Here is a 144,179-nt window from a genome sequence, read left to right as displayed (position 1 = left end):
ACTTGAGGCAGTAAATTGTTCCTGAGCTTGATTAACTCCGTAAAAGATTATTCCTGGTCAACAGCTGACCTGATTCAATGTTTAAATAACTTAAACTCACATTCCATGGTCCTGACTAAGGATAGTGAGGCTGCAGAATAAGGTGCTGACGAAATTAGCATCCATGAAGTTAACAGACAATTATAAGCATCCCTGGAGACAGCAAGATTTGGAGATATTGCTGTATGAACAGAATAACATTGGCATTATGACAAATGGTGTAATTCCACAAACCGTTTTTTATTTAGATGAGCAAGTGATCTAAACATCTTAATGAGCTGTGTAATTTAAAGCCTATGATACTATAGCATCACTAAGTCGGAAATTATCAATGCAAATACACACAAAAAATTGGTGGAGTAGCAGAAAGCATAAGGGACTGTCAGAGTATATAGGAGGAAAGAGATAGACTGGAGAGTTGGGCGGACAAGTGGCAGATGGTTTTCAATCCAGAAAAGTGTGAGGTGATGCATTTAGGCAAGACTAATTCTACAGCGAATTATACAATGAACTGAAGAGCCTTGGCAGAGCGATCTGGGAGTGCAGGTTCATTGTACCCTGAAGGTTGCTGCACACATGGATAGAGTGGTCAAGAAGGCATATAGTATGTTTGCCTTCATCGGACGGGGTACTGAGTATAAGAGCTGGCAAGTTATGTTAAAATTGTACAAGACATTGGTTTGGCCACATTTAGAATACAGAGTACAGTTCTGGTTGCCACATTACCAAAAGGATGTGGACGCTTTGGAGAGGGTGCAGAGAAGGTTTACGATGATGTTGCCTCGGAAGGTGCTAGCTATGAAGAAAGGTTGAGTAGATTAGGTTTATTTTCATTAGAAAAAAGGAGATTGAGGGGGGACCTGATTGAGGTTTACAAAATCATGAAGGGTATAGACAGGGTAGATAGAGACAAGCTTTTTCCCCCAGGGTGAAGGATTCAATAACGAGAGGTCACGCTTTCAAGGTGAGAGGTGGAAAGTTTAAGGGGGATACATGCGGTAAGTACTTCACACAGAGGGTGGTGCGCGTTTGGAACGTGTTGCCAGCAGAGGTGTTAGAGGCAGGCACTGTAGATTCATTTAAGATGTGTCTGGACAAAAGCATGAGTAGGTGGGGAGCAAAGGGATACAGATGCTTAGGAATTGGCCAACAGGTTTAGACAGTATATTTGGATCGGCTCAAGCTTGGAGGGCCGAAGGACCTGTTCCTGGGCTGTAAATTTTCTTTGTTTCTTTCTTTCTTTCTTTCTTTGTTTAAGGCCAAACAATAGCTTGTTTGACAATACTGTCCCTTTTGAAATGCTTGCATTCCAGTAGGAACACATTTAGTGTGGACAACTGTGTTTCCTTCAGCTACCAGGAGTCCTGCAGCATGAATAACATTGCACTGCGTTGAGACTTGGGCCCAGAATTTTGTATGGGTTTGGGAAAACCCAACCTACTCAACATTGCTCATCTGAAATACATTTCAACAGGTCTGTAAATTAGCAAAGGACTTTTATCTTTTCACACAGGGGTCAGGTTTACAGTGCATTTTGTGAATCAGTTAGAAGGACCTCCTTTGTTCTCCATGGGTTAATGATCCTTTAATCTCACACCCACCCACCTCCATGCTGCCCCATTCCCTTTCAGATTCCCCCCTTGTCACCTGTCCTTCCTCTGTAGTCATTCACCTTGCACTACATACAGGCATGCACATAGCATAAGGAGTTATTTCAAAATAACTGGAAAAAATAATCACTAGCAATTGATCAAAACTCTGAATTCAACCACACCAAAATTTAAACCTGAATAGAGAAAACTGTGCACAGATTCACAGGTTGAACCACATCATCAAGTTTGCTGATGATACGATTGTAGTGGGTCTCATCAGCACTAACAATGGGTCAACGGACTGGTGCAGAGCCAACAACCCGTCTTTGAATGTGGACAAAAGAGATGGTTGTTGACTTCAGGAGTGCACAGAGCGATCACTCTCTGCTGGACGTTGATGACTCCCCCGTGGAGATCGTGAAGAGCACCAAATGTCTTGGCATATACCTGGTGACAGGTCTGGACCCTCAATACCAGCTCCATAGCCAAGAAAGCCCAGCAGCATCTCTACTTTCTGCGCAAGCTGAGGAAAGCTCACCTCCCAACACCCCATCCTCACCACATTCTACAGAGGGTTTATTGAAAATACCCTGAGCTGCTGCATCACTGACTCATTCGGGACTTGCACCGACTTGGATCATAAGACCCTACAACGGATAGTGAGGACAGCTGAGAGGATCATCGGGGTCTCTCTTCCTCCATTACAGACATTTACTCCACACGCTGCATCTGAAAGGCTAAGAACATTATGGAAGACCCCACACACCCCTCACTCAAACTCTTCTCCCTCCTGCCACCTAGCAGAAGATACCAGAGCTTTTGGTCTCTCACGATCAGACTGTGTAATAGTTTCTTCCCCAAAGCCATCATGCTCCTTAACACAGTATGAATGATCGGACTCTTTCCCATCTGGAGTTCTGTGCACTACTTTGAAATGCTGCTAGAAAAATGTCTATTATTTATTATTCTTCTATTACACTGTAACTTGCATGTTTTGCAATTCTTATGCACTTTATGCTGTGTACGATTGTGTAGTTTGTGCTGTCCACGTGGCACCCTTAGTCCTGGAGGAATGCTGTCTCATTTTTACTGGATCAGGTATATATGGTAGAAATGACAAATAAAAAGCTACTCTCTCTAGTTTGTACAATAATGTAATCCACATCTTCAAGCTTTCTTGAATCAATGGACAACGAACTGAGCTGAAGCCATGACAGTCATTCCTCTTTATCCATGCCGGTTCCGTTCCCGAGAATCTCTGTGAGAAGCTCATTTAAAAATATAGTTTTAAAATTGCACGTATACAATTTTTGCCTGATGTTGATTTTTGATATTACTTATTTTTTGACGCAGATAGACAAATTTGTGATTCATGCATTTGCATTTAGAGAATTTACGGTAGATCATTTAAAATCCAGCAAAGCATTCATAATGGCTACAGCTGTCATCACAAATACTTACAACTACATTGTCTGAAACTGACAAAACTGATAGCCATTTCATTTCCAAAGCAAAGTATCTATTAATCAATGGAAACCAGCAGGTGGAGTGATTTATCTCGGATATTTCAAAAGCAGACTCTATAATAAAGAAATTCTTTTAAGAGATGAATGCAGAGGGAGAAGTCAAGTGACTTGCTGGTCCAATCGAGAACAGTTGAGATTGTGCACAGGCATGTGGGGACTTGCCCAGCAGTTGAATGGGGAGCATGGCATACATAGACTGCAATGTACTTGGTAAATTAGATTTATAGCTGTATTAAATCATATTTTGCAAGATAACTAGCAAAGCTAAGCTTCTGAGTGATTACATTGACAAGGAGATAAAGGCCAGCAACTCAGACTGCAAGAAAAAGCTACAGAAGTTGCAGAATAAGTCCAGAAAAGTCCATTCTGCAAAGAAGAGAATCATCAAATGCCTCTCTTCAGAAAATTAGAGCTGTTCCTGTTCAACCTGGCTACAGAAAAGTGGGTACAATATAGACAGACCCTGGGTTGCAAATGGATTCTATTCTTGAGTCTGTTCACAAGCCAACTTGTAGACAAGTTAGAACACAATGCAGGACAATATAAAATAGCCATTCACAAGTACAGCAAAACATTCACATGTCAGATCTTTAATATTAACATAACCCTGTATGGTATTACATTTCTAAGTTGGGCCCTGGTAAATCGGTGACACTGTGTATGTAGAATGCTTAAAACCTTTTCTGTGAGAATGAAATTGAGGGGGAGGAGAAACACAGTGATTTTTTAAATTGCATTTGGGAAACAGACAGTCTGATTTGAAACTTAACTTGCCTGAATTCCCTTGATACAAAAACATTTGTAGAGATCGTATAGTTACTCAAACGGAACTGCCACCCCAAGCTCCCAGTAATTTTATCGTATTACAAGTTTAATTTGACGAACAGACCCCTAGGAGAGAACACTGCAGGCTCAAAGTGTTGGTGAGGCTCAAAGATTCCAGAGCATTGTGACTTTGGGTCTATGTTAAATGGGATGTTAAGAAATTTATATAGTATGCTGCACTAATGATGAAGCCATAAAGAAAGAAGCTTTCATCAAAATTAAAAGTTAATTTTTTTTTCAAAATCGCTGGAGATTGCTTTAGTCACTGAAGGGACGATAGACCATGGAAGGGGAGCTATGGAGTTGCAAAATGCTTTGAACAGCACAATCCACCATTAGGATGGGAAATCACAAACAGCAATTGTACTCAGAGTGAAGGCACTGGTAAAAGCAAGGAAATGAATATGGGAACTGGAAGAGCGAGAACAAGGGCGGCACGGTGGCACAGTGGTTAGCACTGCTGCCTCACAGCGCCTGAGACCCGGGTTCAATTCCCGCCTCAGGTGACTGACTGTGTGGAGTTTGCACGTTCTCCCCGTGTCTGCGTGGGTTTCCTCCGGGTGCTCCGGTTTCCTCCCACAGTCCAAAGATGTGCAGGTCAGGTGAATTGGCCATGCTAAATTGCCCGTAGTGTTAGGTAAGGGGTAAATGTAGGGGCATGGGTGGGTTGCGCTTCGGCGGGTCGGTGTGGACTTGTTGGGCCGAAGGGCCTGTTTCCACGCTGTAATGTAATCTAATCTAATAGTTAACTCAACAGCCTCGGATAGACCCCGATTAAGCAGACTGTTTCAGATGTCAGTGAAGCCACCCCACAGACCTGTGTAGATTTAGGGAAGTTAAATGCTTTAGGTACCAAACAAAAAGGTTTGGTCAATCATAAATGCAAGTCTCCTTATTGGAGGAAAATACAGAATATAAACTGTACAACAAAAAGTAAACAAAGCCTGCACAATAAATCAAATAGTACAGTGTCAATGTACAGTTCGGAGATGGTCCCGAGGTGAGGTGGCCAGTTATGTCTGACAAGTGTAAAAGCGAGAAAGGTGGACTTGATCACAATGGAGTTATTGATAAACAGAAAAGCATTACAGATGGAAGTGGACATTGGGGCCTCTGCCACCATTATGAGACAGCAAATCTTCAGGAAGGGGTCCACCCGTAAACTTGGAAGAGCGATCAGGTTGATTACATACAAGTCTTCCAGGGTCAAGAAAGCAAGCACTAATATATTTTTTAAAATTCAACATCCCTCTACATAACTTGCACTTACAATGGTGGATGAAAATCCAGCCCGTGTTACCATGTCAGTTAGTTCATAGGTTTTAGCAAAACTATTGTCTTTTGCAAACTATACTGTAAACAGAAAAGCCTTGGGAAAAGTTGATGAGCAGAGAGATTTAGGAGTTCAGGTCCACTGTACCCTGAAGGTAGCTGCACAGATGGACAGAGTAGTCAAGAAGGCATATGGTATGCTTGCCTTCATCGGACGGGGTATTGAGTATAAGATCTGGTAGGTCATGTTAAAATTGTACAAGACTTTGGTTCGGGCGCATTTAGAATACTGTGTACAGTTCTAGTCGCCACATTACCAAAAGGAAATGGACACTTTGGAGAGGGTGCAGAGAAGGTTTACGAGGATGTTGCCTGGTGTGGAAGGTGCTAGCTGTGAAGAGAGGTTGATTAGGTTAGGATTGTTTTCATTAGAAAAAAGGAGATTGAGGGGGGACCTGATTAAGGTCTAAAAAATCATGAAGGGTATAGACAGGGTAGGTAGAGATAAGCTTTTTCCCAGGGTGAGGGATTCAGTTATGAGAACTCACGTGTTCAAGGTGGGAGGTGAAAAGTTTAAGGGGGATTTACACAGAGGGTGGTAGTTACCTGGAATGCATTGGCAGCAGAGGTAGGATGGTGGACTCATTTAGTGTGTGTCTGGACAGATGCATGAGTAGGTGGGGAGCAAAGGGATACAGATGCTTAGAAGTTGAGCGATAGGTTTAGACAGTGGATTTGGATCGGCTCAGGCTTGGAGGGCCGAAGAGCCTGTTCCTGGGCTGTAAATTTTCTTCGTTCTTTATTCTAGTTAGCAGCTGCTGTCGGCTCAGTCAACTCCAAATGTTGGGAGCTTTGTCCCATTAGCATGTGCTTCAGCTCCATTTTGAAGTAAATAAGTAGCAGAGAAATATTTTTTTTTAGATTACATTACAGTGTGGAAACAGGCCCTTCGGCCCAACAAGTCCACACCGACCCGCCGAAGCGAACCCACCCATACCCCTACATTTACCCCTTACCTAACACTACGGACAATTTAGCATGGCCAATTCACCTGACCCTGCACATCTTTTGGACTGTGGGAGGAAACCGGAGCACCCGGAGGAAACCCACGCAGACACGGGGAGAACGTGCAAACTCCACACAGTCAGTCACCTGAGGCGGGAATTGAACCCGGGTCTCTGGCGCTGCGAGGCAACAGTGCTAACCACTGTGCCACCGTGCCGCCCCAATTTTAATGGGAGTCGGACAACTGGATTAAGTAGAAAAGATAATGTCAAAAGGGTGAGATAAGCAAGTAGTGGAAGGAGGGTCCTGTCAAGCATAACTACCAAAATTAGACCAGTTGATTAATACCCTTTGCCTCACTGCAATTTCTATGTAATTTGCTGAAGTCAGCCAATTAGCGCTAACCTTAAATATTAACTTCTCTCTCCAGAGATACTGCATAGCCTGCTGTGGGTTCCAATTTTTCCTGTTTTGTTTTGGATTTTCAGAATCCACAGCATTTTGCTGAATTGCCAATTCACCAGTGATTTAGAACATAGAACATTACAATGCAGTACAGGCCTTTCAGCCATCGATGTTGCACCAACCTGTGAAAGCAATCTGAAGCCCATCTAAACTGCACTATTCCATTCTCGTCCATATGCCTATCTAATGACCATTTAAATGTCCTTGACGTTGGTGGGTCTACAACTGTCGCAGGCAGTGTGTTCCACATCCCTACTACTGAGTAAAGAAACTACCTCTGATCTGTTCTATATCTATCACCCCTCAATTTAAAGCTATGTCTCCTTATGCAAACCATCACCATCTGAGGAAAAAGGATCTCACTGCCCAACCTATCTAACCCTCTGATTATCTTATGTGTCTCAGTTAAGACACCTCTCAACCTTCATATCTCTAACAAAAACAGCCCCAAGTCCCTCAGCCTTTCCTTGTAAGACCTTCCTTCCATACCAGGCAACATCCTAGTAAATCTCCTCTGAACCCTTTCCAAAGCTTCCACATCCTTCCTATAATGCGGTGACTAGAACTGTACGCAATACTCCAAGTGCAGCCGGAGAGTTTTGTACAGCTGCAGCATGACTTCATGGTTCCAAAACTCAGTCCCTCTACCAGTAAAAGCTAACACACCGCATGCCTTCTTAACAACCTATCAACCTGACTGGCAACTTTCAAGGATCTATGTACCTGAACACCAGGATCCCTCTGCTCACCTACACTACCAAGAATCTTAACCATTAGTGTAGACTCTGCCTTCTGCCAGCCAATCCTCTATCCGTGCCAGTATCTTGTCTCCAACACCCATGGCTTTTACCTTATTTAGCATCCAACTGTGCGGCACTTTGTCAAAGATATCTCGAAATCCAAATAGATCACATCCACTGGCTCTCCTTTGTCAGACATGCTCATTACCTCCTGTTACAATTCTACTTGGAGCGCAGGTTCACAGTTCCTTGAAAGGGGAATTGCAGGTATGCTTGCTTTATTGGTCAATGTTTTGAGTAGTGGAGATATTCAAAAGTTCAGAAGCAAGTCCTCCTTACTACAGTCACACAAACTGCAGCAAGTTTTTTGACAATGTCAAACTAGTGTTGCAAGTTTATATTGAACGCAGTAAAATAATTTATCTTTTATTCTGGGATATTGTTACCTTCTGGTTGTCAGTTACTGGTTGATCAGAAATCTGCTGACTCACCCTCAGATCTACTTCTTTTCCTAATAAATCAAACACTGTTGCTCCTTTGGAGGTAATCTCAGAGGCTAGTTGTCTGGCAGTTTTCAAATCTGATACCTGGAATAGATGAAAAGATGCAAAATACTAAAACTACAATACAGCATTCTTCAAATATTATTATGGGGAGTTTACAACATGAAGACATAGACTCTATGTTAGCACCGAAATTCCTCAACTATGCGCTGTTAGAGTTTATTTAGATATTTTATAGTGTCCAGGAGCAAATCACTGGGTTTGTATCAGGTGTACATTTACCATGGGGACATGATTAAAACATCCCACTACTGTAGGCCAAAATGAAAATTTCACTGAAGTTCCCAGTATGGTTGGGTGCTGAATTGCTAATTTGACCTTGTGGCAACAATTCAAAGTAACAGCAAAGCTGAAGCATTAAACATACTTGCAGTCAAAATATGGTGCAAATTCAAAAAGGCAATGCTCTTGGAGAGCAGAATTTCATTAGAAAGGGTAATGAGTCAGAAATGGAGCTAGAAAACAATAGGAGAAAGTGAGAACTGTAGATGCTGGAGATCAGAGTCGAAGAGTGAGATACTGGAAAAGCACAGCCAGTCAGGCAGCATCCAAGGAGCAGGAGAGTCAATGTTTCGGGCATGAGCCATTTATCAGCGCTAGAAAACAATAGTGCTGGTCATGAGGGATGGTCTAGTGAAAATCTGTTTCAGTAACTGAGGGGCATTGCTGAATTTGCACTGAAGTTCTCTTGTATGGTACTGCTCAAACATCTGTGTTAACCATGTTCTGAATGAGAAATTCATTTGCATTACTTACCTTTGACCCCAAGTCAAATTTGAATTTTGAACTGTCTTCTTCAGCATCCTCACTTCTGTCCATTCGCTTTGTTTTCATGGCATTATAGAGAACGGTAGTAATCTTCAGCAACTCTTTCACCGCATATCCATCAGCCTGGTACAGCTTCTTAGTATTGAGCTTAATGTGAGCTTTAGTAGCCTGCAATACAACAAATAAATATATTCACAAAACCTACTGCAGGTTTCTGGCGATTATCCCAGATTCAAGCTGTACTACAGTTTTCACACATTAGGCTGAGGAAGACCTATTTGCCACTTACCATGAATTGTGCTACAGCTTTGATGAAGAAAACTCTGTCCTGTTCTGTATCTACATCTGTTGGGATATCTGTCTGGGGCTCGTATCTGATAAAACAAAATCCAAGAAAGATTATTTTCCAATGTACCTATTTTCCCAATAAAAACCGAAAGAACGGCGGATCTGTATCAAAAACAAAATCAGACATTGCTGGAAAAGCAGAACCTATGAAAGAAATCAGAGTTAATGTTTGGGTCTGGTGACTCTTCGTACATGAAACGTTAATTCTGATTTCTCTTCACAGATGCTGCCAGACCTGCTGAGCTTTTCCAGTCATTTCTGTTTTTGTATCTATTTTTCCAACCTCTCCCCCTTTTAAATGAACTTAGAACTTTTAAGAATAGTCCCAAAACACAGCTAAAACACAGTTGAAAGGGAAGGTCATGGTAAATTATGTCAACTACAACAAATGTAGTGCAGGAGAATCAAAACGTCATGCTTTCCAGCAAGAACAAACTGCTTATCTCAAGTCTCAGCAGACCAATGATCTGAATTATCTGAACTTCCTTTTTAAAGCTAACAACATAATACATACTTGCTTTAAAGCTGTTAACCATTGTCTGGGGTTTGTTTCCATAATGCACCCTTTAGTTGTAATTAATTAAATGCCTAATGCATTTAGATAACAGTAAGAAAGATCACTGAACTATCAGGTGTTGCCTCTGCAAGCTGCCATTCAAGATGGTGGCCTATAGCCATTTGCACATCATGCAGATACACACATGCCTTTCCTGAAAATTTAACAGATTGAATCCTGAAACAAAGACTGTCATGTAATAGGAGAAAGTGAGGACTGCAGATGCTGTAGATCAGAGTCGAAGAGTGCGGTGCTGGAAAAGCAGAGCCCGTCAGGCAGCATCCGAGAAGCAGAGGAATCAACATTTGGGCATAAGCCCTTCATCAGGAATCCAGACGAAGGGCTTACACCCGAACGTCAATTCTTCTGCTCCTTGGACATTGCCTGACCTGCTGTGCTTTTCCAGCCACACAGTCACATAATATACAAATCCAAATGATGCCTTTTTCCCTGTATTGTAGGAATTAGTTAGGATTTCAGGATTAGTTAGAATTGTAATGAACAGACTGTAATAAACAATTGCATGTCAGCAGAAGGATGAGAGTGTTACAGTAACATACTGGTGCCATAAGATTTGGTAAGATTTCTCATTTATTATGTCTTAAACAGTCTTATATTAAACCAAAGTTTTAGTGCCAAATTTTCAATCTGGAGTCCAGTAATGCAAGCAAATATCACTGGGAATATTCTAGATGAGTCTCTCTCTCTCTCTACAATAACCTAATATACCAAACACAGAAATACAGTCATGCACTGATGATGTGATTTTGCAGCTGCACATGGTTCTTCCACTAGCAAATGCAATCATTTTAATATGTATTCATATCCCTATATAGACAAATGCTGTAAGCAATTTGCACATAGCAAAATCCTAATATGATCAAACAAGATGAATATTCAGATATTTCAGATGATGTTGGTGCTGTCTGAGAGAAAAATGATGAATCTTCCAAATAGAGTGCACTGCTGCTGTGCTGGATAGTCGGCCTTGATTATGGGTGCAGATACCAAAGTGGATTTGATACCAAAACCTTCACAATTCATTCCACTTACAGTGAATAACTAAGGTTTCTTGTTCAGTGCATTTTCTAAAAGAAAGCTTAACTGTCATTTACCTTGATATGATGTATTTTAGATACATGTAAGATCACAAACCTTTTAACAAGCCAAATAAGAATCTCTGCTACTAAAGGAAAGTTTGGAATCCGAAAGTTTTCCATCGAGATCAGACGAGGATAGCCCAGAGCCCTCATCATCTCAGTGAAGTCTGAAATACAATACGTTACACAAAAATGAATCAATTAGCAGCTTGGGGGTGCTAATTTCTGGAACTTCCTCATAATTGTACTTCTCATTAGGATACTCTATTGTTGCGGTATCAAACAATAGTTTTGAACTGATGGGCTTCCACAGTTGTACACTGATCCTTGAAGTTTTCATCTTAAATATGTTTTGAGGAATAATATTGACAAGTCTAAGAAACCATTAACACCCAACGCCTGGAGGAAGAATCCCTCATCTTTCACCTCAGGACCCTGCAAACACACGGGATAAATGTGGATTTCAACAGCTTCCTCATTTGAAATTAATTAAATTTCCCACCCACCGAGGACCCCTTCTCCCACCTCCAACACACCCCATCCACCTGGACACCCCGTGCTGGCCTGCTACCTGCCCTTGACCTCTTCATTTCGTACTGCCGCAGTGACATTGACCACCTCAACCTGTCCAACTGCCTCACCCACTCCAACCTCTCGCCCTCACAACGTGCAGCCCTCCACTTCAACCCAAAACTCGCCATCAAACCAGCGGACAAAGGGGGTGCACTGGTAGTTTAGCGCACTGACCTCTACACCGCTGAAGCCAGGCGCCAACTCGAAGACACCTCCTCTTACCGCCCCCATGAACATGACCTCACCACACCCCATCACCAAACCATCATCAGCCAGACCATACACAACCTCATCATCTCAAGGGATGTCCCACCCACATGTTTCCAACCTCATTGTTCGGGAACGCCCAATTCTATCTCTTACCCAAGATCGACAAGCCTGACTAGCCTGGCCAACCTATCGTCTCAGCCTACTCCTGCCCCACCGAACTCATTTCCACCTACTTCGATACTGTCCTATCCCCACCACTTCAGGAACTCCCCACTTACGATCGGGACACCATCCACGCTCTCCACCTCCTCCTAGATTTCTGTTTCCTTGGCCCCCAATGCTTCATCTTCACTATGGACATCCAGTTCCTCTACACCTCCATCCGCCATTACCAGGGCCTCCAAGTCCTCCATTTCTTCCTCTCCCGATGTCCCCACCAGTACACTTCCACTGACACTCTTATCCGTTTGGCTGAACTGGTCGTCACCCTCAACAATTTCTCCTTCCAATCCTCCCAGTTCCTCCAAACAAAAGGGGTAGCCATGGACACCCACTTGGGCCCCAGCCTTTCTCTTTGTCGGTTACATAGAACAGTTCATCTTCCAGAGTTACACCGGCACCACTCTCCACCTCTTCCTCCGCTGCACTAATGACTGCATTGGCGCCACCTCGTACTCCCACGAGGAGATCAAACAGTTCATCAATTTCACAAACACATGCCACCCCGACCTCAAATTCACCTGGACTATCTCTGACATCTCCCTCCCTTTCCTAGACCTCTCCATCTCTATCCACGAGGACCAACTCAACACTGACATTTTTTACAAATCCATCAACTCCCACAGCTACCTGGATTACACCTCCTCCCACCCTACCTCCTGCAAAAATGCTATCCCATATTCCCAATTCCTCCGCCGTATCTGCTCTCAGGAGGACCATTTCCACCACAGATCACACTAGATGGCCTTCTTCTTTAAAGACCAAAATTTCCCCTCCCATGTGGTTGAAGATGTCATCCAATGCATCTCATCTATGTCCCACATATATGCCCTCAAACCCCACCCCTCCAACCGCAACAAAGATAGAACCCTACCTGGTCCTCGCCTTCTACCCACCAACCTCAGCATAAATCACATCAGCCACCGACATTTCCGCCACCTTCAAACGTTCCCCACCACCAGGGGTATATTTCCCTCCCCATCCCTATCCGCTTTCTGCAAAGACCATTCAGTCCGCGACTACTTGGTCAGGTCCACAGCCCCTAACAATTCACCCTCTCTTCTTGGCACCTTCCCCTGCCACCACAGGAATCGCAAAACCTGCAACTACACCTTCCCCCCCTCACCTCCATCCAAGGCCCCAAAGGAGCCTTCCACATCCATCAACGTTTCACCTGCACTTCCACAAATGTCATTTATTGTATCCGTTGCTTCCGATGCAATCTCCTCTACATTGCAGAGACTGGACGCCTTCTCGCAGAGCACTTTAGAGAACATCTCTGGGGCACCCGCACCAATCAAGCCCAATGCCTCATGGCCAAACATTTCAACTCCCCTGCCCACTCTGCCGAGGACATGCAGGTCCTGGGCCTCCTCCATCGCCACTCCCTCACCATCCGACACCTGGAGGAAGAACACCTCATCTTTCGCCTCGGGACCCTCCAACCCCATTGCATCAATGTGGACTTCACCAGTTTCCTCATTTTCCCTCCCCCCCCACCTTACCCCAGTTTCTAATTTCCAGCTCAGCACCATCCTCATGACCTATCCCATCTGTAAATCTTCCTTCCCATCTATCCACTCCACCCTCCTCTCTGACCTACACCTGTACCCCTTCCTCCATCCACCTATTGCACTCCCAACTACCTCCTCCCCAGTCCCATCCCCCTCCCATTTGTCTCTCCACCCTAAGGCTCCCAACCTCATTCCTGATGAAGGGCCCTGGCTGAAATGTCGATTCTTCTGCTCCTCAGATGCTGCTTGACCTGCTGTGCTTTTCCAGCTAAACACTCTCAACTCACTTTCCCCAAGTCTAACAAAGTACTAATAATTGATGCATCTGCATAGTGTGGACCTAATGGCAAATTATTGCATTCCTCAGCCAGCGTTTATAAAACAAAGGATGGTGTAAGGAATAACCTTGGAGATAATGCAAAGTAAATCTTATTCTCGTTACTAACTACAAAATTCAGCCCTGGACAAATAGTGGAGGAGGAACTATGCAATCAAAGATAATTCATCTCTCCGTAGCTCTACCCTAGAGTTTAAAATGTCTAAACATAAATAACGTATGATAATGATGATCCACCAGGGTTAAACAGCAGACCTACTGAACCCGAATCTCTGTAAATCCAACGCTACATCTACCCAGAGCCCAAACTCACAGACGTGAAAATTATCCTTACTCCTCAGGTCTCTGAATGACATGATGCTGATGGAATCTGGTGTCCAGATGGGCTCGTTCTTCCTTGTTCATGAAACACAACAAATACTATACACCCACTATATCCAGTACAGCACAGCTTTGGTCCAATCCCTGGGCCGTCCCTGATTCCCAAACCGTGACTGCTACCCCGTAGTTGTATCAATCCCCACCAGACGCTGTACCCGTCTTGCCCGCTCGACCTTTCCTAAATCCTCTCCTGAGCACTGAAAATGGGGAGTTCCATATCTCTCTCTTTGTCGTTAGGCCTCGTTTCCATGGAGATCCCAGAACCTGCCCTGCGCGAAAGGCATTCTGGGAGTCACAGCACTGTGCGTGGTGACGTCATCTGACGCAGGCTATCGATGTTAGTCGAAATTAAACATGATTATGTCGCAGATCTTCAGAAACAGTGGGCTCTTAAAACCTGAACTGCCTTCAAATAAGATCACTGCTTATCTGCCTTCACATTCACAATCACTATCACTCTGTTTCATGTGGTGTACATATTGTCTGAAAAATATATATATATATATATGTACATCGTGTGGGCGGCACGGTGGCAGAGCTCCTGAGACCTGGGTTCAATTCCCGCCTCAGGCGACTGACTGTGTGGAGTTTGCACATTCTCCCCGTGTCTGTGTGGGTTTCCTCCCACAGTCCAAAAATGTGCAGGTCAGGTGAATTGGCCATGCTAAATTGCCCGTAGTGTTAGGTAAGGGGTAAATGTAGGGGTATGGGTGGGTTATGCTTCGGCGGGTCAGTGTGGACTTGTTGGGCCGAAGGGCCTGTTTCCACACTGTAATGTAATCTAATCTAATATATAGATATCATAGGTCATATGAGTGTGATGCATCACAAGCTACCAAAGATATTCATCTAAACCAATCTTTCATTAATAAAATGCATGCACAGTAAGAACATAAGAGGAGCATGAGTAGATCTGTTGTAAGTTATGAACATAATCCATAAAGAAAATTGTCATGCAGGGGAAAAAACTTTGTTCTTTCTAGTCAACCTCAATTTTGCCTGTGCCAGTACCTGCATTAGACGCAAATCATGCATTTTAACAGTATGCATTCAAACTATTTTGGCTGTTTTTGTGGTGTCAACTGTTATTAGGGTGCCATTACTTCTCTTGGAGCATTGCTACCATGGCAACTGTGATAATTGGTGCTGTAAATCCATTGTATTTTTGGGAATTGAGGGTCTTATGGCACAATAGTAGTATACTGTATACCTCAGAGCCCTCTACAGACCGGTTAAGGTCCTACCTGACATGGAGGAATGATGTGTCTGAACAGATTGATTATGTTTTGTTTTGGAGAAGTGTTGACCCCAGAACTGCTGGTGATTCAGTTCCTTGTTCAATTCACAAATCAAATCTCCTTCATCAGTTGTTTGATATGAAGAAGTAGGTTTTCTGGTTGTACATTTCCATATATGGTTGCAATGATAGATCTGGTCATTTGCTTTCATAATGTAAAGTTAAGTTGATGACTTCTGTCTCGAGTCTCAAATTGCCAAATGGACTGACTTGTGTTGAATGTTTGTACTTTGATGACTTTCTAACCCTGGCACTGATTCAGCATTTTTATCAAACTGGAATTTAACTTCCTGGACTTTGTCAAACACTGTTACTGCGATTGGCTTCAGCCATGCTGTGGAATGTGGCATTACATTAGTTGCTGATCTAGACTACTTTCCATGCTTCCGTAGGTTTATTCCTGCATTCTAAGAATAACCTTTGTACACATTTATGCTGAATCCAATATATTTTTTGATGATCCTTTGACAATTTTAACTTCCACTTGATTGGGTATAGTGTGGTGAGGATGTGTAGTGCTGAATTTTCCAAGTATTCATTAAGAGTTTAATTCATGGATTGAGGCCTGTTATCGCTCATCATATTAGGAATGTTCTTTCAGCTGGCCTAACTCTCAGCAGTCTGAACTTCCAGAACCAGGGATCACAGTCGAAGGATACAGGGTAGGCCATTTAGGACTGAGATGAGGAAAATTTCTTAACTTAGAAAATGGTGAGACTGTGGAATTCTCTGCCCCAGAGTGCAGTTCAGGCCAAAACATTGAATGTTTTCAAAAAAATTAGATATAAGACTATTATTGCTTAAGACTAAAGGGATCAAAGGGTATGGGGAGAAGGCAGGAACACAATACTGAGTTGTATGCACAGCCATGATCATATTGAATTGTGAAGAAGGCTCAAAGGGCTAAATGGTGTATTACTGCTCCTAGTTTCTGTTTCTATGTAATAGTAATTGATTTTAACAAGATAATCCATTCCAGTGAGATTGAAGTGATCTGTTCAATGCTTCATCCATAGCGCTTCATCCATAGTCAGTTTTTTTTCTCGCATGATACTTGCAGTATCATGTAAGCTGGAAAGCCTCTTCCAGCTAGAGCACTGCTTTCCCTGTGCTAAACATACTTTGTTTTCGTTCTGGTGTTATCTTCCTTATACTTAAATCCAGTACTGGATTTTTATGTTGTCCTTTCCTCAAATCATCCTTCCTTTCAATTGCCTTGTGTTTGAAAGACTGGTTTGTCTCTCAGCATAATACGTAATTCCATCAGTTCTTCCATCAATACACTTCAGTTGATGGGTAAACACTTCAGAGATTCTACACTTGAACAGTTTTCTTGACAATAGGTTTCGCTCCTCTCAATAGACATACTCTTAAAGCAGAATCACTTCTTTCTGAGAAAATCTCGTCTCTGATGTAATCATCCTTCAGTAACTCATAACATTTAACTAGACATCTCATTGCAGTCACATATTGTCAGTATTCTCCTTCTCTTCCTGAGCTCTAGTCTTAAACACGTAACATTCATAAATAACAAAAGCAGAGTGTTTAAAATTGGTCTTCAAGAGCTCAAAAACTGGTTTGGTTCTTTGTTGCAGCTTGCAACACTCTTTAGTACTGATAACAGAGTTGCTACTATTATATGTTTTCAGGTTTCTGTTCAACTTTGTGCCAATTGCATAATTCTGCCACTAAGACTGGAAGAATTTGCAACTCAATCTCAAATATAATTTTACTTCTTCAGGAGTACATGCTGGAATATTCAAAGCCATAATGACTTACACAGCCAATTTCCACTATAAGTTTTCAGAATTAAGTCACAGCTGTTTTTCTTAACTAATGGCCCTCTACACTTCTGATGTTATGTTCCACATGGAGTATAAATTAGCTACTGCCCTAAATCTTTATTTACATCTGTGACATTTTATGATGTTAGAGATCATATGTGTATGATAAGCCATCGTGTACAAAGGTCTTTATTCAAACATACTCCTCATATCCTTTAGTACTCAACAATCTGTCAACGTTTTTGATAATATATTCAACAACTGAGAAGCCCCAACTCCCTACTGTAGAGAATTCCAAAGATTCACAGTCACTCAGTCCTAAATGGATGATCTCTTATTCTGTGACTGAGAGATCTAAATTTGGAACCCAGAGGAAACATCAGCATTTACACTGTCAAGCCCCTTAAAGCTTTTACACCTTTCAATTATACCACGTCTTTCTTCAAAATTCCATGAAAGGTAGGTCTAGTTTATTCAATTTCTCAATACAAAATCCCCTCACATCAGGAACTAGTCTCACAATATTCATCAAAGATAAGTACATTCAGTGTGCGATTGCCGTGATCATAGCAAACAAAATGCTCTTTTGTGATGTCATATCCTCCCTCCCCACCAACCAAGCAATGGTGGCCAAATGCTTTTTAGCTAACTTCACTCCTTCTCCTGAACATGTCTCAGTTCCTCCATCATACATGTGTCATCTGTTTAATTTATTGTCTCCAGTTGGTATCCATTTGCATTCATAAAGATTTATGATGGATTTTTTTCTAAAAGATATATTGGGCATTCGTTGGGAACCTAACTCTCAGTACTGCCTGCTCTACCCTTTGAACAAAGTTTGTGTTGAAAGTGAGACTGAAGCCCAGGAATGGTTGTACTTCATTGGATTTCTTGGAATTGTACCTTTGGCCTTGTGTCTACATTTCCTGATGAGAAGACTGAAAACAGTGGAGGTATGGTGCATTTTCCAATTCTCTCCAACCCCCAAAAGATTCTGGTGTGTTTAATCCAAGGCCCATTTTTTCATAGGCCCCCATTAATGCATCAATGTTTGTTTAGAGGTTGAACACTGAGTGTACACACATACAACCACCAATTACATACTACAATTAAATGCCCTGTTATAGAAAGGATATTATTAAGCTGGAGAGGGTTCAGAAGAGATTTACTAGGATGTTTCCAGAAATGGAGGATTTGAGTTATAAGGAGACGCTGGTTAGGCAGGGATTCTGTTTCATTGGAACATAAGAGGTTGAGGGGTGACCTTATAGAGGATTGTAAAATCATGAAGAGTATAGACAAGGTGAATGGCAGGTGTCTTTTCCATAGGATAGCATATTTCAAGACCAGGGGACATAATTTAAGGTGACAGGAGAAAATTTGAAAAAGACTTATCTGGCAATTTTCTTTTAACACAGTGGTTCATGTGAGGAATGAACTCCCAGGGGAAGTTGTGGGCGCAGGTGCACTTTAAAAGGCATTTAGATAAGTACATGAATAAAAAATGTTTGGAAGGATATGTGCCAAGCGCTGGCAGATGGGACTAGTTTAGATAGGGATTTGGTAGGCATGGACTGGTGTGTCAGAAAGGTCTGTTTCTGTGCTGTTGACTGTATGACAGAGGTTAAGATGGTCTTGTTTCTGGACTGGAGGTGAGGACTAGTGGGGTTCTGTCCTGGTGGCGATTAGATGGCCTCCTTCTTCAAAACCGCAATTTCCCCTCAGATGTGGTTGACGATGCTCTCCACCGCATCTCCTCCACTTCCCACTCCTCCGCCCTTGAACCCACCCCTCCAATCGCCACCAGGACAGAACCCCACTAGTCCTCACCTACCACCCCACCAACCTCCAGATACATCGGATCATCCTTCGTCATTTCCGCCACCTCCAAACGGACCCCACCACCAAGGATATATTTCCCTCCCCACCCCTATCAGCATTCCAGAAAGACCATTCCCTCTGCGACATCCTTGTCAGATCCACACCCCCTACCAACTCAACCTCCACTCTCGGCACCTTCCCCTGCAACCGCAAAAAATGCAAAACTTGCGCCCACACCTCCCCCCTCACTTCCCTCCAAGGCCCCAAGGGATCCTTCAATATCCATCAGAGGTTCACCTGCACCTCCACACACATCATTTACTGCATCCACTGCACCCAATGTGGCCTCCTATACATTGGGGAGACAGGCCGCCTACTTGCGGAACATTTCAGAGAACACCTCTGGTACACCCGCACCCACCAACCCAACCGACCTGTGGCGGAACACTTTAACTCCCCCTCCCACTCCGCCAAGGATATGCAGGTCCTTGGCCTCCTCCATCGCCAGACCATGGCAACACGACGCCTGGAGGAAGAGCACCTCATCTTCCGCCTAGGAACCCTCCAGCCACAGGGGATGAATGCGGATTTCTCCAGCTTCCTCATTTCCCCTCCCCCCACTTTTTCTCAGTCCCAGCCCTCAGACTCAGCACCGCCTTCTTGACCTGCAATCTTCTTCCCGACCTCTCTGCCCCCACCCCCTCACCGGCCTATCACCCTCATCTTAACCTCCTTCTACCTATCGCATTCCCAACGCCCCTCCCCCAAGTCCCTCCTCCCTACCTTTTATCCTAGCCTGCTTGGCACCCCCTCCTCATTCCTGAAGAAGGGCTTATGCCCGAAACGTCGATTCTCCTTCTCCTTTGATGCTGCCTGACCTGTTGCGCTTTTCCAGCAACACATTTTTAAGCTCTGAACTCCAGCATCTGCAGTCCTCACTTTCTCCTACTTCTTGTTAACACATGGAATGAATCAAATTAGTTGAAGTCTGGCATCCATGGTGCTCAATCTCAGCAGAATGCCGAAAAGCATCATCCACTCAACACTTTATGCTGAAGTGATTATAAAGGCCTTGTCCTTTGTACTGACAGGCTAAGCTTCCACATCTTTAAGAATGATGACTTTTGTTGAGCCTCCTTCCATTACATGATTTTTGTTTTGATCTCCAACTATTCATGATTGGGAATGACAAGTCCACAGACTTTTGATCTGATCTGTTGGAGTACTTAGCTCTGCTTATAACTTGTTACTCCTACATGAATACAACTTTGAGTTGTAGCTTCGCCAGATTGTCATCTCATTTTGGAGTATGTATGGAGTTTCCCTGGCATGTTCTACACTCATTGAACTAGGCTTGGTAATGGAATAGTAAGGAATATTTAGGGCTATGAGATTGCAGATTGTGGCTGAATATATTTCTGCTGCAGCTATTGACATGAAGCACCTCAGTAATGCCCAATTTAAAGCTATCTAATCTGACCTGAATCTATCCCATTTAGCAGAATGGCAGTACCACATTACATGATGATTGAAATCCTCATTAGTAAGACTTTAGTCCAGATTTCAATTTAAATTGTCCACGTGTCATGGTGGAATTTAACATAGCTCCAGATTATTAGTTCATAACGATTAGGTCATGAACATATTACTACTGTTTCCCAACAGTTGTTACAAACCCCAAATAGATTGAGATGAAGCTCAAAGTAAGTGTCTCCTTGGACAACAAAAGGGCATTTTAGTAGGCACTTGTGAAACAGTCACTTCCAGACCTCTCATGGATGGATGCACATGTAAGATCAAAATGAAGTATTTTTATGGTCATTAAGAAGAAAAGAATCTGTCACTGACTCCTTTGATTATTTATCAATAACTCTGCTAAAATTTGCTGAATGCAACTGAGTTGCTGAGTAACAAGAGTAAAAATAATCAATTGTCTGTGAACATCCTGTGGGTATAAGTGCAAACTTTTCTTAAAAGTATTCCTTTCTTTTTTCAGATGAAAGCACAAACTGCAAACATGTCTGAATATCTGACAGAAACCTGCACCGCTCCAGATGATTCACTTGAGGACCCATGTGTTTTACAGACTCTGCATATACTTGGAGGGATTCTGGCAAAGAGCAGGGACTTGGAGAAAAAGCTCAAAACTTTTCAGAATTCAAAAGACTCCAAATGAAAAAGACTGAGGCACAGGGTAGAGCAATAGGGATTATCATTCATGTAGCAGTGAATGGGAATGTGTAGATTTAATAATTAAGTGAAGCCTATACTTTGTCCCAAAAGTGAGTAAATTAATACCATGCAGATTTTTTTTTTGACTGATGTGCATGTTCACCACAGTCGCATTATAAATATACACAAATAACAGTCCAAGATAACCTACGCATGGATATCAATCAGACTAGTAACCATTCAATTGTGCATGGGATTTCATCATTTGTATCATCACCATTTCACCTATAGGCTCTAGGTATTTATATTTTTCTTTTCCTTCCCAAAGCCAGTTTTCATTTCTTGCCCCCCTTCTCTCCCTCTCTCAAGATGATGGCTGTCAATAATAGTTCAATGGAAATTATTTCCAAAGCTGGGCAACAGTTGCTTTGAACTTAGTTGTACAACTTGCGACTACCTTGTCACAAGTGAGAGAATGTCCTGTGCATTACAATAAATATACTTAGCTCAACTTCTGAATTGATGATGTGTGGAGGCAGATTTAAAGAGTTGATAAACAGCTTAATCCTTTCTACCTAAACTCACGCTTTGCTTCCTTGTCAGTGCTTCTCAAAGAAAATCACCAGGAGTGGAACAGAATGAACAGACAGAAAAGAGACTCAGCGCACTATTGGATTTGAGGGCAGGACATAATTTCCTGTCCCGTTCCCCTGTTCTTTTAGAATTTGGCAAAACATATTGAGAAATCCTATGAAAAGCTGCAGATGAAGGCTGATTTTATTTAAAAAATAAACACTTTGAAACCAACACACAGTACATGGCTTTTTCTTTCAGAAAGTGAAGGATATTGTCCCTTTAGTACAAATCAGGTGCTACTTCATACTGAGAAGAACTTTATAGCTGTACAGGAGGTGCTGAGATAATGACCAACATAACAGAGACTCTGGAATATCCTATATTCAATTAATATCCTCTGAAACTGTTAACTATTTGGAAGATACAAGGAAATCCTCTGGGATTTATTTCAAGTCCTCCTGATGCAAATACAACACAATCAATGAGCTGCATGGTCAGCTTACTGATGGGTGATGAAGAGATCAGATTACAACGGTTTGCTCATTGGTCTGAAGAAAGGCTTGTTCAACCTGATGTTATCTATTGTTGCAGATGAGACTCATTGTTACGACAGGATAGAGTTAGGTTGGTGATAGAGGGAGTTCTGATATGGGAAGAAATGGAGAGGAACAAAGGAGAAGTGGATGAATCAGCAATCTAGAGACTGAACACACCGGGAGAAGAAACATAAGTATATACTGCTGTGGAAGGGTGTATAAAGGCGAGCTCATGCTTGGTTGGGCATACATTGCAATATTAGTTTATTGTCAAGAGTGTGGTGCTGGAAAAGCACAGCAAGTCAGGCAGCATTCAAGGAGCAGAAGGATTGATGTTTCAGGCATAAGCCCTTCATCAGGAGTATTGTTTTATTGTTAAACCAATTGTGATGATCAAGAATCCCTGTGAAGAGTTCAGCAGCCAGAGTTAGACTTTTGAGATCTCTGTCCTTGTTACAATGACTTCAAACAGCATCTTATTGGGTGGGATTTTCCACTCCCTTGAGCTGTGTGGACAGTGGTGGAAAAATTAGGAAAATGCAGCAAAAATGAAAAAATCGGATTCTCAGCATCGAGAAAAAGAATTCAGATATTTCCCCTTTTGGTTTAACAAATGAGTTCAGAATCTCTCACTGAGCAGTGACTACATTATTTTCTTGCATTTTGCAACTCATTATTAGCCAACTCGACTCATAATGTTATTTATGTTCCCACATAATAAATTAACTAGCTTACCAATAGGCATTACACCTACTGAAATGTAATGCACTGGTAAGTACAGAGACACATTATAAATTCAAAGTACTGTTTGATGAATAGCTCCCACTTCTACTCTCCTTCCCAAGGATCTAGGCAGTGCCAATTCCCAACATGAAAGTCAAAGTGGTAACCTGGTGGCAGCACTTTGCTACTTACTTCTTGAGGTCATCACTTAACTCTGACTTCACCTTAAAGTCCCTATATGCTTCATGGACACTGGTGTCTTTTACCCTTCATCCAAACCACCAGTCTCAACACATCACTATGGCTACTTTCAGAACAATTCATACGTCATTTCAGCCCTTCAGAACTTCACACTGGGGTAGGCATACATATGGCTTATGTTTTGTCAGGTCACTTTCACACAGGCGTACAGGTCTACTGGTTCTAAGTTTGCTTTTTTAGCACTTACTCACTTTGTGGCTTTCATTGCAGTCATTGGGGACACAGGGATAGCAATACAAAAGGAACATGAAGTATGGATGGTGGAATCATGCTGTGTACCATGTGGAGCCAACTAATAACTCACAAGGACACAAAGCTGAAATATTGCTATGTTTGAACAAAAGTCAACTGCACGATAATGAGACAAAGGCTGCCACTTCTTACAGAGAGGTTACAGTTTTTCTCTTCAGGGCAGAGTAAATACTTTGAGGTCCTGATAGGGGTATTTGCATTAATAATGCATCCACTGATTCAATAATGCCACTTATCTGGCATCAAATTGCAATTAATTGGCAGGTCATTCTTCTTGTAAGAATTAACATGAAAAATTATAACCTGGAATCATCATTACCATTATGTTGTTTGCTATAAATTGCCTCCTTGTCAAGACAGATAAGCAAATCTAAATCTCACTGGGTTTACCATCGCTGCATCATACTTCATACCTAATACAGGAAGATAATCCTTCAGAATTGCCTCATTTGCATATTGAATTGTAAGTATGCAAGGAAATGCTCTGTAGTGTTCAAGGATGGCTTTTTTGGGAGGGGCGAGCTATCACTGGATTAATACCAGAACTGTGCTATCCCTCTGTAGTATTAACATTTTGGTTCTGTCACATGCATCTGGATAAGGTTATATGTCTCAGAATCTATGACTGAGGCTTGACATTCAGTTCCTTGTGAAACCTCCATACTACACTGTGTCAGGGCATAAGTCATTACAATTGACTTGAGGGCAGGGGAGTAGTATTACTCATATACTGTTCTATTTCTGACATTCCCTAAGAAAATTGGCTCATGCATCCATGGCTGATTGTTTGTGGCCTTACTGCACAGGTGAAGACAGCTTTGAAGGAGAGAGAGCAATTACAATGTTGCTAGTAAGACCAAAAAGAACAGCAACCTCCAATGGCTGCCACACAGCATCCAGACAGAGGGGCAGCAGATGAAGAGACCCCAAGGAGGCAAAACAGAATGACTAGACCCAGCATTTACTGATCTTGCAGTCTTTTTCTACCACTCTCAGAAACAAATGCAAATACAGATTAAGGTTGACCCAAGCAATCAACAAACTAGGTCATTTGTTGAAGCAAAACTTGCCCTCTGAAAGGTCAGGTGGCAATCCCATCCCAAATTTCACAGCCACCCTGAATTTTTATGTCAGTGGCTCATTTCAAAGAGCCACTGGGAACCAGATCAAGCACAATCCAAAATAAGTGATCAATGGTGATCATGAGGAGGTTATCAATGGTTGTAGTGGTGCAGCACCAAGGAGATTCAAAGGTTTCCTTGCCACTGGAACTGCCTTCTGTCAAGGACCTGCCTGCTGATGCGCAACAGGATTCCCATGTTAAAAGATGTTCTGCACAAGGCATCTACCTAGAGGAATTCAATCCTAACACCCATCCACACACAAACAGTCACAGTCACACATAAGTCCCATGGAGATCACAAGAGGTGATGGGGGAGGACTCTGAGACTTGGAAACCCCCAGTTCAAGTATGTCCTGTACATAAAACACACAACAAATCCAACCCGGGGCTAGTTACTGATCCATCAGTCTACTCTCGATCATCAGTAAAGTGATGGAATATGTCATCAACAGTGCTACCAAGCAGCACCTGCTCAGAAATAACCTGCTCACTGATGCCCAGTTTGAGTTCCGCCAGGGCCACTCAGCTCCTGACCTCATTACAGCCTTGGTTCAAACTTGGACAAAAGAGCTGCATTGCAAAGGGTGAGGTGAGAGTGACAGCCCTTGAGGTCAAGGCTGCATTCGACCGAGTGTGGCATCAAGGAGCCCTCGCAAGACTGAAATTAATTCTCGGGGCCAAACTCTCCAGTGGTTAGAGTCATACCTGACACATAGAAGATTGTCGTGGTTGTTGGAGATCAGTTATCTCAGCTCCAGCACATCTTTGCAGGAGTTCCTCAGGGTAGTGTCCTCGGCCCAACCATCTTCAGCTGCTTCTTCAATAATCTTCCCTCCATCATAAGGTCAGAAGTGGGGATGTTCGCCGATGATTGCATGATGTTCAGCACCACTTGCAACTCCTCAGACACTGAAGCAGTCCATGTTCAAATGCAACAAGATCTGGACAATATCCAGCTTCAGCTAACAAGTGCCAAATAACATACATGCGACACAGATGCCAAGTTATGACCATCACCAGCAAGAGACAGTCTAACCAATGTCCCTTGACATTCAGTGGTGTTACCATCATTGAATCTCACACTATCAATATCTTGGGAGTTACCGTTGCTCAGAAATTTAAATGAACTCACCCACATGAATGCAGTGGCTACAAGAGCAGTTCAGAGGCTAGGAATACTGCGGCAAGTAACTCACCTCCTGACTCCCGAAATCCAATCCACCATCTACAAGGCATAAATCAGGAGTGCGATGGAATATTCCCCACTTACCTGGATGAGTGCAGCCCCAACAATACTTCAGAACCTTGACACCATCCAGGATGAAGCAGCCCACTTGATTGGCACTACATTCACAAGCATCCATTCCCTCCACCACTGACACTCAGTAGCAGTGTGTACAATCTACAAGATGCACTACTGAAATTCACCAAAGATCCTCAGATAACACCTTCCAAACCCACAACCACTTCCACCTCGAATGACAAAGGTAACAGATACATGGGAACACCAGCATTTTCAACTTCCCCTTCAAGCCACTCAGCATCCTGACTTGGAAATATATTACTGTTCCTTGACTGTCAGTGGGTAAAAATCCTGGTATTCCCTCCCCAATAGCATTGTGGATTAACCCACAGCAGGTGGACTGCAGCAGTTTAAGGAGGCAACTCACCACCACCTCCTTGAAGGCAACTAGGACGGGCAATAAATACTGGCCAGCCAGAGATGCCCATGTCCCACTAAAAATTGAATAAGTAAAAGCTTTGGACCACCACGTAGGTATTAGAGTTTAACTCAATCATTCCATTCTTAGAATAGGAACGAGAGAGCATTTCAGCAGCTTTCTTCACAACTGAGCACCCTGTTCAGGATCGACTCTGTTCTACCTGGATTGGGAAGCGGCTGGAAAAGGTGCCCAAAAATTAGGCTGTTCCATCGCCACCCTTGCTGGAAACCTGTATCCAGTGGACTCATCTACCCCTGGTTTGTAAACCAAAGTCAAGTTCAATATTGGAACTTTGAATATGCAAAGTCTCATAGAGAATGAGCAAACTAATAGAGAAAAGCCCTTGTTGTTCACAAACTCAAACACTTCAACACTGATATTGCTACCCTGTAGGAGACTCAAAAAGCAGGTGTAGGGAAGTTGAGGGAAGAAGTTGGTGATTACACTTTCCTCTGGAGAGGAAAACAAGGATTAACCAAGGATGCTTGGAATTACATTCGCTATCACGAACAAGCTCATCAACTGACTCTCAGAGCTCCTGGTTCGCATCAATGATTGCCTCATGACTCTTTATCTATAACTTATTAAGAACAACATATTCCTATTTTCCAACCCTTGATGCCATAGATGAGTTCAAGGAAGGTATCTACTCCACCATGGACACCAAACTTACCAAAATAAAATTATCATTCTTGGGGACTTCAACACCAGGATTGGAAACAACGCCCAACTTTGGAAAAGAACCTTTGGAAAAGAAGGAATTGGGAATTGCAACACCAACAGGATTCTCCTGCTTATTAAATGTGTGAAACTCCAGCTGGTCATCACCAACACACATTGTTCTGGCAAAAAGCCAGGTTCAAGACTTCTTGGAGGCATTCACGATCAGAACACTGGCACATGATCAACCACGTCGTCATTTAATCTTGAGACCAAAAAGATGTCTCATTACCAAAGCAATGACCAGTGCAGACAACTATTGCTCAGATCATTGACTTATCCACTCTCAATGTTCATCAAATGCCACCAGAAGCAACTGAAGATGAAAAAACAATACAGAGGAAAGCTCAACATTGAGCAGCTTCAAGAGTCAAGCAGATTTGCAAACCTTCAACAATGTCTTCACTAAAATCTCCAAAGAGTTCATTTTCATGCAATGGAGGAAATCTGGAAAGAGTTGCAGACAGCCATCATCTCATGATGTGAAGAGACAATCAACTACGAGACCAGGAAACACCAAGACTGGTTCTGTGACAATGTTAAAAATCACACAACACCAGCTTAAAATCCAACAGGCTTGTTTGGAAGTACTAGTTTTCAGAGCGCTGCTCCTTCATCAGGTAGCTGTGGAGCAGGATCATAAGACACAGATTTTTTGGCAAAAGAATGACCACATCAATAAGACCTCATCAGAAGAAGAAAGTTCTGTATGCCTGGCAAAACAACATCACCAGCGAGGCAGAAAAGCTGACAAACACGACATTCAGGTTTCTTCAGTGCCACCAAGGAAATACATGGACCCCAGCATCCTTGACCTCAAATTGTGCAGAGTAAAAATGGAACCATTTTGGGAGACAGAGTAAATATCAGTCTCCGATGGTCAGAACACGGCTAAGAATTCCTAAACCAAGATACAGTCATTAATGAGGGCATGTTTGAGAAAATCCTCAACTCCCCATCAAAGATAAACTTGGACTCCCTTTCCTTGTGGCAGACGTTAAAGCCATCATTTGATATATTAAGAATGGAAAAACTATCGGAATAGATAGGATTCCAGCAGAAGGTTTTCAAACTTGGAGGAGCAGAGCTTTCCCATCATCTCTGTCTACTTTTTCTGAAAATCTGGGACAAAGAAGAAATCAGGGGTGCTACCATCACCAACATCTTCAAGAAAGGAGACAAAGTGGATTATGGGAACTATCAAAAAATTTTCCTACCCTTCTGGAAAGATCATCACCCAAAGCCTCTCTAGACTGCAGTCTCTGAGCAAATCCGACCAAATTGTGGAACTACAGGCATGATCTTCAAACCCTGAAAAATCCAAAGAAATTCATTAACATCCACCATCTCTTCCATGACAAGGTGAAGGTAACATGACAGAATTCTTTTGAGGTCAAAACAGGGGTGAAGCAGAGATGTGTCCTTGCTTTCCCCCATTTTTCTCCATCTTCATTGCCACCATTCTTCTTTGGTAAAAGACAAGCTTCCCAGTGGTGTGGATGTTGTCTACAGGATGGATGGTAAACCTTTCAAGTTCAACAGTTTAAAATCCAAGAAAAAAATGACGCTGAACTTGCATGTGGAAGCTGCCTCTCATCTAAGGCTGACATCAATGCAATGATTCAACATTGTATCCAAAGTGCAAGCACTGTCTTTGGATGCCTAAGAACGAGAATCTTCAATGACCATGATATCCATGCTGATACCAAGATCCTTGTGTATAATGCAGTCACCATTCCATATGGCTCCGAAATGTGGACTATGTATAAACACAACCTCAAGACCTTTGAGAAGACCCTTTGGAGCAGTACGGTGGCTCAGTGGTTAGTACTGCTGCCTCACAGTGCCAGGGACCCAGGTATGATTCCAGCCTTGGGCGTCTGTCTGTGTGGAGTTTACACATTCTCCCCGTGTCTGCGTGGGTTTCCTCTGGATGCTCCGATTTCCTCCCACAGTCCAAAGATGTGCAGGTCAGGTGAATTGGCCATTCTAAATTGCCCATAATGTTAGGTGCATTAGTCAGAGGGAAATGAGTCTTGTTGGGTTACTCTTCAGAGGGTCAGTGTGGACTTCTTGGGCCAAAGGGCCTGTTTCCACACTGTAGGGAATCTAAAAAAAGTATCATCAACATTATTTGAGATGGATTCTCTGCATCAGCCAGGAGAACAATCATACTAATACCAGCATCTTTGAAGCAGTGAATAGTGCCAGCTTCTAGGCCACAATAATCTGAAACCAACTTTGCTTGGCCAGCCACTTGTTTACAATGCCTGAGTTCCAACTGTCAAAGCAAATCTTCATCCAGCTCAAGGAAGTCTCTTAAAGGAGAGGAGGACAAAGAAAATGTTTCAAAGACTCCCTGAAATGTAGATGTCAAGGCATTAGAGACCCTGTTCAGAAGACACTGATTTGGAGGAAATGCCTGTATGAAGGGATACAATTCTTCAAAGACACCCTTTGGCAAAAGGAAGTATGGAAAAGGAACCGGAGAAAGCAATGTCAGTAATCTCAACGCCAAGGACCAATTCCGCCTCCTGAAAACCCCTGCTAAATGTGTGTTCGGAGACAGGGATCAAAGATCTGGCTCACCTGATAAGCAAGGACCCACAGAAGTCCATGACAAGTGACACAGAATATCCCAGGCAGACAATCATACTCATTAATGAGTGATTGACAACAATGACAAAAGGTGTCTCCTCCTGTCCGTGCACTGTCCAGACAATAGCTGACTAAAGGACACCTATGTGCGTTCTTGGTAGGAGGTTTACTTTTTTTTTGCTGAAATTGACAATATGCATTGATACTCTATCTTCTTCTCCCACATTGATGAGGGTGGCTCTCAGAGTTCAGGACGCTCAGTCCTCAATCATCGAGATTACCCTGACACAGGGAGTGCAGGTCAATCAATCCCCAATCACCAACATGACCCTGTCACAGGGAGTGCATGATATTCACATGAGCAGTCGCGCTCTTTTCCAGATAAATTTATGGTGCGAGGAGTCTTATGTGGTCCACCATCCCATCAGTCTCTCAAGTTTCTGAGACAATTTTCCTGCAGAGAGACAAAATAAGAGGGTTGAGTATGATGAAATCAAATGGGAGAGCTGGCAGTGGTGGTACATGATCAGAAGAGGTGATGAAATATCCCCAATGAGTGAGTAGGAAACACAGAACAGGAAAACCCAGTAATTTGGGAGGATGATGGGTGTAATCTGTTGATGATTTGGAGATGCCGGTGTTGGACTGGGGTGAATAAAGTTAAAAATCACACAACACCAGGTCATTGTGAGAGGATGCATGTGTGAGTGTGGGAGTGTGTGTATCTGTAGGAGTGTGTGTGAGAGTCTGTGTATACGTGTGTCTGTGTGTATATGTGTATATAGGAGTGCATGTGTGTGTGTGTAGGAGTGTCTGTGTGTGTGTATAGTTCAATGGTGGTCACCTGTAGTGTGATATGAACCCAAGGTCCTGGTTGAGGCCCTCCCTATGGGTACAGAATGTAGTGATCAGCCTCTGCTTGGCCACTTTTCGCTGCTGCCTGTCCCAAAGTCTGCCTTGGAGGATGGTCACCCGAAGGTCTGTGGTTGAGTGTCCTGGACTGTTGAAGTGTTCCCCAACTGGGAGGGAACACTCCTGTCTGTTGATTGTTGTGCAGTGCCCATTCATTTGTTGCCATAGCCTTTGCTCGGTTTCGCCAATGTACCATGCCTCAGGGCACCCTTGCCTGCAAAGTATAAGATAGACAACGTTGGCTGTGTCACATGAGTCCCTGCCACATACATGGTGGGAGGTGCCCACACGTGTAATGGTAGTGTCCATGTCCACACTCTGATACATCTTCCAGCGCCTACTGTGACAGGGTTGTGTGGAATTGTCCTGAAAGCTGGGCAGCTTGCTACAAACAATGATCTGTTTGAGTTTTGGCTGTTGTTTAAAAGTGAACAGTGGAGGTGTGGGGAAGGTCTTGGCGAGGTGCTCATCCTCATTGGTAATGTGTTGCAGGTCACGAAGAACATGGCGTAGTTTTTCAGTTCCTGGGAAGTACTGGACAACGAAGGACACCCTGTCGGTTGCAGCACGTGTCTGTCTCCTGAGGAGGTCATTACGGTTCCTTCCAGCATGGTACATTGGGGAAACTGATCAAAGACTACAGCAATGGGTGAATGGGCACTGCACAACAATTGACAAACAGGAGTGTTCCCTCCCAGTTGGGGAACAATTCAGCGGTCCAGGACATTCGACCTCGGACCTTCAGGAGACCATCCTCCAAGGCGGACTTTGGAACAGGCAGCAGCGAAAAGTGGCCGAGCGGAGGCTGACAACTAAGTTCCGTACCCATAGGGAGGGTCTCAACCGGGACCTTGGGTTCATGTCACACTACAGGTGACCACCATTGCACTATACACACACACAGACACTCCCACATACACACCTATACCCACACACATACACACATACACACAGACACACGTATACACAGACACACACACAAACACTCACACATACTCCTACAGACACACACACCCCATGCATTCTCTCACAGACTTAGACCACTTTACACTCACACATACATATATTCAGTCTCTCTCTCAGACACACACACACAAACCCACATGCACACATATACAAATACGTTCGTGGGGTGAATTTGTCTTGAAGAGTTACATTGTACTTTGCTCAAAAACTGCATGAATCCATGTAAGACTCTGTTAACTCACTTTTCAGTTTAGAATCAGTCTAAACATTATGGCACAGACAGGGCACACAGGGGGCTAACACCTTCAACATATTATCTGGCTGACACCAATTGTTACAGTTAACCTGAGAATGTAACTTTTTAAAAAAAGTTTTGTGATTTACATATGAAAGAAGTGAAACTATGATGGCTATTCTAACAGATGAAAGACTCAACAAACAATCAAGGTATTTTTCAATGTATAATTTCAGTGACATCACACTGTAAACTTTTGCTATAAATTCTGTGTCTTACAATTGTGTCCTCCACAACCACCTGATGAAGGAGCGGCGCTCCGAAAGCTAGTGCTTCCAATTAAACCTGTTGGACTATAACCTGGTGTTGTGTGATTTTTAATCTGTGGGTGAATGTGATGCAGCCATAGTGAGGGTTGTAGATTATGAACCTTGGTGAGAGGCAAGTGCAGTGACAGAATTATGGTGAGTGGTGACCCTGTGAGTAGGAGAGAGGAGATAATGGCACTTAGGCTTATGGAATGCAGAAGATTATTAATCTTCTTCCTGCACTGCTAAGCATTTCTTTCGACCTGGAATGCTACAGTGACCCAGGCCACTGTTGTGGTCAAAACTGGGTAAAAACAAGGACTGCAGATGCTGGAAACCAGAGTCCAGATTAGAGTGGTGCTGGAAAAGCACAGCAGGTCAGGCAGCATCTGAGGAGCAGGAAAATCGACGGTTCGGGCAAAAGCCCTTCATCAAGACTGACTGAGTTTGGTGGTGTGGCCTCCTTTGCTGGTCAGCAGGAAAAAGCATTGTTCTCCCCTCCTTAACCCAGTCCACCAAGCACTTCCATGTCCCTGTCAGCAAAGTAGGGTGAAAACTTCCCCGTCTGGACATCTTAGCGATGACAATCAAACAGCACAGTGTGACGGACACTTCCTGCCTTGCAGAATTTGAAGTGGTGCACATCTGGAGTTTAAATATGGCACATCAGCATGAACATTGCAAAGTTCCAGAAACGGTGAGCATTTCCGCCTCTCCTGTCCACTAAACTTTGAGATGGCTGCCAGAGGCATGTGCACAATTAATTCGATGAAGTGAGAAAGATCGATTGAGAAAAGTCAGCATGGATCAGGGCCAACCAGATATCATGAATCTCACCTGAAAAAAAACTCTACCAAAAAGCTTGGAAATTCAGCCCACTATGTAATTTATTATATGACTGGCATTTTTTTATTTCAAAAATATACTTTATTCATAAAATTATTTGGATCTCTATACAATTGGTCATGCCATTCTTATGCACACATTACATTTCTTTACATACAGACATCGAAATTTATTTTTCATATATACAAGTCTGTACATTTACTATCCAGCTCTTCTGCTGAGGCGTCAGTGGACCCCAAATGACTGGGTGGGCCCCCGTGTTCTCCTTAGGCACGCAGATGTTATGCGGTGGTCTTTCCCCACCGCGCCTTGGCGGCAGCTGCCCCAAGCTTCAGTGCATCCCACGTAGTCCTGGACCTTGGAATGTGCCAAACTGCAACACTCAGTCAGGGTCAACTCCTTCAGCTGGAAGATCAACAGGTTTCGGACCGCCCAGAGAGCGTCCTTCACCGAGTTGTTGATCCTCCAGGCACAGTTGATGTTCGTCTCGGTGTGCATCCCAGAGAACAGACCATAGAGCACGGAGTCCCACGTCACGGCGCTGCTCGGGATGAACCTCGACAAACACCACTGCATTCCTCTCCAGACTTCCTCTGCATAGGCACATTCCAGAAGGAGGTGTGTGACAGTCTCATCCACACCCGCAGCCACTTTGAGGGCAGCTTGCGGTGCGGCTGAGAGTCCGGGCGTTCATAAAGGATCTCACAGGCAGAGCCCTTCTCACCACCAGCCAAGCCATGTCTTGGTGCTTGTTGGAAAGTTCTGGCGATGAGGCATTCTGCCAAATGACTTTGTCAGTCTGCTCAGGGAACCACTCAATAAGATCCGCCCTCTCCTTTTTCTGAAGGGTCTCAAGGACACTACGTACTGACCACTTCCTGATTGACTTGTGGTCAAAGGTGTTTTTCTTCATATGCCTCCCCACGAAGGACAGGTGATACGGAACAGTCCAACTACTCGGAGCGTTCCGCGGCAGCGAGGCCAGGTCCATCCTTCGCAACATCGGGGACAGGTAGAACCTCAGTACGTAGTGACACTTGGTGTTTGCGTACCAGGGATCCACACACAGCTTGATGCAGCCACACACAAAGGTGGCCATCAGGGTGAGGGTGGCATTGGGTGTATTTTTTCCCCCGTTGCCCAGATCTTTGTACAGCGAGTCCCTTCGGACCCGGTCCATCTTTGACCTCCATATAAACTGGAAGATGGCCCGGGTGACTGCAGCGGCACAGGTTCTGGGAATAGGCCAGACCTGTGCCACGTATAATAGCAATGACAGTGCCTCACACATGATGACCAGGTTTTTTCCCGTAATGGAGAGCGACCATAGCTTTCATCTGCCCAGTTTCTGGGTCACTTTGCTGATACGCTCCTCCCAAGACTTGGCGCACGCCCCAGCTCCCCCGAACCAAATAACCAGCACCTTCAGGTGGTCGGTCCTGACGGTGAAGGGGATTGAGGATTGGTCGGCCCAGTTCCCGAAGAGCATGGTCTCGCTCTTGCCTTGGTTTACCTTGGCCCCCGAGGCCCGTTCGAACTGGTCACATATGCACATGGGTCTGCGCACGGACAGCGGATCCAAGCAGAAAACGGCGACGTCATCCATGTACAGGGAGGTCTTAACCTGCAGGCCCCCGCTGCCAGGAATAGTCACCCCTCTCAGGCTCGCATCCTTCCTGATGGACTCGGCAAATGGCTCTATGCAGCACACAAACAAGGCAGGAGGGAGAGGGCAGCCCTGCCTGACTCCAGATCTGACTGGGAAGCTATCTGATTCCCACCCATTGATTGAGACTGCACTGACAATGTTGGTGTAGAGCAGTCTTATCCAATTGCAGATTCCCTCCCCAAAGCCCATTTTGGAGAGAACATCTCTCATATACCTGTGTGATATCCTGTCAAAGGCTTTCACCTGGTCCAGGCTGATCAGGCAGGTGACCAACTCTCTGTCCTGCACGTAGGCGATCGTATCCCTGAGGAGTGCGAGACTCTCAGCGATCTTCCTGCCCGGCACAGCACAGGTTTGGTCAAGGTGAATCACCGACCCCAGAGCAGACCTGACCCGGTTGGCGATTATCTTTGACAGAATTTTGTAATCCGCATTCAACAGTGAGATTGGTCTCCAATTTTTGAGTTCCTCCCTCTCCCCCTTGTAGATGAGGGCGATGATGCCTTTCCTCATGGATTCGCTCATGGTCCCTGCCCGAAGCATACTGACATACACCTCCAGCAGGTCCTGGCCAATCAAGTCCCACAGAGCGGAATAGAGCTCGACCGGTAAGCCGTCGCTTCTGGGAGTTTTATTCTTTTCGAAGGACTCGAGGGCCTTGGTCAGCTCGTCCAGAGATAGCGACTGGTCCAGCCTCTCTCGTGTTCTGTCGTCTAAGACCTCCGTGATAGAGGACAGGAACGACTGGAAGGCCGCGCTGTCAGTCGGCTTCGCGTCATACAGACTGGCATAGAAGGATTTACTGATCCTCATGACTTCAGCCTAGATGGCATTATGGAGCCATCTTCTTCCTTCAGGCTGCTGAGCACGGAGCTCTCTTTGTGCACCTTCTGGAAGAAGAAACGTGAACACGTCTCATCCTGCTCCACCGAGCGGACCCTGGACTGGAAGATTACCTTGGAGGCCTCCGAAGCAAAGAGCGAGGCTTGCTGGCCCTTCACCTCCTTGAGGTCCTCCGTGATATCCACCCCCATCGTCTGCAGCAGGAGCAGGTTCTGCATACTTTCCTGGAGCTGGGACAGTTTTCCCCACCTCTCTCTTGCCTCCTGAACACCTTTGAGGATGAAGAACCTCTTGATGTTCCCTTTTACTGTTTCCCACCAGTCCGCTGGGAACTCAAAGAGGGGCTACACAGTTCTCCAACCTGTGTAGTCCCTCTTGAGCTCCTCAATGTTTCCCGGGGTCAACAGCTTTGCGTTCAGCTTCCACGTTCCCTTACCAGCCCGGTGCTCGTCCTGTAGGTGACAGTCGGCCAGCAGGAGGCAGTGGTCAGAGAAGAACACCGGCTTGACGTCGGTGGATCGGACCGAGAGCGTTCGGGACACAAACAGGTAATCTATCCTTGAGCGGATAGACCCGTCTGCCCATGACCAGGTGTATCTACGCTGCGCTCCGTCTGCAGGGGTGCTGAAGACATTGTGCAGCTTGGCATCTTTTACCGTGTCCATCAGGGTTCTGGACATGGCATCCACTTTACTGTCCCCCCCCCCCCCGGATCGTCCATCTGCATCAATGATACAGTTGAAGTCTCCGGCCAGAATGACCAGCCTGGACGTAGCCAGCAACAGTGGAAGCTGCTGCAGGACGACCAACCGTTCGCTCTTACCCACTGGGGCGTACACATTAATCAGTCTCAGGGGAGCATTCCTGTACATGATGTCGGCGACGAGGAGGCACCCGCCCAGCACCTCCTTAACCTCAGAGATGGTGAAGTTGCCTCCCCGCAACAGGATACCCAGGCCGGAGGCGCGGCTAGCGTTGCCCCCTGGCCTAACTGACGGCCCATGGGCCCACAAGTTCGACCATCTCCTGTAGCTGCTGAGGTGCGGTATCCCACACTCCTGCAGAAACAGGACATGGGCTTTAGCGTTGGCCAGGAAGGCCATCGTAGAAACACATCGCGCAGCAGATTTGATGCTACACACATTGATGCTGGCAATTTTGAATCCCATTTTAACAGTTTACAAGGTTGACACTGTCCATTTGCTGCTCGTCTTGCCCCTCTGGGGTAGCTGTGTGCATCCCCGTGGTGACGGCAAACTGCTGGACCCTCCCAGGGCTGAGGTAGCTGTCTGGCTCCACGCTGGAGCCATTTCCCCGCTCTGGGGTCTTCGGGTCGGGCTCAGAGTCCGCATAGTCCAGTTCTCCATCTGACAGCAGGGCTGTCACAGGACCACTGCTCCCAGTTACCTGGAGCTGTGGGCCGGTGGCTACCTCTTGGTTCTCACCAGGTCGGGGGAGGCCTTTACCCATCCCCTCAGAGGGATCGTCTTTTCCTGCTTGGGCGGTGCTGCCCTCCATTTTCCCCGCGGTGCTCTGTCTCTTCCTCTGGTGACAACCCTCCTTGCGCCCGTCCTCACCGTCGGAAGAGCTGCCTGTATCCTCGTTGTGTATGTGTCGCTTCCCCCTTCGCTGGGTGGCTTTGGGAGGTTTCCTCTTCCTGCTTGTGACAGCAATCCAATCCTCTGCCTCCTTTGATCCCTCCTCTTCCATTTCCTCTGTCTGTCCTGAAGGAGCTTGGATCGGCTGCTGCACCTCCCCACTGTCTGCAGTCACATCCGCTACAGCCTGCCCTTCCTTCTGGGTGCCTCCAGACACCGTTCCCGTGCTGTTTTGTGGTACCTTGCTGGTCTTAGGCGGTCCACGGCTCGTGTTGCCACCTCCGGCCATCTGTGCATAGGTGGCGGCCCCTCGTCTTGGACAGGCCTTGTACATGTGGCCCGCCTCTCCGCACAGATTACAGTTCTTGGCCTCCTTACATTCCTTGGTCGGGTGGCCCTCCTGCTTGCAGTTTCAGCAGACGGTCACCTTACAATCCGCCACCATGTGGCCTGACCTCCCGCAGGTTCGGCACGCTTTCGGCTGCCCTGCATATGTCAGGTAATCTCTGCTTCCTCTGATGGCAAAGCTGGAGGGTGGGTGGAGGGTTACCCTGACCTGTTGTTTGCTGGTCCAGATCCCGAAAGGATCGACCACGTCGGTACTCTCTCCCTCGACCTGGACGTATCTTCTCAGGAAGGTCAGGACATCTGCTGCTGGGACGTGAGGGTTGTACATCTGGATTGTTACATCCGGACTCCTTTGCCCAGGAAGCACACACACGGGACCGCCGACAAGATGGAGAACAGAGGTTCCCCTTCCTTCTCCTTGAAGACCTTCAGGAGCTGCTCGCAATTCTTCACGCTCCTGAAGGTCACGTCGAAATAGCCTGCCACAGGGAAATCCTGCAGGCAGTACACGTCCTTTTTTTGTCAAAAATATACTTTATTTATAAAATACTTTGAAGATCTGTACAACTGGACATGCCATACATATGTAAATATTCCATTTGTTTGCATACCGAAAACAAAGTAATCATTCCTATTTACAGGTCTGTACGATTACATTTTTAGCTGTGCCGTCAGCAGAGCCCAAATGACTGCGTGGGCCCCCTGTTCTTCATTAGGTAGGCAGATGTTACACAGTGGTCTTTCCCCACCGTGCCTTGGCGGCAGCTGCCCCAAGCTTCAGCGCATCCCTCAACACGTAGTCCTGGACCTTGGAATGTGCCAGTCTGCAACACTCAGTCGAGGTCAACTCCTTCAGCTGGAAGATTTTTTTTAATTTCAAAATATACTTTATTCATAGAAATAAATGTTTGGTACTTGTACAATTTGTCATGTCGTTCATAGATATATACATTGCATGTCCTAACATTACAAAGAACAGATTGAATTACTCGAATTTACAGTTATCCTATTTACAGTTCCCTTTATTAACCATCCAGTCTCTTATTATTTAGCTGTGGCTTCAGCAGAACCCACCTACTGAGTGGGTGCCCTGTTATACTATAGCAAATGAACCTTTTTTATTCCCAGTTTATGGGGTTACCATTGTCCATTTGACTGTCCTGTCTCTGGGGAAGCTGTCTGCATCCCCATGGTGAGCACGAACTGCTGGACCCTCGCTGGGCTGAGGTAGCTATCCAGGCTCTCACTGTGGTTACTTACCTGCTCTGGAGTCATTGAGCCAAGGCAAGGGTCCGCACCGTCCAGTTCTGTGTCTGACAATGGGACTGTCAGAGGATCGCAGCTTTCAGTTGTCTGTAGTTGTGGGGCAGTGGGTACCCCCTGGTTCTCACTGGGTGGAAGGTGGACTTATGGGGGTCTCTTCTTCTGGTGGTGATGACATTCTGTGCGCCCGTCTTCCCCATCCGAAGAGCTGGCCATCCCTCCCTCGTGCAGCTGTCTTTTCCCCCTTTGCTGGGAGGCTTTGGGGGCCTGGCCGAATTTAATCTTCCTGTTTTTAACAGATTTCCAACTCCTCTGTCTGCTCGATTACCTCCTCCTCCATTGCTTCCATCTGCCCAGCTAGAGCTAGGATCAGCTGCTGTGTCTCTCAGCTAGTTGCCACCTCCTCCTTCTTCTTTCTGGGTGCCACCAGACTCTGTTTTCCTGCTGTCTGGGTGCACATTACTGGTCTTTGGGGGTCCACGGCTCACATTGCCACCTCCAGCCATTTGTGCATAAGTGGGCCCCCCCGTCTTGGGCAGGTCTTGTACATGTGGCCCGCCTCTCCGCACAGGTTGCAGCTCTTTGCTTCCTGACAGTCCTTAGTCAGGTGACCCTCCTGTTTGCAGATCCTCCAGTTTGTGATGTAGTGACACCTACAGAGTGAGTTCAAGTCCTGCATTGGCTGGGGTTACTGGGAAGGATTCTCATTCTCAACCTCATCTGAGACATGGTGACAACCAGGTTAAAGTACCACCAATCACTTCCCTCTTTCCTGCATGAGAAAGCAGCCCTATGGTCCAGTAAAACTATGATAACTTGACTTTTGCCTTCATGTGGAGGTTACAGTCAACTGCTGTGCTATCATCTTCCAGCTCGTGGTGCTATTTCATTCTGCTGTACGTTATCTCTTTTTATTAAACTGTTGTACATTTTGAATAGGTGAAATTAGAGATCAGTGTTTATCGAATTACCCAACACATTATGTACAACTTCAGCAAAATAGTTGGATATAGGCGAAATTCACCTCCAAAGTATAAAACAAGTAGAGGTCTGAGATAGCCAGTAATATCTCAAACAGTCCCTTTATCTCAAACAGACATTCATAGTCTTAAGATATTTGCAATTACCACTGCATCATCCTCCTGGCCTTGTAAAATGAGATTGTTGGTTTAATTTACCCAGTAGCATTAGATCATGACTTTGCAAGCCAAGTTCAGACTGACTCAGCACAAGTAAAAAGGTTTCCTTTATACTCCGAGAGTTGGATATGATGATAAGCTGATAAGTCAAAAAGTCAGTGAGCGAATCGACTGTAACAGTTAACACCTGTCAGAGATATCGTGGTCTTCTTTCTGTGAAATGGCATTTCAGTGAATTGGAACAGTTTTAGCAGTCATCATAACATCAAATGGGAGAAAGACTCAAAAGCTTCAAAACATCGTACTTTAATCCATCCACAATTGGAAACTATAGCTCAACTAATTCAATTTTGTATCCGATATGAAGAGCTTGTAATATTTCTAGAATGTGGCATTGACAGATTGACAACTAACTTGAGATATCTGAAATGTGATAAACAAACCACTGATTTTTAAATTTTTTATACCATAATCAATAAGTAGATAAGATGCTTCATATACAACTAGAAACATATATAGAGATATATGTTTGATAAGATAACAGAAAAGTAGGTTAGATAGAAAAGATAGAAATGTATATTGGGTAATATTACTGGCAATGTAGTTGTACCATGGATAATCTTGTTAATGGCAAGCAGGCTAAGATAAAAGGTAGGGAGGAGGGACTTGGGGGAGGGGCATTGGAAATGCGGTAGGTGGAAGGAGGTTAAAGTGAGGGTGATAGGCCGGAGCGGGGGTGGGGGCGGAGAGGTCAGGAAGAAGATTGCAGGTTAGGAAGGTGGTGCTGAGTTCAGGGGTTGGGACTGAGACAAGGTGGGGGGAGTGGAAATGAGGAAACTGGAGAAATCTGAGTTCATCCCTTGTGGTTGGAGGGTTCCTAGGCGGAAGACGAGGCACTCTTCCACCAGCCATCGTGTTGCTATGATCTGGCAATGGAGGAGTCCTGCATGTCCTTGGTGGAGTGGGAGGGGGAGTTGAAGTGTTGAGCCATGGGGTGGTTGGGTTGGTTGATCCAAGTGTCCCAGAGGTGTTCTCTGAAACATTCCACAAGTAGGCGGCCTGTCTCCCCAATATAGAGGAGGCCACATCGGGTGCAGGGGATGCAGTAAATGATGTGTGTGGAGGTGCAGGTGAATTTGTGGTGGATATGGAAGGATCCCTTGGGGCCTTGGAGGGAAGTAACGGGGGAGAGGTGTGGGTGCAAGTTTTGCATTTCTTGCGGTTGCAGGGGAAGGTGCCGGGAGTGGAGGTTAGGTTGGTGAGGGTGTGTGGACCTGACGAGGGAGTCATGGAGGGAGTGGTCTTTTCGGAACACTGATAGGGGAGGGGAGGGAAATATATCCCTGGTGGTGGGGTCCATTTGGAGGTGGCGGAAATGATGACAGATGATACGATGTATATGGAGGTTGATGGGGTGGTAGATGAGGACCAGTGGGGTTCTGTTCTGGTGATGATTGGAGGGGCGGGGCTCAGGGGCGGGGCTCAAGGGCGGAGCAGCGGGAGGTGGAGGAGATGCAGTGGAGAGCATCGTCGATCATGTTTGGGGGGAAATTGCAGTCTTTGAAGAAGGAGGCCATCTGGGTTGTTAGGTATTGGAACTGGTCCTTCTGGGAGCAGATACGGTGGAGACAAAGGAATTGGGAATATGGGATGACGTTTTTACAGGGTGCAGAGTGGGAGGAGATGTAGTTTAGGTAGCTGTGGGAGTCGGTTGGTTTATAGTAAATGTCCATGTTGATTCGAACGCCCGAGATAGAAATGGAGAGGTCTAGGAAGGGGAGGGAGGAGTCTGAGACGGTCCAGGTAAATTTGAGGTCGGAGTGGAAGGTGGTAAAGTGGATGAACTGTTCAACCTCCTTGTGGGAGCACGAGGCAGCGCTGATACAGTCATCGATGTAGTGGAGGAAAAGGTGGGGGGTGGTGCCAGTGTAGCTGCAGAAGGTGGACTGTTCCACATATCCTATGAAGAGGCAGGCATAGCTGGGGCCCATGCGGGTGCCCATGGCTACTCCTTTGGTTTGGAGGAAGTGGGAGGATTGGAAAGAGAAGTTGTTCAGAGTGCGGACCAGTTCAGTCAGTCGAAGGAGGGTGTCAGTGGAAGGGTACTGGTTGGTACGGCGGGAAAGGAAGAAGCGGAGGGTATGGAGGGTACAGGGACTAGATGTCCATGGTGACAATAAGGCGTTGGAGACCGGGGAAGCGAAAATCATCGAGGAGGTGGAGGGCGTGGGTGGTGTCCTGAACGTAGGTGGGGAGTTCTTGTACTAAGGGGGACAGGAGGCAGTAGAAATAGGTAGTGCGGGGTTGTGGGACTATGAGGTTGGAGGCGGTGGATGGGAGATCCTCTGAGGTGATGAGGTTATGGATGGTCTGGGAGATGATGGTTTGGTGGTGGGAGGTGGGGTCATGGTCAAGGGGGCAGTAGTAGGAGGTGTCTGCGAGCTGGCGTTTAGCCTCAGCGGTGTAAAGGTCGGTGCACCAAACTACTACCGCGCCTCCCTTGTCTGCCGGTTTGATAGTGAGGTTGGGGTTGGAACAGAGGGAGTGGAGGGCTGCACGTTCCGAGGGTGAGAGGTTGGAGTGGGTGAGGGGGTGGAGAGGTTGACGCGGTTAATGTCACGGCGGCAGTTGACTATGAAGAGCTCGAGGGCAGGTAAGAGGCCAGCACGGGGTGTCCAGGTGGATAGGGTGTCAGAGGGTGGGCGAGAATCCTGGTTGAAGGAGTAGGCGCGGAGGTGAAGGCCTCAGCAGAGGCCTCACCTTCATTCCCCTATGCTCTTGGATTAACGAGTTCAACACATGGCGAGACATCGAACAATTCTTCCGCCACTTTCAGGCTCATGCCCGAAATGTCGATTCTCCTGCTCCTTGGATGCTGCCTGACCTGCTACGCTTTTCCAGTAACACATTTTCAGCTCTGATCTCCAGAATCTGCAGTCCTCACTTTCTCCTATAATCTTGTTAATTAACAGCACGTGCAACAAAATTCCACTTATCTCCAAATATCATGATCTGCCCTTAGTTATCTCAATATATTTTTTTCTCAAAAATATACTTCATTTATAGCATTTGAAAAGTATATTACAGAACATTTCAACTTCAATATTTCAGAATCTGAAATTAAATTCAACCTCTCAGCATGTTTCACTCTTAGATGGCTCAATATGATTATAGCAGTCTTAATTATTTTTATTATTTGTTCAAGAGATGTGACAGCACTGACCATTTTTAATATTTTGAATACATATGTAAGGTTTCAGATTGATGGAAAAACATTTCACATTGAAAGTTATGGCAAGTATTGCTGTATACAAATAAGCTTTTCTCTATACACTGTGCTCAACTCTGAGATGCATCATTACTATTCCAATAGTCTTGATGTTCACGATGTACCTTCTGTGTAAGGCACATAGCTTAAGGTGGTTCTACAGTTTGCAGTCCTGCAGTGTACTATGGCTGAAAGGGCTTAGACATCAATTTTTCCCCATTGCACCACTGTAGCTGTTGCCCAAATTTTGGTATCCCTCAGTATGCAGTCCTGGACCATTGAATGGGCTTATGAGCAACAGTTCAGGACAATTCTGTACTCGAGAAGACTAGTAGGTTTTTGCACAAAGTCTTTTACCAAGTTGATAGTCTGCCTGATGTCATTGATGTGTGACTTAGTGTGCATCCCTGGACATTCCCCAAAGAGCACAGATGTCTGCATAGCAACTGCTCGGTATGAATATTGACAAAATTCACCACATTTCTTTCCAGACCTTTTACAAAGGAACATTCCACAAGGAGGTCAACTCCGAGAGGGCAATGTGCAGAGAGAGGGTGAGATGTAGAAATTTAGGATCTAACAGCAACAGCCTTTAAGGATGTCTCTAAACATTTCAATCATATTGATAGAGGTGAGGTTGAGAAGCCAGTAATTGTTGTACACATTGGTAGGAATGACATTTTCAGGGAAAAGATTAAAGCAGTACAGAGTGAATTTAAGAGGTTAGGTAGAAGATTAAAAAATAGAACCTAAAAGTAGTAATTTCTGGTTTACTCCCAATGCCAACTCAAACAAGAGAAGGAACAAAAGATTAAAGGAGATAATTCAATAGCTGAAGAGCTAGTGTATTGTTCAGGGATTCAGGTTTTTGGACAACTGGAATGTCTTTTGGGATAGAAAAGACCAGTTCAAAAAGGATGGGTCTGACCTGAACTGGAAAGGGACCAATATCTTAACAGGGAGATTTGCACATTCCATTAACGGAGACTTTATACTGATAGAGAGGGAAATGTGTTGCTGGAGAAGCGCAGCAGGTCAGGCAGCATTCTAGGGAACAGGAGAATCGACGTTTCGGGCATTAGCCCTTCTTTGCCCGAAACGTCGATTCTCCTGTTCCCTAGAATGCTGCCTGACCTGCTGCGCTTCTCCAGCAACACATTTCCATCTCCGATCTCCAGCATCTGCAGACCTCATTTTCTCTACTGATAGAGAGGGGAAGTGGAGGAATTCTAAGTGGCAGTGTAAACAGAAGATTTGATGGGGAAAATTCTGAATGTGAGGGGAGCACGTCAATTAGAAAATAAAGGCAAGAGAGAGCCAGAGTATGTAGTAACTAAATTGTATTTATTTCAATGCAAAGGGTCTTACAGGTAAGGCTGATGAACTCAGGGAATGTTTAAGAACATGGAATTGGGATGTCATAGCAATGACAGAGGAAATGGACAAGACTGGTAGCTCAATGTTCGAGGTTTTAGATGCTGAAGGAAAGATAGAAAAGGAGGCAAGAAAGGAGGGGGTTAGCATTTTTGATTAAGTGGTAACTAGAGAAGATATTTCTGGAAAATCGTCTCATGAAAATGCATGGGTAGAAATTACAAATAAAAAAGGAAAGATCGCTTTGATGGGATTATACTATATAACCCTCAATAGTAAGAGGGAAATTGAGAAACAAATATATAGGGAAATCTCAGATATATAGCATAATAAGATTGTAATATTGGGGGTTTATAATTTTCCAAATATTGACTGGGGATACCATAGTATTAACTGTTTGGATGGTGAAGAATTTGTCAGATGTGTTCAAGAACATTTTATTTATGTGGATGTTTTTGTTAAAGAAGGAGCAAAATTAGGCATTCTTTTGGGAAATAAGACAGCGCAGATGATTGAAGTAAAAGTAGGGGAACACTTTGGGTCCAATGATAATGATTCTATGAGTTTCAAAATGCTTATGGAAAAGGATAGTCCTTCCATAAAAGTCAAAATGTTTAGTTGCAGTAAGGCAAATATTAATGTAATGAGACAAGAACTTGCAAAGGTTGATTGGAGTAGGCTGTTCGCAGGTAAAAGGGCATCTGACAAGTGGGAAGCATTCAAGAGTGTGATGGTAAGAGTTCACAGGCATTTTGTTCCTGTTAGAACGAAGGGTAAGGCTGGTAAGATTCAGGAACAATGGATGAATAAAGATATTGAGGTCCTAGTCAAGGATAAAAGAGAATCTTATGTTAGACACAGACAACTTGGTTCAACTGAATCTCTTAATCAATATAAAGAGTGTGGGGCATTCTTAAGAGACAAATCAGGAAGGCAAAGAGGGGGATATGAGATAGCATTGGTAGATAAGGTTAAGGATAATCCAAACAGATTCTACAAATACATTAAGAACAAGAGGGTAACTAGAGAGAGGGTAGGGCCTCTTAAAAATCAAGGAGGTCACCTTTATTTTAACCACAGGAGATGGGAGAGATAATAAATGAATATTTTGCATCAGTTTTTATTGTGGAGAAAGAAATGGAGACTAGAGAATGCAGGCAAAAAAAGATTCCATGTTACAGAAGAGGAAGTTTGGGAGGTTTTAGACTAAAAAGGTGAATAAATTTCTGGGACCTGATCTAATGCATCCTCGAACCTGATGGGAATAAGAGAGGAAATTATGACACCTTTCGCAGAAATATTTTCATCATCTTTAACTATAGGTGAAATGCCTGATGACTGGAGTGTGACTAATGTTGTACCTTTGTTTAAGAAAAGTTGTGAGGAGAAACCAGGGAACTAAAGACCTGTAAGTCTGACTTTGATTGTGGATAAATTAGAGTCATAGAGTCATAGAGATGTACAGCATGGAAACAGACCCTTTGGTCCAACCCAATCTAGTCCGACTTGCCAGCACCTGGCCCATATCCCTCCAAACCCTTCCTTTTCATATACCCATCCAGATGCCTTTTAGATGTTACAGTTGTACTAGCCTCCACTACTTCCTCTGGCAGGTCATTCCATACATGTACCACCCTCTGCATGAAAATGTTGCCCCTTAGGTCTCTGTTATATCTTTCCACTCTCACCTTAAACCTATGCCCTCTAGTTCTGAACTCACCCACCTCAGGGAAAAGACTTTGTCTATTTATCCTATCCATACCCTCTGTTATATCTTACCACTTTCACCCTAAACCTATGCCCTCTAGTTCTGAACTCACCCACCTCAGGGAAAAGACTTTATCTATTTATCCTATCCATACCCCTCATGATTTTATAAACCTCTATGAGGTCACCCCTCAGCCTCTGATGCTCCAGGGAAAACAGCCCCAGCCTATTCAACCTCTCCCAATAGCTCAATTTCTCCAAACCTGGTAACATTCTTGTAAATCTTTTCTGAACCTTTTCAAGTTTCACAATATCATTCCAATAGGAAGGAGACCAGAACTGCACACAATATTCCAAAAGTGGCCTAACTAATGTCCTGTACATCTGCAACATGACTTCCCAACTTCTGTACTCAATACTCTGACCAATAAAGGAAAGAATATCAAACGCCTTCTTCGCTATCTCATCTACCTGCGACTCTACTTTCAAAGAACATGAACCTGCACTCCAAGGACACTCCCTAGGACCTTACCATTAAGTGTATAAGTCCTGCTAAGATTTGATTTCCCAAAATGCAGCACCTCGCATTTATCTGAATTAAACTCTATCTGCCACTTCTCAGCCCATTGGCCCATCTGGTCAAGATCCCGTTGTACTCTGAGGCAACCTTCTTCGCTGTCCATTACACATCCAAATTTGATGTCATCTGCAAACTTATTAACTATACCTCTCATACTCACATTCAAATCATTTATGAAATCATTGGAAGTGATTATAAAAGTTAGGATTTGTGGATACTTAGAAAGGCAAAAATTGATTAGAGATAGTCAGCATGTTTTTGTGCAAGGAAAATTGTGTCTCACAAATTTGATTGAGTTTTCTGAGGAAGTTACCAAAAAGATTGATAATGGCAGAGCAGTAGACGCTGTTTATTTGGATTTTAGTAAAACCTTTGACAAGGTTCCACATGGTAGACTAATTTGTAAAGTTAGGTCATGTGGGATTCAGGATGAGCTTGCCAATTGGATACATTATTGACTTAATCATGAGAGACAGAGTAATGGTAGAGGGTTGCTTTTCAGACTGGAAACCTGTGAGCAGCGGTGTTCCACAGGGATCGGTTCTGGGTCTTTGTTTGTTTATCATTTATACAAATGATTTGGATGAGAATATAGAAGGCGTGGTTAGTAAGATTGCGGACAACACCAAAATTGGTGGCAGAGTTGAAAGTGAAGAAGGTTTTCTAAGATTACAAAGGAATCTTGATCAAATGGGTCAATGGGCTGATAAATAGCAAATGGAGTTCAATCTGATAAATGTAAGGTATTGCGTTTTGGTACAACAAACAAGGGTATGGCTTATATAATTAATAGTAGGGTCTTGGGTAGTGTTGTAGAGCAGAGGGACCTAGGGGTGCTGCAGGTACACAATTATTTGAAGTTTGTATCACACATAGACAAGGTGGTTAAACGGGCGTTTAGCATGTTTGCCCTCATTGCTCAGTCCTTTGAGTGTAGGAGTTAGGAAGTCATTTTGAGGTGATACAGGAAATTGATGAGGCCTCTTCTGGAATACTGTGTTCAGTTCTGTCCGCCCAGTTGCAGGAAGGATATTATCAAGCTGGAAAGGGTTCAGAAGAGATTTACTAGGATGTTGCCTGGTATGGAAGGATTGAGTTATAAAGAAAGGCTGGATAGTTTGAGACTTCTTTTCACTGGAGCATAGGAGGTTGAGGCAGCGATCTGATAGAAGTTTATAAAATACTGCGAGGTATACATAGAGTTGATGGTAGTTGCCTTTTCCCTAGAATGGGGGATTTCAAGACTAGGGGGCACATTTTTAAGGGGAGAGGAGAGAGATTTAAAAAAGACGTAAGAGGCAAACTTTTTACACAGAGGGTGATTTGCGTGTGGAATGAAACTTCTGAGGAAGCAGTAGATGAAGGTACAATCACATTTAAAAGACATTTGGATAGATACATGAATAGGAAAGCTTTGGAAGGATATGGGCCAGAAGTAGGCAGGTGGGGTTAGTTTAGTTTGGGATTATGCTTGACATGGACTGGTTGGACTGAAGCATTTGTGTCCGTGCTGTATGACTCTATGACTCTGTGCCAGCCAAGCTAAGTCTCTGTACCTGTTTATAAAGTTATGGTGATGAAGCATTCTGCTAAACAACTTTGACAGTCTGCTCGGAAGCCGTCAAAAAATATCTGTCTTCTTCTTTTCCTGCAGGTCCCCTAGGACATTACATGCTAACCACTAGTGGTCAAAGGTATTTTTCTGCACTGAGCTGTCAATGAAGGACAGATGGCTCAGCACCATCTAGACCCATCCTTCACAACTCAGGGAATAGGTACAATCTCAGCATGTGGATTCATTAGTGTTGGATCTACACAGCTTGGTGTATCAACACACAAATATGGCCATCAGGTTGAGGGTAAATGTTGTGTACATTTTTTTGCTTCAATCTCAAGTATATCATGGTCAAGTGAACCTTGATCTCTACGTACAGCAAAAGATGACTCCGGTATTCATGACAGTGCTGGAGTAAGGAATGAGCCAGGCCTATGTATAACATGTACAGCAGCACTGAGAACATCTTGCACTTGATGACTGCATTCTTAATTGTAAAGGAGAGGAAGCATCACTCCCAAACCTTGTTTGATCATGGCTACTTGTTCCTTCAAGATTTTAGTGCACAACCTGGGCATACTATCTTCCCAGCACCTGCAGGCAATCTGACCTGACACTGAAAGGGACAAAGGATTAGTAAGTCTAATATCCAAAGAACTTGGTCTCACTTTTGATTGGTGAGGCCTGTCCAAACTGGTCCAAAAAGAAGCCTTATGGCACTCCGATTAAATGATATAAGCTTTGGCTACACAATCCAAGCAATTCCTCGGGCAGCATTCCACTACTTTCTTTCAAGGAGTTAGCTGACTCTTCACATGCAGCAGCTTTCATGTGAACAGAATTTTGTTTGTATATACTGTGGAACACTTCTTTCAAAAACCTTCTCTGCTGTCAGCTCCTGTAGGTTGTGGTAACACAGGGCTACTGAAAATGTCCATTGGCTATGGCCAATTCTGTTTTCAACCATTCACAAGCTAAAACAACAGCAACAGCAACAATCTTAGACAATGCTTCCTGGCCATTAGGAATCGCGCTTTCTGACATAGCTTTCTAACTGTCTGCTCTTGCCAACTCTTCTCTTTCCTGCTTTTCTCCTCCTTCCTGTTGATTCTGGTTCCAAGCTGAAAATGTGTTGCTGGAAAAGCGCAGCAGATCAGGCAGCATCCAAGGAGCAGGAGAATTGATGTTTCGGGCATGAGCCCTTCTTCAGGAATCCTGAAGAAGGGCTCATGACCGAAACGTCGATTCTCCTGCTCCTTGGATGCTGCCTGACCTGCTGCGCTTTTCCAGCAACACATTTTCAGCTCTGATCTCCAGCATCTGCAGTCCTCACTTTCTCCTAGAAGATTCTGGTTCCAAGTCAAGTGTCATAAGATTTTTAGTATTCAACAAAATGAATATTGCTGATCTTTAAAAAATGAAATATTGTGGAAGCGTTTGTCTTACATTCATCAGGTGAAATAGAAAACACAAGATTTCAAACAATCACAATCACAATCTGAAGAAAAGGTTTCTGATTGTTAAGCAAGTTGACTACTGGTTGGCCAGGAAAAGAAACAAGGAACGATAGAATCCCAAAACTTCCCAATAATTAAAAAGAAAACGCCCTACATATGAATATATGCTGCTTATAGCAAGGATAAATTTGTCACTTTGTTAGTTCAAGACCTCAACAGATTTTCTTAAATTGGTTGTTAGTTTCATTATTAACACAATTGGGATCATTCAGCAAATATTGTTATCTTGGGAATCCTATCTAATTTTGTAGGTGTGATTATATTTTGTCTACTTTGAGCAAACATAGGAGCTCTTAGACCACTGTACAGTCCTCAATCTGGATCTCACTCTCCTTGGCCTGCTACCCTAGCACCTGTTGACTGAGGCTCGTTGGTACGTGAGACTAGTTGACTGGGTAAGGCTGGTTGAGTAAGTTCTGGATTAGTGGTGCTGGAAGAGCACAGCAATTCAGGCAGCATCCGAGGACAGGCAAAATTTTACCTGGTTGAGTAAGTTACTGAGGCTGGGTAAGTGAGCAAAGTTGATCATGTGCATCAGGCTCATCAGGTTGGAGGGTCCCAAGGTGGAAGATGAGGTGTTCTTCCACCAGGCATTTAGCAGTGGAGCAGGCCCAGGACTTGCATGTCCTTGGCGGAGTGGGAGGAGGAGTTAACATGTTCGGCCACAGGGTGGTGGTGTTGTTTAGTGTGTATGTTCCAGAGACTGGCAAGGCTGGAAGAGAAGGCTAAAGCTGGACCAGGTTCGGGAGTGCTAGTATCATCTATGAAGTTTGTGCCAGTATTCCAGACAGTTATGGTCTCAGCTGCACACCTCCCTATTTCTTGTGTCTTAACGTAAATTTCAGTACATGGAGATTCTTCATATATTGTTAGTGATGTTGTCTGTGTAATTTAGTTCTGTGCAAAATAAAAGGGAATGTGCAAGGAATATGCATGCATTTCAAATGGACTTTGGAAACTGGTATTTTTCCAGCCTGTTAAATATGAACAAGTATAGTTAGCAGTAAACGATAGCTTGTAGTAGATAGTAGTGGAATGATCCTATTAGCAGGTTTATCAACAAGCATATTGATGAACAGGACAGCATGAAAATGCAAGCAGGGTGATTTTGTCAGTACAAAATGGCAGTGTGCCTCCTATACAATTGAACAAGGTTGTGTATGAATTTCAGTGCTGGTTAATACAAGTACTTAGGTTGTATGTCCCACGTATTGGCTCATTGAATCAATAAGAAGGGAAAATAATTTGAAACTTGATTAAAATTACAAATATATCTAACTGGTATAACCAGTTTGTATTGGGAAAAATCAGAAAAACTGGAAAATCTAACCAAAAATAATTTAGTACCAAATTTGTATACCTCCAAGTGCAATAAGGTTGGTCTTATCAACAGTTGCTCACTTTGCAAGATGATGCAGGGAAAGTGCACATCAAAGCAATCTTGTTGGAGAATGGCTATCCTGATCAAACATGAATTAGGCAACAATTGGGCAATCACTTTCAGACTGCAAAGTGTCCAATCTACCTCAAATTACTCTGGAAAGGTAAGGTACCTGAAAAATTTGAACAGCTTAAGCAAATAATTTCCTATTGCTTCTGTACAGTGGTAATGTGAGTGTTATTTTCCATAGTCATCAGTCCAAAACAATGTTTTTCCTTCCACACAACTTGTAGTAACCAATTGAAGATAATCAATTGAGCTTAATAGAATATACAACAGTACAGCACAGGAACAGGCCCTTTGGCCCATCACATCTGCACCAACCATAATGCCATCTATTCCCAGATTCAGGTGTCTGTCTAAATGCCTCTTAAATCTTGCTATTGCATCTGCACCTACCACCATTTTTGGTAGCACAATCCAAGCATCTACCACCTTCTGTGTCAAAGAAATTCTTCGCAAATCTTCTTTAAACTTTCTCTCTTTCAATTTAAACCTATGCACTCTGTATTTGACATTTTCACCCTGAGAAAAAGGCTTTGCCTATCCACCCTATACATACCTCTCATAATTTTATATACATCTATTAGGTTGCTCCGTCAGCCTCCAATGCTCTAGCAAAAATAATCTAAGTTTTCCATCCTCTCCTTATAGCTAAAACACTCCAATTCAGGCAACATCCTGGTAAATTTCTTTTGCATTTTCTCCAAAGCCTCCAAATCCATCTTACAGTGTGGTGACCAGAACCGGGCACAGTACTCCAAATGTAGCCCAACTGAAGTGTTATACAACTGTCAGATGACTTACCACTTTTATACTCAGTGTCCCAGCCAATGAACCCAAGCATGCTGTACATCTTCTTTACCACCTTATCCATTTGTGTTGTTACTTTCAAAGATTTATTAACTTATATGCCAAGATACCTCTGTATATCAATGCTCCATTTGCTGTGTTGCTGGTAAATTTCACATGCCGTGAAATATTCAATATAGGCACCTTGAATAATTTATTACTCATAAAATGTGTTTACCCGGCTGCTGTTAGTGTATGAGACAAAGATCTATAATTCAAACTTCGTTCTATTAAAACACTCATTAGTTAAACAAACAATACTTCACAATAAATTTAGTTAATTTTTCCTCAAACTTGGTTAATTGCCTGAAAAACACCCATGCTCATGAATTTTATGGGGGTTGCTGGATTAAATTCACTGAGCTATGTTGATGGATATAATCAGGGTTTTCTTGATATGAAGGTGGATCTTGCATGGAGCCTTCACTAATATGGCTCAATTACAATACGTTCAAACCTTGCACAATTTTTGAATTACACAGAAGCTTGGAGGGCCTATAGTTACCATTGCATTCTCTATGCAATGTCCCAGCCTATCAGAGCTGATTTTTGAAGTACTCGCTACTCTTTTGACTTTACTCTAAATTGTCTCACTTTTCAAAAATTCTGCATTACCAAGCAATTGTTATTCAAAACTTATAATTTATCCCTTTATATGTGATTCAAATTCTTAAGTACTTTTGAATTTTTTAAAATAATTACTGATGGCCCAAATATTTTAAAGTTCTCTCAAATTTTTCTTATTGTTACAGCTTCTGGTCAAAAGGTCTCACAGTGTCATGTGGAGTGAATCCAATTGGCTGAAGAGTAGCATTTGAGGTGTTAAGGTCCTCGGGTAGAGGTCAAAATATATCATCCATTCACTTTTTCTGACTGAAGATGGTTGCATACACTTCAGCATTGTCTCTCCCATATGTATAATTACCCATTGTTTTCTCCATGCAATGCTATTGTGGGCGGGGATGTTGATAAACCCTTCTCCCTTTATTTGTTTAATTGTTCAACATTATTCATGACTGAATGTGGAAGCACTGTAGAGCTTTGATTTAATCCATTGGTTGTGGCATCACATAGTACTCTCTATATTGTGCTCCTTCATTATTCAATATGCATGCAATCCGAAGTTGTAGCTTCTAGTACTCTATGGCTCTCATTTTTCAGGTACATTTCATAGTTTTCTGGCAAGGTCTTACTGATCCAGGATTAAGCCTCAACTTGATGGTATAAGAAATTGAAGAAGGCAGATTGCCATATTCTTCTCCAGGATAGTTAAGGATTGACAATAAATGCTGGCCTAGCTAGAGGAACCTACATTGCTTTGAATAAATTAAAAATACTATCAGTGTGAAAACAAACCTTTATCTCCAAATGGAATATTGTCATGGACAAATGGCTGAAGGGTTGAGTTATACAGTCATAGAGATATACAGCATGAAAACACACTCTTCAATCCAACTTGTCCATGCCCACCACGTATCCTAAATTAATCTAGTTCCATTTGCCAGCACTTGGTTCATATCTCTCTAAACCCCTCCTATTTTCATGTAACATTCAGATGCCTTTTAAATGTTGTAATTGTGCCAGCCTCTGCCACTTCCTCTGGCAGCTCATTCCATATATGCACCACCCTTTGTGTGAAAAAGTTGTCCCTTAGGTCCCTTTTAATTCTTTCCCCCCTCAACCTAAACCCATGCCTTCTAGTTCTGAACTCCCCCAACCCAGGGAAAAGACCTTGTCTATTTACCTTATTGATGCCCCGCATGATTTTTTAAACCTCTATAAGGTCACCCCTCAGCCTCTGCCGGTCCAGAGAAAACAGCCCAAGCCTATTTAGCCTCTCCCTATAGCTCAAACTCACCAACCCTGGCAACATCTTGTAAATCTTTTCTGAACCCTTTCCAGTTTGACAAAGTTGGATTGGGTTTTTCCAGGTTATGTTATGGGAAGGATATTATTAAGCTAGAGAGGATTCAGAAGAAATTTAACAGGATGTTGCTGGAATTGGAAGGTTTGCGTTATAAAGTAAGGCTGGATGGGCTGGGATTTTGTTCACTGGAGCACAGGAGGTTGAGAAGTGACCTTATAGAGGTTTATCAACTTCACCAACACATTCCACCGTGACCTTAAATTTACCTGGACCATCTCTGACACCTCCCTCCCCTTCCTGGACCTCCACATCTCCATTAATGACGACCGACTTGACACTGACATTTTTTACAAACCCACCGACTCCCACAGCTACCTGGATTACACCTCTTCCCACCCTACCTCTTGCAAAAATGCCATCCTGTATTCCCAATTCCTCCGCCTCCGCCGTATCTGCTCCCAGGAGGACCAGTTCCACCACAGAACACACCAGATGGCCTCCTTCTTTAGAGACCGCAATTTCCCTTCCCACGTGGTTAAAGATGCCCTCCAACACGTCTCGTCCATATCCTGCACCTCCGCCTCAGACCCCACCCCTCCAACCGTAACAAGGACAGAACGCCCCTAGTGCTCACCTTCCACCTTCTACCCTACCAACCTTCGCATAAACCAAATCATCCGCCGACATTTCTGCCACCTCCAAACAGACCCCACCACTAGGAATATATTTCCCGCCCCACCCATTTCCGCCTTCCGCAAAGACCATTCCCTCTGTGACTACCTGGTCAGGTCCACGCCCCCCTACAACCCACCCTCCCATCCTGGCACTTTCCCCTGCCACCGCAGGAACTGTAAAACCTGCGCCCACACCTCCTCCCTCACCTCTATCCAAGGCCCTAAAGGAGCTTTCCACATCCATCAAAGTTTTACTTGCACATCCACTAATATCATTTATTGTATCTGTTGCTCCCGATGCGGTCTCCTCTACATTGGGGAGACTGGGCGCCTCCTAACAGAGCGCTTTAGGGAACATCTCCGGGACACCCGCACCAATCAACCACACCGTCCCGTGGCCCAACATTTGAACTCCCCCTCCCACTCTGCTGAGAACATGGAGGTCCTGGGCCTCCTTCACCGCCGCTCCCTCACCACCAGACGCCTGGAGGAAGAACGCCTCATCTTCCACCTCGGAACACTTCAACCCCAGGGCATCAATGTGGACTTCAACATTTCCCCTTCCCCCACCTCACCCCAGTTCTAAACTTCCAGCTCAGCACTGTCCCCATGACTTGTCCGGATTTGTCCTATCTGCCAACTCCTTTTCCACCTATCCACTCCACCTTCTCCTCCCTGACCTATCACCTTCATCCCCTCCCCCACTCCCCATTGTACTCTATGCTACTTTCTCCGCACCCCCACCCTCCTTTAGCTTATCTCTCCACGCTTCAGGCTCACTGCCTTTATTCCTGATGAAGGGCTTTTGCCCGAAACGTCGATTTCGAAGCTCCTTGCATGCTGCCTGGACTGCTGTGCTCTTCCAGCACCATTAATCCAGAATCTGGTTTCCAGCATCTGCAGTCATTGTTTTTACCTCTGTGTTTGAAACAGTCTGTCCAACTTAACGTCATAAGACAATCTGCTCATTCCAGGTATCACCTGATAAACCTCCTCCAAACCACCCCCAATGTATTTTCATTCTTGAGTAAGGAGATCAAAATTGCATTACAGTATTTAAGATGTGATCTCATCGGTGCTCTGCTTAACTGAAGCATAATTTTCTTACTTTTATGTTCAATTCCTCTTGTAATAGGCAAATAACCCAGTTAGTCTTTTTGGTTATGCGCTGTACCTGCATACTAACTTTTTGTTCTCATGCAGTAGAATGCCTGGACCCTGCTGTAACTCTGAATTCTGCAGTCATTCTCCCAGTGAGAAATAATCTGCTTTTTCATTTTTCCTAACAAAGTGAATGATTTCACATTTTCCCACATTATATTCCATCTGCCAGATAGTTTGCTCATTCGCTCTATAATCATCTACAAACTTGTTAACTCTTTTACAAAACTTACTTTCCTATCTGTTTTTGTGTGTTGCATTCTTTTTAGCTCCCTTCATCCGGGCCACTAACACAAATTGCAAATGGTTAAGGCTTCAGCACAGACCTCTGTGCCACATGGCCTGCTTAACAAAATTGCCTTTTAGTGTCCAGGGATGTGCAGGTTTGGTGGATTGGCCATACTAAAAATCCCATTCTAGGATACAGGGAAGGGCCTAGGTAGTATGTTCTTCAGAGGGTCTGTGCAGACTTGAAGGGCCAAATGGCCTCTTTCTGCACCGTAGGGATTCTATGATTCTATTCTATGACAACTGGGCAACTTTTTTATGCATAAGGTTGTGCACGTATGGAATTAACTGCCAGAGGACGTGTTGGAGGCTGGTACGTTACAACATTTAAAACACGTCAGGATGGGTAAGTGAATAGGAAGGGTTTAGAGGGATATGCCGGCAAATGGGATTAGATTAATTTAGGATATCTGGTTGGCATGGATGAGTTAGACTGAAGGGTTCTGTTTCCATGCTGTACATGTGGTATGACCTATTTATGCTGTTTTTGCCAGCCAACCATCTTCTACCTATCCAAATATGTTACCTTTATACCATAAGTTTTTATTTTCTTGTGTTCAATTTAGTGGTTCTGGGTGGGATTTCCAAGATTAATACATTAGGTTGGATGGTCCCAAATGGTGGGTTAGGTTGGAGTTGAGTGATCCTGGACGTTGGACCCAGTTGGGGTTGGATTGGGAGGACCCCGAGAGTTTGGGCTGTGTGTCTCTTCGTTGCTGTTGAGACTTTCCTGGAGTTGACGGTGGGGCTGGGCATCAGGGAGGCGGGTCCCTTTCAGGCGGGGAGGCGGTGACTGTCCCGGACTGGACGCTGCCGGTGCTGCAGTACGAGAGCTTGCCGCTGACCATGTACACCATCACCCGGGGACCCAGCAGGCTGGCGACACAGCGGAGGACGGGTAGGCGGCAGCGCAGCGCAGCGTCTCGCTCGGCCCAACGCACAGCTCCGGCTCCTTCTCACTCTGTCCCCCTCTCTCCTCCTCCACACAGGTCCATCCCAGCAGATCGAAGCCAAGTCCGGCTGTGACCTCAAGCTGAAACCGGTGGGGAGGTAAGTTGAGGAGTTCGAGTTGGGGGACTCGGGCGGGCGGCGTCCGGCACTCCAGCTCGGTGACCTTGCGGTGAAGGTGACATTTAGGCTGGGGAGCAGGAGCCGGCAAGCCGGCCATAACTTCGTCCTCTCTCGTAGAGATCATCGACCAGCAGAGTTTGGGCAACACTATAGGTTTGTCTGTTACAATTTGGGACAGCGCACTCGGTGTGTTTTATAGTGTGGGACAGTGCTCAGTGTGTAGTGTGTTAAAATGTGGGCCACTGTGCTTGGTGTGTGTTGTGTGATAGAGGAGCGTGTGTTCAGAGTGTGTAGTGTTTTGTGGGACACTATGTTATAATGTGGGACAGTGTGCTCTTGAGTGTTGTATAATGTAAGATAAAAGGCAACACACACCCAGCACCTGATTCCATGCACAAATAGAGCATTCTGCTCCACAGTATGCAACACACAACCAGTACTATGTGGAGCAGTAAACTATGTGCATTGCATCATGTGGGACAGTGCTGGGTTTATGTTGTACAATGTGCTGGTTGTGTATGTATTGTGGGACAGTGTGCTGTATGTATGTGTTAAATTATGTGGAGCAGTGTGTTCTGTGTATCTGAGTATTTTATAATTTGGAGCAAGGTACTGTGTAGATGTGTTTTTGAAAAATGTGGAATTGCATTCTTGGTGCGTTTGCTTAACATGCAGCAATGAGATCACTGTGTGTTGCATAACTTGGGTTAGTGTGATCATGGTGTGTGGAGCCCTGTGCTGCATGCCTGTGTATAATGTGGAGCAAAGTTCCTGGTATATGTAATGTGGAATAGCCTGCTTAACATCTGATTTGTAAAATGTGGGTAATTTGACCTTCATGATTGCAAATGCTCATAGGTGAACACGTGCTTCCTGGTGAATGGAAGATTGCAACATGTTACTGCATGGAATATGCTTCCAAGTGAGAGAATGAGTACAGGGTAAAGACCGAGCTAGCTCGCCCCAAGGGGAGTAGGAACAATTGCAAATTTCTCTTTTTCTAAGCCAAATATTTTCCATCTAAACAGATAATTTGGGAAGTAATGCATATATGACATCCCATTCCCTGAGGCTGTTATAACATTTATCCTTCAAATTGTGTCCTTATCATTGAACTGCTGTGAGTGATAAAGAATTATGCAACAGTTAAGATTTCCTGACTAGGGACAATGACAACTGCATGCCACGCTGTGTCCTTCACCTTCTACTCACATACTGGTTTTGTTGGTGGTCTTAGTGTTGAATAAATTCCAGTTTGAATGATGGCTGAGTAGCACTGATGGATCGTGAAATATCACCCTTAATCTAACATTCTCATGGCCACAGTGTTGGAGGTGTTGTGCTCATTGTAGTATTTGAAATGCAGAACTCAGCTGACACTGAAAGTCCACCCATCTGCTGTCAACTGTACTCTGCTCATATAAAGGCCCCTATTGATCTGTCTAAAATTCAGGCTCTTGTTCCAGGCAGTAGTAACTCACATTACTAAGATCAAGTGCAGACACCTCTATTTTGCTCATGGATATAACTGCTTATGATCTGACCAGGTTAAGCAGACAGCAGCTGTTAGTTTGCCAGAGTTAAGGTTTGGGCTTCACTGATCTGTGTGTGATGAACAGGAAAAGATTTAATGTTTTCGTAAAATATAAATCAAAACATTGAGCAATTAGAGATGTACAGCATGGAAACAGACTCTTTGGTCCAACCCATCCATGCCAACCAGATATCCCAACCCAATCTAGTCCCACCTGCCAGCACCCAGCCCATATCCCTCCAAACCCTTCCTATCCATATACCCATCCAAATGCCTTTTAAATGTTGCAATTGTACCAGCCTCCACCACTTCCTCTGGCAGCTCATTCCATACACATACCACCCTCTGCGTGAAAAGGTTGCCTCTTAGGTAAAGATTATGAGATCACTGTGAGCAGGGTTCGAACCTGCGTGGGGAAACCCCATTGGATTTCGAGTTCAACACCTTAACCACTCAGCCATTGCAGCTACAAAGTATTCAGAAGGGAGCATCCATTTCTCTCAAACCACAGGACTGAATGGGAGACAAAGGGATTTTTTTTATTGTGTTTGTCAAGAAAAACTATATTTTCTAATCAGCCTGTTTTAAGAGATGTTATTATAACCCTCCGGTAGGACTTGAATCCAGGCTTTGCTTTATGTTGATCAGAGCCCTCTTATGTTTGGGCTGTCTGCTAAGTATCTCCATTCTATTTTAAAGAAGGGAACACAAAAGTGCCATCATGACACAGAGGGCCTATGTGCATCTGAAACAATCTGACTGTTAACTTCAAGTCTGTCAGTATTTTAAAGTTTTGTTCTAGCATTTAGTTTTTTTTTGTTTAATATGCAATTTCAGAAGCTTTGATGCTGAGTCTGTAAAGCTAGTGTCTTACTTCAGACCATAGCTCCTTTTCTTCCCTTCAGTTCCCTGCAAAGCTCCAGCCCTCCCTTCTTATCCGATCAATGCATCCCTGTCCATGCTGGCTGGGTTTGCTAAACGTTCTGCTGGAGAAGTACCTGTATTTCCCTGTTAATCCACAGGGTAGATTTAATATGGAATTTCAGTTTGTTCTGCCACTAAAGGATCTGAGTTTTGTAGAGGAACTAACTTAAAGTTTATGATGATGTCTGTAACAGCTGTATTGCGTCTATTTCAAGAAGCTCCATTCCTTTTTCCTACGGCTGGGAGTAGAGGCTGAGGAGAATTCATATTTTTGGGTTCCACAGAACTTCCCAGTTGGGGGCCATAGTGGAGGGAGTATTACTGTGCAAACATTCCTAATTTGGATATTCCAGAAAGTCTGAACTGCTGAGAGAGCATAGAGCAACACTGCGCAAGAACAGGCCCTTCAGCCCACCATGTCTGCACTGACCATGATGCCATTCTAAACTAATTCCATCTGCCTACATATGGTGCATGCCTGTCTATTTATTCCCTACCTGTTCATGTGTCTCTCTAAATGCCTCTTAACTGTTGGTATCAAATCTGTTTCTACCACCTCTCCTGACAGCATATTCCAAGTATCTACTATCCTCTTATGTTTTTTAAAAAAACTTACCTCACACATCTACTTTAAATTTTTCCGTCTCACCTTGAATAATATCTTCCCTACTATTTGGCATTTTCACTTTGTGGAATAAACACTCCCAGCTATCCACCCTGTCCACATGTCTCATAATTAGATCTAGTTCTCTCATATTGCCCCTCAGGCTCCAACACTTGGCAAAAACAATCTAAATTTGTCCAACCTCTGTTTATAGCTAATGCACTCCAATCCAGTCAACGTCCTGGGAAACCTCTTTCGCACCCTCTCCAAAGCCTTCACATCCTTCCTATAGTGTGGTGATCAGAACTGTGCACAATACTCCAAATGTGGCCAAAACTTTTATACAGCACATGGTGCTGATTTACCAACTTTTATACTCACTGCCCAGATAAATATGCCGTACCCTTTTATTTTAATACCTTATCCACTTGTGTTGTTACTTTCGGAGAGCTGTAGACTTACACCCCAAAATCCTTCTTTCCAATGAGAACAGACCCAAGTCAAGGGTGTAGGCTAGATATCCAGACGTTTCATTACTTGGCTAGGTAACATCATCAGTGGCGACCTCCAAGTGAAGCGAAGCTGTTGTCTCCTGTTTTCTATTTATATGTTTGTCCTGGATGGGGTTCCTGGGGTTTGTGATGATGTCATTTCCTGTTCATTTTCTGAGGGGTTGATAGATGGTATCTAGGTCTGTGTGTTTGTTTATGGCGTTGTGGTTGGAGTGTCAGGCCTCTAGGAGTTCTCTGGCATGTCTTTGCTTAGCCTGTCCCAGGATAGATGTGTTGTCCTGGTCGAAATCACCATTTCGACTGGGACTACACATCTATCCTGGGACAGGCTAAGCAGAGACATGCCAGAGAATTCCTAGAGGCCTGACACTCCAACCACAAAGCCATAAACAAACACACAGATCTAGATACCATCTATCAACCCCTCAGAAAATGAACAGGAAATGACCACCACAAACCCCAGGAACCCCATCCAGGACAAACATATAAATAGAAAGCAGGAGACAACAGCTTCGCTTCACTTGGAGGTCGCCACTGATGATGTTACCTAGCCAGGTAATGAAATGTCTAGATATCAAACCTACAGCTCAGCGAGCAAACCTACACCCTAAACCTCAACCTGAGCTACAAACCTTCACAAACCTTGCAAAGACCCAAGTCTCTCAGCCTTTCCTCATAAGATCTTCCCTCCAGACCAGGCAACATCCTGGTAAATCTTCTCTGCACCTTTTCCAATGCTTCCACATCCTTCCCGAAATATGGGGACCAGAACTGTACACAATATTCCAAATGTGGCCGCACCAGCGTTTTGTATGGTTGCAGCATGATTTTGCGACTCCGGAACTCAATCCCCCTACCAATGAAACCTAACACACCGTATGCCTTCTTAACAGCACTATCAACCTGGATGGCAACTTTCAGGGATCTACGTACTTGGACTCCAAGATCCCTCTGCACATCCACACTGCCAAGAATCTTTCCATTGACCCAGTGCTCTGCCTTCCTGTTATTCTTCCCAAAGTGCATCACCTCACATTTAGCTGCATTGAACTCCATTTGCCACCTCTCATCCCAATTCTGCAGTTTATTCAAGTCTCCCTGCAACCTGTAACATTCTTCCAAACTGTTCACTACTCCACCGACTTGAGTGTCATCTGCAAATTTACTAATCCATCCACCTATGCCTGTGTCTAAGTCATTTACATAAATAACAAACAACAGTGCTCCTAAAACAGATCCTTGTGGCACACCACTAGCACCGGACTCCAGGCTGAATATTTTCCATCAACCACCACTCGCTGCCTTCTTTCAGAAAGCCAGTTTCTAATCCAAACTGCTAAATCACCCTCAATTCCATGTCTCTGCATTTTCACTAATAGCCTACCATGTGGAACTTTTGAAGTCCATGTATACCACATCAACTGCCCTACCAATGTTCTCATTGGAAAGAAGAAGGTTAAGAGGGATTTGATCGAGACATACAAGATGATCAGAGGATTAGATAGGGTAGACAGTGAAAGTCTTTTCCTAGGATGATGACAAGGGGGCATAACTACAAATTGAGAGGTGATAGATTTAAGACAGATGTCAGAGGCAGGTTCTTTACTCAGAGAGTGGTAAGGGCATGGAATACCCAACCTGCCAATGTAGTCAACTCAGCCACATTAGGGAGATTTAAACAATCCTTGGATAAGCACATGGATGACGATGGGATAGTGTAGGGAGATGAGCTGAGAATAGTTCACAGGTCAGCGCAACATCGAGGGCCGAAGGACCTGTTCTGTGCTCTATTGTTCTATGTTTTGTGTTCTATTCCTCCTTACGTCAATGCTCCTAAGGGTCCTGCCATTTACGATATACTTGCCTTCCAAAATGTATCACCTTACACTTGTCTGGATTAAACTTCAACTGCCATTTCTCCATCTCACTTTCCACCTGATCTATATCCTGCTGTATCTTTGACAACCTTCCTTTCTATCCACTACTCCACCAGTTTTCTTGTTGTCTGCAACTTACTAATCAAGCCACATCTACCACAGACCTGCAGTCAGAAAAACACTTCTTCACAAATATCATCTGTTCTCTATGATCAAGCTAATGTTGTATCCAACTTAACCTCCTCACCATGGAATCCGTATGATTTAATCTTCTGGACCAGCTTACCATGAGGAACCTTGTCAAATGCTTTAGTAAACTCCATATAGAAAAAACACACTGCCCTAACCTCATCAATCAACTTCCTAAAGGAATCAGATTAGTGAGACCAACAATCTCCTCCCCTTGCCTCCCACAGTATCCTGGGGACTTATCTACCTTTAATGTTTTACAAGACACAAATACTTCATTCTTCTTAATATTGATATGCCTTAGAATATCAACAGTCTTATCCTTATCTATAACTAGCTAAAAACTTCCAGAATTGTGATCACTGTTCCCAAAATGCTGTCCCACTGAGAGGACAATCACCTGGCTGGGCTCTTTTCCCAATGCAAGGTCTAGTACAGCTGCTTCCTTGGTTGGACTATCTACATACTATTTCAAGAAGCTCTCCTCAATGCACCTAACAAATTCTGTCCCATCTAAGCCCCTGGCGTTAAAGAAATCCCAGTCAATTTTGGAGAAATTCAAATCACCCACTACAAACACCCTGCTGTTTTTACATCTTTCCATGATTTGCTTACATTTCTATTTTTTAATCTCCTGCTGGCTATTGGGAGGCCTATAATATACCCTTGCTAATCACTTGATCTCTTGGGCACAGCAAAAATGTGGCAGCCATACAATCTGATCCAACAGTCATGAAGTTACAACAATCAAAAGAGCTCAGTAAAAATCAGATTGGGATAATAATATTAATTGTAGTACTTCAGAACTGGGAGGCATCTAACCATTGTGATACCTGGTATGGCAATTGTTGAAACTTTATCTAATCTAATCTCATGAACCCGATTTGGCAGTGTTTCATGGGCTATGCAGAGGGAATATCCCATTCCTCCTGAGTAATTGTTTTGCAGAGCAAGATTTGTTGTAAAAATAGCAATTTAAAAAATATACTGATTGCTATTTCTTGCTCAAGAATGGAAGCAGGTTTGGGGAGTTTTTAGAAATCATAACCCAGAACAAAATTAACAGTCACTTGGACAAATGTGAATTAATGAAGGAAAGCCAACATAGATTTGTTAAAAGACAAATTATGTGTAACTAACTTGAATGAATGCATTTTTTTGTTAAGGTTAGTGCTGAAAATTGATGAAGATTGATGGGGTGTACAGGAGCTTTTATAAGATTTGATAAAGTGCCACACAATAGGCTTGCCAGCAAAGTTGAATCCATTGGAATAAAAGGGACACTGGTAGCAGGGGTACAAAGTTGATTGAGTAGCAGGAAGTGAATAGGAGGAGTGAATGTACTTCCATAATGGAGGAAATTGGAAAGTGTTGTCCACCAAAACTCTGCAGTAGAATAGCTGCATTTTTTGTTTTCAATGATTTGGATTGGAAAAAGTTTCAAAAAGATCAGATCAGACAAAACGTGGAAGTGTAGTGAACTGTGAGGAGGATGTTCATTGACTTCAAGAGACTGATGGAATAGCTGCTCAAAATGTAATGCAGAGAGGTAAAGTGATGTATTTTGGTAGAAATGAGGCAGCACTGATCCCATTTTAACTCTTAGTAATTAACATGATTAACAATAAAAACAAAAGCTTTGTCTGACTGTTGTTTGAGACAGATAAAACCAGAAATGTATTTCCCCCCATCTCTGCACATTATTACAGCAGTTAAAACCAAAAAGTTTACATAAATGTATTTGTTACATAAATGCCTTTGAACCTGCTCCACCGTTCACTGTGATCATGGCTAATCCTCTATCTCAGTGTTTGCTTTCTTCCATACCCTGATGCCATTAAAATCTAAACATTTATGAGAGATGATTAAGGTTTTTTAATAAATTGAACTCACTGCTGTTAAAGCTCTTTTTTTCAACATTGGAAAAATGTTTGTGGTTTCCTGACTTATTCCTTCTTTTCAAGTGTTGTTAAGTTTAATTGATGCTTCTGCTGAACAGGAGACAAATGAAACTTTTCTTCAGATTTGGCAAAATGGTTGTGAAAGCCTTGGTGTTGGAAGCAAGTGAAATCGTTTAACAGATATTAGACAATAGACAATAGGTGCAGGAGTAGGCCATTCAGCCTTCGAGCCTGCACCGCCATTCAATATGATCATGGCTGATCATTCCTAATCAGTATCCTATTCCTGCCATATCTCCATAACCCTTGATTCCACGATCTTTGAGAGCTCTATCCAACTCTTTCTTAAATGAATCCAGAGAGTGGGCCTCCACTGCCCTCTGGGGCAGAGCATTCCACACAGCCACCACTCTCTGGGTGAAGACGTTTCTCCTCATCTCTGTCCTAAATGGTCTACCCCGTATTTTTAAGCTGTGTCCTCTGGTTCGGCACTCACCCATCAGTGGAAACATGTTTCCTGCTGCCAGAGCGTCCAATCCTTTCATAATCTTATATGTCTCAATCAGATCCCCTCTCAGTCTTCTAAACTCAAGGGTATACAAGCCCAGACGCTTCAGTCTTTCAGTGTAAGGTAATCCCGCCATTCCAGGAATTGACCTCGTGAACCTATGCTGCACTCCCTCAATAGCCAGAATGTCTTTCCTCAAATTTGGAGACCAGAACTGCACACAGTACTCCAGGTGTGGTCTCATCAGGGCCCTGTACACTTGCAGAAGCACCTCTTTGCTTCTATACTCAGTTCGTCTTGTTATGAAGGCCAGCATGCTATTAGCCTTCTTCACTACCTGCTGTACCTGCATGCTTGCCTTCATTGACTCTTGAATTTTTTGAGGATGTAACTCTGAAGATGAACGAGGGAGATCCAGTAGATGTAGTGTACCTGAAGAAGGGCTTATGCCCGAAATGTCGATTCTCCTGTTCCTTGGATACTGTCTGACCTGCTGCGCTTTTCTAGCAACACATTTTCAGCGCTGGTGTACAAGAACACCCAGATCTCTCTGTACTGCCCCTTTACCTAAATTGATTCCATTGAGGTAGTAATCTGCCTTCCTGTTCTTGCCACTAAAGTGGATAACCATACATTTATCCACATTAAACTGCATCAGCCATGCATCTGCCCACTCACCTAACTTGTCCAGGTCACCCTGTAATCTGCTAACGTCCTCATCACATTTCACCCTGCCATCCAGCTTTGTATCATCAGCAAATTTGCTAATGTTATTGCTGATACCATCTTCTATATCATTAACATATATTGTAAAAAGCTGCAGTCCCAGCACGGATCCCTGCGGTACCCCACTGGTCACTGCCTGCCATTCCGAAATGGAGCCGTTTATCACTACCCTTTGTTTCCTATCAGCCAACCAATTTTCAATCCAATCTAGTACTTTGCCCCAATACCATGCGCCCTAATTTTACTCACTAACCTCCTGTGTGGGACTTTATCAAAAGCTTTCTGAAAGTCTAGGTACACTACATCTACTGGATCTCCCTCGTCCATCATCAGAGTTACATCCTCAAAAAATTCAAGAAGATTAGTCAAGCATGATTTCCCCTTCATAAATCCATGCTGACTCTGTCTTATCCTGTTACTACTATCCAGATGTGCCGTAATTTCATCCTTTATAATAGACTCCAGCATCTTTCCCACCACTGAGGTCAGACTAACTGGTCTATAATTTCCTGCTTTCTCTCTCCCACCTTTCTTAAAAAGTGGTATAAAAGTGGTATATTAAGATGTGTACCTGCAGAGGGTCACTGTGTTTACATTTTGGTTCCTTTGTCTACTTGTGCTAACGTTGCCTGACTTCACATCTTTGAAATTCTGAAACTTTGGTTAAATCACAGGTACTGTACTGGCTGTTTCTAGTTAGTCACATAAGAGAGGAGAGCAGGATTGCCATCAGTAAATCAGTATCTCGGTAAGCCAGAATTAACTTGTGGAGTCAGAGGTCTCTTACTCAGCCTGTGTTTACAACTTTCAATTCAGTTGTTTAATATTGTGTAGTTTATTACTTTATGACCTCCAAAAGAAGATAATGTAGTGCTCTTTGAACTATTGGCTTCTACTTTGATTTATGTATTTTTGTCAAGGATTTCTTGGAACTCTTTCACAATAGCCCATGATCTCTATTTTGCGTTCCTCCTGTGATGCCAATACAGCAACATTAAAACTGTGGGACTAAGGCTATAAACTTACTTTGTTTGAACTAGTCAACTCTAACATATAGATGATATCATTTCACAGTATAAGCTGCGTAATGCCAGTTTCAGCTGGAATTTTCAACAACAGGAATGGCCTTCAAACTAATAAACAGAGAAAGGACGTGAATAAGACACAGAGGCCCTGCATAAATCATGAATAACAATCTAATTTCCCAGTTATTTGCTGTCCTCTTGCCTATCAATATGTCGATGCCTCAGTATTACCATCCCAGAGGTTTCATATAATTACCTTTGTTTTTGGTTAGTAATTCCTAGCTTGGCATTGAGTTTTGCCTTGTAAAGTTTGATTGCAAATATTGTGCAAATTTTTGTGGAAAATGATTACCTAATGTAGTGTAGAATTCACGGACTCGGAGTTAACTTTATCTGCTATCTTATGTACAATAATTTGTTGCACTAACTTGGATCTTCAGCTGTTACATGGTGTAATTTGCTGGACTGGATATAGTTACAAGTTTTGTTAAATCTTCCCATGACAGGTACACCACAGGTTTAGGTACACAGTATTGCATTTTTGAATGTCCTTTTCTCTGGTTTAATCAGATTCTCTGGCCGGAAGAAAAAACTGGATTGTTTGTCCACCTCTAACCCAGAAAAGGGCTTTAGTAATTTGCTGAGGAAAATGTTTCATGATGGACAAAATATACCTGCTTTCTCAAGCAGAAAAGCCATTAGCAAAATTACTATTAGTTCCACAGAATTATTATACACAGCAATCATTATCAGCAAACTGATTTGAGATGCATAATATATACTGTGATGTCAAGCAGTAGAACTAATTTTATTTACCAGATATGCTCTAGTTGGTGTAAAACATTAACTACAGGCCAAATTAAACTTATGATCCACTTTTTCAACTGTCTTGTCTCATCCACGATGATTTGCACACTGAATGGATGATTAGTTTAATGTATATGACGGACTTTCTGGCTTACTCATTCATTTTCTGAGTTATTGGCTTCTTTCACTGGTTGGCTTCCTGCCCAACTCATTCATTGGTATATTCATTCACTGATTATCTAAATGGCTGGCTCACTCATTGACTAGTTGGCTGTGTGTCTCTGTTATTGGGCTTGGCTTATGATTAGATGGTTTACGGCATCTAATTAACTCAACTCACTTCCTAATTCATTGGCTGGCCTGGTGATTGGTTAGCTGTTTGGCACTGTTGATATTTAATAGCCCCTGTAATTTTATTTTACTATCGGTGATGTTAGGTTCTTTTCCCGAGGTTTCACACACGAAATGCAATTTGCAGACACCAACTTCTGCAAACAGTTAAAGTTTAACAAAGCTTGTACATGCTAGGTGGCCCCTCTGATACTCTTTGCAGGTGTGCGAAGTCGAGTCAGAAGAGAGACCCCAAACAAAGAAAACACATTCCCTTAATGTAGGTCAGTTGGCAATGCTTACTGATGCTTTGGCCACTCCCTCATAGTTACATGCCCCTCAAGACGTCCCCCAGCCTCACAGTCACAGTCAATGGTAGGATGAGATCATCCTCGAAGGTAATGCAAACATAAATGCCCTAATCCTGGGGAATCGTATTGCAGACGATTTCCTGACTCAGATTTCCCCAGGACAATGCAGGTGCGACATACCTAGCTTCGGAGGGCAGTTAGAAAGCCTTTCCGAATGGAAGAGATTGAATGATGGTTTAATTTAATAATAGTAAGGGGAGTAGTAGCAAATGACTGTCTAATTGGAATGGGAGTCATTTGCAATCTTGCCTGACTATTATCCCCACCCACTTCCAGAATGTTCAGTGTAGTTTAACCCTTTAATATTACATTAATGTCCAAAAAGATATTCCCATTTAATCTTTTAACATTACATTGAGACTGCTGATGGAGCTTTGACCAGAGCAGTGGGTGAATAGTGACATTTCTAGAAAATATTTGAGATGTTGTGAGTGGCTGGTTTTGCAAATAGTTTATATTTTGACTTGGGTTTGACAGAGTATGGGGTTGGAGGATGTGTTTGAGCACAGGCTGCCAGATTCTGTTAATAACTGTGACAACTGAATAACCAACTTCAATTGATTTATTAAACTGTAAATCAGATAATTGAAGAGCTCTGTTTTAGACTCTGTGTGCTTGTAGTCCTAGCACTCTGCTCTTGGAGGAGCTGGTATTATTTGACTCTAAATAATACATTTGCTCCATGCCATACTTAGAGGCAAGGTTGGACTCGTTGCCCAGTCTTTGGTGTTTGCCAAGTGCCTCTTGACTCCTGGACCTAGTTTTTTCCATCTGTTAGTTTCCTATCTCCTGGTGAATGTGTTATTTATAAGGTGAATGGTCAATGGTAATGAAATGATTGTGCAAGTGTTGCTGGTCAGGTAATAGGTGATGGATTATACTTCAGCCCTCTGACATCAGAGCTGTGCTGACTTATTCAGAGTCCAAGCACAGCTAATTTATTACATTTTGCTACAGAGGGACTAAATAATTGAAGAAGTGAAATAGTGGAGCAGAGGAAAGGTTGTCAGGTGTCTGTAACCGTGGATCCAAATTTGGTTTGATGTGATAACAGATCAGGAGGGTTGACGTTACTTGAGGGGGTGGGGCACTTCTTCAACTGATTTAATCTTCCTCCCTTGGTTTGCATATTCCAGTGTCAATGGGATTTGGGTTGGGAGGAGGACGCTACACTGGTTGCAGTTTTACCTAGCACAAAGGAATATTGTCGTGGTTTTTGGAGGTCAGTCATTTCAGTCCAGGACATCTCTGTAGGAGTTCCTCAATATAGTGTTCTATGCCCAACCATCTTCAGCTGCTTCATCAATGATCTTCCCTTATCAGAAGGTCAGTGATTGCACAATGTTTAGCACAATATGCAACTCAAATACTGAAAGAAACAGTGTTGATATGCAGCAAGACCTCTGGCACCCCTCTTTCGTGCAGGTTAAAGAGGCCCACTATTTGCCTGGTGTGTCTCTCTCTCAGTTTGTACAGTCTGCCTTCCTCTCTTCCAGCTGTCCAGCTCCAAAGCTGGTGTTTAACCGAGTGAATGGGAAGCGCTGTCCAACTCCAGGAACTATAGACACTCAGGAAGAGGAGCACACACCGGCTCATGAAGAGAATGTCCGGTTTGTTTATGAAGGTAAGAGAGGCTGATCTGAAATGGGACCAAGGGTTTGCTGTGCAGATGAGGGCAATTTCCTTTCTTGCTGTCTCTTTTTTTTTTCTCCTCTGAGTCTGCCTCTCTAGTATCACCCCTTCTTTGCACCTTATCCCATCCCTTCCATGTCTTGCTTGGTACCTGTCTGTGTGCTGATGTATGGTCTGCCTATTGAAGTGGGGACATCAAAGAATGCAGAGTAATATTTTAATGGTCCTCACATCAACTGCTGAACATGGCAGCAATGGCAGCAAATCTGCAGATCATAGACAAGCATTTTTATTCCAACACACATTCTGGAAATACTCATCAGGTTCACAGATAATGACGTGCAATCGCACAATGATGTGTAATGCATGTGATGGAGAGAAAGAATTTACAATGTCAGCTCGCAACGGAAGTTGGTTGGCCAGCTATTTAGCGGGAATTGGGTCATGAGAACATCAAGTGAACCTCATTGATGAGATACTCCGATCTCGATTTTGTACAGAGACTGCAAGAGGCATCAGTGGTCATCTCTACTTGAGCTGCTGCTGACATTTAGTAAGGGAGCCAAATATGTCTGTTGCATATTAGTTTTCTTTTAAATACTTGCTTGGACAAAAACACATTGTTTAATGAGATTCTGTACAGAATATAGATGAATCCATCCAGATGAATCCATCCCCTAATTAAAGTCTAATGGGGAATTAGAATGCAATCCCAAAGTGTTGGAATGGTCATTTTTGTGGGCTGATGCCACTTCCATCCACAAGAACATAGAATGTCAGAGCAGGAGGCCATTTGGCCCTTCAAGCCAACCCCCTTGAGATTTTGTTTGAAAAGTGTTGCCTCTCGTTCTTCTAAACTTTAGTGGATATAGGCCGAACCTGTTCAACTTCTTTTCATAAGGAAAACCCTTCATCCCAGGAATATTTTGAGGGAATCTTCTCTGAACTGAGTCTTATATCTTGTTCTCTTTATTCGAAACAAGATTTTACATCATACTCTGGATGTGGTCTCACTAAGGCCCCGTACAGCTGCAGTAAAACTTCCAGTACCAACTTTGTAAATCAACTCTGCACCATCTCCATCCTTCCTTTAAAAAGACATGTTGGCTTTGTCTGATCATAATGTGACTTAAATAGCCTATTGTAACCCTTTTAATAATAGATCATTGCATCTCCCAATGACAGATTTGGGCTGATTGGCTTATATTTTCCTGCTTTTTGTCTCCATCTTGAATAAATGTGTTACATTTGATATTTTCCTTTCAGCTGGGACTCTTCCATATCCTAAGGAATTTTGGAGGATTATCACCTTTTCAGCTTTTAGTGCCAACTAGCTGCTATCAACTAGGTGTCATTATTAGTTTTTTATGTCCCTTTGCTGGCATGGCATGGTGTCTTGAGTCAAATACCATTTTGCAACTTGATGTGAATATGTGTTGCCTTCTGTATTAGCTCACTTGACATTTGCCCAAAGTATGGGATGCCTTTAAGTTTATTAATAACACTATTTGCATTGCAATAGTAACACAGACATTGTGTTCTGTACTCGCTGACTATTACATATAAATATTTGAACATACTGTACTGACTCCATTGTAGTGAGTGTGTGACTGAAGGCGAGGTGAGTACCTTTTATATTGGAATGTCATATGTCGTGATGTTGTATAACTGTCGTAAAAGTACACTGCCTGTCTGATCTGAAGTATATGAAGTAACAGAATAACCAATGCATTTAATATCTGTGCCATTCCTCCTTCAAACCATAGGATGCAATCCAACTGATCTTCAAAGCACCTTTATCTTTGGGGATGTTTGATAAGTTTCCAATTGCGAAGAATTATCTGTTGCAATCCTTTCCATTTCTTTTTTCCATTATGAGTTCTCTTAGACTATCTCTAAATGGTCAGCACAAGTTTTAATTTTTCCTTTTCCAGTTTACATACTTGTAGAAACTCTTATGTTTTTATATAACTAGCGACCTTTCTCTCATACTTGGCTTTCTGCTTTTTTTGGTAATTCCTTGCTGGTTCCTCAAGTCTGTGCAATCATCTGACTTCCCACTAATGTTTGGAGATTTGTACTGTTTTTGTTCGGATTTACTCATCTTATTTAGCCATTGGGTGATGCATCAGACTCAAAGGACCTTTTCTTTCTGACTAGAATAAATCTTTGAGACTTATTAATGATTTGCTTAAAGGTCTGCTACTGCAGACCTACCTTCTAACCTAGTTTCCCATTCACTGTAGCCAGCTCTACCTTCATACACTCATAACTTTTTATTTAGATTTAAAACACTAGTCAAGGACTCTTACTTGTCTCTTCAAATTCTCTCATGTGATCACTGTCATTCTAAAGCTCCTTTATCATGAAGTGAATGTTAAATTCTGTCTCATTACATAGGCCCAAGTCTAGGATAACCTTTTCCTTGGTTGACTGTGGAACGTGATGTTCTCAGAAATTGTCCAGACCTCCCTCTATGCACTAATCTTCCAGGCTACCTTTGATGATTGTTTTCTTTCAATATAGATTAAAGTCAGCCATGCCCCATTCGTTTATTTTCTGCCTATTGTGTAACTACCTTTTTGTATAAATTGCTTCCACACTAATGACCACTTTCCTTGAATATTTCTTATCTCTACCCAAACTGATGCTACATCTTTATCTTACAAATTGAAGTCAACTCTCAGTACTGAACGAATGCCATTCTTAATTTACAGAACAGTCCCTTCATGTTTTCTTTGCTCAGTCATTCCAGTCAGTTAAATATCTTTCAACATTCAAGTCTCAACCCTGGTCATTTTGCAATCATATCTCTTGAATACCTCTTCAGTCATATATATATTTATCTCAATCCATGCTAACAATTCATTCTCTCCAAAAGGGTTGGGGGAGTCCAGAACTAGAAGGCGTAGGTTTAGAGTGAGAGGGGAAGGACTTGAAACGGACCTAAGGGGCAACTCTTTCACGCATAGGGTGGTGCTTTTACAGAATGAGCTGCCAGAGGAAGTGGTAGAGGCTGGTACAATGACAATAGTTAAAAGGCATTTGCATGGGTACGTGAATAGGAAGGGTTTAGAGCGATATGGGCCAAGTGCTGGCAAATGGGACTAGATTAATTTAGGATATCTGGACAGCATGGACAAGTTGGACCAAAGGTTCCTGTGCTATACATCTCTATGACTCTCTGACTCTAATTAGAGATCCAAGTGACGAGGAGTTTGAAGTATTAGTAACATGGTTGTATTGGAGAAATTGATAGAGCTGCAAGTTCATTAGTCACTGGGACCTGATACTCTATGTCCCCGAGTGCTGAAGGAGGTGGCCATAGAGATAATCAATGTATTAGAGATCTTCTAAAATTCTACAGACTCTGGAATGATTGCTGCAAATTGGAAGCTAGCAGATCTTACATTGTTGTTTAAGAAGGGGGCGAGAGAAAACACAGGGAGCTACAGAACTGTTAGATTCGAGCATTTTCTCTACTAATGATGTAAAGCTGTTATAATGGGTATGAGAAATGGATATTTGGATACAACGTTCCCTCTAATTTTCTTGCCTGCCTTAAAGGCCTCCCAGGCTCATGTGTGATGTCAGTGCCATGATCAATGTGGTTATGCCAGTTAGTGTATGGAACATTGGAGCAGCTGTGCCCGTATGCTGAGTAGCAGTACAGTATAGAAAAAATGTTAGTTAGATAATGATCTGATTGGGCACAGTCAGAATGAATTTGTGAATGAGAAATCAAGCTTGATTAACTCGTCGAAGTATTTTTGAGGATGTTACTAACAAAACTGATAAAGTTGACAGGGATAGTATACTTGGATTTTCAGAAGGCTTTTAATATGGTCCCCCATAGGAGATTGGTTTGCAAAATTAAACCACTTGGGATAGACAGTAATGTACTGGCATGGAGTAAGGATTGGCTAATAGGCTGAAAACAGAGTGGGGATAAACCAGTCATTCTCCTCTTGGCCGGCTGTGACCATTATGTACTTAGGCCCCAGCTGTTCATAATATATATCAATGTGGACCAAGCGTAATATTTGAGGATGATAGAAATCTAGACAGGAATGTATTTTGTAAGAAAGATGTAAAGTCGCTTCAAGTGAATTTGAATAAGCTTAGTGAGTAGGCAAGAACATGACAGATGTAATAGAACGTGCAAAAAATTGTGAGGTTATCCACAAAATAGGAGGAACAGGCATGCAAAGTATTTTTTAAATGGTAAGAGATTGGAAAGTGTAGATGTACAAAGGGACCTAGTGTCCTTGTCAATACGTCACTGGGACATTGGTTTTTATTACAAGAGAATTTGAATACACAAGTATTGAAATCTTAATTCAGTTATATGGGAGCTTAGTTAGACTGCAACTGGAGTATTATGTGTGGTTTGGATCACCTTACCTCATGAAGATTATCATTGCCAGAGAGGGAGTGCAACAGAGGTTCACCAGACAACAGGGATTTTCTATGAAGTGAGATTGTGCAAACAGGGCCGATCTTCTCTAGAGTTTGAAGTGTGAGAGGTGATCTCATTGAAACCTATAAAATATTTAAAAGGGATAGACAGGGTGAATGCACGTAAGATGTTTATCCTGGCTGGGAAGTTCAGTACCAGGAGACATGATTTAAAAATAAGAGAATGCCATTTAGGACCAAGATGAGAATTTTTTTATCGACAGGATTGTGAACCTTTGGAAAACTCTACTCCAGGGGACTTTGGAATTTCAGCCTTAGAATAGAGCAGAATTTGATAGATTTATGAATCTCAAGGTGTAAAGGGTTATGAGAAAATGGGTAAAATGCATTGAAGTGTTCAATCAGCCATAATGTATTAAATGACAGACCAGTCTGATAAACTGAATGGGTTACTCCATTTCCTAAGTTACGCATTTAGTCTGTATTTGGATATAGGGTCTGAAACTTTTGAAACTATTTTTACATCTCTGGCCTTATATGCCAAGGTACTCTTAGATGTGTCCATTATGTCCTTTCCTGTCACACACTAGTAATCATTATTTAAACTGCAGAAACCCGCACTCAGGTTAAATGTGTTTAAGTTGATTGTGTATTGGAGGGTGGATCTTGTTTGAATGTTCCAGTGATATGTGAATGTGTTTGTCCTTTCTGACTTTCAGGATTGTTTTATTTATGGTTGTTAGGAAACTTTAATTATTAACCACTTTGACTGTGGCTTATCAGTTTGAGTTGATTCATTGTGAAAGTTATGCCAGCTGTTTTATCTTTTTGATCTTCCCTGACATTCCAACTCTCCCTCATTTTACATGATGAAAACAAGTTGGCCAATTACCATTGGCTCCCACTCCCACTCCGCCAAGGTCATGCAAGTCCTGGGCCTCCTCCACCGCCATATCCAAGCCACCCGAATACTGGAAAAAGAACACCTCACCTTCTGCCTTGGGACCCTTCAACCACACGGCATCAACGTTGATTTCACTAGTTTCCTCATCTCCCCTTCCCCCATCTTATTCCAGATCCAACCCTCTAACTAAGCACTGCCCTCTTGAACTGTACTACCTGGCCATCTTCCTTCCCACCTATCTGCTCTACCCTCTGCTCCAACCTATCACCATTACCCACTACCTGCATCCACCTATCGCCTTCCTGGCAACCCCCCCCCTTCTATTTATCTCTCAGCCGCCTTCGGCCCCCCTCACATTTCTGATGAAGAGCTTATGCCCGAAACGTCGACTCTCCAACTCTTCTGATGCTGCCTGACTTGCTGTGCTTTTCCAGCCACACTTTTTGACTCTGACAATTATGATTTACATCTTGTATGTTTTAATTCCTGCACACTAAACTTCTCACTTTTCTGCATTAAATATCACCTGCATTTGTGCAAACTAGAAACAAGATTGGTCCCAACATGAGCCCTAAAGTATCATATTGAGTTCTTTTCCCCACTGAAGTGAAACCTCTTTGAAGTGAGTACTTGCTGTTTCTTACTATTCAACCAATTTGTTATACCTTCTCATTATTCAGTCTGAATCCTTCTCAACTTTGGGTTTAATGAATTGTCTTTCAAGTAAATCTTGAGAGGCACTTTGATAAATCCCATCTCAATTTCCAATGTTTAACTTCCTCAAAGGAGCAAAGAGTATGGTAAGGCAGGATCTTCCCCCATCTGATTTCTGCACTGACTACTCTTAACTAGGTTATTGTTGTATAAATAATTTACAAGGTTTTGCATGATAATCAGTTCCATAAATTTAAATGAAAAGACAGTATGAGTACTCAAAGTTCGTTCAGTGAAAGGGTAGTCCTTGAGCTACAACAGCACTTGACTCTTGTTCCTGCCTCATCAAAGAAAATGTTTGACACTGTTTCTGCAGTCAGTGTTGCCAAGTACATCTGAAGGTTACTGGCTGTTTGGACATTGATGCTAAAGAGGAAACATTCTCTTCTGGCTACAATGCACGCACATGGTTTAGGTTATGGAGAATAGCATAACATGAAAGTCGGATATTCGCACCAAGGCCAAATACAGACCTCTAGCTTTCAACAATAATGACTTCTATTTCTATAGTGCCTTTTAATATAGTAAAACATCTTGCCAATTCATAGGACTGTTATAAACTTATGTAAGATTAGCCACTTGAAAGAAAAAAAAAAGAGTTGGGGTAACAATAATGATGAGAGAAGATTCTGTAATGATAGAAATGATGTCTTTGGGGAGACATATACAGAATCCATTTTCTTGGGAGTTGAGAAGTATAAAGACCATATCATTTTATTTTTCTGTAGTTTTGATTGTGGACTGAAATAAAACCAGGACAGTCTGTGTCCTCTTGTACCAAACAAACTGTGTTAAGAATAAAAAACAGCAAGTAGTTATTCTTCAGTTTGGAAATGGTATGACAGTACTCAATGGTCAGTGTTAGGACCACTGGCTTTTTTTTTGGATTACAGAGAAAATATTCAAAGTTTGCCATGATACCAAACTTGGAGGCGTGGAACACAGAGGGCAATATGAATCACCCACAGCAGGACATAGTTTAGCAGACTGGGCAGGCAGGTGGCAAATGGAATTTAATAGAGTCATGTGAGGTGATGCATTTTGGCAGAAGGAATAAGGAGTGACAATATAAAATCTTCTATTCTGGGAAACCTCTGCATAGTTTTAATTAGTGTACAGGTTCATAGGGACTGTGGTGGTTCATGTGCATTGGATTTTGAAATTGGTTTGGATGTATTAAGATTAGTGAGCACTGTATATGGGAACTTAGGCTTCTTGAATGCAGGTGTGGAATGTAAAAACAGGGACATTGTGCTGTTTATGCCACAACATTATCACTATACATTAGGAAAGGATGTGTAGGTCCTTGAGAGGGCACAGAGGATGTGTACAAGAATGGTTCTAGGGATGGAGGATTTTTGCTACAAGGTTAGGTTGGAGAAGTTGGGATTGTTCTCCATGGAGCAAAGAAGTTTGAGGGAGGATTTGATGAGAATTGCACAAGGTCTTTCCAGGTCAGGATAATGTAGACAAGGAAAAAAAATTAGTTGATAGTACAAGCACTAGGGGACAAAGGTTTAAGTTTGAGGATGAATGTTTTTATGTAACATGTGGTAGTGATCTGAAACTTGCTACTGATGAGGCTGGTGGAAGCAGAAGTGATCATGACTTCAAAAGGAAATTGGATGAGAATTTGAATGAAATAAACTCGAAGGTTTGTGGTGGTTAGGGAGAGCAATGCGACTGACTGACTGACTGAATTAGTTTAAGGAGAACCAGATAGGCTTGATGAGTCACATGGGCTCCTTCTGAGCTGTGTATGATTCCAAGAGCCACATCACGAAATATTAGGAAAACCAACCTATTAGTAAAATAGGTACCTCCTCTTAAAGGAGAGGTAGAGAAATACGGGAAAGAAATACCAGGACCGAGGGGCTGTTTTTGGTTGTTGCCGTAACTCTTTAACCAAGCATCTATCCTGAAATAATGTCAATGCAATTGGATAGGAATCTATCATATAACTGGTGTGTGAAAGCCACCTCTTATGAAGCACTGTTGAAAGAATGGCTATTCATTTAATTTAGAATGTAATGTTCTTGTTAATGGACTTTGTTTTATAAATATTTTTTATCAACCTGGTCAAAGATGTTACGACACTCCTCTGGAGCAGATGGGACTTGAACCCAGGTTTTTTGGTTCATAGTTATATACACCACCACTACACCACAAGATCTTTTGGATTTTGTTTCATTCATTTTTTTTTTCCTTTTCAGAAATGCTGTTATGTAACTCTGAACATTTGTTTTAATCACCACCAAATCTCCGATTTTTGTTTTACCTTTAAAGGATTGAAATGCTAGGAGCTGTGCCACAGCTTACCTTGGTCATTCTGAAGCCAGTGATGATATTGGGCAGAGATAGTCACCTTGACAGAGTTTTGTCACTTACAAAAAATGTTTACAATGCTGAGCACTTGAGTCTGTGCTCAAGAAATTGACTTAAAACATTGAGACACACTGTAAGAAACCATCATGTTGTGTTGATTGAACAATGTTACAGCCCAAGCCAAAGTCTGATAGAATGGATAATTTTTCACCTGATGTGGATGAGCTGTGGGATTGAGTACATTCCAGGGTGTAGCGACAAAGTTTCCTTGTTTGAGACCTAACTAGATGTTTGCATGGGACATGACATCCATTTATAGAGTGATCAGTGAAGCTGAATTTGAGGAAACATCTGATTTAAAAATATAAATTAAAGTCAAGTAATTAAACTAGAGCAACTATATTATTAATTAAGCAGACAACAGGTAATTATTAAACCTTGGGCAATAAATTTTATTTGGAAGTTTATTAGATCACTGGGTAAACTGGGTAAACCACTGATAATTCTAAACTTTACTGGTGGAGGGAAGTCATTTTCTGTTCAAAGTGCTCGTTGTTTTATGCCGGAAAATAGATATGAAAATTTACTGACTTAGAAAGCTCTTTGTTACAGAGTCTTTATGGGCTATTTGTCCTGAATATCTCTAATGGGGAGGAGCCAGATATTTCAGAGAGTCTTGGTTATTGCAGTTGGAACAGCAAATTCAGAAGTCACCGTGATATAGGAACAGGAGAAGCCTATTTAAAGTTTGGGAGAAGATTTGTAGCTCGGGTGCTCGTTGTTGTGGTTCTGTTCGCTGAGTGGGAATTTGTGTTGCAGACGTTTCGTCCCCTGTCTAGGTGACATCCTCAGTGCTTGGGAGCCTCCTGTGAAGCGCTTCTGTGATGTTTCCTCCGGCATTTATAGTAAACTTATCAACAAAGACTGCTTACTGAAACTACTGGACCTGTGCCTCACAACACACTTCACATTCAACAACCAAATATATGAACAAATCAACGACACACCCATGGGCTCACCCATCTCTGGACTCATAGCAGAAGCGGTAATGCAAAGGTTAGAACAAACAGTCTTACTGCAAATTCAACCCAAACTCTGGGTCAGATATGTAGATGGTATCTTTATAATCATTAAAAACACAGAAATAGAGAACACACACCGGATCATCAACGCCACACTCACAAGAATCTGATTCACTAGAGAGGAAGAAAAGGACAACCAACTCCCATGCCTTGACGTGATGGTACAGAAAACACTGAACGGAGAATTCACCACAAAGGTATACAGGAAAGCCACACACACAGACCAAGTCCTAAACTACGAAAGCAACCACCCCAACACACACAAAAGAAGTTGCATCAAGACACTGTCAAAAGGGCCACAACACACTGCAGCACACCAGAACTGCAAAAAGAGGAAGAAGAACACCTATACGATGTATTCGCCAAAAACAGATACCCCCGCAATTTCATCAACAGATGCCTAAGGGAAAGACAACGGAATGAGGACATGCCACAACCCAAAGGACTAGCCACACTACCATACATCAAAAACATTTCTGAACTGACAGCCAGACTACTACGACCACTAGGACTCATAACAGCACACAAACCAACAGCCACTCTTGGACAACAACTCACCAGGACGAAGGACCCGATACCCAGCATGAGCAAAACCAATGTAGTGTACAAAATTCCAAGCAAGGACTGCACAAAACACTACATAGGACAAACAGGAAGACAGCTAACGGTCCGCATCCATGAACACCAACTAGCCACTAAACGACATGACCAGCTATCCTTAGCCACACACTCAGATGACAAGCAACATGATTCTGACTGGGACAACACTACTGTTATAGGACAAGCCAAACAGAGAACAGCCAGGGAATTCCTAGAGGCATGGCACTCATCCACAGATTCAATCAATAAGCACATCGACCTGGACCCAATATACCGGCCACTGCAGTGGACAGCTGGAACTGACGACTGGAAGCGGCAGGTACAAATCACTATAAATGCCGGAGGAAACATCACAGAAGCGCTTCACAGGAGGCTCCCAAGCACTGAGGATGTCACCTAGACAGGGTACGAAACGTCTGCAACACAAATTCCCAGCTCGGCGAACAGAACCACAACAGAAGCTATTTAGTTCCTTGAGCCTCTCTACTGTGTGAGATCATGGCTGAGATGTGTCCTAACATTGTATGTCTGTCTTTATCTCATATCGCTTAATATCTGTGAATTGCAAACATCAATCAATCTCAATTAAAATTTTACTATTGATCAAGCATCAATTTCAGTTTCCAGAAGTAAATTCCAAACTTCTGTTACCCTTTGTGTGTGGAACTATCTGGTTATAATTTTTAGATAATCGCTATTAAGATGTGTTATCTGAAATATTAAGTTAGAATAAATATTACACCTATATCTATGTCTCTGGAGCTTTTGGAAAGAACACTATACAAGGCAAAGGAGACTGGCTGCAGTAAAAGAAAATGTTGCAGTAGCAAAGAACGCACACTGCTTGACGAAGTTGCTGAGTCTCTATTACTTTGAGAGGTCATTTAACCCAGTTTGGTGTCTCAGAGAGAGAGAGAACTTGCCTCAGGTGTAGAAGCCTTTGTATGCACTGTATTTCTGAAACTCCACTCATTAAAGTTTGTGAATTGGAAACACTGGAAGACTTTACCACGACAAGTGGAGGGTTCCTACATGAGATGTTTTCATTGCTGCAATCCAGGAGTTCTCAAAGGAGGTTCATGAGTCTAACCACCACTATCTCCAGATAAAAAGGATTCAGCAGGCAATACCCGATCTGTGAAGAAATTCCAGTGTTAATAGCTTGTGAGCGAAGGCTACAGATTAATATTTGAACAATCTGTGAATTTTGTTTCCTGAATTTAACTGTTATTTGTCTAAAGTATTTTTAAGATAAAACTCTGAGCTTATTTTTTTCCTATCTGATACAAACATGATGGCAACAGTCTCCTTTGAAATTCTATGATTCTATACTTAGAGCTTGTGTGTCATTTTTTTAATAAGTGGTTATTCACATTTTTGGGAGCTGCTCTGATTTGAAGAGAATGCTCAACTGTGTCCTGCAGTATTTCTTTGCTTAGTTTATAAGCCTTTCTTAATAAACTATGATGTGGAGGTGCGAGTTTTGGACTGGGGTGGACAAAATCAGAAGTCACACATCACCAGGTAATAGTCCTACAGGTTTATTTGAAATCACAAGCTTTTGGAGTGCTGCTGCTTCGTCAGGTGAAGGTGTCTGAGAACGAGCAGTGCTACGAAAGCTTGTGATTTCAAATAAACTTGGACTATAACCTGGTGTTGTGTGACTTCTGATTTTTAAAAAAAACATGCTCGAGTATGCTTTTTGTGCAGTAAACTAGTTCTGTATTTCTTAAGGAACCTGACTGACTTGTTTCTAATATGAGCTATATTAGAGGCAATATCAACACCATTTTAAAATCCAGACTTTTGTTGTGACCAGTAGAGGAGAAGGACAAGGAAAGCAATCCATTCACCCCTCTGAACGCAATCCTAAACTGACTGCTTTGGTTCTAGATTCCCCAACCAGCAGACCTAACCGATCCATTTAATATCTTGTAATTAAAACCAAAACACCTCTAACTATCTAAATTCCAAACAGTACAAGCCCCATATTGTATATTCTCTTGTCATAATTATTGGAGTCCACATTATCATTCTCTTACACCTCAACTGCACTTCCTCCAAGGCCAATATATCCTTCTTAAGATATACTGAACAATCTTTTTGGAAATCTGACCCTCAGAGGTTCCAGAAGCTGACTGCCCTTGAAAGGTCTTTCACAACATTGGAAAGTTCCATTAATCATTAAAAGGTTAGAGACTCAAATGCATAAGTGAGAAATAAAGTCCATCAGGAGAGTGGGACTAATTAGACCTGCCAGAAAACTGGCACGATGGGCTAAATGAGCTCTTTTGCTGTGTTATTCTCCAATTGTAATTAAGTGGTTATTCACATTTTTGGGAGCTGCTCTGATTTGAAGAGAATGCTCAACTGTGTCCTGGGTCTGTCTCTCTGAAACTATCTCTCTGAGTCTCTCTGAGTCTCTATGAAACTGTCTCTCTGAGTCTCTATGAAACTATCTCTCTGAGTCTCTCTGAGTCTCTCTCTCTCTCTCTCTCTCTCTCTGTAAGCCAACCAACAGCACTTCAGGCAGGGTAACTTTTTAACACAGAAACAGGCCCTTTGGACCAACTCATCCATGCCAATCAGATATCATAAACTAATGTAGTCCCATTTCTCGCACTTGGCTTAAGTCCCTCTAAACCCTTCCTATTCATATACCCATCCAGGTGCCTTTTAAATATTGCTATTGTACCAGTCTGCTCCACTTCCCCTGACAGCTCTTTCCATACACGCACCATCCTGTGTGTGATAAAGTTGCCCCTTCTGTCCCTTTTAAATTTTTCCCCTATCACCCTAAACCTATGCCTTCTAGTTCTGGACTCCATCACCTCAGAGAAAAGACCTTGTCTGTTTACCCTATCCATGCTCCTCAGGATTCTATAAACCTCCGTAAGGTCACCCCTTAGCAACTGATGGTCCAGGGAAAACCATCCCAGCCTATTCAGCCTTTCCCTATAAACCCTCTAGCCAGGTAGCATCCTCGTAAATCTTTTCTGAACCCTTTCAAATTTCACAACATCTTATAGGAGGGAGACCAGAACCGTACACAATATTCCGAAAGTGGCTTAACCATTGTCCTGTACAACTGCAACATGACCTCCCAACTCCTATACTTGATGCTCTGACCAATAAAGGAAAGCATACCAAATGCCACATTTGCTATCCTATCTACTTGGACTCCAAAGTCTCTTTGTTCAGCAACACTCCCTAGGACCTTACTATTAAGTGTATAAGTCCTGCCCTGATTTCCCTTTCCAAAATGCAGTACCTCCCATTTATCTAAATTAAACTCCATCTGCCACTCCTCAGCCCATTTGTTTATTTGATCAAGATCCCATTGTACTCTGAGGTAACCTCCTTCGTTGTCTACTACAACTCCAATTTTAGTGTCATTTATAAACTTACTATATGTTTACATTGAAATAAATTATATATAAATGATGAAAAGTAGCGGACCCAGCACCGATCCTTGTGGCACTCCGCTGGTCACAGGCCTCCAGTCTGAAAGGCAACCCTCCACCATCACCCTCTATCTTCTACCTTTGAGCCAGTTCTGTATCCAAATAGTCCAACAGGTTTAATTGGAAGCACACTAGCTTTCGGAGCGACGCTCCTTCATCAGGTGATTGTGGAGGGCTCGATCGTAACACAGAATTCTGTGTTACGATCGAGCCCTCCACAATCACCTGATGAAGGAGCGTCGCTCCGAAAGCTAGTGTGCTTCCAATTAAACCTGTTGGACTATAACCTGGTGTTGTGTGATTTTTAACTTTGTACACCCCAGTCCAACACCGGCATCTCCGAATCATGTATCGAAATAAGTAGTTCCATGTGATCTAACCTTGTTAATCAGTCTACCATGAGGAAACTTGTCAAATGTCTTACTGAAGTCCATATAGATCACGTCCACTGCCCTGCACTCATCAATCCTCTTTGTTACTTTTTCAAAAAAACTCTAGTTAGTGAGACATGATTTCCCATGCACAAAGCCATGTTGACTACCCCTAATCAGTCCTTGTGTTTCCAAATACATGTACATCCTATCCTTCAGGATTCCCTCCAACAACCTTGCCACCTCCAATGTCAAGCTCACTGGTCTGTTAGTTCTTTGGTTTTTCCTTACCACCTTTCTTAAACAGTGGCACCACGTTAGCCAACCTTCAGTCTTCCAACAGCTCACAGTGACTATCGATGATACAAATATCTCAGCAAGGGGCCCAACAAGCACTTCTCTAGCTTTTCACGGAGTTCTAGTGTACACCTGTTCAGGTCCTTGGGATTTATCCATCTTTATGCGTTTTAAGACATCCAGCACCACCACCACCTCTGTAATAAGGCCGTTTTCAAGATGTCACCATCTATTTCCCCATGTTCTATATCTTCCATGTCCTTGTCCACAGTAAACACTGATGCAAAATACTCATTTCGTATCTCCCTCATCTCCTGCGGCTTCACACATAGGCTGCCTTGCTGATTTTTGAGGGGCCCTATTCTCTCCCTAGTGACCCTTTTGTCCTTAATTTTGTTTTATGAAATCCCTTTGGATTCTCGTTAACCCTATTTGCCAAAGTTAACTCATGTCCCCTTTTTGCCCTCCTGATTTCCCTCTTAAGTATACTCCTACTGTCGTTATACTCTTTTAAGGATTCACTCGATCTCTGCTGTCTATACCTGACATATGCTTCCTTCTTTTTCTTGATCAAAACCACAATTTCTCTAGTCATCTAGAATTCCCTACATCTACCAGCCATGTCTTTCACCCTAACAGGAATGTACTGTTTCTGGACTTTCGTTATCTCATTTTTGAAAACTTCACATTTTCTAGCCATCCCTTTACCAGTGGACATCCTCCCCCAATCAACTTCTGAAGGTTCTTGCCTAATATCATCAAAATTGACTGATCTCTAATTTGGAACTTTAACTTTTAGACTGGTTTATCCTTTTCCATCACTATTTTCAAACTAATAGAATTATGGTCGCTGGCCCCAAAGTGCTTCCCCTACTGACACATCATTCACTTGCCCTGCCTCATTTCCCAAAAGTGGGTCAGGTTTTGCACCTTCTCTAGTAGCTACATCCACATACTGAATCAGAACATTTTCTTGTGCACACTTATCAAATTTCTCTCCATCTAAATCCTTAACACTACAGCATTACCAGTCTCTGTTTGGAAAGTTAAAATCCCCTACCATAACCATGCTAGTATTCTTCCAGGTAACTGAGATCTCCTTAAATATTTGTTTCTTAATTTCCTGCTGACTATTGGGGGGGGTGGTGCATGGGTGCATCTATAATACAATCTTAATAATGTGATCATCCCTTTCTCATTTCTCAGTTCCACCCAAATAACTTCCCTGGATATATTCCCAGGATATCCTCCCTCAGTACAGCCATAATGTTATCCCTTATCAAAAATGCCACTCCCCCTCCTCTCTTGCCCCTGTTTCTATCCTTCCTGTAGCATCTGCATCCTGGAACATTAAGCTGTGAATCCTGTCCATTCCTGAGCCATGTTTCTGTAATTGCTATGATATCCCAGTCCCATGTTCCTAACCATCCCTGAGTTCATCTGTCTTCCCTGTTAGGCCCCTTGCATTGATCTAAATGCAGTTTAATGTATTAGTCGTACCTTGTTCCTGCCTGCCCTGACTGTTTGACTCGCTTCTGTTCTCTACTGTATCAGTCTCAGATTGATCTCTTTCCTCACTATTTCCCTGGGTCCCACCCTGACCCTCCCAAACCTTAGTAGTTTAAATCCTCCTGAGAGTCTCATCCTTTTCCCTTCCTATTTTGTTAGTTCCAATGTTCACAATGACCTGCTGATCTTGTGGGTGAAAAACATTTTAAATGAGCTGAATGGGCCCCTTTGCTTTTTTATTCTCCAATGCTAATCATGTATGCATTTTTGGGAGCTTTCATAATTTGAGGAGAATGCGCAAGTGAATCTACCTTTTCATTTTCTCTCTCTCTTTCTCTTTCCTTTAATTTGGTGTCTGCCTTGGCTCAGTCAGTAACAAATTAGTTGCTCTGTTAGTGACTACACATCAGAGCTCATTAATTAATCAGAAAATGCTTTGAGATTTGAGGTGGTGAAGAGCATTAACTAAGTTGCTTTTTTTTCCTTACTTGGTTCTGTAGATCACAGCTATGTCATGTGTCCTGGGTATATAGATATCACACTTCTGCTTCCAGTAATATTATGTGTGTAACTGAATGTATTTCTTTTCTGTCTCCCAGCATGGCAGCAGGTAGAAGAGGAGCTCGGAGCCAGCCAGGAGAATGGTCAGTGTGCGCACGGGCCAGTGCACTACGTGGAGAAAACACCAAGCCAAAACCTGAAGAGTAGGTGCCGGGGTAATTTTGAATATTTATATAGACCTTACAGAGGAATGGATGTAGTCTGGGATTTGCCAGCCCTCCAGGACTGACCTGGAATATCCAGAACTTTTAAAAGTATTCATTTGGGCATTGTTGCCATCAATAACAAGGTCAGTGTTAATCACCTATCCAGCCCGAATAGCTGTTGAGAAGGGGGCAACGAACCATGTTTTCTAAGTACATCCCCAACGCTGTTAAGGCAGGATATCCAGGATTTTGACTCAGCGATAGTGGAAAAACACTATATAGTTCCAGGGCAGCATGGTCGATGATTTAGGAGGGGAAACTTGCAGATGCATTGAAGATTCATTCCCTAGTCACTAAAAGACCATGCAGTATTCCTTTAATACTGCATTGTGTGTGTCAACCTGAAATGTGGGTTCAAATATCAGGACTTGACCACACATTCTTCAAACTCAGATGAAAGTGCCAATCCTTGAGCCATGCTTGGCACAAGCGTTACAATGGATTTGTTTTATTTTAATTCTTTTAAACATCTGTTTACTGAACTATTGGAGGTGGGTTAAATAAAAAGAAGAGGCAATGTGATAAAATCTCCAGACATAAAAACCCTTTTGAGGGGGCCCCTTAACTCACCTAAATTTATCCAGCCTGTAGCTGAGCCACAGACCAAGATAGCCTGGTTGAAATCTGCAATTTGTACTAACTGGTCTGAGCTGGGATTACATTTTGAGGCTTCACTTGCCTTTGGGAGGGAGAAGAGAACTGTTGATGAGGATAAGTAATCCTGATCACGACAGTGACCCTCACTGGGAATGTTTGCCACAGGCAAGTGTGCATTGAATCAAGTGTGGCTTTGCTGGCCTCTGTGGACAACTGACTGAATAACACTCCCGAGTTCCCAAGATTAGTGATTATGATGCTGGATTATTGATGATAAGGGTGCTGTATATCTAACTCATGCTGTAGTGTTGATGTTACCAAAGAAATGTTGTGCAAAATATAAATGAGGGGTTACTTGTGTACATGATCTTCTGGGATCTCCGCATTGTTTCAGCATGTTGCCCACTTTATTTCCCAGACTTTGTCCCAATCGATCTGGAAGAATGGTGGGCAAAACAGTTCTTGGCTAATATCCAGAACTCTTCCTAAATGGCCTCCTCTTACAAGAAAGACTGTTAGCAGCCAGTTAACATTTGGACTTCTTCAGATCTCTCCTTTGTGATTCACGGATAGTGAAGACATTTTTTTGTAAAATCTGGATCAGTTGGAACTCTCAGCAAGTGACTGTTGACTTCTGGCCTCTCAGCTTCAACTGGGTGAAATTCACTCACCATTAAGCAATAAAGCAGCAAGTCTATGAGCAAGAACACCAGAAATGTCTTGCATAATATTTCAGAGAATATTTCTCATCTTTTGTTAATGAGTCATATTGTGCTTTGTCTGTGCTAGCACATACCAGATGACGTCTTGGAATATCTAAGCTCAGGTTACAGCTGCACCCAACATGTGATTTGACTGGAATGGAGAGAAAAGTACCAAAAATAAAATGTGCCTGGGGCCCACTGGATTCTGGAGAACCCCCCCCCATCCCCAATAAAAACGAAAATGTATCCTCCCATCCCCTCAAGGCGGTTCAAAGAACAACATCTCAAATGTGGCTCCTCTCCATCATGGAAATGAGTACACCTCCAAAATTCAACATGGCCTCTGTGCCAGAAATTCGTCACTTTGCAACCTGCGATTTTAGAGAAGATTTGTAGCTCAGGTTGTGGATCCTTTGAGACCTGTTTATGTGCCATCTGGATCAGCAGACGTCTCTACTTGTATGCAGGAAATTCCAGTTCTGGTAATGCAATATCATATCGCTGTTTTTTAAAATAAATTGTTTTATTTTCTGGTTTACACTCCCCCACCCTCCCCACCACCACCAACCCACCCACAAACCTTTACGCAGTGAGAATTGTTAGATTGCCAAGTCAGTTTGCAACAGAGGGATCAGATTTGCTGCCATGGTTAACAACTTCTCCTGCATCAATGAACTTCACGTCCTCTGCTTGTCCTGTTAACAAGACACTGAGGGTTGAGTTGAAGTATCAGCAGTTAGTCACTCTTCATCCTTTCTCCAGGAGAACAAACTTCTGTCGCTTTGGCCCCTCAGAGCTGGGGGTAGTGGTAATCTTTGTGGGGAGAGGGTCAGATGCATCATTTCTCTTTAAGGTCTAATGCCAGATCTGACAGGATTGATGTGGCTGTTGGTCAATTTGTAGGGACCTAGTCAAACAAGTTTTGGATGTGAGTGATAAGTGTAACTTTGCATGTTTTTAAGGAATGTTAGTGAACAGCAGACCTGACACATCCAATTAGGTACTTGTACTTGACAGACGGCATTCAAACAAGGCCCTAAGGGGATCTCCTCTTTATTCGGTATGATACAGGAAGAGCATTATTATCTCAGTGGTGTTCGGCATTTGCAACATTGAGAGAGGTGATATAGACTAGCCATTTGGATGGTATTTAAAAAGACACTCATCATTTAGAAGCATTGCTGGACTTGACAGGAACTATTTATGAATATTAAATCTCCTGTCAACTCAGTTAATGAGGCAGACAAGTTTGTTTCTAATCTGGAGAGTTTTGATTTGTGACTACAGACAGGATACGTTACTAAGTGCCGTACAAGCTAAATCAGATCTCAGTCTCTCTCTTTTAGGTCCTGCTCGTCTTCCGTTTTAACATACAGATTTAAGTTACTCATTTCTCTGGACTCCTGTTCTCGAGAATGAGGTTCAGATGCCCCTGCACATGAAGCTTTATTTGGAAGGTACTTACAGTACTCTGAAAGTCCTACTGTTAGTGACTGACAGTGCAAAGTTTCATTTAGAACACCTACTGTGACAATATGGAACTCAGTAAAAACCCTCTGACGTACTCATGTTGCCTTGTTTACCTCTGACTTAATGCCAGTGAAGCTGAAGAGACAATGAATGTGTTCTGGGTAAGATGCTGAACCCACACTTCAAACCATGAATTGTACTACCTGTACAGCTTTCTGATTACAGAACAGTCATGAGAAGTTGTGCTGCATCCCCATTTCATTGGATCATAGAATTCCTAGTGTGGAAAGAGGGCATTTGGCCCATTGCGTCTGCACCAAACCTCTGAAGAGTATCCCACCAAAGCCCAGCCTCCTACCCTATCAGTGTACCCCACATTTACAATGGATAATCCATCTAGCCTGCACACAACAGGGCAATTGAGCATAGCCTGCATATCTGTGAACTCTGGGAGGAAATTGGAGCAGACCTGGAAAATGTCCAAACTGCATACAGTCACCCAAGGTTGGAATCGAACCAGTGTCCCTGGTGCTGTGAGGCAGCATTGCTGACCACTGAGCCACCATGCTATTCCATTTGGTTTGGGTTGGGGGGGATAGGTTTAGATGTGAAGGTTGCCTGCAATATGGATCTACAAGCTTCTTAGTGAATGTAGCTAAAAAGAAAATTTAAAGTCATCTTATTCCCAGTTATACACCATCATTTCAGGAGGTTTATTGCTTTCCCTTCATTATCCTTCTCATTGCTTGTTAAGGCTCTGGTTAAATCTCCCCTCCTTCCTCCAAATTAAGTTCTCATTTTCTAATATAACCTTTTGTGGGGTGTTCTGCTGTATGTGGGAATGAGAAAGATTTTTTTTTCTAAAATCCCATGTCATGCATTTCCTAACGTTTAAAGCCTGGTGTTGAATATACTGTGCCTATCCCACACCAGTTACTCTATTCCACGTCAACTGGGTTCAGTTCAAGGTTTTGCCTTATCACAGGCCTAAAGGACTTCTGTGATGAGCTGCTGTTTGCATTCCTGACACTGAGTTGTGTTCTCTGAAGGAGGAATTTCAGCTCTGAATTAAAACAAATGGTGCAGGAACTTCCATGTTGCCACCGGTCTGCACCATGGTATGATAGGATAATTCTTCATGAAAGAAACAAGATATTTTTGGTTGCTTAATGAAAGCACTGTAAAAATACAGTACAGGATTCCTTGATTGTTTCTTTGGGAAGACTGGTATGATTTTCCATGTCGAATTTCCATGTTCCACACTAGTTAACGAATGGCAATTGCACCTAGTTTTTATTTTTTCACTATTCAAACAGAAAATTAAACTAATTCTAAATCTTGCTGTGCCACATTAGATGGAATACTGTCCTGCTGCCTAAGAGATTCATGTGGTGTCCACAAGAAATAGGGGATTTGATTAGGTGACTGACTCAGAAAAACATGCTCACCTTGCTCGGAAACTAACAATGCACCGAGCTCTTTTTTTAACATCATATTTGAAGAGTCAGAAAGGATTGCAATGGTTAAATAATGAACTCGAGCAGAAGATTTGAATGGAGCTGTTTTTGTAAGGTGTGTTCAGGAGGGTTTCCTAACTCAGTACGTTGACAGGCCGACAAGGGGAGAGGCCATTCTAGACTTGGTGCTCAGAAACGAGCTGGGGCAGGTATCAGATCTTGTGGTGGGAGAGCATTTTGGCGATAGTGACCACAACTGCCTCACATTCTACATAGCTATGGAGAAGGAGAGGATTAGGCAAAATGGGAGGATATTTAATTGGGGAAGAGGAAACTATGATGCGATTAGACATGAGTTAGGAAGCATGGATTGGGAGCAATTGTTTCATGGTAAATGCACTATAGACATGTGGAGACAAGGACAACAACAAGGAACAGTTGTTGCGAGTGATGAATAAATATGTCCCTCTGAGACAGGCAAGAAGGGGTAAGATAAAGGAACCTTGGATGACGAGAGCGGTGGAGCGTCTTGTCAAAAGGAAGAAGGTAGCTTACATAAGGTGGAGGAAGCTAGGGTCAAGCTCAACTCTAGAGGATTACAGGTAGGCGGGGAAGGAGCTCAAAAATGGTCTGAGGAGAGCCAGGAGGGAGCACGAGAAAGGCTTGGCAGAACGGATTAGGGAGAACACAAAGGCATTTTACACTTATGTGAGGAATAAGAGAATGGTCAAAGAAAGTAGGCCGATCAGGGATAGCATAGGGAACTTGTGTGTGGAGTCTGAGGAGGTAGGGGAAGCCCTAAATGAGTTTTTTGCTTCTGTCTTTACGAAAGAAACAAACTTTGTAGTGAATGAAACCTTTGAAGAGCAGGTGTGCATGCTGGAATGGATAGAGATAGAGGAAGCTGATGTGCTGAAAATTTTGTCAAACATTAAGGTTGACAAGTCGCCAGGCCCAGACCAGATTTGTCCTCGGCTGGTTTGGGAAACGAGAAATGCAATTGCTTCGCCACTTGCGAAGATCTTTGCATCCTCGCTCTCCACTGGAGTCGTACCTGAGGACTGAAGAGAGGCAAATGTAATTCCTCTCTTCAAGAAAGGAAATAGGGAAATCCCCGGCAATTACAGACCAGTAAGTCACATGTCTGTCGTCTGCAAGGTGTTAGAAAGGATTCTGAGGGACAGGATTTATGACCATCTGGAAGAGCATGGCTTGATTAAATGCAGTCAACAGGACTTTGTGAGGGGCAGGTCATGCCTCACAAACCTTATTGAGTTCTTTGAGGATGTGACTAGAAAAGGGTCGGGCTGTGGATGTGGTGTATATGGACTTTAGCAAGGCATTTGATAAGGTTCTCCATGGTAGGCTCATTCAGAAGGAACGGGATACAGGGGAACTTACCTGTCTGGATACAGAATTGGCTTGCCAACAGAAGACAACGAGTGGTAGTAGAAGGAAAATATTCTGCCTGGAAGTCAGTGGTGAGTGGTGTTCCACAGGGCTCTGTCCTTGGGCCTCTACTGTTTGTAATTTTTATTAATGACTTGGATGAGGGGATTGAAGGATGGGTCAGCAAGTTTGCAGACGATACAAAGGTTGGAGGTGTTGTTTTTCTGTATAGAGGGCTGTTGTAGGCTGCGGCGGGACATTGGCAGGATGCAGAGATGGGCTGGGAGGTGGCAGATGGAGTTCAACCTGGATAAATGCGAGGTGATGCATTTTGGAAGGTCGAATTTGAAAGCTGAGTACAGGATTAAGGATAGGATTCTTGGCAGTGTGGAGGAACAGAGGGATCTTGGTGTGCAGGTACATAGATCCCTTAAAATGGCCACCCAAGTGGCCAGGGTTGTTAAGAAAGCATATGGTGTTTTAGCTTTCATTAACAGGGGGATTGAGTTCAAGAGTCGTGAGATCTTGTTGCAGCTCTATAAAACTTTCGTTAGACTGCACTTGGAATTCTGCGTCCAGTTCTGGTCGCCCTATTATAGGAAAGATGTGGGTCCTTTGGAGAGGGTTCAGAGGAGGTTTACCAGGATGCTGCCTGGACTGGAGGGCTTATCTTCTGAAGAGGGGTTGACGGAGCTCGGACTTTTTTCATTGGAGGAGGAGAGGGACCTAATTGAGGTATACAAGATAATGAGAAGCATAGATGCAGTCGATAGCCAGAGACTATTTCCCAGGACAGAAACGACTAACACAAGGGGTCATAGTTTTAAGCTGGTTGGAGGAAAGTATAGGGGGGGGGATGTCAGAGGCGGGTTCTTTACACAGTTGTGTGAGAGCATGGAATGCATTGCCAGCAGCAGTTGTGGAAGCAAGGTCATTGGGGATATTTAAGAGACTGCTGGACATGCATATGGTCACAGATTTGAGGGTGCATACATGAGGATCAATGGTCGGCACAACATTGTGGGCTGAAGGGCCTGTTCTGTGCTGTACTGTACTGTTCAATGTTCAATGTTGAAAGTCTGTCCTATTCTGATTGATAGCTAGAGGGCAGTGTGTCCAAACCATAGTTCAGGTGTGGCTTTTAAAAATGAACTTGCATTATCAATGATAATTTTTTAAAAAATAGTTTACACAATCTATTGCTGCAAGCAGCTTTTAATCTTTGGAAAATATCCCATAGTTGTGATTAAATGGACATTGATCTGTATCGATACTACTTGTACCTGCCCTAGGAGTGTTTATGGAACGTTGCTGATGTTACTCTGTCTGGTGTTGTATCTGCCAAGTGTGTTCAAGGTGAAAAGTGGGGAGGAAGCTTTATTTTATTTAACCTATGCTATGCTCTTGCAATAGTATGGAGCACTCTTGGGCAAACCTAGATAAATGGAACATGACAATTGCACTAGAGCAAGTGTACAAGGCTGGGGGAAGGGATGCAATGAAAACTTAGTGCAGGATTAGCTTCCCTACAGTTTGGAAACAGGCCCTTTGGCACAACCAGTCCACACCAACCCTCCAAAGAATAACACACCCAGACCCATTTCCCTCTGACTAATGCACTTTACACTATGGCCAATTTAGCATAGCCAATTCACCTGACCTGCACATCTTTGGACTGTGGGAGGAAACTGGAGCACCCAGAGGGAAACCCACACAGACAGTCACCAGAGACTGGAATCGAACCTGGGACCCTGATGCTGAGAGGCAGCAGTGCTAACCACAGACACCGTGCGTGCAACTTTCAGGCAACTGATGGGTATCAGTTTTCTTTTTAAACATCCAGATTCTGGAGAGCTTCAGGGTTAGTTCTGGAGACCAATAGAAATACTTCCCAGTAAATCGGAGTTGCAAGTAATTGGAGAAGACCAGAGGTAGGTGTTCTTGGTGAGGGTACATGGAGCAGTGTGAGCAACAAAACATGAGGGCATTTAAGATGCTATTAGATTACTGCAGTTTTTTGATTTTGTGTGAGTATGTACATTCTAATTCCCAAACTTCTAATTATTTTACACAACTTTTAATACTCTTATGGAAAATTAACTTTTATATGGATACCTTTGTTTTCCCATGTTTCTTATTCCCTTACTGTAAGTGCTATGGGTGCAAGCAGTCCTGGGAATTTCAAATCTGTCCTGGGAATTTCAAGTCCGCACTAGCATAGTAATATACCAAAGAGTGCCTTTACACATTAAAATGTTATAAATATTTTTTTTTAAAAAAACTTGGATCTGTGTATATATCCTGTTAAACTTTTACAGACTGCCATAATTATAATTGCACCAGGGATATGGAACCTCAATTAAGTAAGGAGATGAGAAAAACTGGGATTATTCTCCGTACAGCCAAGAAAGATGGGGTAAATTTAATGCAGGCATTCAAAATCATGGTGATTGGTACATATGGACAAACTTGATTCTGGTCAAAGTGGTTTGTAACCAGGAGATGCAGATTTAAGGCAATTGGAAAAGAACTGGATACTAATACATTTGTAACCCAACAAGAACCTGATCTACAATTCTGCAAGTGAACAAGGGATTAGTATAATGAAGCATAAGTGCTGCTACCTGCAAGGAGACCCACAAGCAATCTTTACATAAGAGGTATCAGTATTGTCCATGCTATTCTGAAAATTAGAACTGAACAGGCAGCTGGAGATGCAGCCAAAATTTAATATTTTTAGGAGAAGGATAAAAGTAATAAAGTAAAATGTGATTTTGGGTCAGGGTTCTGTATTTTGAGAAAATTGAAAATTTCAACATGTTCCCTAACATGTGGAACAGATTACACCTGCACACACCTCAGTGTACTATAATGAGGGGGAAAAGGATATTGATCAGTGTACTCGAAGATGTGGTGACTGCCTCGAGATATTCTACAGATTTTCTTTCCTGGATTTTTGTAACACCATTTGCTAGATCAAAGCTGCATTTATATTGGCAAAACTAAAACAAAATATTCTAGATTCTGAAAACATGAGAGAGAAAAAAAATAGCATTTTTTCCCAGAGAGAAGTGACACCAGACTTTGCCATTTTAAGACAGGTGAGCCACTGAATCATTCACATTAAGCTGAGAACAGTGTACGAAGTACACTTGATTTTATTGTATTGTAATGAAGGTACAATTATTACAATAAAAAGTCTGTTTATATACCAAAATTCTTCATCGCAATCTGTTTTTTTGAACATTTATATTGCACACAAACACTCACCCAACCTCAAAATACAACTTCTATCTTCAAGATGTGGCATGGCCCTCAGGACAAAATGTTTGCCCATGCTGGTGTAGAGAGAGAATTGTTCTGTTTGTAAGATTAAAATCAGCAACTGACTCAAAAGTAGTTCTTTACTTCACTCCTTGTACCATGAAAAACAATGGAGTACAGTAAGTGCACCAGGATTAATTTTACAGGGTAAAAAAAAACTATTCACCTTTAGCACATGAATACAGATGGAATTTAGCTTCTGGGCTAATACAAAAGTGAACACACCACTCAAGCAACTGAAAAATAAAGACTCCTAGTGCAACACCTGTATTCTCAACAGCTAATAGTTAAAACAAGCTTCCATCTCAAGTTCAGTCTACAGGAGAGGCAGTCAGTTTCCTGCTGCCTTTAAAACCTGCTATTTAACACACTAAACTGATGACAGATCAAATTATCACTGATTTCAATACTGTCCAAGGTAAGTGAACAGGAAACCTGAATTCTGCAGCAGCCATCTCCATACAGACAATCTCACTAATTCTTCTCTGGTTCAAAGTGGAAGGGACTGAAAGGTATCTAAGGAGGGCAGGAGAGACTCCAATACATTTCTCTTAAATGATCTGGCAGAGAACATTCACCAAAAAACTTTCAAAAAGGCTGCTTGCACAATGTCTCGATGCACCAGTCTTTAATGGCAAATGAGGTGGTCCAAATCTACACAAGCAATCCTTGTTTTCAGCTCAGCGGAAGAAGTATTCAAGGGGAAAATCCTACAATAGGAAACTCAGATGCTAGCTCCCCAGCCCTGTGACAGGTTTGGTTGCACACACTTCAATTACTATACATTACTCAGAAGAAATTAAACCGGAAGTGACTTTGGTGGTCCTCATCTTGCACACATTGAACTGTGCTCCCCTCTGATTTCATGGAGTGAGATTCAGAGAAATCCCCAACTTTTTTCGAACTGCTCACTGATTTCCGAAAGATTTGGCTCTTTGTCTGTGTTCCAACTGGTTTGATGCTGGCAGATTTTGTAGCTGAAATAAGCAATCAAAGCACATTACTATAAGCTCAATGTTTGGCTGAAACTCCATACTTCAAATCATCTTCAATCTTGACACTCACTCATCAATGCAACATGTAACCCATGTCAGTCACACAATCAACCTGCTCAAATGTTCCTCCACCACCTTCTCCCTTTTATTGTTTGCCCTTTTCACTGGAGCTGTGTGATCACACCTCCCAAGTGCCCCCGGATAGACCCTCTGACCTGCAAGCATAGATTTAAACTGCTTCTGCCAGTCCTCTTCCATCTTTTTCCTGTAGTCTCCAAAAATGGACCTCATCACCTGCCGTTTCTTCACAAGTGGTGCTTTCTCACTGCGGAGGGTTTTCAGTGCACGAACTGCCTGCTCAGCTGCAATGTAAAAAACATTACAGCGTTAATTTTCTGCTCTTATCCAAATCCCTGGCCCATTCAAATCTACAATAAAGGTCTTGTGAAATGTTAGTTTCCTGACAAATCATCAGTCTAATTTTCAGACACTAAGAACTTTGGAGAGGAGCAAAAATGAAGAGGAAGTAATCATGCTAAGGGATGCTTTTACGTACAGCTACCAACTATAATGTTCAACTGGTCAACAGCTAAGGTGCTTACGTACCTCTCCCTGATGTTGAACCCTTTAATTGCAAAGTTCCACTTGCTCTTGTTCAGATCAGAAGCCAACAATGAACCCAGCAAAACACATCCTTTCAGCAGAGGCAGCTAATGGGAGAATTGACTGATGTTTAAAATTATGAAGGGCTCAGATAAAGTACGTATCATGAAAATGTTACCAACAGCTGAGGTTTTGATATCTGTAGGGCACAAATTTAAGGTGATTTACAATAGAATCTGCAATTCATAAGAAATTAAACTTTATTATGCAGTGGGTGGTTGCATTTTGGATAGTAATGCTTGTTAAGGTTGATGGAATCAGATTCATTGGTAACCCCAAAAAGGGATTGGAGAAAGACTGACGTGTTGCTTTTTGAAAGCTGGCACAGATGTGATGAATGTACTATATCACCATATGATTCTATCTGTCCTGCTGCTTTCCTGCACTAGTTGAGTAACATGCTTGATTTTATTTGGAGTCTCGTCCCTATGGGAGGCATCTGCTGAAGAAAGGAATGGGAAAAGGCCACTGACAACAATCCCATTCAAGACCCTGCAACACACCTTGTTTTGGTTTGGCTTTCTGAGTGCGTAGCCCAAGTTCTAGTTGCTCAATGCACCAGTCCACTTCCCGCCAAAGCTGCTCTTCTGAAGACTGGAAGAGGAGAAGACAAGAGCAAGGTATTGCAACCCACTAGATAAGATTCAGACATGCTGACAAAAAAAGTCAAACAAGTATGTAGGTCACCTCTAAGATCCACTGTTGTTCATTATTTATGTAAATGATTTGGATGAGAATAGAGGGAGGCATGGTTACTAAGCTTATTGATGACACCAAATTAGTGTTATTGCAGACAGTGAAGGTTATCTAAGAGTACAGTGAGATCTTGATCAACTGGGCCAACAGGCCAAGGAATAGCAGACAGAGTTTAATTCAGATAAACACGTGATATTGCATTGTGGTAAGGCAAACAAGGACAGGGCTTAAACAGTTAATGGTAGGGCCCTGGGAAGTGTTGGCGAACAGAGCAACCTAGAGGTGCAGGTACATAATTCCCTGACAGTCGCATCACAAGTATACAGGCTGGTAAAGGCAGTGTTTGGCATTTTTACTTTCAGTCAGCACATTGATTACAGGAGTTGGGACATCATGTAACATTTGTGCAAGATATTGTTAAGGCCACATGTGGAGTACTGCTTACAATTCCGGTCACCCTGCTGTAGGATGTTACTAAACTGGAAAGGGTGCAAAAAAGATTTGCAAGGATGTTATCAAGACTAGAAGTTATAAGGAGTTGCCTAATAGACTGGGACCTATTTCCCTTGGAGTGTAAAAGGCTGAGGGGGTGACCTTATAAACATTTATAAGGTCATGGGGGCATAGATAAGGCAAATAGCCAAGGTCTTTGCTCCAGGGGAGTCCTAAACTATAGGGAAAAGGGCAACCTTTTTCACACAGAGGGTGGTGTATATGGAACGAGCTGACAAAAGAATTGTTGAAAGGTTTAGCGGGATTTGGGTAAAGTGCAGGAAAATGGAAGTAGTTTTGTTTGGGAAACCTGGTCGACATGGACTATTTCAGTCCTGTATTGCTCCATATAGAGCAAAGTCACTATGGAACCAAAGCTGTGTTAGGCAATAGAATGCCTTTTTATTCACTGCACCAACTCCAAGCTGTTCCTGTCTCATACGTTATAAAGAAACTGCTGAAATCACTGAATACAATAAAAAAGTCTATGGGCCCGGACAGCAGTAGAACAATTGAAGACATTCGCTCCACAACTACAACACTGGCATCAATCCCACAGCCTGAAGAATTAACTGATCTATTAAAAAGATGAAAAAATGCACATTGCTCCTAATCTCATTAGAGCTTTGGTCCAAATATGGTCAAAATAACTCAGAGCCCAAGACATGAGGTGAGTGTAACTCCACTTTTGGATCAAAGCATTGTTTAACTGAGTGTGACATCAAAAAACCGTGTCAAAATTTAAGAGGGTCACTGGACCCAAACGTTAACACTGCTTTCTCTCCATAGAGTAAAAACAAAAGAAGTGTTGCTGGAAAAGCACAACCAGTCAGGCAGCATCCAAGGAGCAGGAGAGTTGACGTTTCAAGCATAAGCTCTTCATCAGGAATGTTGGGTTGTGGGGAACAAGGGGGGTTGAGAGATAAATGGGAGGAGAGAGTGGGGTGGGGGTGGGAAGGTAGCTGGGAATGCGATAGGCAAATGAAGGTGGTGGTGTCAGACCTGCTGAGGTTTTCCAGTTATGTCTGTTTTTGTGTGTTAGAAGATTTTTGTGGTTGTTAGAGACACATCACAGTGCCAGGACACTGCTGGGAAAAAAAAAAGAGTTCCTTAGGGTTCTTACTGCCAGCCGTCTTCAGCTCCTTCATTTTAATGAACTTTCTATCATGGAGGTAAGAAGTGACAATTCCTGGAATTCTCCTCTTAACAGTATTGTGGGTCAACCTACAGCACATGGAATGCAGCAATTCAAGAAGGCAACTTACCATCACCTTCCCAGGGGCAACTAGGACGGGTAAAAATGCCAGCCCACCAGCAATGCTCACATCCCACAAGTGAATAAAAAAAAGCATAGAATGTTCAAGATAATTTTCACCTCTTCAGATACTAAAGCATCCATGTCCAATTTGAGCAGGACCTGGAAGAGATTCAGGTTTGGCTGTTAATTGGAAAATAGAATTCATGCTATGCAAGTGCCTGATAATGAGACAGAAATCGTCCCATGACTTTCAGTACTATTATTGCTGAATCACCTACAGTCCTCATCGGAGGTTACAACTGACCAGAAACTGAATTGGATCAGCTATATAAGTACTAAGGGCAGATCACAGGATGGGAATTTTGTAGTGAGTAACTCACCTAGTGTCTCCCAAAGTCTGTCCTCCATTGTGATCAAATACTCCCCATCTGCCCAGAAGACTGGAAATTCTGACACAATCCAGGACAATGCAACCCATTTTATCAGCACCCCATCCATCATCTTGCATATTCACATCCTCTACCACAGTTACCCTCCAAACAACCGATTTGGAATTATAATCAGTTCCTTCACTGTCACTAGATTTAGATCACGCACCACGTGAGCTGCAGAAGTTCAAGAATGCGGTTGGTCTAGGGCAATTAGGAATGGGCACAAATGCTGGCTTTAATAATAACAATTCCATCTCATTGAAAAACAAAAATCAAAAAAACAATTGTTACATAGTCCCATCAAGCATTCCAAGGACAGATACTGCAAGGGTAAGGCACATAGTAAAGCTTCTTCAGCACTATCCAAAATTTCCATATTCTGTTTTGTTGAATAGAGGTGTTAAGGAGGGAAGCAGAAAGCTATCGGCCAGGTATTTTAGGAGATGGTAGCAGGACAACTAGATATTCAGAACAAATCAAAATGGAACGACACTAACATAGGTGGGAAAATAAACTGCAATGATGAAATAAGAAATTTTCAAATGAATATATTTATTGTTTCTGGTGTCTCCTTACCAGGCACTGTCCTTCTCCAGAAGCTGTGGAGTTCTTCTCTCTTCCATCTCTGTCATTGTTCTGCCTCTCTCCAAACCTCTCAGCTTCAGCCATGTGCTTATTGCACCACACTTTACTTTTCTTTTTCTGAGGGGTTTCGACCTTTTGATGGTTTAGCAGCATGGGTTCTTCCTTTGGCCTCTTGTCCCGAGTTACAGGCACAGATTGTTCTGTAGCGTTTCCTGGCTGTAGCTCATTATCTGCCTCGAGGATTACAAAATCAAGCTTAAAATCAAACTTGTGACTTGCTGCCCCGTGAAGATTTTCTGCTTCTCTTTTGTTTCCTGATGAGAATTTTTATTCACAATAACAGCACTGCTGGCCTGCCTGAGTTGGAAGTGTCAAATTTCATACAGCCACAAACTGGAGATGTTTCAGTGGAATTATCGTTCACTTCCTTTTGCATAATGGAGCTGAACTGTAGATTACATTGTGACTGATTACAACTCCTGGAGCAATCCCCATGTGCTATATGTTCATAGTCTGTGGGAGTAGTTTGTTGAATTTCTTAGGACAGGTTCAGAGCTGTTGCAATAAAAGCAATTGGCCATTTAGCTACACGATATTTTAAGATAAAAAAGGAACTGTCCCAGAAATACTGCCAAAATTATCTTGCAGCTCTGTTTTCAATTGTCTCAACTAATTTTTTGATAAATTACTCTTTTTCTGAAATAAACAAACCCAATAGCTGCTGAAGTCTTTCTGCAGTAAGAACATTCCTCCTTTCTGCATAAATTTTGTCAATTCCCTTCACTATTTTGAAGTCAATCATTAATCTTTGGAATTCTCATTCATAGACTGCAGGGGAGACGGAGTCACTCATTATATTCAAGGCCACGTTAGACAGACTTTTCATCTACAATGAAGCTGAGGGTTATGGGAGCTGACAGGAATTATGACCAACATCAGATCCACATGAACTTATCAAATGGTTAAACAGGGTTAGTTGGCCCAAAGGCCTACTCCTGAGCCAGTTTCTTATAATCTTAACCATCAACCACATCCCAGGATAGGAACACTTGTATTTTTATTGTTTTTGTTAGCTGGAAGTCTTCGATTTACCAAGAACAAAAAACTTCCTTCAAAACTCCAAAACAGAGATGAGGAGCACAGTGCATGCACTTGGGGTTGGGGTCCATCAGAACTGAGAAGTAGCAAAATATATAAATCCTTTATTCAAGAACAGGAAGCCAAAAACAGGAAACTATAAGCCAATTAGCATGACATCAGGAACCAGACCTTCTTACCACCTACTAACACTGGGCTGTACACCAGGGATTGACTACTTACCTTGTTCTGATGACACTTTCAGCTGGAAGACCCCAGTCTGGAGTTGCTGGATCCCACAATCCAGCTCCACCTGGATGTTCTTGTTGGCAGCCTGTAACAGACAAAAAGCTTTAATGAACCAATCTGTGAATGACAATAGGAAAGCAGCACTGAGAAAACTGATGGAGCTGTGGGCTGCCAAGTCCTTGGGTCCTGATGTACATTATTCTAAGGATAAGAGAAATGGCTCATACTTTGGTGGTATTGATGTTCCAAACTTTGCTAGATTCTGGAAAGATTCCAACAAACTGGAAAAGAGCAAATATAACTCTTCTTTTCAAGAAGAGTCAAAGGCAGAAAATAAGAAACTGTAGGTCAGTTAGCTTGATGTCTGCTGTGCGGAAGACATTAGAATTGATCATTAAGGAGGTTATAACTTGGCATGAGAAAATATCTCTAGATAATTGGGAATATTCAGCATGTTTTTGTAAAAGGGAAATCCTGTTGGCAAATTTAATGGAGTCCTGTGAAGAATTTTTGCGCTTTATGGATAAAGGGAAGCCTGAGGGTACACTGCATTTGGATTTTCAAAAAGCTTTTGACAAGGTATCACATAAAAAAGGTATTCAACAAAGTATAAGTTTCTCATGGCTTAAGGGGTAATGTATTAGTGTGATAGAAGACTGGTTGACTGGCAGAAAACAGAATAAATGGGTCTTTCTCTGATTGATAGGGTTCTATACTGGGTCTTCACCTTTTTATGATTTATATTAATGACTTAGATAAGAAGAGCTAAGCCATGATAGCTGAACTTGCAGATGATGCAAAGAGGACATGAAGTTGCAGACAGATAGATGATTTGAGTAAATGGGCAAAGATTAACAAATGCAGTTAAGATACACTTGCTTACTTTGCAACAAGAATTAAAAAAGCTTGATATTACTTAAACTCAGGAGGTGTCATGGTTTAGTGGTATTAATCGCTAAACCATTAAACCAAACTGGTAATGTTCTGGGATCCGGGTTCGAATCCTGCCATGGCAGATGATGGAACTTGAATTTAATAAATTTATGGAATTAGGAGTCTAATAATGACTATGAAATAGTTGCTGATTGTCAGAAAAAACCCATCTGGTTGACTAATGTCCTTTAGGGAAGGAAACCTCTGCACTGGTGACTCCTCACCCACAGCAATGTAGTTTATACTTAATTGCTCTCTGGTCAAATAGTGCTGGGCAACAAATACAGGCCTAGCCAGTAACACCCAGATCCCAGGAATGATTAAAAAAAAAAGTGGAGAATGACTGAAGAATCTGGAGATGCAGATGGATCAAAGTATTCTACTATATGAGTTACAAGTTAGTATGCTCGTAAAGCAAGTAATTAAAGTGATAAATGGAATGATGTCCTTTATTATGAGTGGAATTGAACACAAAAGATAAAGATGTTATGCTTCAGTTATTCAGACATAAGTAATACCACATCTCAAATAGTGTTCAATTTTGGGTCTGCTTATTTAAAGGAAGGATGTTAGTGTGTTGGAAGTGGTTCACAAGAGGTTTACTATATTGATACCTGTAATGAGCAGATTGGCTTATGAAGATAGTTGGTCAGACTGGGATTATTCCCAATGGAGTTTAGAAGAGTAAAGGGTGATTTGATTGAAGTGTGCAAGATCCTGAATGGTCTTGGCAAAGACGATGTGGGAAGGAGGATTCCTCTAATGGATTAGTCCAACAGTAGGGGAGGTAGTTTAAATAATAGGGATCACCCTTTTCAGACAGAGATGAGAAGAACATTTTCCCTCCTCCTCAGATGGATGCGGGACTTTGGAACACTCTGCCTCTGAAGGCTATACAGGTAGAGCCATTTAATATTTTAAGACCGAGGTGGATAAATTCTTGTTGGACACGGGAATAAAACATCATCAGGTAGACAGCAATGTGGAATTTGAAACATAAACAGATCAGCCACAACCTTAATGACAAGGTTGCTTCATCATTCAATGGCAATGGCCTATTCCTGCTTCAAAATTGTATATTCACCAAGTAGAATGCAGCTGGGAGGAGAAACTGCTCTCTTCAGACACTCACAGTAGTTACTGAGAAGCAACTTTGCTTCAACCTTCAGAGAAGTGGCAAGAAACAAAAATACCTGGCAAAAGTTGGATTCATGACCATGGAGATTTGACTGCAAACGCATTTCATGAAGGATCATTTACTCCACTCAGTCTGGACTGGATGTGTGCTAGGATTGCTACGTTCAGTTTCACACAGAAGGATGTCAATACGGAGTTGTAAATGTGTAACATCAGAGGTACAGCACCACAACTGGAGAGGATGGATGGTAATGTCACTGGTATTGTGAATTATTAGTTCAATGCCCTGGTAGAAATTAAATTTAAGAAATCTGGGATATAAAGCTAATATCAGTAATGGTGACTGTCATGAAAACTTTAGTTCATTAATGTTATTCTTAACTAGTCCGTTTGTCACTCCAGATTCTCAGTAACATAGTTGACTCTGAACATTCCTGATGAAGAGCTTGTGCTCTAAATGAGAACTCTGTTCCTGTGATTCTCAGTAACATAGTTGACTCTGCACATTCCTGAAGAGCTTATGCTCTAAATGTCAACTCTCCTGTTCCTGTGCTTTTCCAGTGCCACACTTTTTGACTATCCTTTAACACATCAGTTCAGTTCTATACAACTAAGAACAAGCAACAATATCCATATCCCATCCAAGAATTTAAAATAATGTTACAACAGACATTCAACTTGGGCAATAAATAATGCTAATTACAATCTGTGCTGTAATGTTAGAATACCACTATCCATTGTTTGGAACTTATACATGCTAAAAAAATGCACTGTGAAGCAAAAATCACTTTCTCAGAGCTCTAATTTCTTACCATTTAGATGCTTTTTAAAAAAATATTTCCTGCCAAAATGGACAATTTCATATTATTTCAGATTACATTCCATTTGTTAGATATCTGTCCATTCACAACCTATAAATATTTACAGCCCCATTTCCTCTTCACTTTACCTATTATAGCATTGATAACAAATTTAACAATTCCTTCTTTCCCTTCATCCAAAATTTATATAAATTGAAAAGGTGAGACCCAGTACTGATCTCTATGGCACACCACTTTGTTACAGCTACTAAACTAGAAAATGACAAATGCCTACTCATTCCGGTTAGCTAGATCTGAGCACCTTATCCCCATACCACAAGCCTTTAATTTCTACAGTAAATTTTGATATGGCACCTTATCAAATACTTTCTTGAAACTAGAATACAGCATATCCATTGGTTCTCTTTTATCCATAGCATGTTACTTTCTCAAACAGCTTCCAACAAATTTGTTAAACATGATTTCCCTTTCACAGATCATGATAAGATAATCAGGCACCCTCTGCCTAGACCATCATATTAAAGGATTGGCCTAATTGATATCCTAACCATCATGGTGAATACCTTGCCTGCTACTTTACCCAGAAGGGCAATAATTAGTTAACGTACAACTGTGTCAGGACAGAATTAAAGAGAGCCTAGAATAATTTTGATTCTTACAGTGTAATTCACCAAGACCTTCCCCACACCTCCACTTCACACTTTAAACAACCAAACCTCAAACAGATCATTGTTTGCAGCAAACTGCCCAACTTTCAGGACAACCTTGTCACAGCAGACGCTGCAACATGTGTCAGAGTGTCGACACAGGTACCATCATTACACAGGGGGGACACCAGCCACTGATAGATATTCATGTAACTTGGCCAAGGTTGTCTCTCTCATACGCTGCAGGCAAGGATGCCCTGAGACACGGTACATTGGCAAGACTGAGCAGAGGCTACAGGAATGGATGAATGAACGCTGCACAACAATCAACAGACAGGAGTGTTCTCTCCCAGTCGGAGAGCACTTCAGCGGTCCAGGACCTTCAGGTGACCATCGTCCAAAGGTGGACTTCAGTTCAGGCAACAATGCAAAGTGGCCGAGCAGAGGCTGATAGCCAAGTTCGATACCCATGGGGATGGCCTCAACCAGGACCTTGGGTTCATGTCACACTACAGGTGACCCCACTGCACTACACAGACAGACACACATGCTCACACAGACCCTCTTTCATACACTCACACATATACACACACACCTCTCATAGACTTTTACTCCTTTGCATTCACATTCATACGCATACCCCCTCCCCTTGCACACACAAGTTTGTGGGGTGAATTTGTTCTTGTAGAATTACATTTTATTTTGCTCAAAAATTGCATGATCCATGTAAGATTCTGTAAATCCTCTTTTAGATTTGAATCAGTCTAAACATTGGGGCACCTCACACCTTCAATCTGAGCCAACATGGCACCAATTGTTAAAGTTCACTTGAGAATGTAACTTTAAGAAAGTTCTGGAATTTACATATGAAAAGAACTGAAACCAACATGGACATTCTAAAAGATGAGATGTAGCAAACAATTCAGTTCTTTTTTAAATACATAATTTCAGTTACATCACACTTTAAACTTTTGCTATAAATTCTATGTCCTATGATCTTATACTCCACAACCACCTGACAAAGGAGCAGCACTCCAAAAGCGAGTGCTTCCAAATAAACCTATTGGTCTATAACCTGGTGTTGTATGATTTTTAACTTTGTCAACACCAGCACCTCCAAATCATGACTACAAAGTAATCAATCACTCACCTCCTCCATTATAGTATCCAAAATACCTCCAACAGCTTATCAGATGATTGAAAACCTATGCACCTCCCCAAAGCAGCAATCAACCAGCACACCTGTAGGAAAAGAAAAGCCTCACAATAAAATCCCATTAGTGAAGAGCTCTTGGGCTCAATGATAGTTGTTCTACCTCAGACAGGAGGCCCGGGTTCAAGTTGCACAAGCTCCAGAAGTATGTCAGAACATCTCCGAACAAGTTGATTTTAAAAAAACTATAATCTCGTTAGCTCTGTGCTCTGACTGGTGCCTGTGAAACAATGCTGTTGCTAAGATGTTAATCAAGGTTGAAAGCTCGCTAAAAGGGTCTCCGTGTCTTTTTGATATTGTTTACTCCACTTGGAATAGAATAATTATACAGCCCATTATATTCCTGATATGACCGTACTTAATAGTAACCTCAGATCACTGATTATTACAGACATACTCCCAAGTAGCGTTTTAATTGCAGATATCGTGTAAAAGACAGGGGCTATTTTGGAAAAAAAAGGACCTACATTTTCAACCACGTGAGGCTCTGGGTCCAGGAGCTGTGTGAACCTACGTGTCTGATAATAGCCGAGAGTCGTCTCACAAGGAGCTTCCACTCGAGTGTACGCCTCAAGTTACACCACACGGAACAAGAGAAGTCGGTTACATGGACGGACACTCACTCTCTCGTCCTTCGTCCTCCGTCCTCCGTTCCCCCTCCTTTTCTTGTCCTCACGCAGCCGCCGCCGGCAATCGGTCCGTTTAATGTATCCCTCCGGTTCAGTGATAGACCGCTTTCCAGTGACATCACTGGGACACATCCGGAAGCCGCCATTATGGAGGGAACAAATTGCTTTAATTGTCAAATAAAAGCAGGATGCTTTGGAATTAGTTAAGCGCTCTATACATTCCAGTCTGGCCTATTGACTGTTTCCAGAACATTCTGTTTTAATTTTCAGATTGTTTTGCTTTCGTTTCACTTCCGTGCGTTCGAATTTAGAAACAATTCAAAGCCCAGAAGGGGAAAGCATATGAAGTGCAACTTTCACCACCTTTCACGTCGGCAAACTAGTTCTGTTTTCCGGTTCTGATCAGTTAATCCATGTTACAAAGCTTTGCACTTTTACATTTTCAGAATAGCCCCGCTTCTTGTTTTCAATTTTCTCTGTTACTTCCTTCTCTCTGCCCTGGTAACGAGTCTAATGTTTTCTCCTCCTTAGTGTTATTAACCTCCTCTTTTGTGATCTGTACATGTTTCTTTCAGAAACCAGAGTTAATTCAGTTACTTACTTACCAGCAAGTTACATTTTGTATAAATATTTAAGATAATTCATTTTCTAAATTCCAGGCTGTAGATTGTTATGGATCAGGCCAGACCCCCTTAACACATTTCAAGAAAGTAGCCCAGACCCTAACTTTACTAGGTATTTTAAGCAGGTGTACAGTGGATATTCCAGGAGTAATGCAGTTGGCCCAATGACTTAGTTTTAAACAAAACAATTTATTTAAAAATTACAGAATGAAACACTAACAAAAGAGAACAAAATATAGAATAACTTAACCTATCAGAAAACCTAACAGACTATCTCAACTTAATGATGTTGTTCCAAATTCCTCCAACAATCCCCATCAGCACCCCTTGGCAAAAAAGGTAAAATCAAACACAGGGTCTTACAGGAGAGAAAGAGAGATTCAGCATGGAACACCTTCTTCCATGAAGCTGTTCCTTGGACCACCAGCCTCAAAACTGACTAGCAGCTCTGAAGCCAAACCAAACCAGAGAAGAGCTGAGCTGGGAGGACTAGCCACTCCCCTTTCATTGTACAAGTTTTTGTTTAAACTTAAAAGCTTCCTCAAGTAGATCAATCCCAGATATTTTGGAGACTGCATGTTTACTAACTCCTGAAAAAAAAACAAAGGACAACACAACCTTGTTAAAAGAGCAGCATCATTACAAGTAAGGGTATGATTTTGCACTGATCAAACATACTCAGCCACACATTTGAAACTGACAAAGTTGATTCACAAATTGGTTATATGTAGTATGAACTTTTGAGCATACTGGACATTCAGGCAGGAATTTCTCTGTCCAGTCCATTAGTTCCCCAGACCATCACATTCTTCTATTGCTGATACAATCAACTAGGAATGACAGGATAAAAATACAAGGAATAAGGTAACAAATTGTTGATTCTCAGAAATCACTCTCACCAATAGATATCATATTTTGAAACACAAACCTGCCAATGTAATTTAATTATCAATTTAATAATGCTCCCCTCTACTCTTAACACTTTCAAGTGTTACCTTTACTATGGGGAGTTCCACCTTAGAATCATGGAGTACAGAAGAGCCCCTTCAGCCCATTGAGTCTGTACTTCCAAAGATGAAGCACCACTTACACTTGTCCCACTTTCCTGTACTATGCTCCTTTGTTAATGACCTTAAACTAAGGAGAACACTTGCTTTCTATTCACCCTGTCCATGCCCCTCAATCTTATACATCTGTTAGGTCCCCTATCAACCTTCTCTGTTCCAACGAAAACAGCCCAAGCTTATTGAGCCTCTCCTCATAACTGAAATGTGCCATCCCAACCAATATTCTGTTGAATCTCTTTTGTACCCCAATTACAGTAACTTACTTCCTACAGTGTGGTCACCAGAACAGCACACAGTACTTCAGCTGTGGCTTAACCAAAGTTCTGTACAGCTCCAACCTGGCTTTTCTAATCTATGCCTCGACTGAGAAAGGCAAGCATCCCAAAAGTCTTAGCTACCTTATTAACATGTGCTGCCATCTTCAAAGATCTGCGAACAAGCACCGAAGATCCCTCTTTTCTGCTGAGCTTCCTTGTATCTTGCCATTAGAGTACTCCCTTATCATGTTCCTTCTTCCAAAGTGCATCACCTCACATTCACCTAAAGTCAAACTCCATCAGCACTGAACTGCCCATCTGACCAATTTATTTATATCCTCCTGTAATCTGACACCTTCCTCTTCACTGTCAACCACTTGGCCAACTTTGTCAGCCACAAATGTATTATAAATTTTCTCCCTTCCACCCCTCTGCCCACTCCATATTCTCATCTGCATCATTTGTAAATATTATAAATGAGGGACCCAGCACTGATCTCTGTGGTATGCAGCTGCACACTGGACTCCAGTCACACAAACAGCCTTCTATCACCACCCTCTGCTGTCCCTAAACTAACTTTTGATCTAACTTGCTAAGTTACCCTGGATCCCATGAGCTTTTGCCTTCGTTATCAGTTTGCAATGTCAAAGGTCTTGCTGAAATCCATATAAACTATATCAACAGCCCAACCTTATCCAAACACTTGGTCACCTTCTTGAAAAATTCCACCAGATTTGTTAGGCATGTCTTCCCTCTGAAAAAGCCATGCTGATTATCCTTGATCAAACCTTGACTATCTAAATGGAGATTAATTTCCTCCTTAACTATTTTATCCAATAGTTTCCTTACCCATAATGTTATACTCACTGGTTTATAGTTTCTAGGTCTATCTCTACAACCTTTTTTGTAAAGTGGAACCATATTAGCTATCCTGCAGTTCTCTGGTATCTTCCCTGTGGCCAAAAATGACTTAAACAATTGGGTCAGAGCCCCTGCATTTTTTCCCCTCATCCCGCACAGCAGCCTAGGATACAATTCATCAAGTTGGGATTTATCCAATTTTAAATGTGCCAAAAACTCCAAAACCCCCTTGCTTCTTTTATTAACTTGTTCAAGAACTTCACAGTCTATCTGCTTGAATTCTGTACTTGCATCCTCCTTCTTGAAAATCTGTAACAACAGTGAAAGCTATTTGACCTATTACAACCAGATGGGCCAATGGGCGGAGAAGTGGCAGATAGAGTTTAATTCAGATAAATGCAATGTGCTGCAGTTTGGGAAAGCAAATCTTAGCAGGACTTATACACTTAATGGTAAGGTCCTAGGGAGTGTTGCTGAACAAAGAGACCTCGGAGTGCAGGTCATAGCTCCTTGAAAGTGGAGTCGCAGGTAGATAGGATAGTGAAGAAGGCGTTTGGTATGCTTTCTTTTATTGGTCAGAGTATTGAGTACAGGAGTTGGGAGGTCATGTTGCGGCTGTGCAGGACATTGGTTAGGCCACTGTTGGAATATTGTGTGCAATTCTGGTCTCCTTCCTATCGGAAGGATGTTGTGAAACTTGAAAGGGTTCAGAAAAGATGTACAAGGATGTTGCCAGGGTTGGAGGATTTGGGCTGTAGGGAGAGGCTGAACAGGCTTGGGGTTGTTTTCCCTGGAGCATCGGAGGGGTGATCTTATAGAGGTTTACAAAATTATGGGGCATGGATAGGATAAATAAACAAAGTCTTTTCCCTGGGGTCGGGGAGTCCAGAACTAGAGGGCATAGGTTTAGGGTGAGAGGGGAAAGATATAAAAGAGACCTAAGGGGCAACATTTTCACACTGAGAGTGGTACGTGTATGGAATGAGCTGCCAGAGGAAGTGGTGGAGGCTGGTACAATTGCAACATTTAAAAGGCATTTGGATGGGTATATGAATAGGAAGGGTTTGGAGGGATATGGGTCGGGTGCTGACAGGTGGGACTTGATTGGGTTGGGATATCTGGTCGGCATGGATGGGTTGCACTGAAGGGCATGTTTCCATGCCGTACATCTCTATGACTCTATGATTCTATTATGCCTGTGCTACCTCTAAAGGAGTAATTCATCTACAGACACTACCCTGCCTATTCCTGAATCATTCATATTCTTCCTTTTCAGGTAATAACCCAAAGTCCTTGTGAATTTGGCTCCATCTAACATCATATAGCACATTCTTTAATCTGGCCACATCCCGCATGTCACCATTACTTATTTTACCAATGCCTTTTATCTGTGCCCTCTTGTTCATGAGCTATCCAGTAATAGGAAGCTTTCCCCCATCTCTGTTCAGACCTCTGTCAATTTTGAATACCTTCCATCAAATCAACTTTCTCAAAGGAAAACATCCAATTTCTACAATCTATCTCCATCACTGATGTCATAGTATAGAATAGAATCAAGAGTCATAAGCATGGAAGCAGATTCTGGTCCAACCAATCCATGCCAACCACACTCCCAAACTAAGTTAGTCCCACCTGTCTGCATTTGGCCTATATCCATCCAAACAATTCTTAATCAAGTACTTATCTAAATGTATTTTAAATGTTGTAACTGCATCCACAACTTCCTTGGAAGTTCATTTGACACATACATAACTGTGTAAAAAAATGCCCCTGTTGTTTTTAATCTCTCCTCTCACCTCAAAAAGTGCCCCCAGCTCTTGAAATCCCACGCCCTAGGAAAAAGACACCTGCCAATATCTATACCCCTCATGATTTTATAAACCTCTATAACATCACCCCTCAACCTCCTATGCTCCAGTGAAAAACAAATCCCAGCCTATCCAGCTTCTCCCCTCACAAATCCTCCATTTCTGGCAACATCTTAGTAAATCTCTTCTGAATCCTTTTCAGGTTAATAATATCCTTCCTATAACAGACGACCAAAACTGGACATAGTACAACCTCAATATAATGTCCTGAAATCATTTACATAATCTTATCCCCACTTGCAGGGATGAGCGTGGCCAAAATTCAAAAGGGCTTTAAAGCTTTTCAGACAGACATATTTAATTATAACTTTTAGTTACATGTAGTAAATGCAAAACTACAGTGGATATATGAGATTAACAGGTGTGACATGCCATGCATGCAGTATTCCTGCCAAGAGTAGTCACAAGTAGCAGCAGTGAATGCAAATGCTTCTGCTCCAATTCAAATAGGTGAAAGTATGAAACTTAAAATGGTGGGAATATTAATTTCCCCTCTGTTTACTTTCTATTCCTGCCAAGGCCATGAATCAATGTATTTGTATAAAATCACCAAAGTTACTTTAGCATTCAATGCAGTTTTTGTACATAATACAGAATGAAGTTCATGCTAAGAACTTTGCTGGGTTATGTAAATATAAAATGAGGCGAAGGACTGTAGTAGTATTATTCAATGTGACCCAATTTTAACTCTCCACCACACTCTCAAAAGGCAATTACAAATGAGTAATAAATGGCTCTCTTGCCAGTAATGCTCACAACCCATGAGAAAAATGTAAAACAAACTATTGAATCACAGACACTGTCAAATAAAACACAGCACTCTAACATTGAGTATATAGTCGTTAAAGTTTGTGTGTTACAGATCACCGTATAATATTACAAAGGAGTCTTGTGATATATTGTTCATGGTCTTTTCTCTGGGCCAGACAGTCAGGGTTCAAATCCCACCTACAATGGAAGTAGATCGTAACATATATGAACAAGTGGATTAAAAATAATTTTGTAATATAATGTATATTTTAAAAGAAGTATGTCATTAATATACTTGAAGAATATTGTTTAACTAGATATCTAGAGCACTTATAACAAAGTTCATAGAAGCCCTATGACCAGTGGGCACCATTATGCATTATCACTTGTGATGAAGCTGCTCCTTTAACAAGGTTGTGTTGTCCTTTGTCTTTTTTTCAGGAGGTCATAAAGACGCAGGTTCTGAAATGACTGTGTTTGGTTTACTTGAAGAAGCTTTTAAGTTTAAAAAAAACACTTGTGCAATGAAAGGAAAGTGGCCAGTCGTCCCAGCTCAGCTTTTCTATGGTTTGGTTTGGGTTCAGAGCTGCTAGTCAGTTTTGAGGCTGGTGGTCCAAGGAACAGCTACATGGAAGTAGGTGTTCCATGCTGAATCTCTTTGCCATCTCTCTCTCCTGTAATACCCTGTGTTTGATTTTACCTTTTTTGCCAAGGGGTGTTTATGGGGATTGTTGCAAGTATTTGGAACACCGTCACTAAGTTGGAACTGTTTGTTATTCTATATTCTGATCTCTTTTGTTTGTGTTTCATCTGGTAATTTTGCAAATTTTTTAAAAAAATTAAGTAGTCAGGCCAACTGCATCATTCCTGGAATATCCACTGTATACCTACTTAAAACAACTAGTAAAGTTAGGGTCTGGGCTACTTTCTAGAAATGTGTTGAGGGGGTCTGGCCTGGTCCATAACAGATTAGGGGCTCTTTGTGAGATTTGTTCTATTGTTGCAAATTGGGATTAGGGTTGTTGGACTCAAAAGCTGCAAGTGGCAGGTGCTGGTGTCTTTTGTTCTGGGTTGATTTCGATTTAGACGGTGCTTAGGATAGCAATGGCTCTTTCAGTCACGAAGAGTGTTCTAGGGCTGGAAGAAGTGACTTTGGAGGCTTTACAAAAGGTGCTTAAGGCCAAGATGCTGGAATTAGCAGGCAATTTGGAGCTGGAGCTGCCTCCTTCCGTGAGAAAAGGAGAGATAATTACAGAAATAGCTCAGCATTTAAATTTGCTGAAAATGCCATCAGAATCTTTGGAGATGATTAAAGTTCAATTGAAAATGAAGCAGTTTGAGTTAGAGGTATAAGACAAGGAAAGGGCAGCAGGAATAAAACAATTTGAATTACGATTAAGAGCAGAGGAAAGAGAAAAAGAATGAATCGCTTTAGCAGACCAAAAAGAAAAAGAGAGAGAGAAAGAGAGAAGAGAAAGAAAAGGAGGAAGAGGAAAGTAAGAAAGAGGGAGTTTGAACTTCAGAAATTTGCACAAGGACAGGAAAGTCAGCTTAAAAAGATGAAGATGAAGGCTGAAGATAAGCTTAGTGAGGAAGAGAGTGAGGATGAGCAAACCCATGGTAGCCAAAGGCTTGGTGAGGAACTGTTTAAATATATTCAAGCATTGTCTAAATTTGGTGAGAAGGATTTGAAAGCCTTTTTCATCTCATTTGAAAAGATGACTAAACAAATGCAGTGGCCAGTGACCACGTGGGTTTTGTTGATACAAACAAAACTTACTAGTAAGGTATTCATATCATTTTCAGAGGAGATATCTAGGGCCTATGAGGAGGTGAAGAAAGCTATCTTAAGTGCATATGAGCTTGTGCCAGAAGACTACGAACAATGTTTCAGGAATCTAAAGAGGAACCTTGCTCAAACCTACATCTTCTTTGAAAGAATCAGTCAAAATCATTTTGATACGTGGATAAGGGCATTAAAAATAGAGCAAATCTATGATGCTGTTAGAGAGACGATTATTTTGGAGGAGTTCAAAAATTCACTTCCTGAAGTAGTGAGAACTCGTGTGGAAGAGCAGAGAGTTAAAACGGCAAGATGAGCGGCTGAAATGGCTGATGATTATGAATTGGTCCAGCTAAAAAATTGCACCAGAATGTTCAACCTGGTCGGAGGTAGCAGCAGATAAAGAGGTTACAATATTAAGAGACACAGGATCCTCTCAATCTTTGATGTTAAAAGATGAGGAAATATGTACCTCTGAAGGACTATTGCCAGAAAAAATGCTAGTAATGGGAATTCATGGTGAGACAAGAAGCACTCAATCTTGTCTAGTGAAGAGTTGGAGAAGTTATGGTAGAAGTATTGGACAAACACTTGGCTCCAGGTATACAATTCATTCTTGCTAACGATATTGCTGGTTCACAGGTAGGAGTGCTGTCTAGTGTAGTTGACAAGCTAGTGGAAACTCAGGCAACTGACCTATTGCAGTACACATATCCTGGGATTTTTCCTGTGTGGTGACGAGGTCACAAAGTCACCAGTTGAAACAGGAAAGATCAAAGAGTACAGATAAGAAAGTTGAAATGGAATTAGCAAGATCCTGTTTGATCAAATGGTTGACACAAAACAGAAGCAGATAGATAACAAAGCAGACATCTTTAGCTCAGATAAATTAACTGAGTTACAGCAGAAAGATGAAAACTTAAAGCAATTGCGTCAAAAGGCATGCATGGAAAAAGAGTCCGAATGGATCCCTGAATGCCACTATCCGAGAAATGATGTCTTAATGAGGAAATGGACAGAAGTTCATCAAGTCATATTGTCAGTGGGTTATAGAAAGGACACATTGCAAGTGATGCATGAACTACCAGTAGGGGGTATTTAGGGGTAAAAGAAACCCAAGCTAAAATACAAAAACATTTTTACCAGCTTGGACTGCATAAGGATTATTTTGCCAGACATGCATACATATCAAGTAATTGGAAAACCACAGGCAGTAATAATACTCACACCTCTACTACCTATTCCTGCATTTGACGAACCTCTTACAAGAGGTTGCGTAGGACCCCTACCTAAAACATGGGAATCAGTATTTGCTAACAATAATAGATGTATCCACTAGATTTCTACAGGCCATTCCATCACATAATATTACAGCTAAAAGGATTGTTGAGGAGTTACTCAAATTTTTCAGTAGATACGGACTACCCACAGAGATACAATCAAATCAAGGGTCAAACTTGCCATTGAAATTATTCAAGGAAGTTATGGACAGTTTAAGAATGAAACAATTCAAATCTATTGCATACCATCCAGTGTCGCAGTGAACACTAGAAAGGTGGCATCAGACATTAAAGACCATGTTGAGGGCTTATAGTCAAGGCTATCCAGATGATTGAGCTTGGGGAATTCCATTTGTACATTTTGCGCTCAAGGTGCACCAAATGAATTGACCAAATTCAGTCTATTTGAATTAGTTTTTGGGCATGAAGTGAGAGGACCACTAAAATTGATTCAGGAGAATTTGGTAAGTCAGAATTCAGAGACCACATATTTGGACTACATGTCAAATTTTAGGGAACGATTAAATAGAGTGGAGGAGTTGGCCAGACAGCATTTAAAAGTATCACAGCATACAATGAAATAGGAAGCAGACAAGAAATCAAAAATTCACCATTTTGCTCTCGGGGATAAGGTGTTAGTGTTACTTCCAGTGAAAGGTGAACCTTTAAAAGTAAGGTTTAGTGGACCTTATCAAGTCAAAAGGAAATTGAGTGAGGTGAACTATTTAATAAGGACTCCAGACAGAAAGAAATCTCAGAGTGTGTCATGTGAATATGCTCAAAAGGTATTTTGACAGGGAAGGAAAATCAACACAGAGTGAAGAATCAAGTTCAGAGGATTCTGAATTGGACATTCCTCAAATTAATTTGGACAATGAGAAAGCTGCCAAAAATTGGGATAAATTATTGCGTTATCTTCCAGACAAAAATTGAAATGATCTGAAAGAGTTATTACATCACATGGGGAGATATGTGGAAGTAAGCTGGGAAGCACTAACCTAATTATGCATGATGTAGATACAGGAGATGCTATTCCAATTAAGCAACGTCCTTATAGGCATAACCCTCTAAAGTTGGCACAGGTTCAAAAGGAGATTGAAGTTGAAACTTTATTGCTGGAACAGCACAGCAGGAGATTGAACCAAGAGCATGCTAAAAGACAACATAATCGAAGTGACTTACAGGGATGGGAGCTCACCCATAATAATGGTGCCAAATCTAGATGGTTCTCAACGGTTATATTTGGATTATCGCAAAGTCAATGCAGTTACAAAGACTCTAGCATATCTGATTCCACATTTGGAGGACTGTTTTGAAAATGTGGCACAAGCAACTTCTACATTGGACTTGCTCAGAGGGTAGTGGCAGATATCTATGTCCGAAAGAGCAAAGACAGTTTTGGCTTTCCTAACGCCAAATGGACTTTATCAGTTTAAAGTCATGTTGTTTGGTATGAAAAATGTGCCAGTTCCATTTCAGAGACTAACCAATAAGGTCATTGTCAGCTTACCCAATTGTGTAGTTTATATTGATGACCTGGTGATTTTTAGTCACACATGGAAAGATATTTGCAACATTTATCAGAATTGTTCAATTGACTTTAGGATAAACCTGGCTGAAAGTGAATTTGGGAGGAAGAAAGAAGAAGGGAAGAATTGTTGTCCTTGTTTTCACTCAAGAGGTGCCAAAGGTCACGAGGTGACACAGGTGCCAAAATAACTGGGGTTGAATTACTTGAAGGAGCTTGTAAGTTTAAAAGAAACACATGTACAATGAAAAGGGAGTGGCCAGTTCTCCCAGTCTGGTTTGATCTTAGCAGTCAGTCAGTTGTGAAGCTGCTGGACCCAAAGAAGCAGGTCTATGCTGATCCTCCCTCTCTCCTGTAAGAACCTGTGTTGGATTTTACCTTTTGTGCCAAGGGTGTTTATGGGGATTATTGCAAGTATTTGGAACTTCAACCTCACACTCTTGACACCTGTGCACCTGGTGCAGAAAGCATTGGACATATCATAAGACCTCATAACCATAATTGACCATTAAACACCCTCACTCCCACATCTAAATGCCAAATCACCTGCTCTTCCCTCCCCCCCCCCCCCCAACATGTTATTCAAGTTGCTTATTTCCCTGCATGTCTGTTGTCCAATTGCCCAAACCTCAAATTCATTTTGTTCCCAATGTCTGGTGTCTAGCTTACTGCCAGATATCAAACATCTAATTCGTATACCCCTCCCAGCAATGTTCAACTCACTCTACTCATTCACCTCTTGGCTACTTGCCTGATGGTTACTCAATCTAACTGAGCACAGCTGGGAAACTAACATTTTTTTTGGTAGGTTCTGCAAAGAAACTCTTTCTTCCTGTATACTAAATCTTGCACTCTGCCTCAGTTACATTTGTGGCATATCTCTGCACCCACTAGCAATCTAATTCATGCTGTCACTGCAGGATGTGCTTTAAGAAGGCAGTCAAACTGGCTCTGCTCTAACTTATTTGGGAGATTAGTTGTTTCTTTCCTCATGTTTATATAGCAAATGGGAACTCCTATTCCTGTCCCAGAACATCTTAATACAGAGCCTTGATTGCTCTAAACACTGACATAACACTCACTTTACTCAGATTAATTATTGTGGGCTCACAGAGTATTGTTCAGAGTAATGGGGGAACCGAATTAATGCAACCCAATTCCTTGGCACTGATTTAAAATATTGAAGTAGACAGCAGTCAGATCTAGCCCAGAAGAGGCTAAGCGATGGCTCCCTCGTGCCTGCTTTGGCCTAGTTGTTGGCAGAGAGGCCCTACTTCCAGCCTCCAAACATTCTGCATAATCTCCTCAGCCTTCTGGAGGATGTCAATACAACATCCAGAAGAGCTCGGTTTACAGCGTAGTTGCAGTAGCAGGATCAGAATATACTCTAGCTTCTCCAATAATATTCTCTCTCCCTCCCTCACTAGCTGCTCCTCTAAACAGAGATAGTGCCTGTAGAGGTGCAGCAAGAGTGGGAGGGAGGGATCCTGTGAGTCAAGAAGCTGGAACAGCTGGAGTGGGAAGGTCAGAAGCTTCAGTCTCTCCAATATTTGCTGTTTCTATCATAGTTACCCAGTAGGTTCCTGCTCTCAATGCCACTTGTGATCTTTTAAAGACCCATACAGGTGCCAAAAATTGGAACATATATTTAAAATGGCATTTTGAATGGTCAATATTGGAGACACACGAAATAGCAAAATTGCTCAACCCTCATCTCTGAAGCCCTTATACCCCTCCTAAAATAAGGTGCCCAGAACCAGATGAAATACTCCAATTGTAGTTGAACCAAATTTCTAAAACGTATAATAGCAAAGAAGCTAAGTCCTATTAACAAAGCCTAGAGTGTTTTATGTTCTATTAACCACTTTCTCAACTTGCCCTGGGTCCTCCAATTATTTAATGCACATATACACTTTCCCTTTAGAACTGAATCCTTTTCTTTGTATTGTCTCCGCATTCTTTCTACCAAAATAAATTGATCTTTACATCAAACGTCTAATTCTCTAGCATCAGGAAATGATTAGAACCATCACAGAGAGTGCAGCAACTTCATTCTTGCCAGATTTACACCATCTCAAATCCTATAAATACTACTCGGAAGGTGATTAATGAACATGTTAAGATGTTTAACTGACATTAGAAAAATGATGCAGGCATTGGAGGAATGGTTAATTTTTATAATGTCGAAAAACTGTTTTGTACCAAGTTGATTTATCATTCAACAAATGACCCCAGATGCACATCACATATGAATCACAATTTATTTCTCAGGATTATTTTCTTTATTTTTGCCTGAAGAATTTTAATAATTTATGGTGATATTTTCAACAAGTACAAAATCAAAACAAGAAAAAAAGACACAGGAACAAAGTTCAAGATAGTTCTGACTTTGAATAAAAACCAGTTTGGAATGGCTGGTAGTAGATTGTAGTAAGGTGGAGTTTAAGATGTCTGATCTGAGGCGCCAAGTCAGGCAATCCAGCTCCTCAAACACAAGCTCCTAGATCTGTTTGTGCCTACGTTTCTGATTGAAGGCCTGATAGGTCTAACCTATCCTATTTGTACAGAATAGCAATAGGGGATAAAAATGTTCATTAATATGAAATTGCATGATCAATATGGTTCAGTACAATGGAGGAAGAAAATGCTCTTTTTGACAACAGAAGTCCAGAATAAATTAGAGCCAAGTTGCTCAGTTCTTTGAATAAAGAGTATGGAGGTTCTGGAACACTTCCAAAAGACATTTCAGCAAAGATCTAATTGAGTGGTTGAACAGACTTGTGGGACTAAATGGCTTCCTTCTGTGGTTAACACATTTCAAGCAAGCATAGGGTTATTCAAAGTAAATCATGACACCTTGCCTCCAGAGCAAATAAGTTGAAAAAAAATCACATCATGACTGACAGATTCTTCAATGTTTGCTTTGTCTTTCTAATACAGTGACATGTGTCCAACAATTCTTCCCTTCTCTGATATGTCACACATTCACTGACCATAAGCACAGGCTGACAATCCAATCTTGGCCTTCATCCATGTCACTGCATGTTAGGCCACTAGGAGGTGAGAATGTACAACCTTGCACCTTCCTCTAATTGTTGTCTCCCTGTTAGCACCTTTGCATTAACACAACCAAAATCAGATGCCTATGGAGGTTTTATCTCTCACTGTAGAGAATAAGTCCACGAGTGAAAGTAGTAAGCAGAATTAGCCTGTATATGATCTGCCCATTAGTCACTGTATTGTCACTAACTTTTCTATTAATTCCCAGAGCCTCATCGCTGCGTTGGTGGAATGCATATTACTCCATCCAGACGTTCCAAAATCTCTCCAAGACCCTCTTTGGAGAGTTGCTGCAATTCTTGGAGTTCCTTCTTTAATAGGGTTGCTTCAGCTTCCAGCTGTGAGATCATTTCTGTTGCAGTGAAACTCACAGAGCTTATATGTTGTTGGGCAGTGGGAGGCTTACTTCTGAAAGGAGTGGGAGTAGAGTTGATTCTCAATACCAATCTGACTTGGCCATGTCGTCTTCTCTCTTGGCTCATTCTGGCTTGTACTGCTGCCAGTTTCTGCTCCAGATTACATGTCAGGAACACTGCTTCATGCCATCCCATGTGATCTCCCATACTTCGCTCCTGCTCTTTAATCTGCAGAAATACAGGCAGGCATATAGAGGTCAGAAGTTGCAATGCAAATCACAACACTTCACAATTAAGTGGACATGAACTCAAGAGATTCCATTGTCTCAATAGTGCCTTAAGTACTGATCCTCTGACAGCAGAGGTCCCAAGTCCTGGGTTTTTTTCTCAAGTTTCTAGAATGGATTTTGAACTACAACAATCTCATTCAGCAGAAAATATGCAAAGACTGACATCCAACTTATAGTATTTTCAGTAATCAAGCACAAAACCATTAATAAATTTGGGAGGTGAAATACAATAATATGCACCCTTTCTTGACTTTGAAATCATTTCCACCTCACTTGCTCTGACCTGTTGCATTCTGAAGATCAGGAGAACTCTGGAGAGAGACACTAGTTTCCAAGGAAAAGAATAATCATCCATTAATTACCCATGCTAACTGTGTGAGATAAATAGTTGCTGACAGTGCTGACGGAAGTGGCTCAATGTGTTGAATCTTTAAGCTTCTACACTGTATTTTACAACCAGGAGACAAAGCAAAAGTTAGCCAAATGTTTTGGTGCCACACTGATCAAAGTTGAGAGCCCATATTTACTGAGAAAAATGTTAGGATTCGACAAGAAACTAGGTCCCATCCTGATGCACAATGATGGATCACTTGTAGGATGCACTGATGTAGGTGATCGAAGGTATTGCTAAGATTTTAATATTTGATAGCTCTGGATATAGCGTGGGATATTATAATTCCTTACATTGTGCACCCCTATCATGTGTAGAAAATAGGACACAGATGCAGTAGGATTATACCAGGTGCAAAGAATCTTGGTATGAGAGAAACTCGAGATCCTAGGATTAGTTGTATGGAGCAGAGAATGTGAAGAGAATATATAATAGAGATTATTATAAAAATGACACTTTTTATGAAATTAATAAGAAATTATTCACTCTGCTACAGTGATATGGGTCATCAATTTAAGTCGTTACAAAGGATAAGGAGAGAGGTCAGAAGTATTTCTTTGCATCAAGTTGTTGGAGCATAAAATGATTCATCACAGAGAGTAGTTGAGTAAGGGGTCATTACTCCTTTGAAATATTTGTATTAAAAAGATCTTCCCTTAGTAAGATACATTAATTAATTCTGAAATTCTCCAAGAAATAAGTGAGTGATCAAGTGACCCCCTGATCCAATTCTCTCCTGATTAAAAGCAGTTTAGCCTTGTTTTCAGCACTGCAAAAGCTTGATCACTATACAGATAGCAACAGTTCAAGAAATAGGCCTACGGTTGGCTTCTCATGGATAGAGATATCTTTATCGTCAAAACAAACATATAATGTTACTCACAAATCTGAATTTATGTCAAAGGATAGTTCTACAGTTGCCTGGAATGATCAGAGTGTTGGACTGTACACCTGACTGGAGGTGATTTTCCAAACAAACAAACAGTGCAATGTTTCACTCCAAAATACATAAAATGGTTACCCTTTCATCCTTCACCAATCTCCGGTCCTGTATCTCTGATTGCAGTTTCAGTAGCTCAGTGTAAAGTTTGTTTGTTTTCCTGAAGACATCAGGTTCCTTGCAATTCTCCCTCTGATTGAACGAGGGGGCAGTGACTGTAGTGAAGTTTACATTCAGCACCTCTTGGGTATCCTGCAGCTTGGCAGACAGTACACTTTCCTGAGAAGGAACAAGACATTTAGTAATCTCATTGTGTATTGGATTGGTTCCCACCTCTCCCTCTATCTTGAAGACTAAGTTGAACAGCAACAATCCTACTGTCCCTAAAAGTCCTCTTTTAAATCTACAGCCTAATATTTACAATCCTTGTGAATACTGGAAGCATACTCCTGACATAATTTGTCATATTCTCAGCAGCAAGAGAAACACAGAATTCCTGGAGAAAGAGAAAAGGAGGGGCAAAATAGGAAACCTCATGAAACATTCCTGCTGAAGCCAGAAGTATTGGTTAGCTTGCAAGATTTTTGGGAATGCTTTCCATTTGGAAAAGTAATTTGTAATGAGCCTCAATGTGGATTTCAGGAGGACTGAATCAGCAAAACCACAGCTGATATTCTTTTTGTAGGTTCTACATCAGTTACAGCCATAAAGTACGCCAAATAATAGCTGAAACACTGGTGATGTGTTTAAAGCATTAAGACGAAAGATGAAGTCTTGTTCCTTCTTGACAGGTTACTCCTACAGTCTTGTACAACTTACCAATTTAATAAGAAAAGCTGAGTTGAATTTGCAACAGAGTTCCTGTGGAAGAGCCTCAGTGAGTGGGAATTCTTAATCAAGAAACCTTGGGCACTATCCTCCAAATTTCTGACCATTCAGTTCAATTTAGTAAAATCAACTTTTTAATTTACAATATAGTGAGGCAAATCTGCACAAATTCATTTCAATTAGAAGTCCAACAATGCTATCTATGTCCGTACATTATGAGCATATAGTGCGCAGGATTTAAGTTAGGAACATTCCTGCCCATTTGCTGTGTACAGGAAAGCTCTCTTACCATCCATTGCCAATATATGGGCTCCAGCCGCTTCCACTCCAGGTATGCCTCCAATTGTATGTTGTCATGCTCCAGCAGCTGCACAAACTACAATATTGCAAATTACATTAATAAAAGAACAGGAACAGGTCAAGTCTTGTCCTGATACCCGAAGCAGTGATTATATGTGCAGGGGACGATGAGTTGCAGAACACCTTAAATGACAGCATGAATGAATCCTCAAAGACTACCTAGACAGGCATAGTTAGCAGGAGGTCAAAGGGGGGTAAGTGCAAATTGATCAGAGAAAGATCTGAAAGAACTGCAATCAGGACCAATTATTTGCATCCTGCCGTAAAATTCAGTCTAGCTACTGGGATTTTGTATCTTGGATCATGGCTAGTGGATTAATAGTTGAGGAAGTATTCCCCAGTGCCACAGGTGATTAAAGTTAAAAATCATACAGCACCAGATTATAGTTTAATACAGGCTCCTCCACATCACAGGTGATTAAGGCATGGAGTTGCTGAAACACACAGCACAAAATAGGTTTAGGTTGGAACCGCAGGCTGGGCTGTTCATTGATCTTAACCAGGGAGGCCACAGAACTGTTAGAACTGGCACAAGACTCCTTCACTAGGAGTGGAAAAGTGCCCAGAAATCTCACTCCTTATCATTATTCAGCAATCCCTACTTAAGTGCCCTGGATATCAACTAGTTGAGGAGAAAATTAGATTAGATTCCCTACAGTGTGGAAACAGGCCCTTCGGCCCAACCAGTCTACACCGACCCTCCGAAGAGTAACCCACTCAGACCCATTAGCCTCAGCTGTGATCTTCCACACTCAAACACCTACCTGTGCTAACCTGGTTAGCATGTAAATTGATGAGTAGATGAATTTACAGGTGGCTCCCATGGAATATTACACCATTCAATGGTATTTACTTCCTGTAGAACAACCATCTAAATGAGATCTAGAATGTTACTATTCAGAACCAGAGAGCAATAATGGCCATAGGTTCAATAATTGTTGAAAGCTGGAATGTGAGGAGCAAGGGAAAGTCTTATTTCAGCAAGCACTCAGCCAAAAGTAGAGACCACTGACAGTCAGCTGAGACTGAATGTTGCCCTGTGTCTGAGCCAGAAGGCCTGGATTCAAAACCATCTGCTCCAGAGGTGTATTACAGCACCACTGAAAAGGATGATCAAAAATATCTAAAAATGTGTTAAATTAGGATCACTTGTGGTACAGCGGTAGTGTCCCTACATTTGATCCAGGAGATCTAGGTTCAAGTCTCATAGAGGTACATTATCACATCTCTGAATAAGCTGATTAGATAATAGCTTAATTGGGTCAAGGTGCACAATATGTATTATGCAAATAAAACCTTGAAAATTTAAAAGAAGTGAGCTTTAAAGTGTGTAATGACTACTCTGAACAGGTTGCTAGGAATTATCTAAAAAGTGTAAAATATTGACAATTTGGTTTAGTTAATTTTGGAGATGGTTGACAAATGAATTTGTAATAAGAAAGTCAAAGGATTTTGTGGTACTACCCTGCAAGAAGAGTAAGTAGTCTGAGCCATAGCTAGTTCACCTCAGTGCACTGTTGATGATCTTGGATCAGACGTGCCTCAGTTGCAGACAAATGATCAAAACTCTGGCTGCTGCTACATCCTTTGGTGTACAAATGGATCTGAAATCCAACATCACAGATCAGAATAAGACTTAATTCAGTGGTCCTGAAAACAGAAACAAGGTTCAGCCTTTGGTAAGGGCAGTATTTCATACTATGGTCAGAAGCTTCTAGCTGTTGACAGCTAAACTGAAAGCAATATCCATGCCCACTCTACTCTACACAGAGTTATTCCATGAAGCTCAATCATTAACATCTGAACTACCTTTGGAAATGTGTGAAGATCAGATGGTAGGCAGAAGATCACCCTGGAGGTGCTCACTCAAACTGGCTATGCCAAGCGTCCACTTATATTGATGAAACAATCACAACAGAGTCAAACTGGTTATGTAGCAAGGATGCCTAATAGTTACCAATTTGAATCTTCTACAGATATCTGATGTCTGGGGTGTGTTCTCATGCAGTCAAATAAGTACTATAAGGGCATTATAAGAAGCTTCAGCCAGGATCACGTAGCATAATCAAATGAAAAAGAAAGGGTATGAACTCCTTCAAAAATAAGCGCATCAGAGACAGAGAAATGCAAGGAGAAGAAACTTAAATAATTTGCAGTATCCTGTCCCATTTGTCGCAGAACTTTCTGGCATATATGAGTCTTAGCAGCCATCCATGTAACATTCGGAACACTGGGGGTATAGTGGACATTGAAGAAAGTTATATAACCAAGAAATCTTGATCAATTGGTATGTATGGAATGAGCTGCCAGAGTAAGTGGTGGAGACTGGTAGAATTACAACGTTTATAAGGCATCTGGATGGGTATATGAATAGAAAGGATTTAGAGGGATATGGGCCAAGTGCTGGCAAGTGTGACTAGATTAGGTTAGGATATCTGGTTGGCATGGACGGGTTGCACCAAAGGGTCTGTTTCTGTGTTGTACATCTCTATGACTCAAATTGGATCAACGGGCTGAGGAGTGGTAGATGCAGTTTAGCTTGGATAAATGCAACATATTGCATTTTGGTGAAACAAATAACGGCAGGACTTACACAATTAATTGTAGGGTCCTGGGTAGTGTTGTAGAACACAGAGACCTTGCGGTTCAGGTACATAACTCTTGGAATTTGTATCACAGATAGACAGGGTGATTAAGAAGGCATTTAGCCTGATTGCCTTCATTGCTTAAGCCTTTAAGTATTGGAGTTGGGATGTCAAGTTGAGTTTACAGGGTGTTGGTGAGTTCTCTTGTGGAGTACTGTGTCCAGTTCTGATTGCCCTGCTACAGCAGGAAGGATATAATTAAATTGGGGAGGGTTCAGAAAAGTTTTATCAGGAGGTTGCCGGTAATGGAGGGTTTGAGTTATAAAAATAGGCTGAGACTGTTTTCACTGCAGAGTAGGAAGTTGAGGGGTGACTTTATAGAGGTTTGCAAAATCATGAGGGGCATTGAGAAGGGTCTTTTCCCTAGGTGAGTTCAAAACTAGGGGGCATATTTTTAAAATTTAAAAATAAGCAACTTTTTTTTAAAATACAGAGTGGTTTATGTGTCGAATGAACTGCCAGAGGAAGTGGTGAACACAGGTACATTTGCAATATTTAAAAGACATTTGGATAAGTACATGGAATGGGAAAGGTTTGGAGGGATACGGGCCAAATGCAAGCAAGTGGGACTAGTTTAATTTGGGAAGATGGTTGGTGTGGACTAGTTGGAATGAAGGGTCTGTTTCCATGCTGTATGACTCTGTCTTGAGATAATGAACATGGTCATCTTTGCCTTGAAGAATGAACAAACTAACTGTTACAACAAATTCTCTCTTGTAATTTTAATCCAGATTGAGGTCTGATTGTGGGAGCCTGGCCATCCTGAATGGCAACTTCACAGAACACATGTTCTAAACACACATTTGGATTGAAACAACACTGATAATCCATTTTAGCTTGGTTCACAGTATTAGCTAAACCACAAGTGTTGCTACCTTGAAAAAGACTTCAGCCTGCCTGATCTAATAAAGCACAACTTAGAGCCGACGGGTCCTGATGCTGTAAGGAACGAGAGAGTTGCTACGAAAAGGAGAATGTGGTGCATACCTTATAGAGGGCAGAACACCTCTCCTGCTGAGCACTGTAAAGATTTCTCCTGCGGAACCGCAGCTTTCCATGTAAAGACTGCAGGTATCGCACATCCATCTCCACTGGGTGGCTGCTTTCCTGAAGGTCCGATCCCTCCATGGGCCTGAATGGTAGAGTCTGTTTGCACTGAAAGCAGAAGCGCCATCACAATTACTGCTAGCAAATGCAGTTCAAATGTTCTATTGCAATGTTTTTTTTAAATTCGGAGAAAGCAAATTTCTTATTGTGTGATTGCTCCATGATACAGAAATATTTTTAAACACTGAGTCTGTTTGCTCTCACCACTATCATGCTGCACAAATAGCCAATCCAGCAATTGATATTGACATGACCACACTCTTTGGCCTGTGCTTCTGCATGTTGAAACATTACTTTACAAATGCAGATGTAAATATGATTACATTGAAAAGCAATCAAAGGAGCAATGTGGGTCCCATGGCAACCAAAAATAATGAAAAGGTCAACAAGAAGATGGTGACTATGCTGAACAATTACAGTGTCTCACTGTTTACAGTAGGGGGAGATCAGCATACCACACATTCTAAGAAAACTAACATTGCATTAAAAAAAGACAGCAGCGCACCAAATTTACATCAATAAAAATAACAGTAATGAAGAATGGCAACATTGTCTCATCAATGGTACCACCATTCGGAGACTGAGGGGTGACCTTATAAAGGTTTATAAGATCAAGAGGAGCATGGACAGTGTAAATAGCCAAGGTCTCTTTCCTAGGTTGGGAGAGTCCAAAATTAAATGGCATAGCTTTAAGATTAGAGGGGAAAGATTTAAAAAGGACCTGAGGGGTAACTTTTTCATGCAGGGGATGTTGCATGTATGGAACAATTTGCCAGGGGAAGTGGTGGAGGCAACTACAATTACAACATTTAAAAGACATCTGGGTGGGTATATGAATAAGAAGAGTTTAGAGGTGTATGTGCCAAATGCTGGCAAATGGGACTAGGTCAGATTGGGATGTCTGGTTGGTGCTGACGAGTTGGATCCTGTTTCTGTGCAATGACTCTATGATTCAAAATAAGGGGAATTAAACTAGGTTTGTACTTCCCAGAATTTAGAATAGTGAGGGTGATTTTATCAAAGCTTTCATGGACTCAAAGAGCCAAATATCCTCCTGCTTCCCCAAAATGACTATATTACAGAAGAAAAAGATTAGGTAGATTAAGAGAAAATACTTCTACTGTTTGGACAGTCTTGGAAGGGACCATAATCTCAGTATTAGAACCAGACCCATCAAGAGTGAAATTTGGAAATAACTCTACAATTGGTTTGGAACATTTCCATAAATGGCTATAAATTCTGGATCAGTTATAAGTTTTATATCTGAGATTTATTGATAGATTTTTGTTTTCCAATGTTATTAAAGAATATAGGGCAAGAAGAGATATATGGTGTTAGATCAGTGATTAGCCATGATGTCTTTAAATGTGAAATAGAGTTGAACAACTAAATTGCTTCATCCATTAAAAATAAGCAAACCGATACAATGTCCCATCACTCTAAAACTCTGACGAGCATTTGCGATGCAAGTAAACTATAACGTCTCAACAGAAGTTGGAAAGTGCACACGAGGGAGTAAAACAGATAAAAAGAAGATGGAGAGCCACAGGCGTAAAGATGAAGTGACTGAGAGAGAAAGAGAGAACAGCAAGTGGTTGCACATTTGCTCCCCCTCTATTGCTTTGTAATCTCCTTGAACCCCATAACCCTCTGAGAGATCTGCACTCCTTCAATTCTGATCTTTTGTACATCCTTGATCACGACTTCTCCACCATTGGTAGCTGCTACTTTAGTTGCTCGGGTCACAAGCTCTGAAATTCCCTCTCTGCATCTCCCACCGCACAAATTTTCTTTTTTCTCTTTCAAGACAAATTTTAATACTCATTTCTTTAACACAGCTTTGGGTCATCTGATCTAATATCTCCTTTATGTGGTTTTAAATTTTGGTTTAGAATGCCACAGTGAAGCACTGAGGGACAGAGCATTAATTTTCATAGAGATAATATCTGTAATTTCTGGTCACTGTTTAAATTTATCCATCATGTAGATTCAGGTGCAAGATATATATATTTAACTTCATTTATTTTAGAATTTGGATTTTGAACTAATTGCATGTGGGTTTTAGTCTGGGGCATGAGGGGATTTAATAATTAATTTGTCAGTATGTGTTGTCTTTTTCTTTATAAACCATTATGAGAGAGAGTGTTCCTGGAGTACTAATGTGAATTTGATGGCTTTGGGAGAGTTTTACAAATGAATGGAGCGATCATTTAAGAGCATTAGGTTGCTTTCAGCTAGAAGGATCAGGACTTTTTTTGAATTGGGAAAACACTCATAGCTTGGTAAACTTTTGGGTTCAGTTTGCAGATGTCTTGATTAAAGTTGGAGGTATGAAACCATTATCTTGGAATAAGGAGTTAGTTCATAAAAGTTATAAATTGGTTATCTCAGTGTAAAGGTTTTTAGTTTGAAGGTTCCAGATCAGAAAATATTTGGTTAGGACCCTGAAGGGATTATTTAAAGCTGAGAAAATCTAAGCTCAAATGTACAAATACTGAATGAAGCAGCCATCACACTCTCAGGACAGAGAACTGAAAGAAACGGTCAAGTTAAACCTAATTGTGTGATAAAAAAGTGAATTCTCCTGGTGTTTGGGTACAGTAAAGGTTTGATGGTGGGCTAGATGGAATAATGTATTTTACTCTGTTTCAAAATCTTTCAAATTGTGTTAAATTTAAAGTGCTATATTCAATTTCTTTTTGTGTAATAAATGTTTGTTATGTTTTTAAAACCAGATCTAGAACATAGAACAATACAGCACAGAACAGGCCCTTCGGCCCACGATGTTGTGCCGAACATTTGTCCTAGCTTGAGCACCTATCCATGTATCTATCCAATTGCCGCTTAAAGGTCACCAATGATTCTGACTCTGCCACTCCCACAGGCAGCGCATTCCATGCCCCCACCACTCTCTGGGTAAAGAACCTACCCCTGACATCCCCCCTATACCTTCCACCCTTCACCTTAAATTTATGTCCCCTTGTAACACTCTGTTGTACCCGGGGAAAAAGTCTCTGACTGTCTACTCTATCTATTCCCCTGATCATCTTATAAACCTCTATCAAGTCACCGCTCATCCTTCTCCGTTCCAATGAGAAAAGGACTAGCACTCTCAACCTATCCTCATACGACCTATTCTCCATTCCAGGCAACATCCTGGTAAATCTCCTCTGCACCCTCTCCAAAGCTTCCACATCTTTCCTAAAATGAGGCGACCAGAACTGCTCACAGTACTCCAAATGTGGCCTTACCAAGGTCCTATACAGCTGCAACATCACCTCACGATTCTTGAATTCAATCCCTCTGCTAATGAACGCTAATACACCATAGGCCTTCTTACAAGCTCTATCCACCTGAATGGCAACTTTCAAAGATCTATGAACATAGACCCCATGATCCCTCTGCTCCTCCACCTTACTAAGAACCCTATCATTAACCCTGTATTCCGCATTCTTATTTATCCTTCCAAAATGGACAACCTCACACTTGACAGGGTTGAACTCCATCTGTCACTCCTCAGCCCAGCTCTGCATCATATCTAAGTCCCTTTGCAGCCGACAACAGCCCTCCTCACTATCCACAACTCCTCCAATCTTCGTATGGTCTGCAAATTTACTGACCCACCCTTCGACTCCCTCTTCCAAGTTATTAATAAAAATTACAAACAGCAGAGGACCCAGAACTGATCCCTGCGGAACTCCACTTGTAACTGGGTTCCAGGCTGAATATTTACCATCTACCACCACTCTCTGACTTCGATCGGTTAGCCAGTTCTCTATCCAACTGGCCAAACTTCCCACTATCCCATGCCTCCTGACTTTCCGCATAAGCCTACCATCAAATGCCTTACTAAAATCCATGTACACTACATCCACTGCTCTACCCTCATCCACATGCTTGGTCACCTCCTCAAAGAATTCAATAAGACTTGTAAGGCAAGACCTACCCCTCACAAATCCATGCTGGCTGTCCCTAATCAAGCAGTGTCTTTCCAGATGCTCATAAATCCTATCCCTCAGTACCCTTTCCATTACTTTGCCTACCACCGAAGTAAGACTAACTGGCCTGTAATTCCCGGGGTTATCCCTATTCCCTTTTTTGAACAGGGGCACAACATTTGCCACTCTCCAGTCCCCTGGTACTACCCCCATTGACAGTGAAGACGAAAAGATCATTGCCAACGGTTCTGCAATTTCCTCTCTTGCTTCTGACATAATCCTAGGATATATCCCGTCAGGCTCAGGGGACTTGTCTATCCTCAAGTTTTTCAAAATGCCCAACACATCTTCCTTTCTAACAATTATCTCCTCTAGCTTACCAGTCCGTTTCATACTCTCCTCTTCAACAATACGGTCCCTCTCATTTGTAAATACTGAAGAAAAGTACTCATTCAAGACCTCTCCTATCTCTTCCAACTCAATACACAGTCTCCCACTACTGTCCTTGATCGGATCTACCCTCGTTCTCGTCATTCTCATGTTTCTCGCATACGCATAAAAGGCCTTGGGGTTATCCTTGATCCTACCCGCCAAAGATTTTTCATGCTCTCTCTTAGCTCTCCTAATCCCTTTCTTCAGCTCCCTCCTGGCTATTCTGTATCCCTCCAACGCTCTGTCTGAACCTTGTTTCCTCAACCTTATGTAAGCCTCCTCTTCCTCCTTACAAGACATTCAACCTCCCTCGTCAACCAAGGTTCCCTCACATGGCCATCTCTTTCCTGCCTGACAGGTACATACATATCAAGGACATGTCGTATCTGTTCCTTGAAACAGTTCCACATTTCAACGACATCCTTCCCTGACAGCCTATGCTCCTCAGATCCTGTCTTGCAGCATCGTATTTACCCTTCCCCCAATTGTAAAACCTGCCCCGTTGCATGCACCTATCTCTCTCCATAACCAAGGTCAAAGTCACAGAATTGTGGTCACCATCACCAAAATGCTCACCCACTAACAAGCCCATCACTTGTCCCGGTTTGTTACCAAGTACCAAATCCAATCTGGCCTCCCCTCTGGTCGGACAATCTACATACTGAGTTAGAAAAGCTTCCTGGACACACTGCACAAACACCGCTCCGTCCAATCTACTTGATCTAAAGGGCTTCCAATCAATATTTGGGAAGGTAAAATTGCCCATGACTACTACCCTGTGGCTTCTGCACCTTTCCAAAATCTGTTTCCCAATCTGTTTCTCCACATCTCTGCTGCTATTGGGGGGCCTATAGTAAACAACCAACAAGGTGACTGCACCTTTCCTATTTCTGACTTCAGCCCATACTACCCCCAAAGGCAGATCTCCCTCGAACTGCCTTTCTGCAGCCGTTATACCATTTCTAATTAGCAAAGCCACCCTCCCTCCTTTTTTACCACACCTCTAATCTTACTGAAACATCTGTAACCAGGAACCTCCAACAACCATTCCTGTCCCTCTTCTATCCACGTTTCCATGATGGCCACAACACTGTAGTCCCAAGTAATGATCCACACCTTAAGTTCACCCACCTTATTTCTGATACTCCTTGCGTTGAAGTGTACACACTTGAGCCCATCTCTGTGTCCGCAAGTATTCCCTGTCAGTGCTACCTTCTCTACAGCCTCCCTACATTCTTGGACATCCTGAAAAACAGCTAACCTACTTGCTGGACGACAAGTCCGGATCCCATCCCCTTGCAAAATTAGTTTAACCCCCCCCCCGAAGAGTGCTAGCAAACCTACCTCCCAGGATATTAGTGCCCTTCTGGTTCAGGTGCAACCCGTCCTGCTTGTACAGGTCCCACCTTCCCCAGAATGCAGTCCAATTGTCCAAATACCTGAATCCCTCCCTCCTACACCATCCCTGCAGCCACATGTTCAACTGCACTCTCTCCCTATTCCTTGCCTCACTGTCACGTGGCACCGGCAACAACCCAGAGATGACGACTCTGTCCGTCCTAGCTTTTAGCTTCCAGCCTAATTCCCTGAGCCGAATGACCTCCCCACCCCTCTTCCTACCTATGTCGTTGGTGCCAATGTGCACCACAACTTCTGGCTGCACACCCTCCCCCTTAAGGATTCTGAAGACGTCTCGGACCCTGACACCCGGGAGGCAACAAACCATCCGACAGTCTCGCCCATGTCCACAGAACCGCCTGTCTGTCCCTCTAACTATAGAGTCTCCTATAACTAGTGCTCTCCTCCTCTCCCCCTTTCTCTTCTGGGCCTCAGAGCCGGACCTTGTGCCAGAGACCCGGTCACTGCAGCTTACGCCTGCTAGGCCGTCCCCCCCAACAGTATCCAAAGCGGTATACTTATTGTTGAGGGGAACAACCACAGGGGATCCCTGCACTGCCTGCTTCCTCCCCTTCCCACCTCTAACTTTACCCAGCTAACTCTGTTCTCTGGCGTTACCATGTCCCTGTAGCTTCTATCTATCACCCTCTCAAATAATCCTCAGTTCATCCAACTTCAGCTCCAGTTCCCTAACGCGGTCTGTGAGGAGCTGGAGCTGGCTGCACTTCCTGCAGGTGAAGTTGGCAGGAGCATCGGTGGTCACCCCTACCTCAAACATCCTGCAGGAGGAACATTCCACTGTCTGCGCTGCCATAACTCTACACTTAGTCTCCAAAACAAGAACACTAAGTAGCTTACCTGTTCAGCCGACTGAGTCTTTTTTTTTAGGTTAGAGGAGGAGGGAGGGTGGGAGACACTACACATGTAGTGTCTCGGGTTCCTTCTCCACTCAAACTTCTTACCTTCCCAGAAGCCTCTGTTGACTACTTCCGGGTTCCCGCTCCTAGTTGAAAAAATAACACAGACTGCGAAAAGAAAAACGTTAATTTAAACTGGTCTCCGCTTACCTTCCGGCTCCCCTCTCTGTGCGCTCGCTGTAGCACTGAGATCTAGTATGTAACATGCTTCAATGTTTCAGTGAAAGACCCCTCATTAAATAAATAAAAGCCAGAAGTCAATCTGGGATTTGTCTTCCCCAATAATCATCAGTTGCGACCACGATAATTGAATTTGACAAATTCTTGTCACCTACCAGACCTTGTGGCTGTGTCTAAACATTGTCAGCTGCAGGGTGTGCTTACCATGCAGAGTGATGCTACATCTTCCACCTGCAGCCTATCCAGATTCAGCAGCTGCTCCAACAGGTGAATTCTCTGCAGTAGCCATGAGAAAGCCAAGATGAGATCTCGACTACCCAGACTGCCATCCATGGGCAGCTGGTAGAAATCCATGAATCCATAACCATAGTAGCAAACTACAGCCTTCACATATTTAATCTGGTCAGCTGTGTCAGCAAAGGAAATGCAAAGAGAAACCAAGGGAGACTGTTAAAAGGCAGCTTGGTTTTAGACCTGCAAGTCTATCAATAAATGTTTTTCCTGAATTTCAAAATTACTCTGCAAATACAAACAGGAATAAAAGAGACCATTCAGCTCAAGTTTGTTCCATTAGATAACGGATACATAAAATGTATCTTTACACTATTCACTCACCTTTGTACCAAATCCCTTGACACCCTAACCCACAAAAACCTATTAATCTGTCCTGAAAGTTTCAAGTGACCACTAGCATTCAGAGTCTTTGGAACAAGTTCCAGATTCCAATCTTTTTATGAAGAGGTGTTTCCTAATTTTACACCTAAGCAACTTCAGTGTAATTTTAACATTTATGCTCCTTTTAGGAATTTAAAAAAGCTATCTGCCCTAGCAAATCCCTTATCATTTGAAACATCTCAGTTAAATCATCCTCAACCATTTAAATTTTTTTAAAAGTACACAGGCCTCAGATTTAACTATTCTTCTAGGGAATCAGTTTGATGTTCTCTTCAAGGCCCATAAATGGCTGTAAGTCAGCTAGATTGTCTTGGTTACTGCCGACTTTGGAATGAGCATCTGCTTTGCAAATTGGCGACTACATTCAGTGAGGGCACCTTAAATAGATATTTGGTAATGGGAGGCACAACGTCAGTGTTAGGTATTTCTAAGGCATTTGAAAAGTGACTGTAACCAATATGACACTGCCATAAAAGCAGGTGCAAATTGGGAGTATAAAGTGCGCCTAAATTTTGATGATTTTCTCTCCTACACAGAAAATTGCCACAACAAGGATCAATTTCTAACACAGCAGGTTCAGGGTTAGGACAGCAAAAGATAACAGGTGGATCCAGTGAAATGAGCAGACTAATAGCTTTAGGCAGTTACATATTAGTAAGAAACTGCGATAGCAGCAAGGGTATCATAGCCAATAAGTACAGCTACAACTGTGGATTCAGATATGGGAAAAAAAGCATATAAATTCTCCCAGTACTTCTGTTTATTTTCTACAGTTACTACACCTCAAAAGTGTAGGGATGTTAGGGATATTCTACGGCTGCAAAAAATACTTGATAATGCACATCTTTCTTTAATACATTCAGCTTTCCAAACCTGAAATAAACAACTTACAAAAAAGATACTGAAACATCATTATCCCTAATAGCATTATTGTGAGAAAAGGAGTTGATAAGAGTACTAAACAATGAGTATGGCATTGGAAGACTGAGTGGCATCAAATGGTGGTTTAAATGATTATTTCTGCAATAATGATATCCAAGTAACTCAAATGCAAATATTTTGCAGGTCTCCACTAATTTTAAATAAACTATACAAAAGAGGACTATTTCTTACCCAACTCTAAGACGTCAGAGGGCCTGTCCACATTGACCAGCTTCAGGAGCCAATGCAGCAACTTCCAGAATTCAGTGGTCTTGGGAGGTCAGGGTGAGGCAGCAAGAAAAAAAGCGTTAAACAGGGAACCACAGGACTTCTTTATAAGCATTATCCTGCATTGCACCCTGTGCAGCCTAGGTCCTGGGCCATCCTCCTCTAATCCCTTCCAATCATCCTGTGTACATTCTGATTGCCCTGTTCTCTTCCTCCCATAATGTTAACATCATTCTCTTCCACTAACTTAATTCCACTGCACCTCCCTCAACCCCCATGACTCCAGTTCTTCCGTCTTACGGAAATCCCCTCTCCTCGTCTTTTTTCTCAACCCTGCATTATGGTGATTAGAAATCTTGGATTTTTCACCAAACATCCTGGTATCACAAATTTCCAGATTTTCAATTCCATTTCCCTCTCCATCACAATTCCCAGGTTTCAACTGCTATCAGAGAACCCTCCCCAAAAACAAAGTAAAACTGTCTTACTGTGTGCTATATGCTGTGAACAGGAATTATAGAGTTGAGTGGTACTTCCTGGTAGCACACCACTCAACGTGTGCAGAAACATTAGATTTCCATTAGGTCTTTATGTACATCATGCCGGCATTCCCAGGGATGGAAGGTATGCATTTTGAGTACTTTACACTCCCATCTGGATTGTAAAGGGAACAAGTGAATCAAGTCAAACCGAGTGAAGAAGGTTAAAAATCACACAACACCAAGTTATAGTCCAACAGGTTTATTTGGAAGCACTAGCTTTCAGAGTGCTGCTCCTTCATCAGGTGGTTGTGGAGTATCCTTATATTCCACAATCATGTGAAGAAGAAGCAGCTCTCCGAAAGCTCGTGCTTTCAAATAAATCTGTTGGACTATAACCTAGTGTTGTGTGATCTTTAACTTTGTACACCCCAGTCTAACACTGGCACCTCCAAATCATGACTAGTGAAGAATGGTGACATCTATTACTATAGGCAAGTGACCAGATGAGTTTGTGGCCTAGTAGTAACCATTATCAGCTCAATCCATCCAAACGTATTTTCTGTTATTTTCCTTCTATCTGCCTCCTTCCTCAGTGAAATTGCAGTAGGACAGTGATGGGGCTAATTGTGATTCTTCCTGTATGAGGTCTGACAGATTTGGATTTCAGCTAGCAATAGACTAATTTACTTTGCATTCCCATATCCTTTAAAGCTTTTTCTCTTTTTTGTATTTGGAGTTTATTATAATAACTGTGCCACTCTGCAAATTTCTTTGTACCTGTGCCCAGTAATTAATTGGCTTGGCATTTCACTGATGGAAATGTGTTGCTGGAAAAGCGCAGCAGGTCAGGCAGCATCTAGGGAACAGGAGAATCGACGTTTCGGGCATTAGCCCTTCTTCAGGAATGGTCGATTCTCCTGTTCCCTAAATGCTGCCTGACCTGCTGCGCTTTTCCAGCAACACATTTCCATCTCTGATCTCCAGCATCTGCAGACCTCACTTTCTCCTCCTTGGCATTTCACTCCAAATGCAATTTTCTCACTCCAATAAGATGAACAGAGACTGTCCAATGTATCTTAGGTGCCCAACGTACGATTGTGGTAATTGATAACTAGGGGCTACAAATGCCATGAAGACTTCTCCCTTCTCTCAAATTCAGCTGGTTGGCCTTCTGCACAGAACACAGGTCTTTTCCAGGCACTCAGCCAGATACTTTGCTCTGGATCCAATGGAAACAAATTAATTACATCAAAGTTTTTTTCTGAAAAACCATCAGTAAGTATTAACTACCACATTAGCAGGCATGAGTTTATTAGTTTTTTTAAACAAATAAAGTATTAATAGATTACTATATAAATGATAGGTGGATATCATCAGATGATACATGTTGCTTTTGTTGGTTTTAGTGATACTTTTGAGATTAAGAGAATATCTCTCAATGAAAGATATTTGACACAGATGATGATTGCTCCCGAACCAGATTCATTCCAGGAGGGAATCTTTTCTCTGGGTAACAACTGAAGACTGACACGGTATCTGATAACAAGCTGCATCAGAAGATGTAGCAAAACAGGGCCCCAATGGTAACTACCAATTAACGCTGAAGAACGTAACAGCAGTTAATTTGTGGCATCTTCTACCAATCTTTACTTTAAAAATCTGCAAATAAAACCTCAAGTATTTGAAGAACATTCCTCATTTAAAATCCAGCTTGCATCAGAAAATGACAATGGTTAGAACCCAGCAGAAGTGGGTACTGCACAAACTGGAGATCAGAGTCAAGAGTAGAGTGGTGCTGGAAAAACACAGCATGTCAGGCAGCATCCGAGGAGCAGGAAAATCGACTTTCAGACAAAGGCCCTTCATCAGGAATGAGGCTGGGAACCTCAGGAGTGGAGAGATAAATGGGAGGAGGGGTGGGGCTGGGGACCCCTGGTCCTCACTTTCCATCCCACCAATCACATCACATCATTTCCGCCAACATTTCCGCCACCTCCAAACGGACCCCACCACCAGGGATATATTTCCCTCCCTGTCCCTATCCACTTTCCGCAAAAACCATTCCTGTCACAACTACCTAGTCAAGTCCACATCCAACAACCCACCCTCCCCTGCCACCACAGGAATTGCAAAACTTGCGCCTACACCTCCCCCCTCACCTACATCCAAAGTTTCACCTGCACTTCCGCACATCATTTATTGTATGTGCTGCTCCCGATGCAGTCTCCTCTCCATTGGGGAGACCGGACGCCTTCTCACAGAGCGCTTCAGGGAACATCTCCGGGTCACCCGCACCAATCAACCCCAACGGCCCATGGCCAAACATTTCAATGCCCCCTTCCACTCTGCCGAGGACATGTAGGTCCTGAGCCTCCTCCACCGCCACTCCCTCACCACCCAAAACCTGGCAGGAGAACACCTCATCTTGCACCTCAAGACCCTTTAACCCCATGGCATTAAAGTCGACTTCTCCAGTTTCCTCATTTCCCCTCACCCTACCTTACCCCAGTTCCAACCTTCCAGCTCAGCACTGTCCTCCTGACCTGTCTATCTTCCTTCCCACATATCCGCTCCACCCTCTCTCCGACCTATCATCTTTACCCCCCACCTCCATCTTCCTATTGCACTCTCAGCTACCTTATCCCCAGCCCACCCCCCTCCCATTTATCTCTCCAACCCAGAGGCTCCCAGCCTCGTTCCCGATGAAGGGTTTTTGCCTGAAACGGTGATTTTTCTGCTCCTCGGATGCTGCCTGGCCTGCGGTGCTTTTTCACACCACTCTAATCTTGACTATGGTTAAACCCACTGTGCAAATGAAAATAAGGCATTGAAATGGAAATCTGTCTTTACTGTTGAAACTAGAATGATAGTGCGGAATATACAATAAAGAATTCTGATGAGAATCTTCTGACAAACAAAGATTGGGTTGTTCTCTTTTTTTGAGAAAAGGCATTTTTCAAAAAAAAAGTGATACCTAACTGCTGTAGCCAGCTTTGGTTGAACCTGGAGACAATCAAATAACTTCATACATTCCATTAGCCCACTCCTGGACATCTTCCATAGGCTGTCCATGATTTGGAGAAGCTGGTATTGGACTGGCATGGACAAAGTTAAAAATCAACTAGGAGAAAATGAGGACTGCAGATGCTGGAGATCGGAGTCAAGAGTGTGGTGCTGGAAAAACCACAGCCGGTCAGCAGCACTGAAGGTGCAGGAGAATCAATGTTTCAGGGATGAGCCCTTGATCAGGAATGAGGCTTGTGGGCCAAGGGAGCTGAGAAATATGTGAGAGGTGGGATGGGGTTGGTGGGGTGGTGGTGGAGGGAGGTAGCTGAGAGTGCCATAGGTAGATGAAAGTGGGGGGTGAAGGTGATAGCTCAGAGCTATGACGGTGGAGAGGACAGTTGGGAAGGAAGATGGACAGGTAGGACAGGTCAAGAGGGCAGTGCCAAGTTGGAAGGTTAGATCTCGGAGAAGGTGGGGTGGGAATGAGGAAACTGGTGAAATCCACATTGATCCCATGTGGTTGGAGGGTCATAGAGTCAGAGATATACAGCATGGAAACAGACCCTTCGGTCCAACCTGTCCATGCCGACCAGATATCCCAACCCAATCTAGTCCCACCTACCAGCACCCGGCCCATATCCCTCCAAACCCTTCCTATTCATATACCCATCCAAATGCCACTTAAATGTTGCAATTGTACCAGCCTCCACCGCATCCTCTGGCAGCTCATTCCATACATGTATCACCCTCTGCGTGAAAAAGTTGCCCCTTAGGTCTCTTTTATATCTTTCCTCTCTCACCCTAAACCTATGCCCTCTAGTTCTGGACTCCCCGATCCCAGGGAAAAGACTTTATCTATTTATCCTATCCATGCCCCTCATAATTTTGAAAACCTCTATAAGATCACCCCTCAGCCTCCAACACTCCAGGGAAAACAGCCTCAGCCTGTTCAGTCTCTCTCTGTAGCTCAAATCCTCCAACCCTGGCAACATCCTTGTAAATCTTTTCTAAATCCTTTCAAGTTTCACAACATCTTTCCGATAGGAAGGAGACCAGAATTGCACACAATATTCCAACAGTGGCCTAACCAATGTCCTGTACAGCCGCAATATGACCTCCCAACTCCTGTACTCAATACTCTGATCAATAAAGGAAAGCATCCTATCTACCTGCGACTCCACTTTCAAGGAGCTATGAACCTGCACTCCAAGCTCTCTTTGCTCAGCAATGCCCCCTAGGACCTTACCATTAAATGTATAAGACCTGCTAAGATTTGCTTTCCCAAAATGCAGCACCTCGCATTTATCTGAATTAAACTCCAAATGCCACTTCTCAGCCCATTGGCCCATCTGGTCCAGATCCTGTTGTAATCTGAGGTAACCCTCTTCGCTGTCCACTACACCTCCAATTTTGGTGTCATCTGCAAATTTACTAACTGTACTTCTTATGCTCGCATCCAAATCATTTATGTAAATGACAAAAAGTAGAGGTCCAGCACCGATCTTGTGGCACTCCACTGGTCACAGGCCTCCAGTCTGAAAAACAACCCTCCACCACCACCCACTGTCTTCTACCTTTGAGCCAGTTCTGTATCCAAATGGCTAGTTCTCCCTGTATTCCATGAGATCTAACCTTGCTAGGGTCCCAAGGCGGAAGATGAGAAGTTCTTCCCCCAGACAGCGTGGGGGGTGGTTAAGTATTTGGCGACGGAGGAGACCCTAATGTTTCGAAAGTTAACACTTCCAAATCAACCTGCTGGATTATAACCTGTTGTTGTGTGATTTTTCACATTAGCAGTCCAATATGTCCATCATTATGTCGACACCCACTCCCGCCAGGTTCACACTCTCATTGGTTGCCCGTACGCGAAACCAATGCAAAGCGATCCCACCCTCCTCTCCGAAATCTCTCACCACTTCATTTCGGTTGAACTTGGCCTTACGAAACATTTCCGGACTGATATTGACAGCAATAGCCGCCCCGTCCCTTCCCCGTATCCCGACGAGCACTTTACACAGAGCAGCTATCGCCTCCTTAATTTTCATTGCTGAAAGCGCGCGCTCCCCTCCCTCGCGCCCCAGACAGCCGTTAAACTAACGCGCTCGAGATGAAGACACTTCCGCACTTTGGTCCTCCCACTGCGGCGCCCCCACCGGAGGAGGCGCTTCGTCACAACTTTTATCACAACTCTTTCCCCGTTCAACTTGTACGCAGGATCGCAGATATTGAACAGTATTGATGGAGATGTTGCTAAAGTCCGGGCTGGTTGTTTTGCTGTGACTTTCTGACGTGGCTCAGGCTGCAGGAAGAACACAACAGGTGCCTTCTTGACGATAAAATATAACATTTAACGTAGGGAAAGGTTCCATTGCATTACATTGACACTCATCAAACAAAAAGTGCACACTGAGCCAGTGAGGTTGGGTGGTCAGAAATAAGGAATATTCCATACGGTGTGTGAATGACAACAGCCTTTATTAAACAAGAAAAAAAGCAAAAATTGCAGAAACTCAGCAGATCTAGCAGAATTTGTGGAGAAAAACAGAGTTAGTGTTCCCAATCCAATGACCCTTATTCAGAATTTATGAACAAATAAAGAGGAAGCTCGATTATCTGGCATTCGATTAGCCGAATTTCGGTTCGTCCGAACATCTGGATGCTTCCCATCCAACTATAGTTTTCTTCAGTTTCATGCTGGGAAAACGTTAGAGTCATAAGGCACAGAGACAGACCCTTCGGTCCAATGAGTCTATGCTGACCATGTTCCCAAGTTAAACTAGTCCCACCTGCCTGCATGTGGCCCATATTCCTCCAAACCTTTCTTATTCATGTATTTATTCAAATGTCCTTTAAACATTGTACCTGCATCCATAATTTCCTCGGCCAGATCATTCTCAACATTAACCATTCTCTGTAAAAAAAAGTTGTCCATCATTTCCTTTTTAAAACTTTCTCTTCTGATGTCTCACAAACTCGATTGAATTTTGAGGGAGTAACCAAAAAGATTGATGAGGACAGAGCAATAGATTTTAGTAAAGCCTTCAATAACGTTCCACATGGTAGATAAATTAGTAAATTTAGATCACATGGGATTCAGGGTGAGCTTGCTAATTGAATATAAAATTGGCTTTATGGCAGGATTCGGAGGGTGGTTGTGGAGGATTGTTTTTCAGACTGGAGGCCTATGACCAGCAGTGTTCCATAGGGATCGCTACTGGGTGCACATCTTTTGCTGTAAATTGCAAACATCTCTGATCCAAATTCTATTAATATTTGGGAAAAAAAGCAAAATACTGTAGAAGCTGGTGATCTGAAATAAGAACAGAAAGTGCTAGTGAAACTCATCAGCTCTAAAAGTATCCATGGAGAGAGAAACAAGTTAACATTTTGAGTCCAATTTGACACTTCCTCAAAGACAGTAAAGGGAAAAATGTAATAAGGAGGGTAAGTGGTGTCTCCCATGAGAACAAGACATACAAATGAGATCCAGCCCCATCCTTGCATGATATCAGAATGTGCAGCTAAAGCTGCAGTTAAACTTTGATAAGCACCTTCTTTTGCCTTGGATAAAACAATGGTAGGGGTCAGAGGAGACCTTTAAGTGACCTCTGTAGGAGTGAGCAAAAATCCCCCTATTCTGATATACTGGACCAAAGTCCTGGACTTTTAAAATTAACTTTTAAAAGTAAAAAGACAGCTGTGCTATGTTCGGGGAAAATACACATATACAGTACAGAGATAGCTACCTAGAACCATTGTTCAGCCTGAAAATCCAATTCACACCTCAACTATGAAAGAACAACCAATCAAGGCTAACACTACCCCAACCCAGACTGTATGCAGCCTCAGCAGATACCAGACATTTGACTTCGGTCAATATTCATGCACAGAGATAACGGACATTCCACCTACTCAAAGTATATTCACACCTACTGTAAAATGTCAGGAAACCAATTTACCTCAAAGGGAACATCAGTATCATAATAACAAGTGCAAATTTTGTGCAAAGATAAGAGACATGTAATTAGTATAATTGCAGGCCCTGATCTTACCGGAGGGAGCTATCCCCACAGAAGGATCCCAGGTAGCTACTGCCCCAAGAGTGATCCCCACAGCCATCTCAGGAAGGGGGATCCCAACGTGATTCTCCCCAAGAACTGTCGATGCAGCTACCTCTGGAAGAGGGATCCCAATAGCCATTCCGAAACATACTAATATAGGCCTGTTCCTTACCAGAGGAGCCAATGGCGACTGACCGCAGACCTGAGCACCAACAACCTCCAAAAACAACAGACCCGTCCGATACCACTAGGGCTCAGGCACATCCTAATATGAAAACCAGCTCACAAAAACCACCAGAAAGCAAGAAGAAGCAAGTACTCACCCAATAAATCCAATACGCATCCTACCACATCAGCGGACTCAACAAAGATTGAAGACCTATACTATCCAATGTCTTCATCGAGGCATCAGGTATAGCAAGCAGGAACAGCCACCCGTACTTCAAAATCACAAATTTTCCCCAGTGGTGAGCTTAATTCCCAAGACCCCAAGGTTTCCAATCCAGCTAGTAGGGAGGGGTGGATGGGTGGTTACAGAGCATGGGAACCCCAAGGGTAGGAAGGCTAATAATAGCTTCTGTGATAAAATCCTGCTGTTTAGTTCAAATAGTGTTTAACCTGGATTCAGTTTAACAGTGTATCTAATTACTGTCCTCTGTATAATTGGGAGAAGGTGAGGACTGCAG

At 42.4% G+C, this 144,179-nt stretch overlaps 4 protein-coding genes and 1 non-coding gene across 16 annotated transcripts in view; 1 reads left to right on the top strand and 4 right to left on the bottom strand.

Annotated features, from left to right (window-relative positions):
• ift38 (intraflagellar transport 38) overlaps positions 1-14,295 on the bottom strand; it is a 31,757-nt gene extending 17,462 nt beyond the window's left edge. The window contains exons 1-5 of one of the 5 annotated variants that reach the window (XM_043711523.2): positions 13,966-14,295; positions 10,855-10,966; positions 9,085-9,169; positions 8,784-8,963; positions 7,956-8,051 (exon numbers count right to left, since the gene is read on the bottom strand). In XM_043711523.2, the coding sequence (XP_043567458.1) occupies positions 7,956-8,051; positions 8,784-8,963; positions 9,085-9,169; positions 10,855-10,966; positions 13,966-14,008 (516 nt within the window). In that variant the 5' untranslated portion in view covers positions 14,009-14,295. The remainder of the gene's footprint in view (positions 1-7,955; positions 8,052-8,783; positions 8,964-9,084; positions 9,170-10,854; positions 10,967-13,965) is intronic. The other 4 variants (XM_043711525.2, XM_043711524.2, XM_043711527.2 and 1 more) reach the window with 4 other exon arrangements.
• Positions 14,296-56,803: 42,508 nt separating this feature from the next.
• Positions 56,804-95,328, top strand: mcrip2 (MAPK regulated corepressor interacting protein 2). 4 transcript variants are annotated; one of them, XM_087997856.1, is made up of 5 exons: positions 56,804-56,929; positions 57,021-57,081; positions 69,907-70,034; positions 86,327-86,431; positions 87,881-95,328. In XM_087997856.1, exons 1-5 carry the CDS (start codon positions 56,878-56,880, stop codon positions 87,892-87,894), a joined length of 360 nt encoding a protein of 119 aa, XP_087853982.1. In that variant the 5' UTR covers positions 56,804-56,877; the 3' UTR covers positions 87,895-95,328. The 4 variants fall into 4 exon arrangements, with proteins under 4 accessions (XP_087853982.1, XP_087853981.1, XP_043567463.1 ...); XM_087997855.1 differs by having other exon boundaries at positions 86,327-86,443; XM_043711528.2 differs by having other exon boundaries at positions 56,805-56,929; positions 86,327-86,443; positions 87,510-95,328.
• trnas-cga (transfer RNA serine (anticodon CGA)) lies at positions 59,022-59,103 on the bottom strand. The gene has a single exon. It is a non-coding gene; the product is annotated as a tRNA-Ser (tRNA).
• Positions 95,229-107,256, bottom strand: cunh8orf33 (chromosome unknown C8orf33 homolog). Its single transcript, XM_087997854.1, has 7 exons — positions 107,100-107,256; positions 106,570-106,661; positions 101,876-101,966; positions 100,547-100,785; positions 97,597-97,687; positions 96,646-96,792; positions 95,229-96,412 (listed from the first exon to the last, which is right to left on the bottom strand). The coding sequence occupies exons 2-7, from the start codon at positions 106,576-106,578 to the stop codon at positions 96,225-96,227; spliced, it is 765 nt and encodes a 254-aa protein (XP_087853980.1). The 5' UTR covers positions 106,579-106,661; positions 107,100-107,256; the 3' UTR covers positions 95,229-96,224.
• A 12,264-nt stretch (positions 107,257-119,520) lies between these two features.
• tedc1 (tubulin epsilon and delta complex 1) lies at positions 119,521-141,514 on the bottom strand. 5 transcript variants are annotated; one of them, XM_087997853.1, is made up of 9 exons: positions 141,346-141,420; positions 136,433-136,598; positions 135,909-135,987; positions 134,325-134,527; positions 127,136-127,303; positions 125,009-125,107; positions 123,433-123,519; positions 122,397-122,594; positions 119,521-120,922 (listed from the first exon to the last, which is right to left on the bottom strand). In XM_087997853.1, exons 4-9 carry the CDS (start codon positions 134,472-134,474, stop codon positions 120,551-120,553), a joined length of 1,074 nt encoding a protein of 357 aa, XP_087853979.1. In that variant the 5' UTR covers positions 134,475-134,527; positions 135,909-135,987; positions 136,433-136,598; positions 141,346-141,420; the 3' UTR covers positions 119,521-120,550. The 5 variants fall into 5 exon arrangements, with proteins under 5 accessions (XP_087853979.1, XP_087853975.1, XP_087853978.1 ...); XM_087997849.1 differs by lacking the exon at positions 136,433-136,598 and having other exon boundaries at positions 141,346-141,514; XM_087997852.1 differs by lacking the exon at positions 141,346-141,420 and having other exon boundaries at positions 136,433-136,697.
• Between the last annotated feature and the right edge of the window lie 2,665 nt (positions 141,515-144,179).

The sequence above is a fragment of the Chiloscyllium plagiosum genome, unplaced genomic scaffold (assembly GCF_037043375.1).
Source record: "Chiloscyllium plagiosum isolate Xiang-an unplaced genomic scaffold, Cpla_swu_hap1 HiC_scaffold_20, whole genome shotgun sequence".
In the NCBI taxonomy this organism is placed as follows: Eukaryota; Metazoa; Chordata; class Chondrichthyes; order Orectolobiformes; family Hemiscylliidae; genus Chiloscyllium; species Chiloscyllium plagiosum.
Note: the sequence above shows the minus strand (reverse complement) of the source record. Positions and strands in the feature narration are given on the sequence as shown.

What these genes read in the sequence shown, in the direction of transcription:
- tedc1 (XM_087997849.1), bottom strand. Translation starts at nt 141,477, where the DNA reads ATGAAAATTAAGGAGGCGATAGCTGCTCTGTGTAAAGTGCTCGTCGGG. An exon ending in ATGTAGCATCACTCTGCATG is followed by an intron (nt 127,304 to 134,324) that starts GTAAGCACACCC and finishes TTCTGCTTTCAG; the next exon opens with TGCAAACAGACTCTACCATT. An exon ending in GGTGTTCTGCCCTCTATAAG is followed by an intron (nt 125,108 to 127,135) that starts GTATGCACCACA and finishes GTTGGATTTCAG; the next exon opens with ATCCATTTGTACACCAAAGG.
- cunh8orf33 (XM_087997854.1), bottom strand. An exon ending in GAAAGCCAAACCAAAACAAG is followed by an intron (nt 96,793 to 97,596) that starts GTGTGTTGCAGG and finishes TTTACATTGCAG; the next exon opens with CTGAGCAGGCAGTTCGTGCA. An exon ending in GTTTAAATCTATGCTTGCAG is followed by an intron (nt 96,413 to 96,645) that starts GTCAGAGGGTCT and finishes TGCTTATTTCAG; the next exon opens with CTACAAAATCTGCCAGCATC.
- mcrip2 (XM_043711528.2), top strand. Translation starts at nt 56,878, where the DNA reads ATGTACACCATCACCCGGGGACCCAGCAGGCTGGCGACACAGCGGAGG. An exon ending in GGCGACACAGCGGAGGACGG is followed by an intron (nt 56,930 to 57,020) that starts GTAGGCGGCAGC and finishes TCCTCCACACAG; the next exon opens with GTCCATCCCAGCAGATCGAA. An exon ending in CCTGAAGAGTAGGTGCCGGG is followed by an intron (nt 86,444 to 87,509) that starts GTAATTTTGAAT and finishes TTTATTTCCCAG; the next exon opens with ACTTTGTCCCAATCGATCTG.